Source organism: Gopherus flavomarginatus, chromosome 6 (genome assembly GCF_025201925.1).
Source record: "Gopherus flavomarginatus isolate rGopFla2 chromosome 6, rGopFla2.mat.asm, whole genome shotgun sequence".
NCBI lineage: Eukaryota > Metazoa > Chordata > Testudines > Testudinidae > Gopherus > Gopherus flavomarginatus.
The window spans coordinates 84,983,337-85,127,515 of record NC_066622.1 but is presented as its reverse complement, the minus strand read 5'-3'; the positions used below and the strand labels follow the sequence as shown (position 1 = coordinate 85,127,515).

The following is a 144,179-nucleotide window of genomic DNA, read 5'->3' as shown; positions in this document are numbered from 1 at the left end:
ACTCTAAAGGAGTATGGAATGGGAAGGTGAGCGGGATGGAAGCAGCTGCTTACAATGATAAACTGGTGGCTAGGTACGTTATCACAACCTCAACTTCACCTGCATTAAGTGCCAGACCAGTCCGTGTTAACACAGAAGAGAATCTAGGGTTCCAGAATGAGGCACAGAATATGGTTAAGGAGCAGAATAGCAATCCAAGAAATCTTCTATCAAGTCTACTCCCTGATCAACAGGAGCCAGAACGTATAGTGAGGTCTGTCAGAGTGATCGGAGACACGGATCAAAGTGTCTCATTGGCCTGGAAAGCTCCTCAGGCAAAGAACACAACCATATTCAGTGTCCTCTATGCCATTTTTGGAGAAAGGGAAATGCGCAGAATCAGTGTGGAGCCAGGTAAGACTAAGATCACCATTGACGGGCTGATGCCAATGACCAAATACATAGTGTGTGTCTGTGTGAAAGGGCTGATCCCCAGGAAGGAGCAATGCATCATATTTTCCACAGATGAAGTTGCCAGTGCCGGTGGAACCCAAAAACTCATTAATGTGGTGGTGATCAGTGTGGCCTGTGTCATTGCTGTGCCTCTGACCCTAGTGGTCTGCTGTGGGGCATTGAAAAGGCGCTGCAAAAAATGCTTAGTGCGGAAACCCAAGGAAGTTCAAGAGTCCTATGTCACATTTGAAAGTCTGTCTCCGGGGGCCAAAACTAAAGGAGTGGAAGGAGAATACTTGACTAGACACACCCCAGATGAGTCTAACAGGCTTCTGTCTGCACGATCTAGCATGGACTCAGAAGCAATACCAAAGACAGAGGGGCAACCCAATGAGTACTTTTGCTGATATTACTAGGCTGATTGTTGGCATGTTAGACACACATGCACACACAAATGCATATATGACTCTTTACCCTGTAGATCATACACCAGAATATGCTGTTGCAGGTCAATTGTCAGTAGTAATGTATCCCAACATGTTCAAGAGAGCAATGTGAGAGGACTGGTTATACTCCACTCTTTTGGAACATTTTGTACAGTTTTGTTTGCTGAGTTGCATCTAATCAGATAGGAGCAAAAGATTTCTAACATTGTTCCTAAATTCCCCTGGGATAGCATTCCTTTGTCAAAAATGAAGTTGTCTGATTGAATATGAGAATATTAAGTAATGTTGTCAAATACATTCTTGCATATTGTTGTTTGAATATCTGGCTTGTTGTACACTAAATATTTTAATATCAACTATGTTGAATTCCTTTAGGTTAATGAACAATGAAGTTGTTTCTAATGATAATAGAAATTTAACTACAAATGTTGTGAAGATTCATAGACTCATTTGGTACTCCCAAAACAATTAAAAGCTTGATGCTTAATAGATCATGAAAGCAAATACACAATTAACTATAAAATGTGACAATCATAATTTATTATTACACTAATGTATTGATTTGAGGAAAAATAGTAAAGAGTAGCAATCAAGGGAATAAATTATGTAAGTGTGATCTTGGTATTTAATACTTAATGCAACATCCCTCACAGATTTCTCCATTTACCAATAACATTTTGCAATGTCAGATTAGTATTTTAGCATGGCAGATTAATTGATGAAGTATGTGATTGACTAATGTTGTTATTTGTACTTATTAGGTTTCAAATGGTGGTTTTAGACATTTCACAAAGATGATATTCTTGCAGTAAATGGGTTTTTATATAGTGAGATTATCTACAATACAATATTTGGCAAATAATTTAATTGTACTGGGTCAGATTCTGCTCTGATTTACATTAGTGTCAAGCTGAAGTGACTTTAGTCTGGAGTAACTCCACTGAAATCAGCATAGTGACACAGGGTAAATGAATGGATAGTCTGGCCCTTAAGAATCAAGGGCACAATATTTTAAATATTCCTGACATGAGTAGCATGTACTCAGCTGAATAGATCAAAGGATTACTCACATGAGTAAGATTTACAGGACTAGACTGCAAGAGATATGCATTTACTTTCTCAGTTGCCTGCCATCATCATGTGTCATGTGAGTTAGCTCATCCAGTTAAAGTGAGCAGAAGCAGTTGTTTTCCTCAGGTTACTGGTGATAATAGGTGGCTACTATATTATATGATTGTGATCTTGCTGTATTGCCAAGGGTCATCACACACCGCACATCACTACTGAAGAAATAGAGTATCTGGGGAGTATAAACACTAATTTTTGGGCATATATCATTTTGGTCAAAATATTGTTCATATATGATTGACGAGGGAAAGAAATATTTCATCATATATTCATCATGAGTGTGTTAAGTTTTTCGAACACTTTTTACATTTTGCTTTTGAATAAATAGATGTTTAAAACAATGAGTGCATTTTTTCTGTGTGATTTTTTTTGCTTTCTGTTGTCTCACTTGAGTCATATCAATACAACTGAACTTTTTTTTTTTTTACTCTGAAACAAGTATGTCTTTGTCTCATATAAGTGAATTATAGAAGTAAGAGATAGAAAAGACATATCATCTCATTCAGTCTATCTCATGTGGCATAAATTAGAAAAACACCAATGTTGTCTAAACCATGGTTTACATTTCAGACCACTATGTAAACTGATTTTCTGCAGAACTAGTGGAATTTGAATTTAAAAGCTATGTGCCAGATTTTTATAGGCATATAAAGATTCTAGTAAACACTTTGTACAATTTTCAAATCAATGGGGATGAAGATCCTAACCCGTTTAGGCATTTTTGAAAATCCCAGTAAGTGTCTATCTGCATCTTTAGGTGCCTAAATACCTTTGAAAAGCTGTCTCTTTTGTGTTTTAGCAAAATCTATTTCATATTAAGTTATGTATATCTCCATATATGTTATTTATTTCATAGAGCTGGAAGGGACATTGAAAGGTCATTGAGTCCAGCCCCCTGCCTTCATTAACAGGACCAAGTACTGATTTTTGCCTCAGATTCCTAAGTGGCCCCCTTAAGGATTGAGCTCATTACCCTGTGTTTAGCAGACGAATGCGCAAACCAATGAGCAATCCTTCCCCAAGATCTAGATGTATAGGACATTTCATGAAAGTAACATGTAAATAACTATTTGTTTTTCTTCTTGAAGAAGAAAAATAATCATATCACCATTTGATTCTTTTCCTAGGGTCCCTTTACTAAAAATGTTTTTGCATGTGGCATTCTCACAAGTGCTTCCAAGATGAAATCTAACCATCCCTTACATTTCCAGAGTGGTGTCTGGTGTCTGAGTCACATAACTCCCATTGACTGTAATGGAAGTTGATGCATAACTAAAATCTTTCTCAGGTATTGAAAATTTACTTAAAAGAGAATAATATTTCCAGAACTGAAATTATTAATAAATATCCTAGACCCTCCCAAAAGTTCAGTTCTGTAGAGATTGTAAGTCACTTCTCCTTGTTAATTGGTGGAACTACACTTTTAAGTAGACAAGAACAATCAATAGCCACCCTAAACAACTCATCCCATGAGAGAAGAAGTCATCAAGCATGTCAGCTGCTGGTTGGACTTGGGAGAAGGCAGAGTATTTGTTATTTGTATTGTGGACGAGCCCCATGCCCTGTTTAGTAAACTGACACTTATCTATGAAGAATTATCAGTATCTAAATAGAACAATTTGATTTACACACTGTGCAATTTGATTGGCCCAAAGTAGCGCTTGATCAATTGAGTTAATTTGGCTAGAAAATGTGCCTTGGCTCTACCTGAGTAGTGCTGACACAAGCACACGTTAAAAATGTACCTCCTGCATGAAAGAAGAGTTCTTTCCAATATATTGTGATGTAAATAGTAATATTTTTCTATGGAGTCAATAGACTCAATAGCTTCACTCACAGTGGAACTATTTTGGTGCATTTCTCTGTATTACATGAATAAAAGGTAATTCCAAATGTGTTACCTAATCAGGTAGGTTTACACTTCAAGCTGGAGCTGTAAATTTCAGCTCCAGGAGACATACCTGCACTAGCTCTGACCAGGCAAGGCTAGCTGCCTTGACTGTGTACCCATCTGAGGCACTAGGAATGTACTTGGGGGGTGGCTTGCCCCTGTTACCTCTTACACTATTGTGACTTCACTCCTATTTTTAGCATACTAATTTGATCAGAACTAGCACAGGTATGTTTCCTCAAGCTGGAAATTACACTTCCAGATCTAGTGCAGACATACCCATTTGCGTACAACTTTTCATGTGAATTCACTTTTGTACCTAATTATTTTCATGCCAGTGCATACAAATGATGCAAGGGTAAACGCTGCTTGCTGTTACAGTAATATAAATCTGAAGTAATTGAATTCAGTGGACTTACTCTGTATTTTCAACAGTGGTAGGATTTGGCCCACTGTGGCTATGCTTACACTAACCTTTTTTGGGAAATTGCCACAGCTCCAATGATGGGTGCAATGATGCGTGCTATTTTTTAGACATAGCACTAGAATTTGCATGGAGTCATTGAATCTTGCTCAGGTAAAAATAACGAGGCGTCCTTGTGGCACCTTAGAGACTCACAAATGTATTTGGGCATAAGCTTTCGTGTGCTAGAGCCCACTTCATCAGATACATGAAGCGAAAAATACAGGAGCAGGTATAAATACATGAAAGGACGGGGGTTGCTTTACTGAGTGTGAGGTCAGTCTAACACAAGGGTGGGTAAGCTACGGCCTGTGGGACCATCCTGCTTGGCCCCTGAGCTCCTGGCCCAGGAGGCTCACCCCCAGCCCCTTCCCTGCTGTTCCCCTTCCCCAACAGCCTCAGCTTGCTCACTATGCCGCTGGCGCAATGCTCTGGGCAGCAGGGCTGTGAGCTCCTGGGGCAGTGCAGCAGCAAAGCCCGGCCTGACCTGGTCTCTGTGCTGTGTGGTGGCGGCGGCAGCATGGTCCGGCTCCAGCTGGGCAGCATGGCTGTAGCGCCGCCAGCCACCAGTGCTCCAGGCAGTGCGGTAAGGAGGCAGGGAGCAGGGGGGATGTATAGAGGTCAGGGGAGTTAGGGGTGGTGGTCAGGGGGTGGGGGTGTGGATGGTGGTCAGAGGGGAAACAGGGATGAATGGGGGCAGGGGTCTCAGGGCAGTCAGGGAGGAGGGGAGGTTGGAAGGGGTGGCAGGGGGCAGTCAGGGGACAGGGAGAAGGGGTGGTTGGATGGGGCAGGGGTTCCAGGGGGCGGGCAACAGGAATGAGAGGAGGGGTTGGGTGGGGTGGTGGGGGTCCAGGGGCAGTCAGGGAATGGGGTGGGGTTGAATGGGGCAGGAGTCCCGAGGGGGGGCAGATAGGAGGTGGGGCTGGGCCATGACCTCCCTCCCCTAACTGGCCCTCCTTACAATTTGCGAAACTTGATGCGGCCCTCAGGCCAAAAAGTTTGCCTGCCCCGGTTTAATGTGATAAATCAATTAACAGCAGGATACCAAGGGAGGAAAAATAACTGTTGAAGTGTTCAAAGCGTTGCCCATTACAGACAGTTGACAAGAAGGTGTGAGTAACAGTAGGGAGAAATTAGTATTGGGGAAATTAACTTTAGGTTTTGTAATGACCCAACCACTTCCATTCTGGCCCAATCTGATGGTATCCAGTTTGCAAATTAATTCCAGTTCTGCAACTTCATGTTGGAGTCTGTTTTTGAAGTTTTTTTGTTGAAAAATTGCCACTGTTAGGTCTGTTATTGAGTGACCATTGAGTTATTGAGTTATTGAGAGATTGAAGTGTTCTCCCATTGGTTTTGAACGTTATGATTCCTGATGTCAGATTTGTGACCATTTATTATTTTGCGTAGAGATGTCCAGTTTGGCCAATGTACATGGCAGAGGGGCATTGCTGGCACATGATGGCATATATCACATTGGTAGATGTGCAGGTGAACAAGCCCTGGATGGTGCGGCTGATGTGGTTAGGTCCTATGATGGTGTCCCTTGAATAGATAGCTGGACAGAATTGGCAACAGGGTTTGTAGCAGGGTTTGGTTCCTGGGTTGGTGTATTTATTGTGTGTTGTGTAGTTGCTGGTGAGTATTTTCTTCAAGTTGAGGGGCTGTCTAAAGGTGAGGACTGGTCTGTCTCCCAAGGTCTGTGGGAGTAAGGGATCATCCTTCAGGGTAGATTGTAGATCCTTGATGATGCGCTGGAGAGGTTTTAGTTGGGGGCTTTAGGTGACGGCTAATGGCGTTATGTTACTTTCTTTGTTGGGCCTGTCTTGTAGTAGGTGACTTCTCGGTACCCTTCTGGCTCTGTCAATCTGTGTCTTCACTTCATCAGGTGGGTATTGCAGTTTTAAGAATGCTTGATAGAGATTCTGTAGGTGTTTGTCTCTGTCTGAGGGATTGGAGCAAATGCAGTTGTATCTTAGAGCTTGGCTGTAGACAATGGCTCGTGTGGTGTGGTCTGGATGAAAGCTGGAGGCATGTAGGTAAGTATAGTGGTCAGTAGGTTTCTGGTATAAGGTGGTGTTTATGTGACCATCACTTATTAACACTGTAGTGTCTAGGAAGTGGACCTGTTGTGTGGACTGGTCCAGGCTGAGGTTGATGGTAGGGTGGATATCGTTGAAATCTTGGTGGAATTCCTCAAGGGCCTTCTTCCCATGGGTCCAGATGATGAAGATGTCATCAATGTAGTGAAAGTAGAGTAAGGGTGTTAGGGGACAAGAGCTGAGAAAGCGTTGTTCTAAGTCAGCCATAAAAATGTTGGCATACTGTGAGGCCATGGGGTACCCATAGCAGTCCCACTGCCTTGAAGGTATAAATTGTCCTCAAATTTGAAATAGTTGTGGGTGAGGACAAAGTCACAAAGTTCAGCCACCAGGTTTGCCATGGCGGTATTGGGGATTCTATTCCGAATGGCTTGTAGTCCATCTTTGTGTGGAATGTTGGTGTAGAGAGCTTCTACGTCCATAGTGGCTAGGATGGTGTTTTCTGGAAAATCACCAAAGTATTGTAGTTTTCTCAGAAAGTCAGTGGTGTCTCGAAGATAGCTGGGAGAGCTGGTAGCGTAGGGCCTGAGGAGAGAGTCTACATAGCTAGATAATCCTGCTGTCAGGGTGCCAATGCCTGAGATGATGGGGCATCCAGGATTCCCAGGTTTATGGATTTTTGGGTAGCAGGTAGAAGACCCCTGCTCGGGGCTGTAGAGGTATGTCAGTGTAGATTTGTTCCTGTGCTTCTTTAGGGAGTTTCTTGACCAGATTATGTAGTTTCTTTTGGTAGTCCTCAGGGGGTCAAAGGGTAATGGCTTGTAGAATGTGGTGTCAGAGAGTTGTCTAGCAGCCTCTTGTAGTAAAAATGGAAGTGAACACCCAAGCCCTGTCTACACCAGCACTCTGGCTACTGCATTGCCAATGCAATTCCATTGGTAATATATAGATTTCCCAAAAGAGAATAGTTGAAAGGGACCATGGGGGTTCTGGGCCACTGCCACTTCTGCATTGTCATTGGAAGCTCAGGCTGGGTTTCTGCTGGAGGACCCTGTGAAGCTAGACACTGCAGAAAGTACCACCCAGCAGGGCTTGAGGAAAGCCCCCTGCAGCCCACTGATTGGTTCATGCTGGTATATAAACTAGGAAGCCAGCGTAGGGAGCTGTCTGAGCAATGATGCAGACTGTCTGCCTACTTCCTCTCTTGACCTTGCCTTGCTGTGAATCCCAGACTCTGGCTTCTGACCCTGCTTCACTCCCAACTCTTCTACTTGCTTGCTGTCTGTAGTGCCTGACCCTGACTCCCTTGTATCCTGGCCTGGCTCAACCTCAACTCTGCTACTTGCCTGCCATCTGCAACTTGATGCCTGGCCCTGATTTCCTGGTATCCTGACCTGGCTTGACCTCCCACCCTGATACTTGTCTCCTGGCTGCAACTTGGTAACTGGTTAGTGCACACAGGCTGCCCACCAGCCAGCCCTGACAATGGTATAGAAAAAGCCCCTGTATATGTCTGAATCACACTTGGGTATGTGTTCGAGGTGAGAGTGAACAAAGACTGGTGGAGGGCCTTTTTTAAAATTTGTTGGGAGGAATGTCTCCAACATCTCAGTGAATTTTTCAAAAAGAATAATAAAAATAAATCCTCTGGTACTTCCCCTGATTTGGACACATTAGCATTTAATATGCTTCCTTAGTTGGTTATTTTGAGTACTATTTTCAATAGACCTAAAATGTTTCTGCAAATCCACTAATCATCATTACTGCCATCTAGAACTGAATCTACTTTGGAATTTGTCTTTGGATTCCATTTGCCTTGCTTTTGTTTCTCCTTTGTAACCTCTTTTAGAGGAGAACCTTTACAAAATCAACCTTAACCTTACAACGTTGATTAAACCACCTTTGAGATTCCACATCTGAAACTTCTGGAGATTTTGTACAGAGGACATATACAAACTAATGATATTGACTATTTAAAACATGTTTTGGATGATTATGACACTTTTGGGGAAGTTTTGGACTTTTTAAACATGTAATAGTTATTTAAGGGATTTCAAACACTTGGGACAAAATTTTTGCGCAGTTTTTTTTAATACTTGGCTAGCAGTTTTGGAGCATTATCAACTCTATAGTTGGTGCAGCTCACATTTCTGAGCATTTTTTTTTCCTGGGTCTATTCTCAGACTCTTTTTGGATCCTTTAAAAATACTTTCTGGCCCATTTAGCACTTTAGGGAAACTTATGCCTTTAAAAATTCAGTTTTATACACTCTTTGCAGCTTTCTAGGACAATTTATAAAAGGATGTGGGGTCTTTTTGTAAAGTGTTGGGGTGCATTTTGGACCAATATTAGAAGGTGGTGGATGCTATTATAAAACTTTGACACTTTTTCTGTAATTTTCATCCTTTTGCTGGACATTTTGGACCAGTGATTGACATATACTGGATGCTTTTAAAAAGTTTTATGACACTTTTTGGTGATGTGTTTGACAAATTTCTCTCTTTGACATTTAGGATCACTTTGGGAATTGGGTTAAAAAATGATCTGGCATATGTTGAAAAGTGTAAAATGGTTCAATGTGTTAAAAATTGCCTGAAAAACAAACAAAAGTGTCAAAATAGGACACAATGTGTAAAAGACAATCAAAAAAGGTGCCCCCAAAGTATCAAAAAATGGTTAAAATAAAGTTCAAGAACTATCCCCAAAATGCCAAAGGGGGGGGAAAGCTATTGTAAAGACTTGTTCAAAATTTTTTCAAAGTATATAAAAAAGGGCACCCTTGCAGCATGAAAAATGTGTCCAACTATTTTTAAAATGTGTGTTTCTAACATCCTCCAAAGTGCAAGTAAATGATTAAAACAATGCCCCTAAAAATGGCAAAAAAATTTTTTTAAAAGAGCATCTAAAATGTACTAAGAACGTCAAGATCTAAAAGCCTTTTTTTTAAAAGTAACTAAAATTGTCTTTTAACCTCTGGAAAAATGATCCAAAAATGTTTCTTTAAAGTGTTTAAATGGCCAAAAAAGTGTCATGTAAGTATAAATGAAGCTCAAGGGAAGAGTGCAAAGAAAGGCCCAAAATAGTCACAAGATGATGAAAAACTATTATATGAAAAGTCATTATTTGTTTTTAAATGCTTGAAAAATACACTAAAAAGTCAATACAGCATCAAAGAGGTCTGAAAAAAGTGTTTAATGGGTACAATCAAATGAAAAGGTAAAAAGCTCCCGCAAAAGAACCATTTCAAAGTGCCCCCAAACTGGTCCAAAAAGGGCTAGAAACTCTCAGATAATAATATTCAGCTGTACTCTAAAAGAGTTTAAAGTGCCTGAATAAAGTATAAAAAGCCTTCTAAAATAACACAAAAAGTGTCTCAAAATTACCTTAAAATGGTGAAAAATGATCACAAAAGTCTGCAAATTAGCTCCAAAGAGAACACACTCTCTCTCTCTCTCTCCCTCCCCCTTGGATATATTTGTGTAGATTCAAATGGAACCATGCACATGTGCACCAGAGGGCAGAATTTAACTTAAAGTGAAGTGTTAGGAAACCATGTTGTATATTCACTAATTCAGTGTGAGAGGAGGGTCTCACCTCATATTATGGTGCTTGAAGAGAGTAATGAAGCCCATCCCCTTATGAATGAATCAAGGAGGATAATGCAAATTTTGTGAATTGTTTTGTAATATTCTTTCACTGGTACAACTGGTCACATCTCACTGTCTATTTTGATTCTGTGGTTGTGTTGATGATCTAAGACGGAACATATTAGCAGTGTTGTCTGACTCAGAAAGATTGCGAGTAGAGCTGCAAGTGCCAGGTGTGTACATGTGTTGATGTTGAACAAAGATGGGATTTTCAAAAGTGCTCCGTGTAGGCTGAAATCTGCTCCAGATCAAGTCACTGGAAATAACTGCAGTGGGAATGAAATTAGTTCAACTCTGAGTGCTTTTGAAAATCTTCCCCCAAAGTTGCATATGTTTACGTTGCATGGAAAAATTGCAGCAACTGACTGCCTTGGATCTCATGTATCAGAACTATTCCCAGCAGCAATGTCAGAGAGATTCACTCCTGTGTGATACCAAATTCCTCTTGATATAGTAATGCTCTAAATGGAGCAAACTTCTAGGACTCAAGTTCACTCAGAACCAGAGGCCAGCAAACTTGACTGACGATGAAGAGAATTGAGCAGCTGATACATTGCTTCACTGAGGAAAACTTTATAAAATTCAACTTGACAGAAGAGTATGTCCTATGTTGGGGACTCTCTTTTTGCCCCACCACCCCCATGAACATGATACATTTCTGTGGCGATATGGAAGCCTACTTTTGCCATCTCTGATTCAAAGAATACTTTCAAGATAACACTGAAAAGCACACTGATAAACAGAAACCCTCCCACTAACAGCACAAGAAGAAGAACTTCACATGGACTCCTCCTGCAGCCAAATCATCAGGCTGGATGTGAGCCCTGATTTTATTAGGCATTGGCACAATGGTGAAGTTTTATGCTCTTTCCTCTCTCCTTTCACTAAAAGGAAATGCTTTTGAGCTCTGTTGGGACTTTTTGTGGTCTTTTTGAAGTTTATTTGGGGAGTTTGCAGATTTTTTTGACCACTTTTCACAATATTTCCAGAAATATTATCTGGAAAGATCCTGTATCAACTATATATATACATGTATATATATATAATTTTTTTTAGTCAACCCATGCTGCATTTTTGGCATTAGTTGGGATGTCATATTAATGAATAATAATAATTCACAAACAAGAAACTTCATGTAACATTAGTTAAGGTTGCTCTGATCAATAAATTAAACCATAAAAAATTAGGAAATACAAAATAAAGGATTATAGGGTTGCAAAATCAAGCAGTGTCAACTCAGGGAAACCCAACCTGACTGTTTTACCATGCAAGCTTTATTTGGATTTCTTGCGTGCATTATGAAACAACCTTTAATTACATGATCCTGTATTATGTTTTGCCCAAGACCTCTGTCTGGTTCATTCAGTGCACAGGACAGTCCTGCCCTGGGGATGACCAGTGGTACATGCCATCAGGAATTAACTAGTGTGGCTGGCTGCCTGCAACTATATTGAACTGACAACAGTCCTATACAAAGATTTACCATTGAGAATGTGGATATACTATTTGTTTAAATTTGACTCTCTGGCCAACAGATCACTTCAGCTACAACATTTTATTAAGCATTTTATTAAGTTTAACACTTATCCTCAAGAGTATGGATGTAGACTTTAGAACACTTAGAAAAATTGTCTGCTAAACTTTATACTACTATCAACTTTAACAATTGAGGTGGTTCTGCTCTACTATAATGCTTACAACAGCTGGGAACATTAGTTTGAAAAGGCATCTTCTGGCCTGTTTGTGCATTAGGCTTAGCGTCATGAGAACTAATGGGTGAAGAAATGAGACCAGAGAGACGGCAGTTTTCTTTCTTTGTTTTTAATGTATTTATTTAAATTGCTGTATTTACTTTTGGCTAAATAACCTAAAGCTGAGAATAGATTACTAGTTACAATCGTTATTCTGAAAGTTAACAACTGCACATTTCTGAGCATCTCACATTATGATTTGTCTGTGGCCTGACCAGAAAAAGTAGTACAGAAAAAGCAACGTGATTGCTGTTTATGGGGTTGTTAATAAATAGCTATACTTCATACATTGCTAGCACTTTCATCATGGATCTCAAATATACAGATATTAAATAAGTGAATCCTAGTTTATGACCCTTCCCTCATGTTGGTCCACTAGAAGTTGGGGTTGATGAAGGTGTTGCAAAAGGTGTCTTCTTTCCACATCTCTCCTAAGAATATAGATATATAATATTCTTATGCCTTGCAATGGTTTATTACTTTCAAGCAGTGGCACTTGAGTAGCATGTACTTCCTTCTCTCCTCCCTGGCATGACTCAGGCTTTTCAGAGCCATAACTGAGTCCTAAGCTTCACAAGGTACAGCGAGGAAAGTGAGAGGTGTATGCAGATCGCTTAAATGCAAGTATGTCTGAAGAAACTCTTCATAACTCACAGAAACACTGTAGTACAATAGTTGAGGATAGTAGGTCCTGAAGAATACCATAGCCTGTTGAATCTGTAGTAGAATTTAGGTAGACAATATAATTGTTAGGGTTGGGATTCAGCCAGGACATAAGGGTTAACATTCCTTATCTTGATGCTGTGTGATCTTTAATGATAGCAAGAGGCCAGGACACTGGTTTTAATCCTCATCTGAAAGATGACATCTCAGCTGTTGCACAGCAAAAGGGCAGATCCAGTGGGCCCTCCTTTGATTGGGTCCCTACAGCCCTCTTCTCACCAACATATTCAACACCAGCACAAAGCCCTTCTTTCTAGTGCACAGGAAGCAGAGAGGGTTCTTACATAGCTGCTTGGCCTAGCCACACCTGGGGTTAATTGGTATGAAAGGGCTTGCATTGACCATCTGCCAACATGTGAATTTCACCTGCTATGTGGGGGAGTGTATAATCCAGTTCCATGCATGATATCAATATGCTCCCACTACTCTCAAATGTTTTTATAAAGGTATTGTGCTCTTAGAATATTTATAGTAACAAACTGTAGTAAAGCAATTGATGCCCTGATGGTATCACCGTTTCCCTCTTCTTTAGCCCAATACCACTGAAAACCAGCATTCTGCTAGTCCAGGAGTCTGTACTGGGCTCCTTTGAGAGCTCCTCAATGCAGCTTCTTAATAGAATGGAAGGATTAATGCTGAACAGAGGACACTTCTTGCCATCAAGAACTGCAAGTGTTGTCACTACAGCACTCCCTGCTTAGCTACCAAATGCAGGAGCCTTTTCTTATACCCTTTACTTAAGCTAGTTTAAAGTGATGCTAGAAATATTTGCAAGGAATCATGAATTTCAAATTACCATGGACAGTCTCCATTTTCCTGTAGTATAATAAATTCTTAGTGAGATGAGGCTCACCGGCCTTTGGAACAGCTGCAGCTGAGGCTGAAATTGCTGTCAGCAGGGCAAAGAGAAGACTGTTTTGGATTCTATCCACACAGTGGGACAGCAACATCTGGGCTTATAAAAGTGATTTTAAAAGTAGACTTCAAGGGCCAGATCCTTTAGCTGGTGTAAATCAGTGTCATTCTGGTGACCTTAACGGAGTGAAACTGATTTATACTAGCTGAGGCTCAGAGTCCATATTTCTCACTACTTTTTTTATCTATCTTTAAATTATGTTTCAGATTGGCACTATCCCTAAATGCTGGAATCAATCTAGCAGGATTTCCAAAGTGCCTATCACCATAATGTCTATGTAAGTATGCTCAGCAAGCTGTGTCAAGTCCTGTGGTAGACTAAAGTTGCAAATTACTGATCAGAAAATTTCCCTCCCCTGCCCCAGTTTTCATACATGTTACTACTAAAAGAAGGCTAATGGCACACGGCCAAATCCTTCTTATCTTACTTATATGAAAAGACCCATCACTACTCCCATGAGAGAGGGTGCCAGGATCTGAGACATCATTAATCTTTAGTTGTCTGGTTGTTTTTATAAAATATCTCAGCTGTTTTTCAGAGTTGTACTTGCATATTGAAATTTTTTGTCAATATTCTCTATGCACTCGTTTGGCCTGCTAAACCCAGGGTTGTGAGTTCAATCCTTGAGAGGGGCCATTTAGGGAACTGGGGTAAAAATCTGTCTGGGGATTGGGCCTGCTTTGAACAGAGGGTTGGATTAGATGACCTCCTGAGGTCCCTTCCAATCCTAATATTCTATGATTCTATGATTTTAATGCTCAGATTAATATATCCAGAGAGCAGTGGGCTTGTTTTGCCACTCCTGGACACAAGTTTTAAATCACTATGACTCCCCTGGAATTATCTGATTGGCACCAGTGCACTCATAACTGTATCATTCTTTCTCCTTAATATCAGATAGGCGTGTAGAGGCTTTGCCTCTTTTAGGGCATGATTCTGAAGACACTTCACACTGAGCATAGCATTTACAAGGTCAATGGACTATTCCTTGGAGTTAGCACTACACCAAGTAGTAAGCATTGGCGGGATCAGGCCAAAAATGTGGACTGTTATGGAGGATTTAGAGCTGTTGTTTGTGCCTTTCTCATACATTAATTCCTTTCAATGATCACTGATTGATACTTAAAAATATATCATTTCAGTTGAGAAATGGCGAAGTTCTACACCACAGAGTATAACTGGGTGTACAGTGCAATGGAAGTTAAATCCTTAATATAGATTAGCTAGTGACAGCCCGACAGGAACCCTAATATAATTACATGTTAGGTTCATTCCATAAATCACTGAGCACACCCAATGAAAAAGATGTATGTGGTTGCTCTAACAATACACTCTATAGATCTGGTCCTTCGCCCATTGAAATTGAATGCTAAACTCCACGTGACATTAAAAAGCTGCAAGATCAGACACTATGTTTACAGTGATGACAACTGCTGTGCTATCAGAAAATACCTGAAAGTCATGTATAGATCTAATCTCCCAGTGGAAAACTACAAATACCTTTCTATCCTGGTCTTGTAAGGTTATAGGTTAAGTAGGTTCACTCTAATCTCAGTTTGTGACCCACCTTCATGCTGATTGGTAGCGTGGCTAATCTCTTTTCCATTGACAATGATGCCTGCTGCAAACTGTAATAAGAACTGTGCACACTAGATGTCCTCAGAAAAACACGAATACATCATTCTGAAACCTTCAGGTGAAGGCTGACAATTATAACAACAAATTAGGGGTGAAGGTGCACAGTGAAACCGAAATGTACTAACCACGGGGAACAGGGACAGTTGGGGAGTGGGAGGTGGTCTGAGGGAGTCGGTGTGTGTTCTGTATGAGGGATGGGGAGAAACTGGGGCAGAGCGGGAGGTTGGGGTATGAGAGTTAGGAAGTAGGTGCTCTTCAACAGGAGTAGAAGGTGGGGTGTCAGGGATAGGCGGGGGAACAGAGTGGGTGCTCTGCATGGCGAGTGAGGGGAGCTACTGAGACTTGGGAGGGAGCAGGTTGGGAAGGGGGGTCTTGGCAGACCCGCTTGCTCCATGACAGTAGCTGCTCCTGGCCTGATCCTGAGTGCCATGGTGGCTGCTTCAGCCCCTATGGCCCTGCTCTCACCTCCACTCCTAACAGTTGCAGAGCCCTGCCCAGCTTGAGCATATGAAACAGCTCACTTAAAAACAACACATGGGGTGGGAACATAGATCAACCCCCACAATATTACCATTGTGGAGGCATTAGTCCAGGGCTAGGCAAACTTTTTGGTCTGAGCGCCACATCTGGATATGGAAATTGTATGAGGGGGCCATGAATGCTCATGAAACTGGGGGTTGGGATGCGGGGGGGGGGTGAGGACTCAGGCTGCAGGGTCTGGAGTGAGGCCAGAAAAAAGGAGTTCAGGGTGCGGGAAGGGGCTCCGGACTGGTGTGTATGTGTGGTCTCCAGCTGGTGTGGGGATGAGGTGTTGGGGTTTCAGGAGGGTGCTCCAGGCTGGGGTTTGGAGGACATGAGGGGGATTAGTGCTGGGGCAGGGAATTGGGATGTGAGAGGGGGTCAGGGATGCAGTCCCTCAGGCGGGTGCCAGCCATTGGGAGCAGCGGGGGTGGCGCCTGCGGAAGGGGCAGCGCGCAGAGCCACCTGGCTGTGCCTCCATGTAGGAGATGGTGGGGGGACATGCAGCTGCTTCTGAGAGCCACGCGGAGCCATGGCATGCGTGGAGTGGGACAAGCCCCAACCCCATTCCCAAGCTGGAGCACCAGAGCGGCGCAAACCCCGGATTCCACTTCCTGGCAGGAGCTCGAGGGCCGGATTAAAAATGTCTGAAGGGCCGGCTATGGCCCCCGGGCCATAGTTTGCCCACTCCTGCCCTGCACTAGCCCATACCCCACCCTATGTCTGCCACCTCTGTCCATACCAGCATTTTAATTTCAGGAAAAAATAGTGTAATATTCAAGTTTTCCTGAAGAACTGCTACATTTAAGGACAGATTTTTTGCTCATAAGGTATAGTACTTTGTTCTGCAAATAGTCCCATTCATTTAATTAGAATGACTCTCTGCTAAATCTGAGTAAAGAGGATAAAATCTGGGCTTTAATATGGAGTTTCTACTCAGATGATCACCAGTATAATTCTAGCAACCAAGGGAGTTTAAAATTAATTAGCTAAACATTTTTGTGTGGAGAGAAGCAGAAACTGTTTGATTTTTTGGCTACTTCTGAATATTTCGGAGAAAGATGTTTTCTCTAAACAGTCTCATCCAGTTTAAATAGCACTCACTTCATTGGCCAACGGAGATCTTACCCAGGAGATATTAATATTTTCACTTGGTTCCATGGATGATTTTGGAGATTTGAGGTAGAAAATTAGCCATGTTACATGTACCCCTTGTGGTGTGGTCTCAGGCAGGGCTTACTCCTGTGTCAAGAAAGATTATGGCTAATAGGATTTGGTACTTGGAAGCTGCTGGCATGTCTGGTACACACCCTGTGTTTTCTTAAAGAAGAATATGGACCCCATTCGTCGCATCATTTTTCTTCTTCTGGCCTTTTACAGGATAAACTCAGCTCTTTCTTATTGTGTTATAGGATGCTCCTGCTCCAGTGATAGCTTTGGAAGGTAAGAAATGTTGGCATCTTAATAATAATCTTCAGAAGAGTGTTTTGGAAATTCTTAGTGTGGATTGGGCAGTCTTGTGAATATTAGCCAATAATAGATGGCCGTATGTTGTGGATAGCTCTAATATTGTTTGCATATTACTAGTTTGAATAAATAATAAGGTATCCGGGATATGTATTTTAAGATAGTTTTTATTGGGTTAAATTTTTCTTTTGCAGGGAGAGGGAGGTTAACCATATCTAATAATACTGTGCTTACGAGAGTGTCCTGTTTCCAGTTCCCACTGTGCATATTAGGTAGAACAGTTTGTTACCCATGAGTACAGTGTGTTAGCTAAAGCTTTCCTGATTTCCTCTCTAGGAGTTTGCTGTGCATGTCTACATCCTTGAGAAAGATACCTGGAGACATCCCTCAAGACATCAGAAAAATTAGAATAGAAAACTCTCATCTAACAGAACTGCCTCGTGGGTCATTCTCCAATGCCAGTGCCTTGGAATACCTTTGGTTGAATTTTAATAATATCACAGTTATGCACCTAAAGAGCTTAGAATACCTGAAGGATCTGACAGAGCTGAGATTGCAGGGAAATAAATTAAGTTCAGTTCCATGGACAACATTTCAAGACACTCCAGCTTTAAAAATATTGGATCTAAAGCACAATAGACTGGATGTTCTTCCAGAGCATGCACTCAGGTATCTGCCCAACCTGACCTACTTAGACTTATCCTCAAATCAGCTTACTGTCATATCCAGGGATGTCTTCTATAATTGGCCTGTATACCAGAAAACCCAGCAGTCTGAGAAGAAGATGGAAGCTAGTTCCAACGCTGTCCTGGCTTTACATGATAACCCATGGATCTGTGACTGTCGCCTTAGGGGACTTGTCCAGTTTATCAAATCTGTTAGCCCACCAGTTATTCTCATGAATTCTTATTTAACTTGTTCAAGCCCGAAATTTAGGGCAGGGAAGTTCTTTCATGAAGTGGAGCTCAACAGTTGCATGAAGCCAATAACCTCATCCCTTGACTCCAACCTGACTGTGCATGTGGGATTGAATGTTACTATGGTCTGCTTGGTACAGGGCAGCCCCTCTCCAGCAGTCTGGTGGACCTATGGCCTAAAACATTTAAGGGCATTTAATGGTAAGCAATGGTGTCTATTTTTTATTTACAATGTGAGGAGTGGAAGTTAGTTCCTTGCCTACTAGTGAGTCATTCATACAGCACCTAACCGTTACAATTATTTGAAATAACACAGTTAGCAGGCTCAGGTCAGAAACGGTGCAGAACAGTCATGGAGACTAAGAGCAGCAAAGCTATTTCAGGTAGGATTTCAGAGTCAATTTGGGAAGGGAGAAGCAGAGACTTTCACCAACAAGCTTCTCTCTTTTCTGTGATCATAAGTATGGTGAAAAACAGGAGACTGTGAAAAAAAAGATAGATTATCCAAGGGCAGGTGCTTACAGGCCTTTTCCTGTTCCTAACGTTTCTTACGATCTTATGGCTTTTCAGACAGACAATACAGCAGCTCTGTTATCTAACTGATAAAGTAAACCTACAAGTTTTTCTACATACCAAAATATATTCCCCTGGTTCTTGCATAAAACAATAGGTCACAGAGTCCGCTTGCTCTATTCCCTTCTGGATTTTATCTCTCTTAATGAGGTCATCTCTTCTCCAAAGACTACAATCCAAAATTTATTACCATTCCTCTTTTTTCCCCCATAGCTTAGATCCTTAAGAGACTCCCTCTCTTACTGACTGCCTTCAGTAGTACAATTTATGTATTTTCATAAGATCATTTTTTATAATGCATCCAATTTTCTACACAGAATTCTGAGTGGCACCACGACTCCTGACACTTAAACGAAATAGTGTTAATCATGAATCCCAGAATATTATTTGCTTTTATTTTAATGTTTTATCAGCATTTGTCATTTTCCCTTAACAAGCCACATATTACTTCAATTCTATATATTCTCTCATCATATATCCATAACCACTATATCTAAACAGATTAGACAGAATATTTTCAACTAGTAGCAAATGCTATTGTTAAGATTGTTTTTCAGTTTCCATCCAATCCACCTTATGTTGCTCATAATTTTCTTCAACAAATTCCTCTGAGGCTGAAATTTGCCTTGTCTGGTATAATGGATGATAGAATTTAGCCCAGCATACATGTCCATGTCCATTAAAACACTTTCTCTTTGATTTATTATCACTTATGTAAGCCATTTCAACTGCAGAGCATGTAAGAATAAGGAGGCTTTTGCTGAGAGATAAAAATAGGAGCTCTTTGTGCTTTTCCCTCTCTATTTTTTAATGATTTCACCTGTATTTAGAAAATCTGTATGTGTGTACATCAGCAATCCAGCACATTAGTGAGCAAATGTACAATAACAACCAGTAAGGCAATGGGAGAAATGCAATTAAGATACTGAATATCATCACTAGCTTCCAAGGAGCTAGGGAAACAGTGATTTCAATCAAAGATCTGAAAATGATAAAAACATATCATGACATTTTCCTCTAATGTTGATCTTAGCTGTGTATATATCTAAGCCTGGACAGCCTAGGTAGCAATACACTATGTCCACACCTTGGGTCATATATAACTTTTTGCTGGCCTAGCTGTTCATCTGTATTTAATGTAGTCGTAACACCTGTGTTCTGCATTTCTGATGAAGCAAGTAGCTTACCATGTTCCAGACCTATTTCTCCCCTCCTCCACAAAGCACACATCTGTCATGTGATATCATGCTGTTCCCATGAGATGGAACATTATTCAATGAGTTAGACTGGTTAGAAAATGGAGGGGTAGGTAAAAGAAACAGCCAAAATATTTTCATTAAATTTTATGTCTGAGATTAGTTTTTGTTTGGGATTTTGAGTCATAATTTCCTGAGCCCTATCAACCAAGAAGTCCTTATTTCCCTCAGGGTAACTTACTGTCAGGGGATGAAGTAAATTCCTAGAGTCTCTGTGCCTATAACACAGCTGGTGGTGAGTAGTACAGCCTGACATGTCTGCTCTTGATCTCCTTTTCTCTTCAGTGTCCACTACACACATCAGTGAAGATACAATGAAATCAGAGTTGGCGATTCCTTCAGCTCACCTTATGGATGAGGGCAATTACACCTGCACAGCTGCCAACTTCATTGGCAACACCTCTACTATAATCTCCCTGAAAATCCGGGCTCCCAGAATGGTAGCTTCTTCCTCATCTTTCTCTTCCTCTGTCTCAGAAGAGAATGCCTATGTTGATGTTAGGATAGCCAAACAGACGGTGTATGGAATTACGCTGGAGTGGTATGCAGTGACTGAGAATCCAGGAGAAACTTGGTACACCCTCCACTTTGGGAAGTATGATGACTCCGAGAAGGAGATGATTTACATTGGCCCAGGCACCAACACATACTCAGTCAATGACTTGCTCCCAGCTACCAAGTATGAAGTGTGTGTCACCATAAGGAACCAGACACCCCGAAAGGGCCAATGCATTGTGTTTGTCACAGGCAGTGACATCAGTGAACTAGAACAGAGGGAGAAGCTCATCCATATCATCATCATTGTGTGTGCCATGGTGCTGGCAGTTCCCGCTGGGATGTATGCGTGCACCACAGAAACTCGGCTTAACTGCATGGAGAAGTGCACTGGATTCTGCCACAAGAATCGCAAAGGGCAGAAGAACCTGAGAGCAGGCAACAAAGAAAACACCTTTGACAGCTTGCCAACTGGCAGCGAGGAAGGGCTGTGTTACCGAGACTCCAGTGAAGACAAGAGAAAGCCAAGGTCTCCAGAGGACAAGGAGAAGCCCGACAAACACAAACCTAATCACAGAAATAGCGCTGATCTCTATTAGCTGATAAAAATTCAATCCCATATTAGAGTAGATCAAGTTAAATATAGAAGGGCCAACAAAAGTATATATAAACCTAGGGCTCTGTGTTACATAAACACTGGGAATGTGCTATGCAGACATACAACCTTGTTTTTCAAAGGATTTTGGCAACATCTGAAACTTTAAGGAAAAATGGGGTTATTGGTAAGCAGGAGAGTAATGCATGGCATGCACGTTGCTGGCAGGGGAGCCGATATACATACTTCCAGCTACCTGGGAAATTCAATTAAATAGAGGACAGATACATGGCATTGTAATCTTTACAAATTACTTCATACATGGACAACCCTTGGGGAAATTACTGAGATAAATTTATTCTAGTATTTTCATATGTATGTATATCTATCTATATCTCTCTATATATCTATATTCCCAGCCTATTAACTATTTGAGCCACAAAAATGGCTCCTTCAGCACCTTAATGCTGATAGACAAAACGATACCCAATGATGAAATGAAATTCTAAGTCAGTCTCTCACTTGCATAGCTTAATTGACCACAGAGTTGCAGAAGTGGAAAAGAATTATTTTTGATCTCTCATTGTTAAATACATGCTTTTATCCTGTGCTCTTTGGAGTATCCATATGTATTACACCATTTGGGGACAGTGAACACTAGAGCTTTCAAGATAACTTTCCTTATAACCCTGTTTCTCTTGCTTGCTTATAACTTTCCAGGACTTTGGTCTTGGTGCAAATTGATATGTTTTTGTTGTTTTTTGTTGGGATAAGTTCACAGGCAAAAAAAAAGTGTTAACAGTTTTTGAGTTATCGCCATGTGAAAATAAACACTTTTTTTTTCCATTTTGAAGGAAATTTAAGAACTATTTTGCACATAGATGATTGAAAAACAGCTGCACTTTGTAACATTAAACATCACATGGAGCTAGTCTTCAAAGGGGAATAGTCTCTGATTGTCTGAAACAAAGTGTTAAGTTAAATATTTAGCTGTGCTATTATTGGGTTACGTCAACAACTGCATTACTAGTGTACTAACTAAGCCCCAGAACCTCAAAGGTATGTATCTTCAAGGATCTGGGTCTATGTGTCTTCAGTTAAGATCTAATCTAAAGCTGGTGCAAAAATGCCAGTTGTCTTATGCAGGAATCTTTTTTAGGTTTTCTGACATTTCTCACATTTTTTATGGTTTTCCAAAGAAAACGCCAAACCTTAAGTAATCTACATTTTCCACAAACATGGTCATTCCTCTCAAAAAGCCTTTTTTTCCACTGAAAAAACAGTTTTGTTGAAATTTTTTTAGCCAGCTTTATTAAGGATCAAATCCAGCAATATTATTTTGGCAAATAATTGTGTTTTCAGCCATGACCTTTATTCAAAAGTCCAGATTGCTAAAGCTCAGGTTTCTCCCATTTTCCTTTTGTACAAACCTACACGCATCCACAAATATTATATTTGAAATACACAGGGAACTCCTGGCAAAATTCTCATTGACTTCCGTGGGGACCATATTTCTCCTACAGAATCTGTTACTCATTTCTATGAAGGCCCCTTTACACTTGTCTGGTAGTGCAATCCAGCTCACAGCTTTAATTCCGAATGGATAAATAGAATTCCAACTGTGCAACTATCCATGGTACTTGTACAGGCAGGGAATTATTAACGACATCACACTCCTTATTTTAATGTACTTACAGAAAGGGCATCAGATACATCACAGATTGCAGGAGTTTGCTGGATCGTGGAACTTCTAGAAGAATAGTGGTTGTTCCTACTGAAGCAGCTCTGTATTCCCTGCAGAATCTTTGAAACAAAGTATGTTTTTAAAAGGGGAGAATCATTAAACTTATAATTTATGGTTATCCATACAGTCAGGTCCAACATATGATCAACCTTGCACAGAACATAGGAGGAAAAAACAGCTCCTGTCCCAAGGAAATGCATTTATTAATTTGTATTGTGATAGCACATGAGAATCCCAGTCATGCACCAGGACATCCACTGTGCTAGGTGAACACAGAACAGAAAGATGGCCCCTGCTCCAAAGAGCTTACAATCCAAGTAATGCCTGTCCTTACATTTGAAAATTAAAGTTTTTCCTTGTAAGGAAAATCAGTTACACACCTTTTCACAGTGTTATTACAGCTGTGTTTCTCAGGCGTTGGAAGACCCTTGATTTTTGGCCTACACTTTGATTTGTGGCTATCTGGTCTACATGCAAATGAGTTGCTGCAGAAGTCCTCAGAAAACGAAGCAGAGCTAAAAACAGTGCTTTAGATGGATCTTAATAAGATTGGCTGAGATTCACTCTGTCGTCTCCTAGGTTTTATGGTAATACTTTAGTAAAAAGAAGTAAACAATGCTTTCATAGGTTTTTTTTTTTAATATAAGGTTACATTTTCTTCTCTAATGCTTATTACTGTCATAGTTGATTGTACAAATATTTGTCTATAACTGTTTAGTTCATTGACTCTTACTTTCCAGTTTGTTCTAAGTGGTTTTGTAGGCTTGACAAGTAATTCTTAGTTGTAAAATATGGTTTTAAAATAAAATATTGATTTTCAGAATACCCAGAGTTTTGCCCATTCCCTGTGCATGTTTGGTCTTCTTAATATACTTGCCATATTTGAAAAGAAACCTGTATGGCCAGTGATTAAATAAGGTCATATTACATGATCTCACCAAAATTTCCTATTGTCAACTTACATCTATACTGCACAGCTGATGAGTGAAGGAACGTCTTAGGATGGGCTGGCCATTTAAAGGGGTTAGGCTCAGCCCCCACCTCCACTAAGGTAACATTCTCTTCTGGCGGTGAATGTTGAGGTTTCCTTTAAGAGTGAGCCTGCTTAGCTTGGTTGGAAAAGGGATTTACAGGGAGGAAGGCTCCTACAGGAGATCCACATTAACAGTGAGATCTGTAGGAAGGCTCTCTCGTAGTAGAGCCAGATGGGTTGCAGAAAGAGCTAGTAAGCTTTCTTCAGGGAAGAGGTAGTGAGGCCCGGAAGAGGCTGTGGGAAAGGCCCAAAGGCACGTTGATATAGGCAGTGGTCCAAGTAGTTAAACAAAGGGGTCTGGACATGTGGATTGCTGCTTGTGGTGGTGTCCCTGAAGTGGAACCCAGAGTAGGAAGGCCTGGGTTTCCTTGGAGCAGGTGTGAACACGTGAGGAATGAAGGCCAATGAGCGTGTCACTCGAACTGAAGACTCAGTGTGAGATAGCTGACTGACTGTTGCATTGGATTTTTCATTTACCCCCTGGAGTGAACATTATTTGGCACTGGATTCTGCCTATCTAAGAATGGGCCACTGAAGTGGCTGGAGATGGAGCAGGGAAACTGAGGCACAGAGCACGTACCAAAGTGATTTTTGTCACATAGAGTTCTTTTAAAAAATGACTGGGACTGTAAATGTCTCAATGACGCACGCAGTAAAATACGCCTTGAAAAGGGGATTTACTTAAAATTAATGCAAAATGAATGCTCCTCCCTCCAGAGGGCAGAGACCAGCTAACCTCTTACAAAAGAAACATTGGCCAATACAGTTGCATATGCTAATGACCAAGTCTGTTCTGCTTGATGTTGCAGTCCTATGCTATCTAATGATGAGCTGTTCCATCTGGGTTAGCTTGTGACTTTACCTACACCACTGTGCAGAGGAATAAGAACCCCTCTTATGCTCCTGCACAGACAACTTGTACTGTGTGTCTTGGCTCTTCCCCCAGTGTGCCAGCTGCTGCAATTTCTGCTAGTATATACACTAGCAGACCACTATCTCCAAAAGCAGGAAGAGAATTGTGCCTCACAAAGGTGCCTCTAGGGGCTGTGCCAAAAGGTGCAGTCTAGCCCTTATGTCCTGAAATTAAACCATGGGTCTAACTTTCACACTTGGAAGCCTAGTTGAGGGTACTCAATTCTAATCTAGGCTACTCAACTCACTCGCAGGTGCCTTAAGTTCAAATCCTGCAGACCTAACTCAGCTGCAAAGGCCTGATCCACTTCTCATTGAAATCAGTGGAAAGACTCCCATGGACATCTGTGGCTATTGGTTCTGACCAAAAACGTTCTCCTCCTTTTTGTGTAGGGGAGCATGGTCCTTATTCAGACAAAACTCCCAAGTCCCCATGTGTTGGGTTTAGCACTCAATGTAAACATTTTAAAAGGGAATTTTGCACTTTAAAAGTATTCTGTGACACTTTCGCAGGGTATCCAGGACTGTTAGTCACCATGTTACACCCGCTCCCTGCCTCCAGGGAGAGAGACCCTTTCTTGTTGTAACTAGCTGTCAGCTCCCTGACACTGCCAGCCCTTCAGCAACTAAAGTGCTCTCCTCAGGGCTCCGCCCTACTTTGCCTTGCTCGTTAACACTTGGTGTACCCCATCTCCTGAACTCCTCAGAAGCATCCCTCTGTAGTACCCAGCCCCTGTCACTGAACACTTAGTATAATTACCATGAAAGCGGTCCTCAGAGACAGCGTACACACAGCTTGACTGGTACAACTCAGGATCAGGTGTTTTATGGCAACACAGCACTGTAATCTACTTAAGTAAAACAAATCTAAGTTTATTCAAAAAGCTTAAGATTTAAGAAATGCTGAGAAAGGATAATGAGTGGAAACAACTGGTTACATATAGAAAACAAAACCTAAAACGCAATCCTATGTCTATGCTTCTTAAAGGCTACCTGTTCTATTTTATAAAGATTTTCTCCCAAGGATTCAATCTGTGAGGGAGTTTTCAGTCAAAACCAGGATCCAAGTTTTCATGAATATTTTCCTGCCCTACAATGGGTTTCCTCAGCAAATAGGTAACAAAATGGCTTTTTGCTTCTCCTTACATTGCTCAAACTCATTGTTTTTACCCTAGAGTCAGGATGGCACTGCACTGTTTGGTCTTGAGTATGCTGGCTCCATGTTGTCTTCACAGCTTCATGTTGACTTGAAATGCAAATGTGGTGGTCACTGTGTTTTCATGTACAATGCTTAATCTACATATGAACCTAAATATGAATATACACCCCTTTCGTTGGCAAAACCAGCTCTTTTCCTCTGCTAGGGAGTAACACTGTGATACAAACTCTTATGGATGTATTTTCAGGAGATATACATGCCTTTTTAAATGTAATCAGTACATATGATATAGTCACAATAATGTTAATGGCCAGCATACTATGACAGCACCGTGTTGGGCAGCGTGAATTGGTGAGGCCTAATAGGAGCTGCTGTTACCAAGTGAATCTTTTGCCAGTTAGTATTGAGGGGTTCTTACTTCATTCACCTTGTACAATGATGTGGTAGAGTTAGCCACTGGCTGGGCTTTGGTTCATAACCCTCTTGTCTGGCTAAGGCATCTGCTACTACATTCTCTTCCTTTAATATGCAGAATTGCCATGTCATATTCTTGGAGGGTGATGCGCGGATGTAACAGTGTGGAATTGGTACCTTTGGTTTGATGGAGAATGGTCTGTCTGGACCCTAAATTTTCTCTTAACTAGATAGGCCCTTAACTGATTGATTGCCCACACTACAGCATAACAGTCTTTTCCGTTGACTGGCTAAGTCAGTTCAGTGGGTGTCAGTTTCTTACTCAAGAGAGCAATGAGATGCTCTTTGTTACTTCCCACTGACTGCATTAGTACTGCCCCAAACCAATGTCTGAGGCATCAGTACACAGTTAAAACATTTTGTCAAAATTTGGTCTGGCTAGAACAGGTTTTTCTGACAGGCTTTTCTTTACCTTATCAAAACCTTCCTGATGTTGCCGGCACAGATAGCGCCCAAGGCCAAGCAACAGCGGGGGGGTCCGTCGCCCGGTGTGCTGCGCCAATAAACACACCAGGGTGGAGAAGCAAACAAAGTTTATCTGAGATCTCAAAGCGGTGCAAGGAGACGAACGCCTCAAATCATGCACACCTAACACGCAGTTTCTTCCTTTTATATCCCAGTTGCTTTCTGAGAACTTTTTCTTGCTGACTAGCTGATCTCTCACTCCCCCCTCCTTTCCCATCCAGCTGCAGTATCTTTTCTCATTCAATCTTTTGTCTTCCTCCTTCCTCCCCCCTCTCCACTGCTGAGACATGTATACTGTATCTTGAAATGGCCTTGAGCGTGCTTTAGCCTAGCTTCAATGTATTACAGCAGAGAACTGGCTGTTACAACCGAAAACTAACTGCTAACACTACATTTCTGCAGCTATTAACATATTAGGTTACACTAGATTACACAAAGTGTTTAACATGGAGGAACATTGGTTCATTGAGGCCTGAGCAGGAGGGCTTCATTGGCACTCGTGATCTTCCACCCTCCTGAGTTACCTAGATTTATGCCTAGTGACACCAACACTGACATACCTTTGTCCATACTATTTAATTTGTCTTCATTTTTTTGCACAAGTTTGTACTAGCAATGTCACTAAAACCAGGTACAAATTGGTGGTAATATTAACCAAACCTATGAAAGACTGGGCCAGTTAACAATAGGTTCTATCTTCCAGGGAGCAGGAAAAATTTGGCCATCCTCCATACCAATGTCCTAAGTAAGGAACTTTGGCAGCTCCTATTTTATATTTTGATACCCTTACAGTAAGCACAATTCCCAACTATTTTTTATGATCTGACCAATCATTGCTAACTATTGCAATATATACTATATAAGCCTCCACAAAGTCTTGTAATACATTTAACACTTGATTGAGAGGTGGCCCCTGCATTAATTAACCCAAAAGGTAAGAACTCAAAGTCCCTATCAGTAATGAAAGTGGATTTTCTCCATGCTTCACTGTCTGAAGATATTTGCTAATAGCCTTTAATCAAGGCCACAGTACGTGAGGTATTTTTGCAGTGCCTAAAGCATCTAACATGTCAACAATTCTGGGCCTAGGATAGGTGTCAAGTACTGTGACACCGTTAAGTTTTATATACTCAACACAAAACTTTATAGTCTTGTCTCTCTTCAGCAACATAACAAGTGGTGAGATCCGTGAACTGTCAGACCCTTTAATTATCCCAATTTCTAGTATATTACATAATTTTTTTTACAAATTTGCTGCTGTACTTGGTCAGTGGGTCGCTAAACCCTGCTGAAGGCAGGCTCTGGGCCTACAGGGTCAATCTTATGAGCGAAACCCAGCATGCTAGAGAATATCTGCTTGTGATGTTGCAGCACTGCCAAAATTTCTGCCCTTTTCATCAGTTAACTCTTTGTATGGTGGCATCTCACTGCCAAAGTCAAAGAACAGATCCTCTGTTGTTATGCTACTGTGGGACATGTAGGCTATATCAATGCAATATTAGTGTAGAAGGTTACAGGAAATAATACAGGTACAGAGGGCTACGTATAGAAGATACATAATACAGACCACTTCTAAACCATTTCTCATGTTCCACTTTGAGACAGATGAAACAATAATAAACAATGAGTAAAGTCCATTAACTCATGTCTAGGGCATTAAAAAAGAATAATTAAAAAAAATCCATCTTTTTAATAAATAAACTGGTTCTGTGAAACTGGACCTCCACACACACCTATTATCACAAGTACATAGGCAGTGGGGTTCCAAATACAATTACATAATAGTAGTAATTTCATTTCTGTACCAAATTTGCTCAGTGTCTGCATCAAGAGCTGTTTTTCTCCTAGCTGCCAGGTCTGCCTGTTAGAATTCAGCGAGCTTTACAAAGCCCTTCACCCTCCTATTTATCACCTGCAGAAAAGATTCTGCAACATGGAGCTTACCCTGCAAATTTTGCTGTTGACAGGCAGCAGAAGAGAACCACTTTCCAATGAATGGTGCTGCAGAATTAACCCTTTCCTCCCCAAACCTCATTTTTGTCATCAAACTGTCCGACTTGCAGATGCACAAAGGACAACCACGATGTTGCCTTTTTTATAGTGTCCTAAAACTTAAGCTAAAAGCAGCAAAAAATAGGAAAGATTCCACTGCCAAGAGAAACAGAAAACACGGATGCCATAATCGCTGGGTATCTTTTGTGGATTTTATTAATAAAAACATATGGAATACAGTGTAACTGGTAACAGCTGTATTCATTGGGAAAAAAGTCTCACAACATATAATAAACAATCTTTTTTTCCCTTAAATGTTTCTTTAAGACTATTATCTTATAATTCCTGTTAAGTCTCATTTAATTAAATGGTCCTTACAGGGCTTCATCATATTAGAATGAACAATAAATACTGCCAAAAATACATCGTCATGAAGACAGGGGTCCAGACAATAGTTATTAGCTTTTGGTACTTTATGAAATGTTGTATAAACAGATTCAGAAACATAACAAATGAAACGTACAGATCATTACTTCAAGATCACAGACATTTGTATACCAATACAGAGTGCTCCTCCCTGGGCGGTTATGATGTTATCTCACTATTCGTGGGGGTGGGGCCTGGACTCTAGAGTAGAACTGTGCAAACGCTGCTCACTGTTGTTTAGTAAATGGTGCCCTAAAGAAGCTGAACATTTAGGCAAAAATTGAAAAAGTGCATGGAGATGTTAGGGTTGCAATCGTCCAGAACATGGGGCCAGATCGTCAGCTAGTGTAAATTGGCCTCGCTCATCTGAACTGAGACTGATTTACAAGCTGATGAACTGGTCCTTCAAGTCTAGCCAGAACCCAAAGAACAAGAGCAAACAATATACTGTTGTGCGTTGTGCCAGATAACAAAGATGAAGAAATGAAAGAACCAGGGGAAAAGTTGCCAGCAGCAACAGCAATGACAACAGCAACCAGAGCTGAATAGAAAAAAAAATAGGTTTGCCACCTGACTTAGGGGAGGGATGCCAGCAGAGAATTTTGCCTGTAGTGTTTTGTGCTATGAGTCTCAGTCGTCACCACTGTTTCAAGCCACTATTTCTTTTAAAACATGCTCCATTTCTATAAATTTGCTCAGTGAGGAATAGCAAAAGCCCAATTAAACTCTGTTTTAAGTAAATGTTTCAAAGTTACATTTTGCCCACTCAACCATTCTTTGCATAGTTCTACTTCACTGCAAATGCTTCTTAATTGTTTTGCATAATAAAACGTCCACACTGGTATCCCTTGGTATGCCGTAATCCTCATTTCTAGACTTCAGTGAAGAAATCTTCCCACACCCTTCAATGTAAGAATTCAAACAGAAATAGCTCCAGTAATTAGTACACTGGTGGCTGTAAACTATTGCTTTGCAGGTAGAGAGGCAGAAATCCTATCTTTTATTGCTGTATAAGGTATCAGAGTGGTAACTGTGTTAGTTTGTATCAGCAAAAACAATGAGGAGTCCTTGTGACATGTTAGAGACTAACAAATTTTCCTTCTTTGATATTCACCCCTTTTGTCAATTGTTGAGAAAAGGTCACTTCCACCTTAATTGAATTGGCCTCCTTAGCACTGACCCCCCACTTGGTAAGACAACTCCCATCTTTTCACGTGCTGTAATATTTATCCTGCTCACTGTATTTTTCACTCCATGCATCTGATGAAGTGGGTTTTAGCCCACGAAAGCTTATGCCCAAATAAATGTGTTAGTCTTCAAGGTGCCACAAGACTCCGCATTGTTTTTATATAAGGTATGACTCTGCAGCCTCTATACCAGTTTTAGATCAGTGTCGCTGTAGTGATATAATGGAATAGACTCAGGCCCATAGTCCCAAAGTACTATGTATATCACTGTGCAATTTCTCACAGTATATTGTATACCTATCTCTAGCCCTTTGGAAATACCACTTGCCTCAACTCAAAACATGAAATATAAAATATTCCCTCCTTTTATGAGAAATTTATCCAGAAATTAGTAGAAGTAGTAATAGTTTGGAGCCTTCACAGTGTGGATGGAACTGCTTCTCTGCCTGCCAGGCTAAACCAGGTGTTAGCCAATGGCATCACATTGGTGGAAATGGGTGGAAATCACAGCCAAGATTTATAATATATTTGCAAGGGAACTGGTTAAACTGGCTCTAAGTGCATTTCAAAAGGGTTTTCTGTGCCACTGCTTTCTCTGGTTATCGTGCACATCTACGGCTCTGAGCTTCAGCCAAAGCATCTGACATAGTGTTTGTCTTTTCTAGACAGATTGACCCAAAGGGAATACTTTGAAAGCGAAGCTAAGTTTCATTGTACCTGCTTGAACCAAACTGTCAAACCTACAACAGAGTGACTTCAAATGGCTATTTTACAAAGGTCTGAATCTTAGTGAGACAGGCCTCATTGTTCTGCTGAAAAGAATACATGGCTTTAAACAGGGCCTAAAAGCAGGCAGCGAAGTGTGGTTATAGGAACAGCCTACTGAAGATTACACGTTCACTTATAATTCCTGGTACTGCTGCCAAGAATCAATACATGATTGTGGGCCAAGATTTTTTACAATTATTTAAGGCTCTAGTTTAGGCAACGCACTCCAATCCTTTTAGGGACTGTGGGAGCTCAGCTGCAGTCTGCAACCCATGCTGTTTTTGAGCTGATGGGGTGGGAGAGATGTGGGCCGACAGGAGGAAACATATAGAGAACCACAGTGCTCTATGACACCATCTGTTGAGTCATTTCAGGCGTGGCATAGACATTGCCCGAGGGCAGATGGCTCATCTCACCTTCCCTGATGGAGAAAATGTGATGCAATAAGCAGTCATGCAGGGATGACAGATGTAGAGAAAAGGGACTATATGATGGTTTAGGGATAAAGGAGTTAAGGAGGGATCCATGGACCCAGAAACTAGGTCAGACCAATTGGTCCAGCAGGTCTATAGGTCAGCAGCAGATGCAATATAATCCAACAAAATAGCAGGTTAGAAGAGAGATGGTTATTCAGAATACTTCACCTTCCTGATTTTCATGGCATAGCCCTGTATGCTTCAATGACACCAAGAGGAATCTGAAATATTTCTGGGGCCAATGTAATATGACACTGTGATGTTTGTATCAAAGCATTAGCACACTGTGGTACAATGTCCCACAGAATGACTGAGTCCGGGAGGGCATACTTTTAAAAGTGTCACCTTTGGCCTCATCTTTGGAGTTGGAAACAAGGTGCTATATTCAGTAGTACTGGCCAGCTGCTTTTTAACAAATCAGTGAGGCAATGGCACTGTTAACCTGCCTTAAGCATCTAAGGGTATGGCTACACTTACAGTTGTACAGCGCTGGGAGTTACAGCTGTCTTCGTACAGCTGTGTAGGGAAAGCGCTGCAGTGTGGCCACATTTGCAGCACTGTTGGGAGTGGTGCATTGTGGGCAGCTATCCCAGCATTCAAGTGGCTGCAACGTGCTTTTCAAAAGAGGGGGATCGTGGGGGAGAGAGAGAGAGAGTGGATTTTTGGATCTGTCAGCTCCCTGCCTTGCAAGTTCTAAGGCTGGAACATACACATCACCAACCTGCAATCAATTTAAAAGTTTCGAGCCCTTTCCCCACTCCTCTCTTATTCACTAAATGCAAATTATGCACTCCTAAATAGCCTTTAGACCACATAAGCAGCTGCTCAACATGGATTCCCCCTCCCCCTCTGCCGTGTGACTTCTCTCTTCAAGCAAACAGCCGTGAACCTTCCAAAGCAATTCCCCTGCCTGCCTCCACTCGCTCGCTCGAGCAAATAGGAGCTGTGTTTGTTTTTTAGATAAGCAGCTCGGGGGAGCTTGGAGTTCAGCCATTCTTCCGGTTTGTTGTGAGCAGGCATTCTGGGATACCTCCTAATACCCTGGAGACCAATAACAGTGCTTTTGGTGGCCACACTTGATGAGCAGTGCTGCATCACCAGCGCTGCAATCGTAACACCCCAAGCAGACCAGGTGTACAGCCAGCGCTGCAGCCAGGGAGTTGCAGTGCTGGATGTGCCTTGCAGGTGTGAACAGTTACTAAGTTACAGCACTGTAAACCCACCACCGGCGCTGCAACTCTCCAGTGTAGCCAAGCCCTAATTAAACTGCAGTTACAGCTGTTTTGCTGGATTGATCCAAAGCAGAAGACAGACTGTACTTCAGTGCTCATTTCAGGAATACAGAAAAACAGCTTTACCTGCTCCCTTCTGCAATGTTAATTTCACTCATTCAGAAATGAGTGAAGAGCTTTCCTTTAACAATACTAATGAAAGAGGGTAAGCCTAGGTTAGACTCTTTATTGCCATGCTACAAACAACAGAAAAAAATAGGTGCTTCAGATGCAAATGAGAGTAGCTTTTTAACTGCAGCATAATTAGGACACTAATGTTTTGGGCCAAAATGGAAATTTTATGTCACCTGACAGCCCCCTACAGCAGTCCATGACAGAAGCTGAAACATGTCACACCAACACTCTGTGCTAGGAAGAACACTTTCCCAAGATCTAGGTAAAGGACTTTTTTTATTTTTAAAGACATGCTCCTGACTGATGGACCCAGCTTCCAGGAGACTGCTTGTACTTTTCATGTCTTTTTTGCTCAGTTTTTACATTTCAGTCTTCCTGCTTTAATCACTTCTTGCTTCTCCCCCATTGTTGGGTGCCCTACCTGTAGGGAGCAGCATTGCATTAGCACTAGCCCCACCTCTTGCAGATGCTACAGTTTCCATATTTGGACCCATCACCAACTGTTTTTGGAAAGAATGAGTGGGACTTTCCTTTGGCAGGGATGTTTGGCTGGGAAATGGAGGAAAGCATTATGTGAAAGCTGCTCTGGCAAAATCCAGAGTAAGCTGCATGAAAACGAAAAACTTCTCAAAGCCTGGCTGTTCATATCTGGGATCAAGGATACTTAAGTTCTAAGCATGTCGCTCCACAAGCTGTTGCAAAACGTGGCGTACACCTAAGAGTGTAAGTATCCATTCATAATGTATTTACTCAGAGAATAACAGCTTGCCTAAATTAAAAAAAAAAAACCTCCTATGCTAATATGCTGCTGGTTCTACAAGAAAGTCAACATTTTCAAGTGTGGTGTGATTTTAAATGCCTAGTTTTAGGCACCATGGTGGCTATCTTCCAGCCATGATAAGGATTGACGTCAACTGGAGCTGAGGGTGCATAGCTACTCTGACAATCATGTCTCTTGAAAGAACCTCAAGTTGGACATCCCCAAAATCACTGGCCCCTCCTGAAAATTATGGCCTTCATCAGGACAATTAGCACCTTGGTCATACAGTGCAGGGAGGAAACTAGTTTTTAGAAATGATCTGAATAAAATTCTAGCAACTGACACCGATATTATATGTGAACTAATTCCATTGCAAAATATACTAGCATGTAATACTTGTGCAAAGTAACAGGTGATTGTGGCAGTGGGGAACTGCTTTTAGTTCCTTTTGTATTGAAAGCAATTGAAAAGCTCAATCACACCATGCACTTCTCTCCATACACTGCATGGCTATGTGATCTCCATGAGTGGCTGCTGCAGATGCACTAGATATGAGGGTTGCTGCTGGCTATGTTCCTCTTTTCAAACTTCTGTTTGAGCTCTGACACCAGTGCATTATGGGTGCTGTTGAGGCCCCTTTTCTTCCCTGGCTTGTTTATAAACTTGGGGCTTAGGGAGCCTGATACTGTGGTCACTCTCCACTCAGTGGTATTTATCTTGGGTGCTAAAACTGCGGGAGGGGGCAGGGCTGGGGCAGTAGGTGGCAGAGAGGGCACCTGGACGTTATTGTTGCTGTTCTCATTCTGCAGACTCTTTGTGTCATCCTCAATGGCAAACTTCTCGGCAGGATTGCTGGACCACTTGAATTTCAGCCACTCCATCCTGACCGTCCTGGGTTGCTGGATCTGTCTCTTTTTTATGATCCGTCTCACCGGCATGATTTTGTTGGATCTCTTATTGCGCCAGAACATGGCAGTAGAGATCATGATTGTGATCACCACCATTATGCCCATGACACCAGCTAGCACTCCTAAGGCTTTCATGGGGTTATCTTTAGTTTGCATCAAAAAGGCGGCCATTGGCCCTTTGTGAAGAGTCTGTAAAAGAGTACAAAGAGAACATGTGACTTACTCTATGGGACAGACAGAGATTCTATAATTTCATTTGTCCAAAATATGTAACTATGAGGGTTGACCAAGATAAGTTGTCTTTTTGTAAATAAATAAATAACCAATTTGATTATTTTACCTTTGAATTTGGGTCATTTAGTTTTAAAATCAAACTGGACAAAAAGAAATCCCTACAGTATTGTACTGTAATGGCCAAACACCGAAACTTACATGATGTTACTGCAATGATTTGGATCAATCCTGTGTGATACTGGAGTATTTAAGAGAATTAGCTCTGCAATATGCAGCTGAACTGTTATGCTGTATTTTAGTATCAATACCGTTGAATCCCAATAAGTGGAATACAAGCTTTTGAGAAGATCTGCACATGATACAGTTTATGGGACCGTTACTGAATATGGCATTAAAGATATTTTGAAGCAATCATGTTTTTTTGATTGCAATGTACACAATAAGTCTCTAGCAGATCTGTGTTGCATTCTGTTTTCTAGTACTCTTTTACAGACATAACAAAACTGTTTGAGGTAACAGACCTGAGCTGACCAAGATTTCTGTTTTAAAAAAACTAAATAAGAGCTAATGTGCACTATATATGACATATTAAGGACAAATGAATGAACAGTTCATTTTGCAGCTCAGCACACTGAGTGCTTTGGAGGTCCCCGTATAATTTTTCGGATTTTGCCCTGAGGATGAAGTCTGGATCTTTTCACACTTTTCCAATATGTGATGGTGGAGATCACCATTGTTACAGAAATGGTGGAAAGGACGCCACTCATGCAAATTCCAAATATTGTCCATGGATGCTTCCTGAGGCCTAAAATATAGGATTTTACCCTTGACTTGATCTGGAAATGTCAAAAATAAAGAGAACTTATCAACCTGTGCACCATTATATTCCAAAGAAACTGCCAATTTGTAAATTTGAGCATAGCACTCTGGAGACACATAATGCCTAATTTCAGATAACCATGTGTGATGTAAATCTTTATCCTACATACCAGCTAAAATAAAAATTGCCAACTGTGTGAACTAATCCTACATTTTGCCCATCCCTCACCAGCTCCAGAGCCAGGAGAACTGTGATAGATGATGAACACAAAAGATTTCTATTCACTGTTTTAGAGCAGTCGGATTATTTCCCACCTCTCCATTGTTCATGTTCTCCCCTAGCATTGGCACATGTTCATGGGAAAGCATCATGTTACTGGTGATTCATGTGATCTAAATGATCCCCAGCACCCCAACAACAGTTACACTTGCATGAGGGTAAGGGCTTACTAGGTGTCCTCACAGGTCTAACCAAGTAAGAGCACAGCTTCTTGGAATGAGAGTCCGAGTTGCTCAGAAACATACAAGTATCTACATCATATACAAACTCATGGAACAAAAGCATACCAGGCTCTCCTTAATATCATTCTACACAAGTTAGAAAGCTTCACATTAGTGAACACACAAAATGAAATTCCCTTTTAAATGACCGGGAGTGGTGGATGTGTGGGGCAAAGTATCACATAGGGGAAAACACCAAGAAAATTAGCTCACATTTTAGTCTGTAAGAGGCCATATTAATCTGATATGGCATGCTCATGGTCTTTTAATTAAAGCCTTACCCAGCTAAGGGAAGGACAGGAAGAAAAAGCCTGGTACATCACAATAGTATATCTTCACCATACACGCTGTTCAAATATGGAACTTAAAAGACTACAAATAATACTTGTTTGCAGTGTAGTTGTAACTGTGTTGGTCCCAAGACATTAGAGTGATGAAATGGGTGAGGTAATATCTTTTACTGGATCAACTTCAGTGACCTGAAGAAGAGCTCTGTGTAAGCTCAAAAGCTTGTCTCTTTCCCCACCACAAGTTGGTCCAATAAAAGATATCACCTCACTCACTTTGTCTCTCTGTTAATACTACTTACCAGTTGAGACTTGTGAAGGTGACTCAAGCCTAAACTGTCATTGGCAGACGTATAGGCTATGCCACTATTTCTAAAACACTTGGGCAGTACAAGAATCATCAGCACAACAGGAAGTAGGCAAAGGTAGATGATAACTAAGGAATAGAAATAGTTCTCAACAGCTCATTTATTCTTTTCAACATAAACCTTGTTCCAGACTTGGGCTTTCCATTCTTCAAAATTGTTATAAACCTCTTAGCAACCTTGAAACTTTTGCCATGTTTCATTAGCTCTATAATTATTCACAGCTCCTCACTGGCTAGTTTTCTCATTGTAACTGTGAAAATCACAGCAGTAGACATCAAAGAATCTTCCCCTGTTAAAATTGGTGTTTTAACTCCTTTGATGTGCTGTGAAAGAATTGTTAAGGGCTAGCTTCCTTCCTATTTAAACTTGAGAAGACTGGGCTATTTAAACATGCAGAACAATTCATGTTTGTGAAAATACTACAGAAGCTTTTGGAATTAGAATTATTTAAATTCTGTGTATGCATATATTTCATGTGTCTCAAACATACAGTGGCATACTATTGCTTAATATTCATATCTGAAGAAATTACAGTAATATTTTCCATACCCATTCCTATGTGCTGATCTACAAAGTATTAAAAAGCTGGCCAGTTTTCATTGGCCAATTCATTTCGTTTCCAGTATAATAACTTGAGGATGTTTCATGTTTAATAATCATATCTGAGCTGGATAGATCTGAGGCCAAAATGTTTAAACTCCAGGGCCTAAATACTTCCTCACCTTCCCCTTGGGGTTATGTAGCTCCATTCCACTCCCAAGGTTGGTCTGTATGTTAATCACACAATCTGGGCCAGAGTGCTTATGCAAATCAGGCACCCGCAACTGATTATATAAGTGGTTAAAACCCCAACTATTATAGTCATGCCATTTTGATTGACTGAGAATTCCATGCCAGTATATTTTTACATGTTGTTTCTTACATGTCTCCTGTAAATTCCTGACATTAGCAAAATGTTTATGTACCATATTAGAGTGGCAAAATGCATAATATTTTCAATATGAAATTAGAAAAATCCATCTTCTCATATGTGCTTTAAACCATACAAACGATGAAGAACATAACAAATACTTAGGAAAGAAAATATTTTCAATATAAGATGAATCTGATTAAACCAGTGATGTTTTAGTTTTGGCATAAAGCAAGCTATTATAAATATAAATGCTCTGAACAGGTCCCAAATTCAGTGAGATGGGAGACAGTTCTAGGGAGTTAAATTCTGAATCTTCTAACATGAACTGTTGTGTATTTGAATTTAATAATTATTTGAGATTGTCAAATAGGATCAAATGGAATTATTTAATCAAAGATTAATACTGCACTATACAGAATACAGAAAGAAGACATAACTCTGTAGATAGTGAAGAGAGGGTAGTTTGGTCCCTTTCACTGTACATAGTGGAATACTGACAGGGTTCATTCTTAGTCTAACTCCCCAAACCTCTGTTCTTTTATAGGGTGTGAGACAAAAACTCTTTTTTGGAGGGAAAATACTTTCCCATTATTAATTTTTATCATGTGTTCTGTTTTCCTAATTACTGATGGCATTTCCCTTATAATCCTCTGTTTATCTGACTGATGAGTAAAAAAGGAATCTCTAATCCAGTCATTATTACTAACTGCTGTGAAATCAACAGTTCTTCATAAGTTAAAAACATCTTTCAGTGGGTTATTGCTTCATCCATTTCAGAACTCTTCTGTAAAAAAATTATTCCATTTTCATCACCCAGTTCCTTACAGAAAACATCTGCCATAACAAATATTCCTTATCAATCACCCAGTTTTATTTATCACACACTTTTCTGTAGATACTTTTATTAGTTTGAGGGGGTCTTTTCCCTGGACACCTATATTCCACAGACTTGGAGACGCTGAGGATAGTTAAATACAGCCCAGCACTCAATCAGAAAAAAAATCCTGAGTACAGGTCACTCACAAGTTAAGAACCAACACTCTGGGCCTTAAAATTTAAACAACTCTTTGCTAGTATAAAGATTCTGGGATAATAGTTAATATGCAAATAAATTTAACACACAAGAAAAAGTGGTCTGAAAAGGTTAAGATTTACTAACAGAACTCAAGGCTATATTGCCATTCAGACAGAATCTAAGCAATTACATCTTTAAGCTGTATCCCTCTGGAACAGCTCTATTCTGCTAACATAGATAGTGCTGGCTAATCCCATTTATTCATGGCTTTCAGATAATACAGAGATTAGCCCGAGCAGCAAAATTTACATCTGGATCCAAACTTCCCCATGGTAAAACAGATGAACTATTGGAAAGGTGGGAGTGCATCAGGATCAACAGTGAGCCCTTTCTTGTTTAGCCTCATGCTGGGTACCTGCACAAGGTGCATAGCTTCGTGCATGCTGTTTACAGATGATAGATTTACAAGAATCCTCTTCTAGACTAATAGAGATATGTGTTGAACAGACAAGGCTCAAACTAAGCAGAGGAAGAACAGAGTATATGGTATGCTATTTTAATATTGTGAACACTGAAGAATTATCCATGAAACTAGCTGGGAGGACAAGATAAAAAATACAAAGTTTACGAGTATCCAGAAGTATGAGTTCCAGGATCTGGGGAAACAGAGGACCAAATTAGAACTAGGATAATAAACGCCTGGCTCAAATGGAAACAGATAAGTGGTGTAATATGGGACAGTCGGATACAGGTAAGATAAAAGAGAAAGTCTTTAAAATGGTGGTTCGTACATTTTTAATGCATGGCACTGAATGTTGGGCAACAAAGAAGAAACAAGAGCAAATGATCTATTCCACAGAAATGCAAATAGTGAGATGGATGCATGGTGTAAGCAAGAAAGATCATGTAAGGAATGTGTATGTTTGAGACATGCTCAAAGTAACATCCAGAAAAGAAAAAATGAGGAATGGGTCATCTCAGATGGCTTAGTCAAGTTGAGTCCTGACAACTATGTGGGTAAAAGAGTCCAACAGATCAAGGAAAAAGACAGAGACCGACCTGAGAAGAAGTGGTGGGATGCCATAAACAAAGATATGTTAGCATGAGGAATGACAGAAGATATGGCATTGAATGAGCACTTCAGAGGCAGTGGTCTCATAGAGTGGACCCCATTTGATGGGATTAATGCAAGAAAGAAGAATAAATAGCAATCTCTTCAGTGATCTTGCAGTAAACATCATCCTGGCCACTAAAGATGTAGAAGCCCTCTACAACAACATTCCACACAAAGATGGACTACAAGCTGTCAGGAACAGTATCCCCGATAATGTCACAGCAAACCTGATGGCTGAACTTTGTCCTCACCCACAACTATTTCAGATTTGGGGACAATTTATACCTTCAAGTCAGCAGAACTGCTCTGGATTCCTGCATGGTTCCACAGTATGCCAACATTTTTTATGGCTGACTTAGAACAATGCTTCCTCAGCTCTCGTCCCCTAACATCCCTACTCTACTTGCACTACATTGATAACATCTTCATCATCTGGACCCAGGGAAAAGAAGTCCTTGAGGAATTCCACCATGATTTAAACAATTTCCATCCCACCACCAACCTCAGCCTGGACCAGTCCACACAAAAGATTGACTTCCTGGATACTACAGTGCTAATAAACGATGGTCACATAAACATTACCGTATACCGAAAACCTACTGACTGCTATACTTGCCTACATGCCTCCAGTTTTCATCCAGACCACACAACATGATCCATTGTCTACAGCCAAGCTCTAAGATACAACTGCATTTGCTCCAATCCCTCAGACACAAACAAACACTTACAAGATTTCTATCAAGCATTCTTACAACTAGAATACCCATCTGTTGAAGTGAAGAAATAGATTGACAGAGCCAGAAGAGTATCCAGAAATCACCTACTACAGGACAGGCCCCACAAAGAAAGTAACAGAACGCCACTAGCCATCACCTTCAGCCCCCAACTAAAACCTTCCAGTGCAACATCAAGGATCTACAACCTATCCTGAAGGACAATCCCTCACACTCACAGATCTTGGAAGACAGGCCAGTCCTCACTTACAGATAGCCCTCCAACCTGAAGCAAATACTCACCAGCAACCACACACCACATAACAAAAACACTAACCCAGGAACCTATACTTGCAACAAAGCCCATTGCCAACTCTGTCCACATATCTATTCAGGGGATACCGTCATAGGACCTAATCACATCAGCCATACTATCAGAGGCTCGTTCACCTGCACATCTACCAATGTGATATATGCCATCATGTGCCAGCAATGCCCCTCTGCCATGTACATTAGCCAAACAGAACAGTCTCTACGCAAAAGAATAAATGGACACAAATCAGACGTAAAGAATTATAACATTCAAAAACCAGTCAGAGAACACTTCAACCTCCCTGGTCATTCAATTACAGACCTCAAAGTTGCAATACTCCAACAAAAAAACTTCAAAACCAGATTCCAACGAGAAACTGCAAAATTGGAATTAATTTGCAAACTGGACACCATTAAATTAGGCTTGAACAACGACTGGGAGTGGATGGGTCATTACACAAAGTAAAACCTATTTCCCCATGCTAATTCCTCCCCTCCCAACTGTTATTCACACCTTTTTGTCAACTGTTGGAAATGGGCCATCCTGATTAACACTACAGAAGTTTTTTTTCCTCCAGCTGATAATAGACCACCTTAATTGATTACTCTCAGTATAGTAAATATGGCAACACTCATTTTTTCATGTCCTCTGTGTATATACATCTTCTGACTGTGTTTTCCACTGCATGCATCCAAAGAAGTGGGTTTTAGCCCATGAAAGCTTATGCTCAGATAAATTTGTTAGTCTCTAAGGTGCCACAAAGACGCCTCATTCTTTCTTCAGTATATGTACTTTTTCTCCCTTTGTTGTTCCTATACTATGCAACCTTCAGTGTCATGCTACAGAATTGATTTTGACAAACACTTATTATTAATGGAACTCATTTCAGGTCATGTACTACTTAGCAGGGTTTATCTGACACTTAGTTCATCAAACTTTCATATACGGTTAAGTAACTCAGAGTAGAATTTTTTCATGCGCGGGGAATTAAATGCACACCGACACAGAGATGAGCCTGGGCAGCAAAATTTACATCTGTATCTGAACTTCCCAAAATTTTAGGGAAGTTCATATCTTGGGTTCTAGTTCAGACCTATCTCTATTTTAATGTTGGGAACATTGCATGTACTGTCCTGCTCATCATGATGAAAACTCGTCGGTGGATGAGGCATCACTGAGCTTCAATACAATTCCTTTGTCAGTTTCCCCAGGCAATAGGACACATTCAGGATGTGGAAACTAGTCTGGGATAAAGGTGCCTAGGGTGTGTTATAAAGCACAGAGAAATAAAAGATAATGTGCTTTATGACAAAAGAGTTGTTCAAGAGCAATCTTACTGCATGCCACTTTATAATAACCACTCATCATTAAGCTATTTCCAAAGGACAATCTAAGTGGCCTTTCCCAAAGGTAAGGTCAATCCAGGTGAGAGAAATTCTGTCTCATCACTGGGCATTCATTGATTGCTAGCCTCACCTTACATTTGTGGAAACTGATTTTAAGAACTTCTTTACGTATACTAATGCTATAAATATCTAGCTATTGTGGCAAGCTCTCTCTTTCCCTGATCATCCTGGTGTTAAAAAAAACCCCTTTCTTAATTCCTATATAAAAATGTTTCCATTTTAAATTTCTACCTTATTACACCCTGTCTTGTCTCTCATGCTTAATGTATAGGTTTATCTTCTGTACTTTTTCATATTATCCATTATATATTCGTTCTGTCATCATCATCATCATCATCTATAGTTCAGAAGACTAAATAAATGCCCAAGCTGCTGAATGCCCAAATATATCACTGACTTTAGGAGCCTAAAGATGGACTTATGCTCAGTCCTGCATATAGCTGTGTCCAAATAGCCCCATAAATTTGCAGAGTCCCAGTGAAGTTAATGGGGTTCTGTGTGTACGCAGGGATCCATCCACGTGGAACACCCTACAGAACTGGAGCCTTAGGCGCCTCGTTTTAGTCACTCACATTTGAAAATATTGGCCCTAGAGAATAAATTTTAAGCAGACATAATGGAAAAAAAATAAAGGAAAAAAGTTGCTTCTTCAGCATATATTTCTCAGTCTGTCGAGCAAGGATAGGAGATAAAGAAAAGCACTGGGTACCAATCAATACCAATTTCCATAAAACCAGACTCAGTTAAATTAAACAGCTTCTAGGTTTTTTTTATTGCTGTATTATTCAAAGAGCAAAAGGTCTTTTTGATGTGCTCTACTGACGCACTTAGCCTCAAGGCATCTATCACGAAGGGCACAGCCTTGCACTAATTGCAATGGTAAATGTTAATCAGAAAAATATGCCTGTTTAATTACTCAGTGTGATTAACACTGTGAGAAACCTCTAGTTATGCTGTCAGAAAAACTCTGCATCTAGAAGGGAGTAGTTAAAAAAAAATCACTCAGCATACAGAGATAGCGTATGCACAGAGAAGAGAGAAAAGACACATTCACCTATAGCCTGTGTGTACCTGGTGCATAATCCTAACAAAAGACTGTTTCCTCTACATGATTAAGATTGTATTGTCCAGACTAGATTTTAGATGCTATATGGACTCTTTTCTACCAGTTATAACCTCAGACAAAAGAGAGACAACCCAGATGGACTCTTCCGTGTGCTAACAGGACAGAAACTTAGCAGAGGTGGTCACAAAGAAAGAGAAAGAGAATCCATCCACAGCAGATTTTGTATTTGGAATTTTGAATCTCCTCCACAGGCTGAATCTGAGAGTATTTTTTGCAAGTAACTCTGGTCACCACTGAAAAACTACAAGTGATGTAAGAAGTGATCAAGCACTGTGCAAGGATTTTTCTGTATGGCATGCTACAAGATTCGTTTTGTAGCTCCTGCCTGAGTGGGCTAATTATGAAGGTTGTTATAAAAGGTTGTTACAAGGAGCAGGGAGAAAAATTGTTCTTAACCTCTGAGGATAGGACAAGAAGCAATGGGCTTAAATTGCAGCAAGGGCAGTTTTGGTTGGACATTAGGAAAAACTTCCTAACTGTCAGAGTGGGTAAGCACTGGAATAAATTGCCTACGGCCGTGGTTCTCAAACTAGGGCTGCTGTTTGTAAAGGGAAAGCACCTGGCGGGCTAGGCCGGTTTGTTTACCTGCCGCGTCTGCAGGTTTGGCCGATCGCAGCGGCCCTAGTTTGAGAACCACTGGCCTAGGGAGATTGTGGAATCTCTGTCATTGGGGATTTTTAAGAACAGGTTTGACAAACATCTGTCAGGGATGGTCTAGATAATACTTAGTCCTGCCATGAGTGCAGGGGACGGGACTGGACTAGATGACCTCTCACAGTCCCTTCCAGTTCTATAATTCTACGTGGAATATAGGGACCTGAAATCCATAAATGCAATATTTGAGAGATGGAACACTGAAAATCATTCTATCTGGAGTTGGACTGAATGGAGGATACACAATATCAGCAGGTTGCTAGCAAGTAGGCTGACCAGATGTCCCGATTTTATGACAGTCCAGATATTTCCGGCTTTGTCTTATAGAGGTGCTTATTACCTGCCACCCTCTCTGGTCAGCCTACTAACAGGAAGTCATTAATGTAGAAAATATAGCAGGTCCAAAGTGCATGAGCACATGCAGGGTGTAGAAATACACAGAACAACATCCCTTGGTTTCCCAGCTACTTTCCCCACTTCTGCTCGCCAACACTCCTCACTAGGGAATTCCAGGAGGGAAGAGGACACTCACATGACTTTTCTGTTGCCCCTGCATTTTGCCTGGGGAAGAAAAAGCTGGTGGCAGGTTTGCCTTTTCTCCTGGAGGAGCAGGGGGAACTGGAAGTGATAGATGCTCTCTCCATCCCTCTCTGCACCTCAGGAGGGGAGGTGAAACTTGCTGAGGGACTGATATTTTCCACAGGAGGCAGGCAGGGAACTCCCAAATGGACACATTCTCTTATTAGGAACCAAAGTTGCTTCACCCACTGGCAGGAATTCTTAGACTCAGACTCATAGACTCAGACTCCAGGATCAGAAGGGACCAATGTGATCATCTAGTCCGACCCCCTGCACAAGACAGGCCACAGAACCCTACCCATCCACTTCTATAACAAACCCCTAACCTATGTCCGAGTTACTGAAGTCTTCAAATTGTGGTTTGAAGACCTCAAGCTGCAGAGAATCCACCAGCAAGTGACCCATGCCCCACGCTGCAGAGGAAGGCGAAAAACCTCCAGGGCCTCTGCCAATCTGCCCCGGAGGAAAATTCCTTCCCAACCCCAAATATGGTGATCAGCTAAACCCTGAGCATGTGGGCAAGACTCACCAGCCAGCACTCAGAAAAGGATTCTCTGCAGTAACTCAGATCCCATCCCATCCAACATCCCAACATCTTGGAAACTTTAGATAACCAGCAACCAACAGCTTCTCCTGCCACTCTTTCCTCAGATTCTCTCACCGGAGGAGTCCTCCTTTTGCCAGCCAGTGACCAGAGAGAAGAATGGGGAGGTCTGGGGAGCTGACATCCCCAGGTTCAAGAGAGGGAGATGGACAGGGGACATGGGGGAAACTCAGTTCCTAGTCCACAGAATATAGAAAGGAGGGAACTCTCCCACTACTTTTAGCAGAGCAGGGGGAATTGCTCACCAGCGCATTCTCATTTCTTTTAATCTCATTCATCTTGTCTAGCTTGCTGTGCTGATGACAAGTCATAGGTCCCTGTGAGCTCACTGGCTCGGTACCTCCAATATGCTGACTGATGTCAAGGCCCGGATTTCGGTGATGTATCTTGCTCAGCAGCTGTAGCTTGCTGGACTAATAGCCAGGCACACATTACTATGAGGTCAGTAGCTAAGTCCATCCACATTCTATGGCTGGAAATTGTGTGAAAGGATGGGTTAATGGTTATTTTACATTGGAAGAACTGGAAATGTTCTTAGAATTAATGAGTGGCTCAAAATTCAATATTATGTAGTTCCATGTCACCTAGTATTAAGTGTGGAAGTGGAAATCTTTATTCTAATTAAGGCATAGGTTATCACCAACGATAAGCTGCCACAAATAACTGCAGTTTTCTTCAGGGGGGTTAAGCACTTTATCCTGTTTGTTGTAGAAATATTCCACAACTCAGAAATGGTCAAACATCTGACATGTTGGACTGGATTCTTCTAGGAGTAGTAGTGGTATGAATTTGGAGTATCTGTAGAGCTATTTTAGATTTACACAGGTATCGCTCAAAGCAGAATCTGGTTCATCATTTTTAAAGAGAGAGTTAAAATGAGTTTTCTCTGATGAAGCCTTTTATCTGTTATGAGATGGATAAAAATCAATGGGCTCAGAATATGTGCACAGGGAGCTTCCAGTAGTGCACAAATCCCTTTACCTTGCGTGATTGATATTACGGGAACATGAGAAGGGAAACAGAAAAAAATTAGAAAAGGAGAGAGATGCTAATATTTAAAGGATACAGAACTTTGGCTGCATTTTGGACAAAAGCAAGAGAAGGCCAGTCACTGTTAGTATGAAGAGATTTGCATTTATGCCCTGTGGATGTGGTCCAGATAGTAAAAGGCAAGAGTTCAGTCTCTTTTGCATCAAAGCTCATTTGCACCTCTCTGACACCCCCCTTAAGGGCCCAGTACAGAGTATAAGGGGTTTATCATAAATGAAAGCACACTTCAAGCCTGATTTTAACATATAAACAAGTCGGACTGAAGGGACACTGCCAACAAATGCATAATACTGTATATTTTAAAGTCTTTTTGTTTTGATTACTACCACCATTGAGTATTATTAAAATACATAAAAATGAATTTATTTTTAAACATGCATTTGTATGTTTACTTTTTGCATTTCACTTTTGCTGAACAATGAAATTAAACTGGATCATTTATTTGTCTCCAGTCAACTTCCAGTCAGTAACATTTTCTGGTTCTCATGCTCTGAAGATCATTCTGCTGCAGGCGCCTGCTTACTTTTTAGAATGCTGCTGATACTGAATTATTTTTTAAGATCAAGAAAATATTTTAGTCATAGGAAATCCACACAGATATTCCTTAGACTGATCTCTATATATCTTAATATATATTTATAAAACTTAAATTTGGTATCTAAAAGTTCTTAGAAATAGTCCTTCAGCAGAGGCTAAGTATGGAGCTCCTTGGAGGAGCTGGGAGAACGTTCTGAGTTCTCTGCCTTCTCAAGTACCTTCTATGCATTCACCTCTTTCTTTTACCCACACTGAGATTATGGAGGTTACTACACCCAGAAGGCAATGCTACTGTCACAGGGGAGAGAGATGGATTGCAGTTAGTCTTTGGTCTGACTGCCCCCACAATTCCAGTTCTGATCACCTGCTCTCCAAGCCGTAGGGCAATTTTTGGTCCAATTCCGTTTCATCTCTCTTGACCAACAGCTCAGAAATGTAGTAGTCTGACTGAAGTTTGGTCTCAGAGGCACATAGATCCTTAACTGTCTGACATCAGATGAAAGGAACTAATCTCCCAGCCAGATTCTAACCCACCCCGGCCCTTTCCCCTCTCCTCCAGTCAGGATTTTCTTAGGCCTCTGAGTCCACAGAACTTGATTGGCCCTCAGCGTTCTGGAAAGGCATTAAACGATAGTGTGACCAAAAATCTGTTGGGAAAACTGATGGCTGGCATTTTATTTTAGTTCTTTGCTATTATCAACTCTTGAAATATTAAACAGTGCTCTTTAGAAATGGTGTGAGTGGAAACTCCTCTTTGGTTCCACCCAACATTTCCCAAGGCTGGTCACTTCTGTTCAATATCTGCTTACCTCTTCTGTGATATCAATCTTCAGTACCGCCGTCGTGCTAAATGAAGGGGAGCCGCGGTCTTTGGCTTGGACTACCACAGACCATATGCAGTCTTTGTTCTTGGTGATGTTGTGAATGATATCCAGGGACCTGATATAGGACTTCAGCTTTATTTCCCCAGTGCTTTGATCTATATCAAACACATTGGCTGGATCTGCTTGCATAATGGAATAGTCTACTATGTTGTTGGGTTCTTCTGCATCTTGATCTATAGCCTGTTTAGGAGAAATGTTGAAAAGAGAGATGTATTACTGATGAATTTGGGTGACGGGAGAATGTAAAAGTTCCTGGGCATGTGTTTGCCCACATTAGGGCTAGTCAAAGCATCTGCTGTGAGAATACTGAGATATTACTGTGTGATCTTAGCTGACAAAATTAGCAATCCTTTCCATCTGAACAATTTTTATTTTAGATTAAAGTAAACAAGAAAGAAAGGCCAAATATTATGTATCCATGGATGTGATGGTTATAAATGATTCACTTTATAACAGCAGGCATCTTGTACTAATTTAATGGGTATTTCCCTGCAGCCAGACTAGACGGAATACTTTACTCTTACAGTTGAAGTTGATAGAAAACAATTTGACAGTGAACTGCTGAGTCAGATATTGGTACCCAGAACAGTTGCAAGCTCTGTACACCACCAAACTACATTTGTTTTTGTTATTATACTTCAATATTTACTTTTGCTAACCATATGTATATTCTTGTCATCAGACTTGCTAATGTATGTTTGCTAAAATATATTTTAGGTAGATTCTCATTTAACTGTACATATCTGCATTTTTTTTTCATATTTCACACCACAGCATTACATACACTACTTGGACACTGAAGCCCTCTCATTACAGAACCAAAGTAACTACACGGACAGATGCAAGTATTCCCACACAATGGATTTGATTTCTGTTTTGAAGAGTAGCCCGGTTTCAATCCCCATGCACATTTATTCACTCCATGGCATCTGTGCCAATGGTGATGGACTTATTTTAAAATCTAGCACTATACAGCAAACTATGTGCAAACTGATAATTTAAATGATGTAACTTGGGTTTACTATTTTTTACAGAATTACACTTCTTTTGATGAATTTACCCTTTTGAACAGTATGTAAAATATTATCAGTCCATGTTTTAGATCTCTGTTCCTCACTGCCACACCCAACAGGCAAACTAAAATATACTAGAGGGAAACAAATGTGTTTGTTCACCCTCATCCCACATATGCACACTTTGGGGTAGGATGTTCAAAGCAGACATTGTTTCATTCCTCACCTCTATTTTCACTGGTGATCCAATGATCATAGTCTTTTCCTGGATGTTCTTATTGAACTCTGGAGAATGGTCATTGACATCTAGCACAGTGATAAATACCTCAGCCAAGCTATACTTCCCGTCTGTGTCTTCTGCCTTCACATAGAAGTTGTACTTTGCAGTGACTTCAGCATCTAATGTGGCCCATGGCTGGGTATAAATAATTCCTGTTGATGGATGGATTAGAAATCTGGAGGAGATGCATAAAAACCAAGCATTTTGAGTGTCACGTTGAGGATGCTCACATCCTAGTCTAGATTATTGAACTGCTGAGGTCAGATATTGATACCCAGAACAGATGCAAGCTCAAGTTAATTTATATCTTGTCTTGTTCACTCTGCATAGGCTCAGTGGTGTCACACGGCTTACACCAAAGGCTAAACAGTCAATGGACAAACACATAGGCCCCCTAAAGAAGCAGTTGAGGGTTTCCTCTGACATTGGGAAAGCTTGTATGGCACAAAGCTGGCATAGCTTGTTCTATGCCAACCATTTTCCTGCCTTGCAATGGGTGGTGGTGCATCTAGGATGGGCAGGGGCTTTGTTGGGGGTGAGGGTTCGCACCACACACAGAAAAGGTGCAGTACATGGGGTTGGACTAGATGATCTCCCGAGGTCCCTTCCAACTCTAATAATCTGTGATTCTGTGCCACATAACACTTCACTAGATCTTTGGCCACTGCTCTAAATTATGCTGGATGCCTCAGCCCAGGACTGAGGTAGTGGAAAGGTGGACTAGAGACAGCTTTCCTCCACATTCTTCTCAGTTGCACTGAGTGTAAACTCTACCTAGCTGAGAACGGAGCCTATTGTACAGTACAGTTCAGTTATGGTCTAATGCAGATGAGTATTTAAAGATGTGGGTAGTGGTATAATGCTGGAATTTATGCAGCTGGGAGCCTTACACAAGGCCTCTTCTGTTCCAAAAACAGACCTAAAACCTGACAGATCCCAAATCACTGACCCTACCTATTTTTGCTTGTTCTTTTTGTTTTGAAAAAACAGAATTATTATGTGATGTTCTTTTATTCTTTGTGTGTTAGCCCTTTCAGTTGCATTTCGTAGAAGCTTTTGTACTCATGCAATGCTCAGTGTGATGGCTTTTTCCCAAATGTGATCTCTTTGTGTAGAAACATTAGAGAACTGCATATTTATTCAGGTTATAAGTACAATGTATTAGATCGTGTCCTGAATAAAATAAGATTGATTGATCCCAGCTGAATACCAGAGGAAAGTGTGTTGCATACAATATTTGACTCCTAGTTAGCGTCTCAGAATGGGTAAGCTAAATGGTTCCGCTAAGCCCCCTAAAATGTGCAGAGCGATTGTGTCCTCCAAAAACTAATCACTGTTTCTGGTACTGGGAGGTTGCAGATATTCAGAATTATCCAGGGTGAGTTCAATTTTATGCATTTTTAATTAATTACTGAGCCACTGGCAAGAGTGACAGGCAAAAGATTGAATTTCACTTAAAGATGCCAGCATCCTGTCTTTTCAAAGGACCCTGTCAGTTTAGGCCCCAAATGCAGGTTTTGTAAAAATGAAAGGTTTTACATATCCTGTAATTAATGCAAAATAGAATCAAATATTTTTGTGCATTCCAATTTTGAGCTCAATATATATTTATTATAAAATTGGCATTGTTATTATCTATGCTTATGAGTTGTTTGTATTACAATAGTACCCACAAACTCTAATGAAGAGTGAGACCCTATTATGCTGAGTGCGGTGCAAATCCATGGAATGAGACAGTCCCTGTGCTGAAGTGCTTACAATCTAAAAAGACAAAACTACAAAAGGTAGTTTTATTATCTCCATTTTACAGATGAGGAACTGAGGCACAGAGAGATTGAGGCTTTGTCTACACATAAAAATTGTATCACTTTAGCTATACCAATATAGTTACAGTGGTTCAGCATCCTGGTGGGGGCTCAGCTATACTGGTATAAGGCAGAGTTATACTGTCTGATGGTGTAGACAAACCCCACACTGGACAACCAGGGGTTAAGGAACTGGTCTGGGCTCAGCCACCCCCACGTGGTAAAATCTGCAAGAAATGCACAGGCTGGAGGAGGAGCTTTGAAAGGGGGGCAGAACTGCTCATTTGTTGTCAGACCAGGCCAAAAGAAACAGATCTTCAACCCTCAGCTCCCAAGGAAAGGCTGACTGAAGAAAGCAGGGCTGGCTCCAGCTTTTTTGCCACCCCAAGTGGCGAAGCAAAAAAAAAGAAAAAAAAGAAAAAAGATAAAGCCGATCGGTGGCACTTTGGCGGCAGCTCAATAGTCCTGCTTCATTCCGCAGTGGCAATTTGCTGGTGGGTCCTTCGCTCCCTCTCTTCCTCTTTGGCGGCACTTCGGCGGCAGCTCAAAGAGGAAGAGAGGGACTGAGAGACCCGCCGCCTAAGACCCGGACGTGCCGCCTCTTTCCATTGGCCGCCCCAAGCACCTGCTTCCTTTGCTGGTGCCTGGAGCCGGCCCTGGAAGGCAGGAGCTTCCCAGACAACCACTACCTGATGGTCCCTGCCTGAGGGAAGGGAGGGACAGATCTGGATACATGCTGAGATGGAGTCACTCCCCTCTATCCTTTACTAACTCCATTTATTTGCATTAATTCCCCCTTCTTTTTGTTCACCAACTACCCTGGAAGGGGAGAGACTTTGAAGTGACCTCACCAGAGGGCCAAGTCACAGGAAGAGGCAGGCCACCACAGAGGCAAAGCAGCTAGTGGCAGGAGACCCCAGTGGACAGAGTGCTGCTATACCACACCCCACCATGAGGAGGTGCCAGTGGTGAGTCGACCTTTTCACATACGAATATTGCCATTCCTATTTGGGAGGGGGAATATTCCAGTATAATGCACCTTTATACCAGTACAACTACATCCATGTTAGGAGATGTACCAATTTAACTGTTCTGGCAGAAACATCACAGCCCTAACTGAAACAGTTAAATTGGTACAAGAATTGCATGCAGCACAAGCCTAAGTGATGCACCTGAGCTCACACTGGAAGTTTGTGGCAGAGCTGGAAATTCAACCCAGATTTCCTGAGTCTCAATCCACTGCCTTAACCAAAAAAGTTCCATGTTTAGGAAAACAAAAAACCTCACAGCAACTTCATTTCCCTGATTAAATTCTATTTTAGCTTTAGGAGTGTGAGAATCAGAATAAATTTGCACACACTTTTTTTCCCCCACATCATCTTTTTTTCCCCAAGCCTTCAGAAGTGTTTTGGCACCAGCTGTTACATTTTAAACTTAATAGGTCTGAGTGCATCGGATGGCCTTTGCTTGCTTGCTTCTACCCAATTAACAGCTTGCTTGAGGATTTAGTGAGAAGCTCAAAATAAGCCATGATTTAGAAGCTCCTGTATGTGCGCCCTTGTTTGGATGTTTCCCAATAACCACCCGAAATTCTGGATTTGACTGCCATAATTAGCATCCTACTCAAAGTGGGGAGCAGAGCTTTAAAACCAGATGGGGAATGTATAGAAGAAATAAAATTTTGCAGAAGAGGGGGATGAAAGTCTGGACAATATACGCATTTGCAAGCTCTTCTTTCCAACCTCTTAAGTCATAGGGGTGAGGGGTTCAGCAGAACTGTGAGAGATGACCAGCCATATTTGAGATGGCTAGGAGCCCCAGCCAATTATTACATTGGCAATAACTGGGGCGGGGTTGGAGAGCTGATCAAATGGGTGTTCATTTTCATCTCTCCTACAACAGGAAGCAGGAGCTAGGTATCTATTAGAGACCCGGTGAACATCCTGTTCCCTTCCTCCGTGCCCTGCTGCTACTAGTGTTACATGCAAGCAACAGTTCTAATATCCAGTGGTGCCAGCCACCAATGCTAGAAGTGCTAACAGTGTCAGACCTCAAAGAATGTTGTGGGAATTTGTAGAGATGGTTCCCATGAATTTTTGGTCTTTTCTGTACATTGGGTTGAGTGTTGAAATGACACCGTTTTTGCAGCTAAACAGGAGTGTGGGGGGGTGTGTGTGGTCCACAGAACTTTCACAATAACCAGCACAAACAATTCTTCTTCCTGCAAAAAGTATTTTTTGAAATGATAGTTTGAACAGATGCTATGCGTTGTCACTTAGCTGCCCTATGTTTCTTTAGGAGCATGTGGGTAAAACACCATAGACTCATACAACAAGTTTTCGCCTGTTTTTTGCAGGAGAAAATATTTTAACAGAAACAACTCAGGAAAAAGACACAGGGTAAGTGCCTCCCCCCAGATAATCTCAACATGCATTAGTCTGAGATGTCAGCCGCTGTCTTAACCCTCTTATTTTGTCAGTAGTGATTTCTCTTTTTAATGTATTTCAAAGGTTAACTTTTTTACTTACAGATCAGCTCCTGTTCCATATATGGAGTATTTGACTTCTCCCCAGAGTCCTGAATCTGGGTCTGTAGCCTTAAGAAAAGAATTCAAAGGAGTCCTGATTTATTAAACTGTAGTAAAGTATATTTTCCTGTTATGCCTAATAACAGCACTCTGAAAGCCAAACAGATTTTTCCCCCTTTAAAATATTTTGTCAGTATATTTATGGAATCTTCATTAACAATTTGCATGTTGGAAGTTGCCAAAATCTTACAAAATCAAATGGCAATGAGTGATACATCAAAGCTTTTTGATACAACCACATCCTAAGCACTCTACATGAACATAAGCAGTAAAATCTATAATGCTTATTGAGTGACTCCATTCTTAGGCATTTGACATTATCTTGTAACATCCTTTCTTTCATAGGAGTAAGGAGTGCGTTAGTGCATTGACCAAACAAACAACTCATTCTCAAACTTTACTAGAGATCAGCTAAATACGAGTGCATTGTCCCTGGCCAAAACTGTCTTTTAAACAACACAAAGATTTTTTAAGAAGACTCTCCACTGTGGTATATTTAGTTGATATTTGTACATAACATTATTTCATTCTGGCTGGTGTTTTGATCATTCTTGTGCTTGTGGGCCGAGGTTGCGTTGCAGATATCTCTTCAGATGTTGCAACTTTGTTCTGCATTCTTATCAGTTTCTCCATGGGCTCAGGGTTGGGAGAAGCAGTGGACTTGCTAGAGGGAGCTATTTCTGTTTTCTTTGGTACCTATGGGAAATTTTTTGTTACATCAGTATGTCTGTCCATCTACCTCTACATGCAGAGACATGTGATGTAGGCAGGGGCGCTGTTGAGTGTATAACTGGTTCCCTCCCTTGCTTAATTTTTTTTTTTTAACATTTTCTGCAGACCACTTCAGTGTTGGACGCTGTTCTCCTTCTGACTACTATAGTAAGGAACATGATAACCTCTATGCTGTGCTGCCTTGGTGCCAGTGTGTCCTATGGTGAGCCTCTTCTTTCTTGTTTTGATGTTCTTCCCTATATAGAGTTTAGTGTTTTCACCTCCAGGATATGCAGTTAGCATATATATCAGTAGCATGTGTGTCGTTTCACTGCCTCTGCAGCACACAGACTAGTTTGGGCTCCCTTAGCATCCTGCCTCGGGCATCTACGCCTCTGGTGCCCAGCCCTATGGGATCTTGTATCACTCCCAAATTTACACATGCTTGTCGACTGCCTCAGCTTTGTGTGACTTACTGATCTACGGGTTCTAGCTCTGACTTTAGTGGTTGTGTTAAACAGATGTATAACATTCCTTTTAGGCTGGAAATGTTTCTTCAGTGCTCACAAGGTCTCTGACCTTTTGCTTTTCTTCCTCTGGCAGTGTGAGATATTGGTAAATGTATAAACAAATTCTTCCCATTTCTGAACACACGAAAGCAGTTCTTACATTGGGGTCATTCTTTTCCAAATCTGGTGCTTTTTTATAGTCTGGCTCATGAACAGCATAATTATGCATGTAGCAATTATGTCACCTTGACAATCTATGGAAGATGGGACTAGAAATTCACTAGCAGCCATTTTCCTTTCTTTTTGTTCAATCTCAATCAAATCCAAGTCTTTCTTACAACAATGCCAGCCTCGCTCAGCTACCACTGAATCTTTCAGCTGGAGTGTAGGACATTTTTGTGGCTTAAAAAACCACATAAAGTAAAATAAAAATGGCACTTCAGACACATTGTCTGAAAAGGCTTTGCTGAAACAACAGCTACCTTCCTGAGCATTGTGTGCTAACATAACAATATCAGACACTGAGTGGCTGTACGCATTAGAGCTTAATATACCTGCTACTCTAGGTATGGTGATAGCTGTGAGTCCACATGGCCTTGATTCCAAATGCACTTAATTATGAGACTGCAAGAGCAGGTTTTGTTTTACTCATTGATTTAAAGATGTTTCAGCAGGTGAGCAGCCAACAAACACAGGAATGACTCCAACCCATGTTGAGGTCAATGACAAAACTCCCATTGAATTCAGCATGGGAGTAGAATAGAGCTTATAAAGCATAAGAAGTTATTAGTAGGACAGAGCCACTGACATGCTTTGGCAGTTTCCATAGACAGATAGTTAGATCAGATACATCTCTGGAAGACTGAATAAAGCTTACCGTTACAGCCACTACGTTGGACCCCCCTGGGGAATTCTCTGGAATCCTGGCAATGTAATAGTCAGATGAGAACTTTGGGACGTTGTCATTGGTGTCCAAGAGATGTATCACTATATCCGCCGTTGAGCTAAATTTCTCAGGAGTGTTCACCTCTATGGCAAGAAGCTAAGAAGATAAAATAGTGAATTCTACTATTATTATTGCAAGTGTTTGGAAGGCATCTATCACTATGCCTAGGTGCATTTTATCCCAGTTAGAATGGAAACCAACACCACAAGAAGGAAAGCATGCTTTGTGTAACTGGGCAAATCATGCAAAAATCAAACTCATTTCTTAAACAGATAAACATTTTAAAATAAACTTCAGTTATGTACGTGCCCACTTTGTGTTTGCTTTCCTTGAAAGTTTGAGCAATCCAACTGAATTTTTGTGGGAAGGGAATTCCAAGAATGTGCAGAAACCAAATTTTAAATCTGTATGTGTCATTATTTACAGTAGAAATGCTTTCCTGACTGTCTGACTAATCAGTTTCCAGCATAGCTCAGAGAGTGCATATTGAAAATCAAATATCTGCAGAGAACTGTTCCAGATTTTAAAAAAATGTCTCAAATACACTGAATTAGCTTGAATAATGAATAAAATGACAGAAGCACAATCTGCTGGTGAACATTTTGCAGACACAGAGGATAAAGTCACCTTCTGTGAATAGCTGCAGAACACTGGAGTGATGCATATAATGTGCATCACTCCAGTGTTCTGCAGCTATTCACAGAAGGTGACTTAACTTCCTTGGATGGACTCAGGATGGGAGACAGCAGCTACTAGATAAAATATCAAGGCCTGCAGAACCCGGTGTCATTGAAAAGCCTAGAACAAGAAATGCATTTGCATCTCACCATAAATACAGCCAGGCTGGGAGTCATGTATTTAAAGCAGGATCAAATTCCAGAGGTTCCACTAATAAGAACTCTTAGCCCAAATTCCCTTGAGCTTCAACCTGTTTGAATCATACCTTCTGCGTGTAGATGTCCTGGTGAAGCTTAGGGGAAAAGACAGCCTTTGTGACTACCGGGCCTGAGCAATTAGGACTTTATTAGATAGTGACCAGCACCTTGAATTTCATGTTGAAATGAACTACTGCACCAGGACAGCTAGACAGAGCACTAGTCAGCGTGATGTGTTATCATTCTGCCCCTCTGAAAAGGCAAGCAGCTGCATGCTGCACCTGATTGAGCTGCTAAGTGGCTTTCTAGATTAGCCCACTGTAAGGCCTGTTCCACACTACGCAGTTAAATCGATTTTAACAGTGTTAAATCGATTTAACGCTGTACCCGTCCACACTACAATGCACTTTAAATCGATTTAACGGGCTCTTAAAATTGATTTCTGTACTCCTCCCCAACGAGAGGAGTAACGCTAAAATCGATATTAGCATATTGATTTAGGGTTAGTGTGGCCGCAAATTGAAGTTATTGGCCTCCGGGCGGTATCCCACAGTGCACCAGTGGCCGCTCTGGACAGGTACCTGAACTCTAATGCACTGGCCAGGTATACAGGAAAAGCCCTGCGAACTTTTGAATTGCATTTCCTGTTTGGCCAGCGTGGAGCTCTCATCAGCACAGGTGACCATGCAGAGCTCATCAGCACAGGTAACAATGCAGTCTCCTGAGAATAGAAAAAGAGCACCAGCATGGACCGCACGAGAGGTACTGGATCTTATTGCTATATGGGGAGAGGATTCAGTGCTATCAGAACTCCGTTCCAAAAGACGAAATGAAAAAACTTTTGAAAAAATTTCCAATACCATGAGGGAGAGAGGCCACACCAGGGACTCAGTGCAGTGCAGAGTGAAAGTGAAGGAGCTCAGACAAGCCTACCAGAAAACCAAAGCAGCAAACGGTAGATCCGGATCAGGGCCAAAAACATGCCGCTTCTACGCTGAGCTGCATACAATTTTAGGGGGCTGCGCCACCACTACCCCCCCCTTGTCCGTGGATTCCGAGGTGGGGGTTATAATCTCAACCATGGACGAGGATTCAGCGGAGGGGGAAGATGACGAGGAGGAAGAGGAGGAAGAGCTTGCAGAGACCACACAGCACTCCATTCTCCCCAGCAGCCAGGAGCTTTTTGTGACCCAGACGGAATTACCGTCCCTGCCCTCCCAAGCCACTAGCCCAGACAGTGAAGCCATGGAAGCGACCTCTGGTGACTGTACCTTTGTAAATATAAAACATAGTTTAAAAGCAAGCGTTTTTTAATGATTGATTTGCCATGAGTGTTTGGCATGCATTAGCAGGCATTAAAGTTACTGGAACAGTTTGTTAACATGTCTGGGGATGGAGCGGAAATCCTCCAGGGACATCTCCATGAAGCGCTCCTGGAGGTACTCCAAAAGCCTTTGCAGAAGGTTTCTGGGCAAGGCAGCCTTGTTCCGTCCACCATGGTAGGACACTTTACCACACCATGCATGTAGCAAGTAATCTGGTATCATTGCATGACAAAGCCTAGCTGCGTATGGTCCCGGTGATTGCAGGCATTCAAGAAACATCCGTTCTTTATCTCGCTCTGTTATCCTCAGCAGTGTGATATCGTTCATGGTAACCTGGTTGAAATTAAGGAATTTTATTAAGGGGACAGAGCTGGCCATTCCTACTGGGCTGCTTGCCTGTTGCTTAAAAGAAATCCTTCCTTGCAGGTAGCCAAGCGGGGGAAGGGGATGGGGGCTAATGGCGCTGAGCTTTTTTAGCGTTTGGCCAGCAGGAATCTTCCCAGCTACCAGCCACGCGGTGGGGGGGGGGGGTGGGAGGAAAAAGGGGGGGGTGATTAGCAGTGATCTGCCATTATACCAGCCATGTGGTGGGGGGAGGGGTAAAGCAATTCCAGTGTTAGGGTTAGGGTTTGGCATCGGCTGCTCCTTGTAAAAGCAGCAGCACAGGGAGAAGCTGTATGTCTTACCATGAGCCCATGCAAGCTGAATTGTGATACCCTGACCTGCGTCTGTGTTGATCTGTTACACCACAGCCGCAGGCACTCAATACTAAAAGAATCCAAATGTGACCTTGTAGTGAAATCACATGTGCTATGTAAGGTGAATAGTGTTGTTCACTGTGAAAGAGTATAAGCATTGTTCTGTGAAATGTATCTTTTATAATCCTTCTATCACTATTTTCCCCCACTCATGCAGCTGCAAATTTTTCAAGCCTCCCTACTCCATCCCGAAGGCTAGCTCAGATAAGGCGGAGGAAGAAGAGGACATGAGATGAAATGTTCACAGAAATCATGGCAGTAACCCGCAATGAAAGAGCTCATCTGGGGGAGTGGAAGGACGTGGTAGCAAAGTACAGGAAAGATGCCAGTGAACGTGAGGACAGGAGGGACCAACGTGAGGATAGGAGGAACGAACGTGAGGATAGGAGAGACGCTCGAGATGAGAGGTGGCGGCAGGAAGATCAGCGGTGGCGGGATGCAACACTGGAGCTGCTGCGTGATCAAACTGACATCCTCCGATGTCTGGTGGATCTTCAGGAAGAGCAGCGGGGTCACAGAGTGCCGCTCCAGCCCATGTTTAACCACCCTCAGTACTCACCATGTTCCATATCTTCCACACCCAGAAGTGTAAGAACGCATGGGGGAAGGCTTTCTGCACCCGCCCACTCCACCCCCGTGGACAGTCCAACCAAAAGGCTGTCATTACATTGAAATGTCCTTAATGGCCTTTTTCTTCCCTCCTATCCTCCTCCCAAACCACACCCTGGATACCTTGTTAATTCTCTGCCTCTTTTTATAATTACATGCTTCTTAAACGATAGTAACTATTTCCATAAGCAAGCTGTAATCGAAGGGGGAGTGTGGGTTGCTTACAGGGAATGACTTTTAATAAAGAATACATGCTTTTTAAACGATAGTAACTTCATTTCCAGAAGCAAGCTGTAATCAAAGGGGGAGGGTGGGTTGCTTACAGGAGGAGTCAATAAAGGAGGGGAGGTTCATGAAGGGGAAACAAACACACCAGTCACACTGTACCCTGGCCCATGATGAAACTTGTTTTCAAGGCTTCTCTGATGCGCACCGCTTCCTGGTGAGCTCTTCTAATCGCCCTCGTGTCTGGCTGCGCGTAATGAGCGGCCAGGTGATTTGCCTCAGCCTCCCATCCCGCTATAAAGGTTTCCCCCTTACTTTCACAGAGATTGTGGAGCACACAGCAAGCAGCAATAACAAAGGGGACATTGGTTTGGCTGAGGTCTGAGCGAGTGAGTAATGTTCTCCAGCAGCTTTAAACGGCCAAATGCACATTCTACCACCATTCTGCACTTGCTCAGCCTGTAGTTGAACAGCTCCTGACCACTGTCCAGGCTGCCTGTGTATGGCTTCATAAGCCATGGCATCAAGGGGTAGGCTGGGTCCCCCAGGATAACTACAGGCATTTCAACATCCCCAACTGTTATTTTCTGGTCCAGGAAGTAAGTACCTTGCTGCAGCCGTTTAAACAGAGCAGTGCTTCTGAAGACACGAGCATCATGAACCCTTCCTGGCCATCCCACGTGGATGTTGGTGAAACGTCCCTTGTGATCCACCAGTGCTTGCAGCACCATTGAAAAGTAACCCTTGCGGTTTATGTACTGGGTGGCCTGGTGCTCTGGTGCCAAGATAGGGATATGGGTTCCATCTATCGCCCCCCCCCACAGTTAGGGAATCCCATTGCAGCAAAGCCATCCACTATGACCTGCACGTTTCCCAGAGTCACAACCTTTCGTAGCAGCAGCTTAATGATTGCTTTGGCTACTTGCAACACAGCAGCCCCCACAGTAGATTTTCCCACTCCAAATTGATTCCCAACTGACCAGTAGCTGTCTGGCGTTGCAAGCTTCCAGAGGGCTATTGCCACTCGCTTCTCCACTGTGAGGGCTGCTCTCATCCTGGTATTATGGCGTTTCAGGGCAGGGGAAAGCAAGTCACAAAGTTCAAAGAAAGTGCTCTTACGCATGCGAAAGTTCCGCAGCCACTGTGAATCGTCCCACACCTGCAAAACTATGTGGTCCCACCAGTCTGTGCTTGTTTCCTGGGCTCAAAATCGGCGTTCAATGGGTAGAACCTCCCCCATTATCATCAGGAGCTCCAAAGCGCGGGGGCCTGCGGTTAGGGAGAAATCAGTGTCCATGTCTTCATCAATCTCATCGTGGCGCTGCCATAGCTGCCTCCTTCTCTCCTGCGTTTGCAGTTCATGGTTCACCATAGACAGCACAAGAATGCGTGAGGTGTTTACAATGTCCACGATTGCGCTACTGAGCTGAGCAGGGTCCATGCTTGCTGTGCTATGGCGTTTGCTCAGTTCACCCAGTAAAAAAAGGCGCAAAATGGCTGTCTGCTGCTTTCAGGAAGGGGGGGTGAGGCTGTACCCAGAACCACCCGCGACAATGATTTTTGCCCCATCAGGTACTGGGGTAGTAACCCATAATTCCAAGGGTCAGGGAAGACTGCGGGAACTATGGGATAGCTACGGGATAGCTACCCACAGTGCAACGCTCCGGAAATCGATGGTAGCCTAGGACCATGGACGCACACCGCCGAATTAATGTGCCTAGTGTGGACGCATAAAATCGACTTTATAATATCTGTTTTATAAAACCGGTTTAAGTTAATTCGAAATTATGCTGTAGTGTAGACATACCCTCAGTTTAAATTGTAACAGTCCAGTTTGGAAGTGTCAAATGCCTGAGTTACAATGGGCTCCAGGCCTAGAGGAGTGGGCTCATTTGTACAGTCATTTGAAAAAAAAAAAAAAAAAAGATGTTTCTGGCCACTGTGCTGCTAACTGAGTATCCAGGAGAACTGGAGAATCTAGCAAATGCCCCAAAGGGTGAATCACTGTGAGAACTGGAGGGAAGAAGCTCTCCACTGAGCCATTGTCTTTATCAATTCCTCAGAATGTGTTCTGGTCAAACAGTTGTAGATCACTCCCAGGGTGTCGTGGTATTCATGAGCTGTGTAATTTCTTTAGTGGTCTTTTAGTAACTTACCATGACTAAATTTGCACTACTTATAACTGATTTGGGCAATGCTTTATAATTGGCCATGAAGCTTCCATCTGAATACAATAATAATATGCTGTATTTCTAGAGTACCTTGAATCTAAGGAGCACCAGATGCTTTACAAACATGACAAATGGTGGAACTGAGACAGCAGTGAAGTGACTTGCTGAGGTCACATGGCAAATCCTGGGCAAAGAACCCAGGAAATCTGACTCCCACACTACTCCCTCTAATCATTAAAGAAACTGCCTCTTTGTATACAAAAGATGCAGAGCCCATTAGTACCGAACTACAACTTGGATAAAATATTTTACGAGTAACAAGGCACTGAAGGCAACGAGCTACAATAGAAAACTAATTACCCATCAACTGGAGTCTTCCACCAGTTCCAGCAATAACATACTGTAAAGCAAGACCATGTGCCTAAGACTGAGTAGGTGAAATCCTGGATTCACTAAAATCTGTGGGGCCAGGACTGCATCTAATGAGCTTATTGGCATAAGTGAAATAGTCACCCTGATGTGCATAGTCTACAGTGCTTCAGAAACATCACAAAATGAAATTTCTATACAAATGTAACAGCTAGAACTCCTTGCATTCACTGGGCCAAAGACAGCCCATGGTCTTCAGTTACACTCATTAAACACCACAGCAGTCAATGACCTGAGGGAAGAATTTGGCTTGGTGAGCTTCATTTACAGGGCTATAACAGCATTAGCATTCAGTTAGATAGCCTCAGTTGAAACCAGAAGTCAAAAACCCTCATGTATACGAACCTTTTAAATGGAGCAGGCAAGGAACATACTATACCTTAAAGGTTAACAACTGGAACTTCTCATAATCTATTGCAGCAGAATTCTCCACTATTATGGTAACCTGAGCCTCATTCAGGACGGTTTGGGGAACAACTCGGAAAATGCCACCGGGTCCAACTAGCCGGAGGTTGAATTTAGCATTGGCCCCCTGGGAACAAAGCATAGGTATGAAAGTAAAAGCAGTACAAAGTGATGTTGCTTTGCTTTCAGCAGCAAGGCTGCATTTACTGTTGCATGGCATAGGCTCCATTTTTATTCAGTACATGTATAATTAGAATGTGTGTCTGACTGCTTAGAACCTTCTGTTCTCCATCTCCTAGGTAAGAGAGTGCTAAGAAGCTTACTAAAGTAATCGCTGCAGCTCTGGTCACAGGGCACATGTGGCTTTTTAAAAAACATAGATTAATTATTCCTTCATTTACAAAGGAAAAACACTGCACTAGGGCTGGCTAGGTGGGTAATTCATGTGAGAAAGAGGCTTTGACTAAGCTTCAAGGCTTGTGTCCCCTAAATTGGTTGTGTTCCAAGGAACCAGGAGCACATAGATTGGTGAGTCTAGTAAGGTTTATCCCTTCCATCTTCCTGACCAGGATTTTATAACAACCAAAGCAGCAAGGGTCTCCAGAGAATCCATCCTGTGCTATGCAGTGTGATTGATGCATTGCTGGACAGGACTTAGTGAGCTCAGTCAGTGCTGTAGGTATGTGTATATAGAGCAATGAAGCTTTTTATGTGCTGCACTGCTTTGTCTCATTGTTTTTGGTTTAGGAAGCTCCCTCTAACCTGCAGAGAACAGGTGACTGGAGGTAAAGGATGACCCAGTGGTGGAACAGTGGAAAACAAGTGAAATCACTGAACAATAACCATACATAAAAGGCATCAACCTAGGGCATTCTGCCACGCACTGTGATAAAGGTACAGATATTGTACACCAGAACAATTCTGTCAAGTTTTATCTGAACATGGCAGGGGAATGGCAAAAGAAGGAAGATTCATACAGAGAGCCGTTTTAGCCATTAATCTGGCAGACATTTATGCATTCCTATAAAGGATGGGGCAAGATGAGCTGAATGTGATTGATTAACTAATAGCAGGTACCAATCTCTCAACAGCTGTGATTCCCAACTGTCGCCACCAGCCACAATCAATGATTGGCTGATGCTGATGTCCCTCCAGGATGCAGTACTTCTAGTAGTGGTGATGTAGAAACAGGACAGCCCCCACTTGCTGATGTCCACATGGGTGGACTAAGGCTGGGCAGTCACTGCTTCAGTACTTGCCCATTTCAAAGGGAAAAAAGCCAGTGTCAATCCCCAAAGCAAATCTGAATATTTTCAGGTTCAAGCTCAGCGGCTTGTGTTGCACTGGAATCCAAACTCCCACAATTAAAGGAAAGCCCATTGGCTCCTTATTGCCTGCAGTGGAGAGTGGAGTGACACATACAAATACCAGCTGGATGTGACTGATGTGCATGGAATGCTATCTTCCCAGCCAGGCAAAGATCCCCTATGCATAGGACTCCAGATGGGCTTCCACTCCATACTCCTCAGGCTTTGCAGAAATTAGAGGCTGTACCTCCAGCTCCATCCCACGCCACCACTAAGCAAAGTGAGCCAAGGACTTGGTATGTAAAGTAAGAAACATTGTTTATTTTACATTTTGCCTTGAATGAGTGTGTGTGCAGAAGGGGAATAATTTGGCTTTAGGCCTTTAAAAGAAAAAAAACATTGTGTGACACTGTGCAGCAGTAAACATGTTCAGAAATCTATTTGATACAGGTACAAATGCTTTCTGTATATTTTATAGTCTGGTTGTAACCTATGTGACTTTTTTTTTTTTAAACTCCAAGTAGAGAAAAAGCCAGCATAGCAGTTTTTCAGTTTTCTTCCTTCTGTTGCTGCAGCAGCAGCAACGACAACGACAGGACTGACTCGGCACTCATACATAAATAGTCGTTTATCTGCTTGCTGCAGAACAGCAGGGGGAAGCCATTGGGTTTGACTGCAATACAATAGTAACAGCACAATACTGAGTACAGTGACATAAGAGCATTGCTGTTAACGGAATACAGTTTTGGGATGTTGTCACTCCCTAAACCTCAGGCTAACTCAAATGGAGGCCAGTGGTACAGTAGCTATCTTAGGGTTTCCTATAGCAACTATTGCCATAGTATCTAAGTGCTTCTTAGGTCAGTTAGAACTACAGGGTAAGGTCCCAAATGGGCTTCATAGAGTCTTTGTTCTTCTTCCTTGTCTGGCTATAGGATGCTCTTCTTGGGGTATAAGCTTTATCAAACCATGCACTTCAACTCATGTTAAAAGATAAAGACCAGAAGAATGATACGTTGTAGGTTTTACTAACAGAAGCAATGAAAGGGACAAGGACTGTATTGTCTCCATAAGGCTGTGGGAGACAGCAATAATAAAGCTACTATTTGTAAAGCATTTTGAAGTTGTAAAATGCTAAGTAGTCCTCCTATTACCTCTAGGAATTATGCAAGAATGTATTATTCTCATTTTACAAATGGAGAAACTAAGTGAGAGAGGTGACAAGTCTGATGCTGATCCCGTGTCATTGTAAATCATGCACAACTCCACTGAACTCAATGGAGTTATACTAGTGGTAAAACTAGTTGGAGATTGTAAATAGGGCCTAAAATGTCTAAGGGTTTGCGTACACTTGCTGGGGGGATCGACGAGTGGTGATTGATATATTGGTGGTCAATTTAGCAGGTCTAGTGAAGACCCACTATATCGACCGCAGATCGCTCTCCCATTGACTCCTGTAATTCACCAGAATGAGAAGAGTAAGGGGAGTCAATCGGAGTGTGTCTCCCATCGACATAGCATAGTGTGGACCCCGCAGTAAGTAGGTCTAAGCTACGTCAGCTTGAGTTATACTACTAACGTAATTCAAATTGCGTAGCTTAGATCAACTTTCCCACATAGTTTAGAGAAGGCCTTAGGTCCAGCAGGAGTCAGTGTCTGAGCTGAGGTTAGAACTCTTGGGGTTCAGGCCAATAGACCGTACCTCTCTTTTAGGCATTCACAGCACTGTTAATGGGCAATTGTATTATAATACTAATAACCTATCCTTCCTCTTCCCCAAAATTTAGGTGCCCAGATATTACAGTGAAGGGTGCTGCAGAAAACCCTTAGACAGCCAGACTAGATAGATACTCTCCACAAAAACTCACCTGATCTGAATCGTTGACAGTAATTTTCAGGCCCCTCAGGATTTCACCCTCAGGTGGGTGCTCATACATTGTCAATTCAAACCGATTCTGGGGCTCATTTTCTCCATAGAAAGTTGGTGGGTGGTTGTTGAGGTCAACGACCCTTATAGTCACAGTGGCAAAAGCATATGCTGTCACATCACCATCTAGACTTATTTCTGATGCCTGTGATAGGTAAAAGAAACAAACTGTAGTGCTTTCTTTGTGGAGAACTATCAGTTCATTTAAAATGTTTCTTCTCTCATGCCTTCAGAGGGCCTTAATCTGTGTGAACAAATCACATTCATATTAAGGGTAATTTTGTATATGAGTTGAGTATACCTGATGCCTTTACATTTGTCTATATCTTTAAATTCATGTTAGAAACCTTGGTCTGAAGCTTAGGGGTGGAATCTTGGTTCTACTGAAGTCAAACCGCACTGACTTTCAGTGAGGTCAGGATTTCATTCTAGAGAGCTACAAATTTGCAGAAAGTCGTATTTGTGCTCAGCCATCCAAAAGCTTAACTAAACCAATGGTCCTGCATTGGCCATGAGGCCAAGTCTTCAGAAAAGAGCTCCACAATCCACCTCTGTCCTAGAATGAAAACTGCTCTCTAGGGATGAATTATCCAATTGACATAAAATAAGAGATGATCTGAACTTTTGCCCAGAATGAAGGTGCAAGGTAAATAGGAACCCAAAACTCTTTGAAGTTCCAAAAAGCTTGGACTTTTCCTCCAGGTTATTTTTCAGGTACCCATGCTCTTCTTGGTTCTGGCAGAGAGTATGAGTGCTGAAGAACTGTGCTTTTGGAGTATTTGGGGGGCATATGGGAAGAAGAAAGTACAAGAAATTTCCTTCTGGAGAGACTGTTTTCAGATTTATAGGCCTGCTTTGCTGACCTCATGGACAGGCAACCAAACTGAACTGAACTGAACCACCAGACTTGTTGAGGTTCACCCAATCAATACCCTCTCATTGACTGTGCCTCTGATATTTCTTCCACTATAGAGGAAACTCTGGCTGCTGCTTTGTGTAAGAAATTGGTTATCAGTAACTGAGGAATCAAACCCTAACTGGTTAAATTAATCCCTGGTGTACACCCATTTCAGTCAAAGGGTGTTCAAACCAACACCAATTATGGCCCAATATTTCAACCTTTGTTCCACTTGCATCAATTGACTTGATGGTACAGCATGATGCAACATGATTTTAACATAAATTTCTCTAGAGGATTTTATGTCTTAAATCTCCAAGCATGTAGAGCCAGATTCTCATCTTGAAGTCGATAGCATCCCACCAATTTACACAAGCTAAGAATCTGGCCCTTTACTATTGTTTTTAGTATAAAATAATTCAGCATTTATTTATCTATGTTTGGGCTAAGTCACAAGGCCCTTCTAAAGACTTAATCTAGTTCTTATTCAGGAAAATTGCCATTGCTTTCTATGCATGTTTGTGTGACGAAAAATTGTTAAGAGCCTAATGATGTGACCCTGTGCCATTAAAACGTTGATCGTTAGAATCTTGTGTAAATTTAGGCAGCATGTCACATTCATATCCCATCTCTTTAAAATTCTGTTCTCTTTCCAATTATAACCTTGGACGTGCGTGTCAAACTTTTGTGTTAGAGACCCAGTCAAGTGAATATGGATTTAATAGCTATGATCCACTATTCAGCATCATTTATCTTAACCCTCTCAATGATTATAGATTTAATAGTAATCCATTCCAGCAGATATGGATTTAATAATTCATTAATTTCCATACTCAGTAATAAAAATTGAAAATAGAGAATGAGCAGACAACCCACCTAAGGGAAAGAAGACTGTAGAGCTGGGAATTAATTTGTGACTATTAGGTTTTATTTCCAAGAGGTAATTGGGGCACTTTGAATATCTGGGCAAACAATGGGAAATTATGCTGATTTATATAAGGTGATGATCTGACCTTTGAACATACAAATACAACATGTAGCACTTAGGACTTGGTTTATGTTACCTGTTTTTAACACACATTGACACTGATGGCTAGTAGATCATGGGCACAGAGAAACTATGGAGCATACCTGAATTTTTAGTTCATACACTTCTTTCTTTAGTTTACTTGGGTTTTTTATAACAGAAATAGCTCCAGTCGTATTATTTATTTCAAAAGATCCTTCACTTCCTGTCATAAGAGAAAGGGACATTTGATTATGGTGATCACAGTTTCCAACTTCCTGAAAAAGAAGAGTTCTAAAAAAACATGAGCAGTAAAATGTACAGTGTTTTGTATAAAAAAGAAGTTGTAGTTCCTGTCTAGCCACTAGGTGACAATGGACTATGAGGTAGGGATCCTAACGGAGTCTCTGCAAGGAGTAGTAACTTATCGGCCTGAACTCACTTTGGATAGTAAGGAGGTAAAAATTTCATTGCTACCACCTTTCAGGCATATAGCTGGTGGTCATCACCAGGGTAGATGTAGATGCTTGGAGTAGTGCAGTTTTTCTGTATCACGTAATGTTTAAATATTATTGAGCAAAAAAAATAAAATCATACGAACAGCCATAACTCATAGAAACAATTTAATTTTTAACCCAAATTGGCAGAAAGCTTCTAAATACAATTGATAATGCAACTATGTACTCAAAAATAGTACTGTTTTAGAAAGTTTGGGAAATATTTTGCCCCAGGTGATATTTTATGCATTTTCCCATACTTTTTTATGCCTTTGATTAAAACACGACAGTCTGAGCTAGTCACATAACAGTCTGAGCTCATTTGTATCATGTAATACCTTAAAATATTTGTCATTATTTGTGCAATGGATTGAGTTGTGAAGTTTTATAGATAAGACTTTCTACCCCCTAATAATAAAACATATATTTCTGACATCTGCTTGCCCAGAAGCATAAGTCTAAAGTACCCACGATACAAATGTAATTACCTTTTTACAATCACTGAACACAATGATGATATATGTAACCTATTTATATAACAGCAATGACTCTTGGTAAGAGGGCTGTAGAATATCTTGCATGACTATATCATGTGAATTACAAAGTATAATAATGTACTCTTATGTAATCCCTACATAACACTATGAACTCCTGAATGTCTAATGAAACACTCCTTGGGCTTTATCAAACTCTGGAGCACTCCATCTAGCTTGAAAGCTTTTCTCTTTCAGCAATAGAAGCTGGTCCAATAACAGACATTACCTAACTCACCTTGTCTCTCTAACACCCTGGGAACAACATGGCTACAACAACACTGCAAAAAAACATAAATGTGCAGTCAGATAATACTTGCTCAAAGCCTTATCTTTTGTGCAGAGATGCTGATGCTTCCCACAGTGCTTGTTGAGTGATTGCTTGATGCTTATGCCATATAACGCTAAAGAGTCTGGCAGTCTGGTATACTGCTCCCCTATTATCAATTAGGTTATAATATATATCTGGCATCTCTTCCCGCAGAAGTCTGTCTTCTGCTACATTTACACAACCCTATTTAGCATAATTCACATGACCATACTGGAAGTCAAGTGGAATAATCTTTACCAATATCTCAAGCTACATGGACTGGTTTTTTTCTCTCTTTGCTGCTACATAATCCATCAGTAGTTGGGAGAAATCCATTAAATAGTTTTCCCAGAAGAGAAATGTATCTGAACATTTTTTTCCTTGGGTAATATAAGTATCCATGAGCTGGAAGGGTGATTGGATGCTGTTCATGATGTCTGCCTGCCAGAGCATTCTGTGTTTCCACTGTTTTCTCTGTGTGCCTTCTCTACATCTCCAAATGCTTCAATCCATTTGGAGCTTTCTCCAAGAAGCATCTCTTCTCATCCTGTGGATAACATCATTGTTCATGGAATCACTAGCTGCCATCCATTTCAAACCATTCATTGCCTTATTCATAAGTTTGTGAATTCTAATGCCACAGTTATATACTTTCACTCTTAGAGCATGGCAGATGACTGAAACACCACAGATTTGCTTCCACAAGGATGTCTCTTGCCTGCATCAGACTGCCTGTATCACCCTTGAAATTCATTGCACGATGCATGCTTCCTGTCTGAAGGTGGTCATGATCAAATTCATGTTAATTCCACCATTTAATCAACTGAGTGTTGCAGTAGATTGCTTCATGATACACACCATAGGTCCAGTTTTGGATCTGAGAGGGAAATATACCCTGAAGCTGTTTGATCCTAGTGTACGCTATATTAACATCAGTTGCTGGTGCAGGAATCATTGGACAGTAGCCAATATTCATAAAATATAAAATAGCAGACAGGACAAACTTCTCAAATCAGTCTATTCTACAAATACTGACACATATTTTGATGTGTTACATGGTACAAATAAGCTCATGCTGTCTTGTGTCTACAGACTTTTGCTTTAACCAAAGGCAAAAGTGTAGAGGAAAATGCATAAAATATATCACCTAGGGCTAAATATTTCCCAAAGTTTCCAAAACTGTGCCATCTGTTTTCAAAGGGATGTGGGGTCCTAACAGTTAGTTAGCAAAAGAAAGATCAGAGAGATATGCACAATATACAGAAGGGATTCTACATCAGGGAGGAGATCAGAGCAAGGTCGACAGCATTTCTCCTTCTATGTAATGCTATCCCCCAGATGCACAATAAACTCAACAAGGCAGTACTTCTGTGTTAGAAAGAGGGGATAAAATTGGAATGGGATTCACTGGACAAATTTTTCAACAGTGATTTGTGCTTTGGATACCATTGATTTTGGGTTCCGTGATTGCAATGCCTTAAAATGGCGTGATTTTCACAAAGTGCTGAAATTCAGTTTCCATTAAGGTGTCTGAAGTTGGATATTCAAAATTACCAGTCACTTTTGTACGTATTGATTTCATATGCAGACAGAAATAAAAATGAGCCTTCTCAGTTTAATTAGCAAATACTTAAGAATGCCTTTGCAAAAACAAGAACCTCTCTCGCTAATATCAGCTAAAGTGAGAAGTCTGACAATCTAACCAGAAAACAGTCATTCCTTCTGCAGCACATATCTCTAGGGGCCTTAGATATCTGGGCATTTAAAAACTCAACCTCTTAAAAGATGATACTGTGTAAAAAAGCCTTCTGTGGATATAGGGTCAAATTCTGACCTGAACACCCACTGAGGCTCACAGGCAGAATCTGGCTGAGGGAGCTGGTAGGGCTATGTACTGATTTCAGCAAACCCACTCTTTCATATGTCTGGGCAGAGCATCAGTTGCACTGTTTGTACTATGCTCCCTTTCTGACATGGCTAATTCACGGAGCGAAGCAGAAGGCAGCTTCTGGAAATATAATAATCACTTAGGTGCTTGCTGCCTCATCTTTGCCCCATCTCCTCTGATAAAGGTAGCCTGCTTCATGAAGAAAGCAGGTAGGAAACGAAGGCACAGGAAAAGAGCTTGGCTGAAAATACTTCATTAGTCTGAAAGGGAGACTTACGCCGGATATTTCTCTCCCTGCTCTGTAGCATGTATGGAAATCTGGCCATGAATTGGGTTTTGTGGCAGAGCCCATGCACTCATGGACAGGTACACTGTTGCTGCAAGGAAATCAAACTGAAAAGAAAAACTCAAACCTGGAAGAGTCGCCCCTTCAGAAATAAAGGCTGATTACATGAAAGTCATTCTTCTCTATAATTTGACTTTAATGCTCATTTTAAAATGTCCAATAATGCCTTGTTTTGTGAATATCTGCAATACCTGCAACTTCATTAAAGTTCATTAGACACCACACTGAGTGATACAGACGTATGTGGCAGTAAATCATTAAGATTCATAAGCCTGAAAAGTAAAGCCTGACTGAGAAGAAGCTGAGGTCAATAGTTGTTTCAAGCAACAATACATCATGATATTGCCCAATTACCATAGGGAAACTGGTAACTCAGAGTGTGACATTATGTACATTCTGTAAAACAGCATATTTTGAAGCTTAGGGTTTCCTTTTTAAAACAAAAAAGTGATTTTCAACAAAAAGTGTAATAATAATTACTATTCACAAATAATTAACAATAGCATTTATGGTTTCCTTCCATTTTGACAGCATAAACTCAAGGTGTAGAATAGGGGCCTCTCTTGATTGAGGCCAGTGTTTGCATGGGGGTGCGAGGAAGTAAGGCAATGTTCTTCCTACCATACCTATTCCCCCACCTCCAGGGCTTTGAGTAGCTGGAATAGTCTCCATCTCTTCCCACTCCAGAACCATGATTGGTTCCCTCCTCTCCTTTCTGCTCCCACACTTCCTGCTAGTGAAACCTCACTACAATGTACATGGAAAAGTGAATAAAATCTGCTGGCCCTGAAGTTGCATGGATCTCCCAGTGTGTTCTTCTGCTGGCTACCAGTTTAGATGGGTAAGTCCCTTAGTGCAGGGATCATTTATGTCTAGTAAAGTGCCAGGCACAATGTTGGTTCTTAAACAATAAATAAGCAAATTAATTATTCCAAGATGAGCAATGTAGCTCCATGAAGCAAATACTAAACCTCAGTGAATAATCTCTGGGCTGCTCCCAGCTAGACAAGAGCCAGGAATAGATTTAGGTGTCTGACCCTATTTCATGAGAGGTATCTTCAGCTTTACTAGACTCTAGCATGCTACGTTCTGATTTAATGTCATGTCTAGCTTTGACATCCCTTAGGATTTCATGCCAACTCTGTCTACTCACCATTCACGAGACAGTAATGAATATTATTAGGCTTTCCTCGGTCACCGTCAAGAGCAATGACTGTTAGTACCTCAGAGTCCTAAGGAGAAATGAGGAATTACAGCTTAGGCAGTGAGAGCAAAGAGCAATGAAATTGCTAGCGAATATTAATAAAATCCACTCCAGCCAGTTCCTCCTCTATAACCAGGTGATAGGTGCTCTTGCTGTGGCTGCATGAGGACGACAGCAGGGGCCCATGCTCCTGCCAGAAAATAAGTCACAGCTTGACTTTGTATCAGGCCATTTGACTGGTTGATCTATAGGCCCTGAGCGTGCTCAGGATTAGCATTTGGGGCAGGCATCTTCCCCCTATTAAGGGATCTGGGGCTTTTTTGCCTTTACTCTTCTAGCAGTAAAACTCCCACTTGCCCATCCATGTGCTGCAACAGAGGGATTGGTTGTTCCAGGCTATTGTGAGGCCTGTACTGCTTGTAGACGCTTTCCTGTTCTGCACTGGGAGTTGATACGGAAGGTCAGGTAAAATGTGAAATGCTGCGTGCTGACAGGTCAGCTCGTGTGAGAGTCAAGTGGCGATTAAAATGGGGGATGTCTATGCCATTGAATTTGGTGAACGGGAGCTAGGAATGTCGCAGGACTGCAAGCGTTTGACCTGGGACTATTCATTATCAAGATGGAATGTTTTCTGGCTTATGGGCTAGGCTAGCTGGTCAGGCAATATAGCTGACCAAGACCAAGTTAGTTCAGGGATTGACTGAAGGAGACCCAGGGGATGTCCTAATTATTAGCTGAAACAAGGGATAGCCTGTGGTCAGGAAATCAGCTGCAACTAGTCCTTGCTGCAAAGCCTATTTTAGGTTTTCCTCATGATGATGATTATGATTATATTCAGTGCCATCTGTGCCATTCTTTGAGAATGAGAGCATCCCCACTGCAGCATCCTGAGCCAAGATCATGCCAATCATTTTAGTGTCAGCAAAATGTAAGGATCCACGGGAAAGGCAGAAGCAACTTTTCTGGCTTGTGGGTCGCACAGTTGTGGCAAAGTGTAACTCTGGCTCACAACTGTTAATCCTTTCTGTTGCCAAAATACTGTGCTGCCTTGTCCTTTTCCCACCTGCTCTTCTGCTTTTTCCGACAGCCTTTTTGAGCAACTATGGAATCAGAGAATGCTGCTCTGCTCCCCTGTGGAATGGTTACTAAACCCATGTAAGCATTTCATGGCAATGCTGAGTACATTAGCCCAAACTGAGGCAGTGAATTCTATTCTGCAATGGTTTTAAGTACTGTTGCTCTTTACTTTCTAGGGAACAGACCACCATGGTAAGTGGGCAGAGCCTGGTAAAAAAGAACCAGAGATGGGCACAAGCCATACATCTGGATGAAAGCTTCTAAGTCACACTTTGGGAGTGTTCACCCTCTAGGTTTTAGTTAGGCTCATGACATTGCAAAGACTGGAGCCACTTACAAAATTCAGGTGCAGATTGGAATTCCCTGGCCATCCAAAAGGTTGAGAGAACTCAGTTTTAAGACTTTTGGTTCATGTCCACCTCTGATTTTAAGCAGAGGAAGTCAGCTCTATTTCTTCTCTCCTCTCCTCTCCTCACAGAGACATTATATTCATTTAATGAGGGTACTTCATTTCCTAAAACTCCTCACTTAGGACTTGTCTTGCAAGGTCCTCTCTCAGTTCCTAATGATAACAAAAGTGTTGAATGCCCAACACCTTGCAGGCTCAAGTCCTCTGATTTGATCCTGGAAATGTCACTCAACTGTTGTAGACCTCAAATATATATGTACTGGTAACTACTCCACAGGTTTCCAGTGCTTTGAATTGCAACATCCGATTGCCATGTAATTCACCAAGCAGTAGATGGCCCTTTCTGTTCTCTCCAATAAAATCAAGATAGACAGCAGAAACAACCTATGGATCCCAAGGCAATGTGATTGGTAAGTGCTATGAAACAACAAGGAACATTTGCGGTTGTCTTTAAAATTTTAACAGTCTTTCATTTTGCCTAATTAACATTGCTGTGGGGCAGATGGTTACCAACATCAATAAGTTTTGCACAATTGCCTCACACAGGTAGGTCTATTGATTGAACTGGGACTGCTCCCTGAGTAAAAATACTCAACACAATGAGCCAGGGTGGCACATTCTGGGCCCCTTTGTAAATTTCAATCTACATCAACATAGAGATAATGTTAAATAGTTGCAAATAGTGATTGGAAATATTTTCATGACAACAACTGTATACTTCGAACAATGGCAAGGTTCTGTCAGAGCAATAGCAATAACACAGTTTACCGCATGTGCTGGCAAAACCCTTCCTCAAAGAATTACTTGATTTCTTTGCCATATTGATGAACAAGATATTCACAGAGAAAAAAGATGAATAAACAGCCACAGAAAATGTCAGTGTTCTATTTCTAACTTTTTTATGCTGGAAGATAGATTTAAAAAATGGCTATTGGAAGAACTCCAGTGCAGTCCCATGGATAGAGGTAGAGCACTTTGTCCTGGGTTAAAAATGTTAATGCCAAGAACAGCACCACCCAGAAAAAAAAAAGGAGCAACTTCATGGAACTAAAGCTGAATGTGTAAATAAGAGTGAAAACAGCAGGTGCATTTCTCTGTGAGAAATTTGCTGTAATGGCTGAAGCCATGCTGGGAAGGACACTAGTATTTCCATCATTATATCATCATAATAGTGTAAATTGCAGGGCTCAGACTGGATGTAATTAATACTTACTAACCCATGGTTTCCACAGTAAATACCATGTACTCTGTGCACTTGATAGATATGGGCCTTTCAAGATCATTTGGTAACTACACAGAGTAAATTAGTATATATCACATTTTTTATAACCTCTTTCAATCCAAAGGATTGCAAAGTGCCTTAAAAACTACCTACAATATATACAGTAATCCCTTCTACCTCACCACCCTGCTGAAATGCAGCACTTTAGGTAAAGAACTACAGCAACTACTTAACAGCAGACAGCAATGCTAAGTTATAATTTAGGACAGAAAGTAAAGAAAACTGCATCTACTGAAACTGCAAGGGAAATGTAGGTAGACAGAATATAGCCACACTGTCACTAGAAGTCAGAGTCTACAACTCGGTAACTTTATGACTATTAATACCATTTGCAGTCATATGTGCTAAGAGAGGGTAAATCAAAATCTCATGCTTAAGAATTAAAGCAGGTCTGCACTAGGCTTAGGGATGAATTTCCACCTCCTTCATATATAACAATTGGCTAGAGATATGGTTTGTTTCACTTTTCTTTGAAGCATCCAGTATAAGGCACAGCTGGAAGCAGGATAGTGGACTTGATGGACTATGGCTATAACACACACCCTGTGGACTAGATGCTATGGTTAATACCCTTTCTGAATTTTTACTCAGGATTCTTCCATACTGTGGAGCACTCAGAAGCTCCACAGTCTGCCTGGGCTCTGTGGCCATGGAATCGAAATGGAACCTGATGGAGATATCTCGTCAGCGGCAGCCACATACTTGCTGTGTAGCCACTGACCTCCTCTCTCCATGCGCAAGTTATTTGCCCGATTGACAGTTTGGTTTCAGAGCTGTCAGCTGACTCTGCAGGCTGCAAAGGCCGCTTGGCCCATTCCACCTCCGAAGCCATCATTCAGCAGAGAAGAGCACACATTATTAGCATGTGAGGGTCACCTCCTCCCTAGTGACTCCAAGGGAGATGATGTCTGGGATCTGGTAGCTTATAGCGCAGTCATAGAGTTTTCCTTGGCTCATACCCTAGCTGATGGCTCCAAAACAGACCTCTCAGATGGTAAGTACAGGTTCATTTAGGTCAAAGATCTCCACTTGCAGCAATAGTCAGAGGCCTCTGCAGGGCTGGTTGAGTTAATGGGGATCGCGCATTTGAGCTCTCAACCACTTTCAGAAGTGCTGCAAGTCCCTACCATGGAGTCGCTGTTCATCATGACCCTACTTGTACAAGTAAAAAATCCCTTTGGTTCAAAGAGAGCTAGAGTAGGCTCTCTGTGATTTTGTGATGGGCACAAATAAGTACTAGCATGAGATTTACCTGACTCATTTCACTTAAAATTCAAGTCAGAGTGTGAACGTAGGTCTCCAAAATTCTAAGGCTGGTGCTGCAAACGACTGTGACATCTGGCCCCACTGGTTTGTCATGTTGAAACATTTCCCCATTGCTTCTGGGTCTCCTGAAGGGGTGAAAATGATACTCACAGCCAGGGTGTCCTCATACACATAGCCATAGTAGGGAGTCCCAATGAACATGGGAGGGGTGTCCTGAACATCTTCCACATTGATAGTGACTGTGGTTGTGGCTGAAAACACCTTGTTGTCTCCCCTGAGCTTCCCACCACCGTCCTACAACAGAACACATTGTCAAGTCATTATGCTGAAATTCACCCACTGGAACTCCTGATTGGAGATTTGTCAGCTCACAGAACCACACACCCCTGATTAGTGCACTCCCAAAACTAACGTATCTTCTGCAATACATACAGGGCCAGAATCATCATAACAAGAATTGTGGAGATATTTATTCTAATCTTAGCAAGAAAATGGTCAATAACAGATGGAAACAGACAAACAGATAGCTTTAGAGCTAATCAACGAATGCCAAGAGTTATAGAAAACTCTGCTCTGTCCTATTCCCTCTATTTGTGGTTTGTTTGGTTCCCTCTTTTATTAAGCAGACAGTACTGAGTCTCCCTGGAGTAATTTTTTACATTAAAACTTGGCTGTGCTGGTACATGGAATCACATGTGTTATTTTGTGTTTGAGCTCCTATTTATCAATGCCACCTAAGAAAGAAAATCATTCTTTGCAGGAAACAGGTGAGTGAGAAGAAGAGGCCAAATCTGGAGGAACATCTATAATTTTTCATGCTAAATGTAGGGCATAACAAAAGACACTGCTCTAGGAAGTGCATTGCTGGGGAAGATTACATTCTGTGTGTGATCAAAGTCTCCCAGGGACTCTTGTGATACAGTCAAAGGTGTGGAAGAGCATAAAGCTGGGAATTGTTAAGTGGCCACGGTTTGATCAACTCTGTTTGTGCTACTGACACGATGGAGCCAATTAGCGAGACGACTCAGTATATGAGAAGATTTTAACCCCTTAATAATTATGCTGGCTATTAAAGCAGTGAATTGTTTTGCATCCTCACTGTAACAAGAATAAAGCACTTTTATGTAGGGATATGTCCACTCTCCCCCAATCCCAGCCTTTCTGCACTATAACAAAGACAGGTGAATTTGGACCACATTTTGCCACAAACTCCTCCCTGGCTCAAATCTGGCCCCCAAAAATTAAATGATGCCCAGGTCAACCTCTACTCACAAAACACAAGAGCACTTAGTAGGTCCTCAAAAATGTTTTTTGTGGCCTAGCAGAAGTCGTATCACCTCATAGCACCTGCCCAAACATGTCTGTCAGAACTACAGGTCCCATATATTTCTGCAAGTCTCTGTACCTCAGACTCAATAGTTTTACAGTCTGTTATGAGTCTACAGCAGTGCCACAAGCACATACTCCATAGGATTTATAGTCGTGGGGAGAGGAGTGGAATGTGCAGCTGCCTCTACAGGATATGAATAACTATGGTCCATTAGTCAGCCCATAAAAGAGGGAAGAAAATATATGGCTTTTGGAGAAGAGATGTGTCACCTCTGTTCTGCAGCATGACTATTCTCCACCTGCTGTACTGACAAAGAGCAGTGATGCACACAAACACTGCCAGTACTGCAGTTAATTACTCTACTTTATGTGCTGGTAACTCCGACTCCTAGATATTGCTTCATGCCTTCATAATGGTGGGTTCCCTACTACAGTGCACACACTGCGGATTACCACACTAGCCAGAATGAGGGTAACTCAGAACGCATACTCCTCTGGGTCTAATTCTTCCCCATTCTTCTTTGGGCCATCCTCAGCTGTGGCTTTCCACAGTTAAAGTCCTTCCCCTCCCTGCCTATCCTTTCAGTAAAGAGCTTGATACCTTTGCTACCACGGTGACAAAATGAGTTCTTGATTTTTCATAGTCTAGAGTGATCCCTGTTTTGATGCGAAGAACACCACTGTGTCGGTCTATGGTAAACTTATTAGTACGGATGTTCTAGAATAAAAGAAGAGGAGAAGTGGTGAAAGATTACTGGTATGGAAACAAGATTGGTATTTGGACTTTTATTTAGCTTGCTAAAGATATAGACTAGAATAATAAACAGAGGTGGGTAAACAGTCTGTAATGAATGATTCACGTGATTCATTCACGTGAATCAGGAACAATTTATGAACAGATCACAATTTTCTTATTATTCAAAATAATGCAGCAACCTTAACTTAGACATTTCCCAGCCTTTAATATTTAACTATATAGCCACAATATTCTGTTAACAGTTTATTGAATGGAATTAGTTGGGTTTTTTGTTTTAGAAAATAAAAAGATGAAAAAAAAACCCCAACCCACAAAAAAGCTGTCCCCCTCCTTCAGGGCTTCAAAATTCTACTGGCTTCCAAGAAACTGGTAATTGTTCATGTACAATCCATTATCAGGAACACTGGCCAGGATTTTCAAAGGTGATTGCTGAATTTTGGATGCCTCATCTGAAGTGTTTTAAAGAAGCCTGATTTTGATAAGGTGCTGAGCATTTACCCTCTGAAAATCAGGGCTTTATAAGGTGTCTCATGGTGGGTACCAAACATTGAAGGACCCAAAATTCACTGGTTGTGTTGAAAATCTTGACATATTTGAATAGACACCACTACTAGAATGTTCTATCCTGTATATTGTAAAAGGTCAACACGTGAGAGAGAGCGTGCCGCTGTTATGTGATACTTGGGAGCTCTCAGGGAGTGAGCCAATAGCTCTTGTGGAGCCTTTTGCTTCAACCAATGCACACTTTAAGTGGACTTTTTGCTAGACTGATATGTTAGTCATATATACATGTATGGCATGGCCTTTCTTCGCTGCACATTTTGTGAGGTTAGTGAAAAACCCTATGCAAAATGAATTACATATGAGATTTTCAAAGGATCATAACTTGGTCATATCAAAAGCAAATTTCAACAGGACACTCAAAGGCTACTCTTAACAGTAAGGCTATGTTTGTGCCAAATTTCAATTTTCTGCATTCATCTAACCTGGCTGCATCTAGCATTGTTCACAAAAAGTTTGCAATCAATCATTTTTTTATAATGGGAAAAGACATTTTTTCAGTGTCCTCATATTCAAAAATGACTAAACCAATTTTTCCTCAAACCAACAAAAATTACCTTCAGGAAGAGCACAAATCTAGAAAATTTCTGCCACAAAGGTGAAAGTTTTAGGAGTTAATGAGCAACTCCTAACAAGGGGATAGGACAGATAGAAATGTGCTGTCAAACAAAAGCACAGCCTGTGAAAATTGTCATGGTATTATAAAAATGCTCTGCAAATAATGTGCCTCTTCAGTGACTGACTACGGGTGACATTAAACAATGCAACATATTGTCTGCTAGCTCTGCCTCTTGCTAAGAAGAAAATGAGGGTCACTAGCATTTCAAAAGTGGAACAGAGTGGCAAAACGCAGAACAAAAATGACTGTGAAAAAAAGTAAGAGACTCAATTTCTGTGAGAGAAATGAGTTTTCACATAGTGACCTGATCTGAGGGACTTGTCAGAATTGCAGAGTGGATTTGTAAGTGGCATTGAATTTAAAGGAGAGTTAGATTTCCTTTGCAGTAAGATCATTGTGTTTGCTTTTTGTGTCTTTTTTGTCTGATTACAGTACTTGGTTTAGGATGTTTTTTCTTTCAGTTATCTCATGTTAAGACGATTAGCTTTAATTCTACATAAATATTTGCATTTTCTCAAGTAGACAAGGATTCCTGCACTCACTTTTGTCTAAGTAAATACTGTAATGAATGAGTTAGTCTATGTGTACCACTTCCTCTTACTAGGGAGAATCAAAATTATTCAGCGGCAGGCTAAGTTTTTAGCAACAGTAGCTCAGGTTGTAGCCACCTTTTCTTTACAGGATTGTCTTGACGAGGGAACGTGGTCAATCCTTTCAAACATGCCTTTCAAATATCTGTTATCAGTTCACCCAAGGCAGTGCCCTTGTTTGTACTTCTCTTCACTGAGACAGCGCAAAAGTGATAGTTGCTACTTGCCTAGGCTCCCGATAAACAAGAATAAGTGGGGAGGAGAAAAGGAAGCAGGAAACAAGAGAATGCCAATGACGTGGCAGGAGACAGATATTCTATTAGAACCTTAAAACAGTGGGTAAATTAATCAGTGTTGCAAGTCTGAGCAGGAGGAGAGCAGCAAAAATGAAAGGATGTGTGAATATATATGAGGGAGGTAATAGAAAAATATTTAGCTGTATGTATTAGTTTTTTGGCAGATGGACCCTACTGCACCATCAGATCACAATGCAGAACCAGTCACAGGAGAGTTCTCTTTCCACTGACCTTCTCAGCTGTCTGACTTTTATCCAGAGTTATCGGGAGTGCAATAGAGGTTTTCTGACCCACCTGATAATTCAGCCATGTTGTTCACTCCTCCCACACTAAGGCCTTACTTAGTATAAAAGTTGCACAGCTTTAGTTATCTTGGCACAGTTAAAGCGGTACATCACCCGTACTGTGTATGCAGTTATATTGGTGTAAATGTACTTATACTGGTAGCTTATTATTATTAATATTATTATTATTTAGCTTATTCTCATAGAGGAAGGAAATAATCTATACTGGTCTAAGCTACCTCTTTCTGATCTAACTGCATCTGCACCAGAGGTTGTACCAGTAGAACTACTACAGTAAAAACAAACAAACAAAAAAAAACAATCCCGAGAAGCAGAAGGAGTGCTGTAGCTGAAGCACTGCAGAGAACCACGTGTGGCTAGAAGCAGCTGAGGAAGACTGAGGGGGGATCAGAGAAGGCATGAATAGGGCTGAAGATGATTGAATCCTGAACTGAAGCTGCATGCAAACAGTTCCCAGTCCACAGTCAACCACCCCAGCCTTTTCCTAGGAGGTGCATATTAATTTAGAAACTATTTATCTCATGCATTGTCTGGGATCACTCCTACTGTTATGGTGGCACTTCTAACAAGCTCCATGGCCTTGTTTTTATCCTCCTGAGGCCTGAGCACCTCAGTAAATGAGATTACTTTTAAACATACATGTAATGCCAGTACCTGCAAGAAGTAGGTGATACTTCCTCCGGAACCCGTGTCTTTGTCCGCTGCCTCGATCTTAAAAATACTGCTCCCAGAGGGAGTGTTCTGTGAATCAAAACAGTTACTAAAATCAAGGGGACTGGCAGAGTAATGAGAGAAAAGATGAGAGAGGCAAGAAATGAGGAATGAACGAGAGAGAGCTGGAAAGGAATGAGAAACCAAAAAAAGAAAAGCAGGTAGGAATGGGGGATTCAGCAGGTAGAAGGAAAAGTGATTGAAAGGCAGGAGAGAATGAAACAGAATGTGATGGAGAGTGAATGGGCACATGTATGAGTGGGGATGAAAGTGAGGAAGAAAATGTATTAAAAATAAGGGAAAGATTGGGGCAGAAACAGGAAGAGAGAAATGTCTGTGTAGGGGTCAAGGAGACAGAAATCTTCCTCTTCTATGATGTTGCTCCTCCTCCCACTGAAGTCAGTGGTAAAATCCCTATTGACTTCAATGGGAGCAGGAGCAGGCTTCTTATGGAAAAGAGTGTGCAAATAAGCATCACAGCTTTCCCATGGGAGACCACGCGCATTCAGACAGTGGAGAACACCACAGCATGACTTCCTCACTAACCGTACACTTTAGTGACACTCAAAACCTAATCAGCTACACACTGAGTTAATCACATTAGTGATGGTATGTTACAGAAAACACAATAGCTTCTCTTCCCTGCTCCCCATTCAAACATACTTATAGCATGGAAAAAACTCTCAACCAACCTCTGGGACTTGGACTATGTAAGGTGTGTTGATAAACTCTGGACTCTCATCATTAGCATCTGTAACAAGGATTCGGACTTTTTCAGCAACCTGGAGTGGAATATGATGAACACTTATTGAAATAAACTAAACAACACTATACGCTTGTTCATTTGCATACTATGATCCCGACTGGCTAAGGAGTTCAATAGCAGTGAAAAACTGCTTTGTTGTGGAATGTCAAGCTACCATCATTCAGTAGGAAAATGGAGAGAACATCATGGGCTTCTTAAAGAATTTCCTACCCCTAAACCCCCCGCTGCAAAAAAAGGAAAGGCAATGTAAAGCTTTCCATGAGAGTATTATTTACTGATGTATATAATTACTTTCAAAAGTCTCAGAGCACTCTATGAACAACATATTATGGGGCTGATTTTCAAAGTTACTTTCACACTTACTAGACTCTTCAAGAGCTTCAAAACATACCTGATGCATGCACACAAATGAGATATCTGTGCATAGGCAAGGCTACCTAGGTGCCTAGCTGGTGATGATTTGCACAGATACCTCATTTGATACCACTGGTGTTAGTGTGCATTAATTGTGTGTGTGTGCAAATGCGTGCAGCTAACTTTGAAAATCTGGTCCCATTTATACCTAGAGAGCTCACTCTGACATCCAACATAAAGCACCTCTTCTGGGATGGAATGCAGTAGCTAACATCAATTCCTAGCAAAACTGCATCATTTTTATTTAAGGAGATTTCTATGGCACTGCTCATTATATCTGAGCCTCCTAAACACTTATTCTCACTACACTCCTCTGAGTAAGGAAGCATTGCAGAGTATCATTATTCCAGTTTTCCAGAGGAGAAAATGAAAACACAGAGATTAAGGCCCAGATCCTCAAAGGTATGTTGGTGCCTAACTTCCACTGAAATCAATGGGAGTTAGGCACTGAAATACCTTTGAGGATCTGGGCCTATGTGACTTGCCCAAGTTCCCATGGATAGTTTTGTGGCACATCCAGAAATAATACCCAAGTTTTCTGACTACTAGTCCTGTGCCTTAATCATAAAACCATCCTTCCTATCTTTAAAACAAATAAAAACAACAGGGAAATGTATGAGACTCAAGTGGAATTAGGTCAGGATATTGGTGCAGTCACTTCAATTACTCTTATGAAAATGATATCAGGCCCTTAATAATCAGACCTTCAACAACAACAACAAACCAACAACAAAACAAAAACAAACAAACAAAAACAGCACCCCAAGCAACACAAAGCTTCTTAGTGCAATGCCATACCATGCAAGTTCAGTAGTGACTCAAAGGGAGGAACGTCAGCTACTGACTCTCCAACACTAACACCTGCAACACTGAATTTTTCATTAGAGGTCTCCAAAAATTGACCAGGCCCAACTCTTCTTTGGGCTTGAGACCTACTGTGGTCTCAGCCTAAGGTGACACCTTATATGAAAAGATACCATGGTTTTACAGCCTACTTTGAGTCAGACTTTTGCTTTGGACCACAGAATCCAAAATCAGTTTGAAATGACTGCAAGGAGTTGGATTTAGGTCTGAGTTACTGTGATTTCATCGAAGAGCATAAGTGGCATAAGACCCTCATTGGACCATGTTTTCTTATAAAACAAGATACTGTCTGAAAGGTAGCTAATGCAGAAAGGATGAGCTTGACAAGCTTTGGCACATGTGAATACTCACTGTACTCAGGCCATCTGAAATACTGACTATAACTTCGATCTCATCTTCTTTCTGCAAACAAAGACAATTCATTTAAACAGAGGTCCAGTATTTAGAAAAATTATTCAAGGAGGGTTTGCATATTTAAATGGATCACAAGAATACCCAGAGTTATAACAGTTAACACTAACAAAGAGGGCATTGGAAAGGAAATAAGGCCTCATGTTTTGGGGCATAAGATGATCTCTAACTATTAGGGATTAGGATGAGTCTTTCATGGGGGGCGGGAATTAGCCTACATTGACATTTTGTGAGGTTTCTTGTATTTCCCTCTGAGGCATCCAGTATTGGCCACTGTTGAAGACAGAATGTTGGACTAGATGGACCACGCAATTTGATCCAGCAGTTCCTATGTGTGAGCTGCTGGAAGTCAACCTTTGCATTTTTCAAGAAAATAGTAACTCAAAAGGTATTGTGTGAAACTTCTGCTCGTTTAGTGCACTGTAGTTTAAGGGATTTAATAAATATTGGGCAGTCTCACTTGAAAAGGATTTGCCTCCAAAATAGGTCAAATCAGGAGTTTAGAGCATCTCATCTTGGAACAAGGTTGCCTAATATGCCATGTTTGGTGGGACTTTCCTGAGCTGATGGGAAGGGCTTTCATTTAACTGGATACATGTTTCTTAACCCATTTTAGTGACTTATTTCTATTTATTTGTAATGCATCCCAAATGAAATATTTAAGGAAATTCAACAGTGGTAGCATGGTACTTAATTGAGGGTCTAACCCCTAAGAAAATATGCTTGTGTGTATGTGGGAAAGAGTATATATGCTGAGCAATATTCATTTTTGGTATCATAATCAATCTATCCTTGAAAAATAATTACAGAGAACCCAACTCATCCCACATCTAGGAGAATCCTAAAGAAATTCAGATTCCACCTCCTAGGATTAGAGAACTTTAGCTGCATCAGGAAAAAGACAGAAAACCAGCATAGGAATAAACAGTGAATTTTCTACTTGGCAAGAGTTTAACAGTTGGGTACTCCAGGATTCTGTAGTAGAAGCAGTGTTATAAATGAACTGGAAAAGGAGGTGACAAGTGCAATAATATACTGTATTATATTAATATGGATAGAATTAGACTGCAGAATAAGTTTACATGATTTGGAGGCCAAATAGACTCAGATTTTATGGCCAGAAGGGACTGTCATGATCATCTAGTCTGACCTCCCCACACGTTGCAGGCCTGTAACAGATCCATTACCTCTGACTGAATAACTCAAGTCCTCAAATGATGACTGAAAGACTTCAAGTTACCATTTATACCAGGGTCTGAACTGACACTCTCCCTTAAAACTACTAATCAAATTAAGAACTTGAATCCATTATAGAAACATGCAGGTGGGTACCATTTCATTGTACTTTACCTCTCTATCAAGCTCCTCAATCAAGGTGACATTTCCAAAGTTTGTATCAATGGCAAAGTAACTTCTTGACCCAGTTTCATAGGTCATTCCGTAGGTCACAGGATCTCCTTCTGGGTCAGTTCCATTCAGAGTGTACACATGTGTACCTGAAAAGAGATTTAGTCATTCCCAAGACTTCCCAATTTCAACCAGGATATGTTTTCAGTGAAGTATTCCTTATGCATTTAGCTCCTTTTTTATGGTTAGTGAAGTTTTGTAAACCAGTTCCGATTTCTAGGAATGTATTCATAGAGTCACAGAGTTTAAGGTCAGAAGCAAATACCAGATCATAAGTATACAGTTCAATATTTACGATTCATTATTTTTTGCTTATTGGTTAAACCCAGATAATCAGTGTGGGCAACTGGTCCTCCCCTTCCAGAGCCTTCAGCTGCAGAATACCACAAAGTTCAATCCTCTCTCCTCATACAATTCATTTGGATGAAGAGTAGCTGACTAACCCTGAACCCAAGCAAGGCTGAGGTGATGCTGGTAGGAAGAAGTAAGAGCTCTGAATGATTTGTATCCTCTGTAACATTCCCCACTATTGAGGGTAACTGTTCACGGATTGTTAAGCTCGTCCACACCATTGGGGTTCTCAATGCTATAGGGTGCCCAGCCAGCCATGGGAGCATTAAAATGTCCACTTCCATCTGCAGCTGACAGGAAGACTGCTGCCCATCCTCACAGGACAGCTACGCCTCATTGGAACAATGGAACTGTAAGTCAATATGTGAAGCCCCGTGAATGCTGAAGACAACTTCCACAAGAGCTGGACCTGGACTATGAAACTCTCCCCTGACAGAGATGTCAGAATGACCACAGGCTTACCCAGTCTCAGAACTAAGTAAATGTCAACCTCCTTTCTTCCACTTAGCTTTCCCTTCATTTAAATTCTTTACACAACACACCCAATCAGCCAGTCACTTGCACGCAAATGAATAAATCCTATAAATTAATCAGTCTAATTCACCTACAAGATGGTCAAAAGAGATATTATTTCTATTTTTAAACACTTGAGAAGACAGTGCCAGCTTGTGTGGTGAATTGATTCTTTTTATCAAAAGTGACATTTCCTGAGGAAACTGCATTTTCAAAACATTGTGGGGCATTTACTGGACAACATCCTTGAAAGTCCATTATCCTACTTTGCATTTATACAGCACCCTTCATCCCAGGATCTTAAAATACTTTTCTAGCATCAATTAACTGGGCCTGACAGGTGGCGTTATCCCCATTTTACAGGTGGGTAAACTGAGCACAAAAAAGTAATGTGAATTACCCAAGATCATACGACAGGTTAGTGCCAGAATCAGAAGTAGAACTCAGGAGTCCTGAGGTCCGGTCCAATGCTCTAACACTAGGAAGATCATTCTTTCTAGTAAGAACTACAAACAACTCTAAAAATTATACTCAGAACTTTTCTGCCTTGAAATTCTGAGGGTTCAGTACACAAAGCCACGCTTATGGAAACTTATATTTTACATTGTGGCAAAAGTATTGTAGCTGAGTAATTCTTCCAGCTGGGTGAACAGTGAAATTTGCTTATACCACAGACTGCCCACAACAAGTCATAGCTCCTTCTCCTAAAGGAAGGATCGTGGCTGAGGAAGTTGTGTGGCAAGGTGATTAGAAGGAAGATCTTTTTTCCTGGCTCTGTCAGTGGCAGCATGAATGATCCAAGCACAGCCCACAGAGGTGAACTATGCTCTCCTAAAAATAAACGTGGCAAAAGTGGGCTCCAGATTTAAGGATTCACACAAGGTTAGTGTGTATTGTCTGATGAAACCACCAAGTTTTGCCTCGTTCCTGGTTTAAACCATTCAGAAACACTGAGTTTTGCAAGATTTTTACCCTACGTTATAAAGCATCTTAAAATCATGCAGCAGTTCAATATCCTTTTGATGTCTGCACTATAGCACATGTGGTTATTTTAGCAGCAGAGATAGACAATGCTGCTGCAGATTACTAGCTCCCTAACTACAGCTGATGTGCTGCGGATTGTGGTGCTGTCAATAGCAACTATGCAGCATGAATGTTTTATTGTATTTTCTCAGATTTTGTAATAAAAAGCTTTTCAAAGATCACTTGCTCACTCTTCAGATATAGAAATTAAACCTATCAAGGCACAGTACAATGGAGCAGAGGGCTAAAGGGCTCTGGAACATCAAGCAACATGGCATCTGAAGCTGACACTCAGCATATTTGGTTATCCGCAAGGATAGAGGGATTATTTTGAGAGGCTATTGGAATATTCAGTCAGACTGCAGTGCATCAGGTCTCATTTGTATGGCAATCCCTGCTTTGGAAGTGCTAAAAATGTGTTGTTTTCTTAAAATAAAAGTTTAAATATTGCGAAGAGTAACAGAGGAAGAAGAGGTATGCTGGTAGTATATATTGCCAAGATCCAGCTTAACCCAGCCCCAGTGAGTACGAAGAGTTTGGAAAATAAGCGCACAAAATTGCAAACCAAATCATGTTTTCCCTAGGCTTTTCCATTTAAAAACTCCCAGGAAAATTATAAATATAACTTTGTAATTCACCAAATAACTAGGAAAAGGCAGAGGAATCAACATTATTTTTGCTTTACTGCAAAATAAAAGATGAAAAAGAAAAAAACTTGGCTTGAGATTTTTCTCAAAAAATTGGGCGTCACAGTGAGGTGTCTACATCTTGACTTCCTATATAAGGGAGCTGATTTTCAAAAGAGATGAATATCCAGCAGCTCCCATTGACTTCAAATTTTTTTGTTTCTGAAAATCTTTGTGTTGATGTTACACACATTTCAGGCCAGATTCTGCTCTCATTGACACAGGCCTATATCTGGATTGATTCCAATGACTTCAATGTCAATGTGTTCTTTTTCTCACTCTTTTTTTTTGTCATTATAACTTTCCACTTTTTAATTGCCTCACTGTTATATTTCTCACTCTCTATTTCTTCAACCTTATATATCTCTATCCTGTCTATTTCCTCTTCAAATCCGTAACTATTTTTCTGCCTTCTAGCTGCTTTCTTCTACCTCTCTGAGACATCCTGCTGGGGGTTTCTAGCATATTTGTCTGTGGCAGCTGTTCCAGTTGTATTATCTGTTTAAAAAGCTATACTGGGTGTTTCAGATGCCATGAACATTAGTGATAAAAATAGCACTTGATATTTGCAATATGTGATACCTTTCGTCTATGGAAAGCAAATCACTAATTAAGCCCAACAATACCGCTGCGCAGCAAATAATATGCCCATTGTACAGATGGGGAAACTAAGTCAAGAGGGCCCAAGATCTCACAGCAAGTCAGTGGCAACCTAGAAATCCTGGTTCTCAGTCTTATACACTAACTACTCTTTCAGGCAGGGATCTCCTTTTTGTTGTGTTTGTATAGCACCTAACATAATGGGGCCCTGTTCCATCATCAGGACTCCTAGGAACTGCCCCAGTACACATAAATGTCAATAATAATATCACTCCCAAGAAACACATAATCATCCAGTAGACAATGCAGCATAAGGGCTACAGAAAAAGAATTTTATGTAAGTGTGTGGGAATGTATTTCAACATGAACTTACGCAAATCCACCCCTTCCCACTGAAGTCTCTGCAGGATGGAAACTAAGTGATCAAAAACTCAGTAAGGTTTTCATCCTTTGCAGTTTTCATCCTTTATGGGGGAAAAGAGGATATGCACGGAGGGAACACCACTGTAAGTCAAATATTAGCCATACAATCTGGCATCTTCTTTGCAAGCCTATGCTCTAGTCATATCAAAAATCTCTTATGGTAATTGAAACATTTTACCTGCCGCAGTTTTTAGGGACTTTCTTATAAGGGCAGCAGGAAATTTCTACTGCTGAAGGTAATATGAAACACTGACATTCATGTCAAGTCTGAGATTTCTGAGGTCTCCCAATAGGAAATAATGGGGTTCATTGATCTTTATGCCCTACTGTTTCCTGAGCTGCTTTTTCAGGTATAACTGATACACCTGGTTATGTGCCATTGAAATTGAATTGTTTGATTGCAATTTCTCTTCCAGTTGAGTCTCATCTCCTAATGTTGGATGAGTTATATCTGAATGCACAAGCTCTCCATATCATTAACACCCTGGGAACACTTCCCAGCACAGTGTTAACGCCAATTAAAAAACTATACTAGGCACGCTGACTCCACTTGCTGAAAAAGAAGTAAATTAAAAATCCAACCAAAATCCTATCAGTGGATACAAGCAAACAGCCCCCTCTTGTCATAAACAGAAGCAAATAGAGTATTATTCATATAGAGACAGGGGAAAATACAACAGTAACTGATAAAGCCATAATCTGGCTCTTTAGCTGCAACCTCCGGGACGGCAGGGATCTTTGCTTAGTGTAGCACTCAGCACACAGGCAGAGCTCAATAAACAGCACATTAGCACTGGAGCAGCTGCCCCATATGGATCCTTCATTTGGGGGAGCCTTAGAATAATAAAACCATAGAAAGTAGGGCTGAAAAGGACATCAAGAGTTCTTCTAGTTCAGCCTCCGCTGTGCTGACCGAGGCAGGACCAAGTATACCTAGACCATCCCTGACAGGTGTTTGTCCAGCCTATTCTTAAAATCCTCCAGTGATGGGGATTCCACAACCTCCTTCGGTAACTTGTTCAGGTGCTTATAGTATCAGTACAGTTAGAAAGTTTTTCCTAATAACGAACCTAAATCTCCCTTACTGCAAACTAAGCAAATTACTTCTTGTCCTATCCTCAGTGGACATGGAGAACAATTGATCACTATCCTCTTCATAACAATCTTTTACATATTTGAAGATTGTTATCAGGTTCCCCCTCAGCCTTATCTTCTCTAAACTACACATGCCCAATTTTTTCAACCCTTCCTCATAGGTCAGGTTTTCTAAACCTTTTACATTTTTTGTAGCTCTCCTCTGATCTTTCCAAATTGTTCACATCTTTCCTAAGGTGTGGTACCTCAAACTGGACACAGTACTCAGCTGAGGTCTCACCAGTGCCAAGAGATAAGAGCAGATACCTCCTGTGTCTGACATATGATACTCTTAATACACACCAGAATGATGTTCGCCTTTTTCACAACTGCATCACACTGTTGACTCACATTCAGTCTGAGATCCACTATCATCCCAGATGCCTGTCCGCAGTACTCCTGCCTTGACAGTTATTCCCCATTTTGTAGTCAGCAACTGATGTTTCCTTCCTAAGTAAAGTACTTTGACCATGTCTTTACTGAATTTCATCTTATTGATTTCAGACCAATTCTCCAATTTTTCAAGGTCATTTGAATTCTAATCCTGTCCTCCAAAGTGCTTGCAACCCATTCCAGCTTGGTTTCATCTGTAAAATATTGGTGTCATCCATGGAAATATTGAATAGCACCGGACCTAGAACAGTCCCCTGCGAGACCCCACTAGATATTTCCTTCCTGTTTGACAGTGAACCATTTTTCAAACTATAACACATCTAGACTATCTGTTAAATTAGTAACAGAGGAATGCATTGAATTGGCCTGCAGGTAAATTTGATTTTATTTTCTCATTTTTCTTCATGGCACATCCAAGTTCTTAGCAAGACTGGAAAGGAACATACCAAAGTACTGCCAGAATAGATGTTTTCATGCTACTTCCAGCCCAATCAGACAAGGAAATCTCAGACCAGAGAGGCTTGGAGAAGCACTTAAATTGCAGGGTCACTGTCTCCTGGCTTCTGGACAGCAATCCCATGTCTCCCCTTATGAGAGCTACCCAACATCTTCTTAAGTTTCTGAGCCTAGCTAGTTGCCTATCAGAGAGGCAGTTCTAGCTGGGACTCTGAGACCACCTGAGATCTAAGCCAAAAATACACCTCCCTCTCCTGCTCCTAACCACCTACCAACCTGCAGCCCCTGCCTGGGGTTTAAGTGATTTGATTATTTTTGAGTGAACCCTTAGCATCAGGGTGAATTTCATCCTGTTTGAAATGACACAAGAGTCACATTTTGCTTCATTGTATACTAATGGATTTTCAGTCCTCTTATAGGCTTGGTCTGTGTTGGGATTTTGCCTCGATTCCAGTAGTCACTGGCCAGCCACTGATGTAGCTTCCCCAGAACAAACCCCAAGTGTAGACAAGGAAATCTGGGCTCTACCTGAGTGCCAGGGGTAGTATCCACTGGTGCAAATCACAGCTTTCCTGACTGCACTGGGAGTTTGCTTGGCGTGGGTACACTGGTGCTGGCCTTCGATTGCTGAATTCAGAAAGCAAATTCCCATTGGCTCTGCAGCTTCAGTCTGCTTATAGACAGGTTTCAGAATAGCAGCCATGTTAGTCTGTATCCACAAAAAGAACAGGATTACTTGTGGCACCTTAGAGACTAACAAATTTATTTTAGCATAAGCTTTCGTGGGTACAGCTCATTTCTTCGGATGTTCCACTCTATGCATCTGAAGAAGTGAGCTGTAGCCCACGAAAGCTTATGCTGAAATAAATTTGTTAGTCTCTAAGGTGCCACAAGTACTCCTGTTCAGTCTGCTTATAGTGAACCTCAGGTTCACCATGGGCAGTCTCCATCTGAGCTAATTCCACTGGAAAATGCATCAGGTAACACTATAAGCTATGTGCTAGATGGTACATTCCAAGGATTATCATTCCTTCCCCTCTTCTGTGGTTGATGTTGCCACTCTCCCATTGGTGGGAAGAGCTGAAGAAGAAACTCTGATCCCCCATGTCACAGAGCCCAGGAAGGAGCAAAGAAGACTCAGACTACGTCTACATTATGGCGACTGTAGCACCATAGCTACGGCACCATAGCTATGCAGCCAGAACCTCTTAGTGTAGATACGGCCTACAGCGATAGAGAGGGTTTTTCCATCACTGAAGGACCATCAACCTCTCAAGCAGTGGTAGCTAGGTCAATGGAAGCATTCTTCCGTTGACCTACCTGCATCTACACTGATGTTTAAGTTGGCATAGCTACATCACTCAGGGATCACACACCCGAGCAATGTAACTATGTTAACCTAAAATTCATGATCCAACCTAAAACTTGAGTGTAGACCAGACCTCAGGCTGGCCTTGCTGTAGTCTGCCCCCACTGGGAGTGGCCCTTTGTCCTACAGCTGCAGAAGCTGAAGAGAATCCATGCCATCACTCCCAAAAGGAAGAGAAGGATCATTTTTGCTATATTGATCCTTTCCTGTTAGAATGAAATTCCACTGGCTATATCTTCACCACCACTGAAATGCAGATGTGTCTGGAGTGTAAGCAACCAGTACATAGCGCTCCAAACAAGAGTGGGCTGGGGATACTTTTCCCAACCACACTATGACAAACACCTCCTGTTACAAAACATGCCTAAGAAACTTTAGGGTGAAATTTTCCAAAGCATGGTGTTGCTCCATTGATGACAGTGGGAGCAGAATTAGGCCAATGCTGAGCACTTTTTAACATCTCACTCACTTTAATTCCAACCAGAACAGATAGTGCCTACTTTTTATGGGGCTCATTCAAAAGCTAGTAACTACAGCCAGACAAGAGTAAACACAAAACAGAGTTCCAGTGCTGCATTTGGATGCATTGCTACGTAATTTTTTTTTAAACCATAAAACCTTTAAAGTAGAGCTTGTTGGGAAATAAAATCTCCAAATTTTTCAATTAAAAAAATATTTTTTTTACCCTGGTTACTCAAAAAAAAATTATCACAAAAATATTGTGACAGTAAATATTCAACCATTTCTACTTTAAACATAAAAAGGATAATGATTATTTGAAGAAAAACCTCATGTGTGTTCTCTCTTATTTTCATTTTAATGTACAGTTAAGCTCTCATTAATAATTATCAACAACTTTGTTCTCTTCCCATAAACATCTGCCTGGGCAGACAAGAATCTCTCTTAATATCACAAATCATTTATGATCTCACAACACGCATGCTCAGATGCTCTGGGTGAATCAGGTGACCAATAGTGTGTGAGAGAAGAATAATGATTTTAAAATGCAGTTTGCAGTCAAACAAGTCATTTTAAATGAAGCGAGGTCAACAAAGAGAGAAAGAATAACATTTAAGTCCATCAAAGGCAAAGCTACTAGAACATTTTGGGCATATGTTAATGGACACTGTAACAAAATAAATTGTATGCTTTCCCATACCTCTGTAATGAGTCAGGCAACAAAGGACAGCAATTTTGGAATTTAAACACATTTACTGTGATACTGACCAAGAGGTGTGTCTTCTGAGAGGCTCAGAAGTGCCATGTTCCCATTAGTGCTGCTGGCTCCATTATCAAAGAAGTAGGGGGCATAGTTTGCCTGAGCTGCAATTAAAAACAAAGCAGAATCCAAAGAAAAGCATTTCATAAACTGCAGTAACTTAGATTTCCTACCCTGCCTCTCTCTGTGTACAAAGAATGATGAGCCCTTTGGGAAATAATATGAGTTTGTATGTAACATATCCAATTACACTCATGAACTTTTTACCTTTTAAATTATATATATGTTAAATTGCTCCCCTAGGGTGTTGTACCAATAATTCACATAAATACCGCACAGCAGCATTTAAAGAATATGAGTGCAGAAAAAAAGAACTAAACAGGATATGTTTAAAGAGCCTCAAACATTCAGAAACGGCGTGTTGCAAAGTACCCTTCATGCCCATTCACCATTTCTGTATGCAGTTCCCATACACTCTGTGTGTGTATGTCTGACACCTGGCCAATGGCTAAGTAATAACCTATCAATATTCTAAACCTATTTGGAAATTACACCTACTGAATGAGCAATAAGCCATAATTAAATAGTTACTTACTTGCTGCCAGACAATATAGTTAAAGAAAAAAAAGAGAAAGCAAATTAGTTGTCATTCTAATCACTAATAATTAAAAATCAAAATAGCCCATTTGAAATGAAATTGCAAATATGCAAACAGGAGGAGGGGGTAAAGTGCACAGTGACCAGTCTCTCAGGAAACAATTTCAGGACCACATTATCCCATCAGTAAGGATTACTATAGGATATGCCATGTCCTTCTATTTGTTTATTAACAAAGAGAAAGCCGTACTCACCCAGGCAAACATGCACCAAATTGAGAAATAAGGATGGGGCAAAATGCCTTACATGCTTCATCCCACTGAAGAAAAGGCTAATTTCTTCTCTGTTTCAAAGGTGTTTTGGTTTGTTTTTTTGGTCTAAAGGGACTTGCAAAGTCTCCTTCAGACCTGTGCGGTGGTGAAATGTGCAAGAGGCAGTAACAGATGTTAAGATGTTAAGCGGATGACACGTCTTAATTTCTGAGGAATTTAAAGAAGCTCCTTCCTACCACCTAATTAGACCAATTACTTTGCAAGGAGCTGTGGGACTCATTTCTGATACAAGTTTGGGAGGAATCAACATCAGTCTCACAAGGTTGGTTGTTTGCACTGTGTTTAGGTTACCTAATGAACCATTCTTCACTGCTTGAATATAGAAGCCAGAAGGCAGGTAAAGTTGAATTTTTAAAAATGTCTTATTCTCTAATTTACTCCTCTGCTTTTCAGAACTAAGAGGGATTTTTATTTAAGTTAGATTTTGGTTAATTGAGAAACAAAGGGGGAGGAACTCAAAACAAATGCATGGTACTTTAATATCAATACTTTAAAGGAGGACAGTCATCAATTACAACAGAAAATATCCTAGACAGAAGCCAGAAATGGTTTTTTTTTTAATTCATGAGATGGCCTAAAGATTTGTTTTTTAAATGTTTGGATTTCAGTTAAGTTTTTGATGCATCTTTTATAGCTGGTATATAAGTTATAATTAACACCCTGAAACTTTTACAAAAAAGCATTCCAAAGAAAATATTAATGAAATAGGTTTTTTTCTCTTTGTTTTCTGTTTCATACAGTTAAAAGTGTATGTCATGCTACACAAATATATACATATTCAGTAAATTTGGGGGGAAAGAAACCCACACTGGAAAATGCATATAAACAAAACATAAGAGAAACTTGGCAAATGGTAATAATTCCTAAAGGGAGATGTTTAAGCAGCTTTCTAGCTGTCAGCTTGATGCAGAATGCTCTAATGTATTTTAATGATGTTTTTGAATTTACAGAACAGCACACAAAAAACAACCCCCTCAGAAGTTAGCAAGAAATTAACACAAGTCCTTTTTCTTTTTGCCCAGGATTTTTTTTTTTTAAGTAAACCACTTTGCTACTCTGGTGTGATTAAAGTTACTTTTTCTTCTGGCAGACATGAACTATATACATTGGGACTGAAAGTGAATTGGAAGTGATGGCGTTAGTGAGATCAGTCCAGTTTCCAGCGGACAGGTAGCCACGTCACCACACTCACCCATGACAACTGCACTATCTAGGCACTCTTGCTAGCAGCTCTCAGTAAAGGCAGAGAATACCAACTGATCATGGAGAATGAAAATAATCTCTCTCTTCCTAAAGGTAGTTCTCTCTAAAGCATACCCCATGGTCTGGATCCAAAGCACAGCATTTACGCACGTGCTTACCTTCACTAGGATTATTCACACACTTCCGTGCTTTGCTGGATGGAAGCCATTGCCGATGGAGTAGGACTGATCCTTGGTGGGAATAATTTGCACTGTGTTGTCCATGTCCTAAAGGGCCCAACCATGCAGCAGCTGCAGACTGGGTCCCCGTGGACGTACTCCATTTGTCAGTACTTTCGTGATCATTCATTCATTCCATGTGGATAGAGGGTAGTAAGTGTTTCCCATCCTACTCAAGGAAATAGCAGGGGATTTGGTCAACACACACACAGATTTTGGGGGACCAGTCAGAAGCTACCTCTACAGAGGCCTGAGCTGCTTCACAACCTCCTGACCCTCTCCCTTAAGCTTCTAGGCATCTGGAAGCATGGATCCAGCTGGCAGCTGCTGCCCCTGATACCACGCTCAGGGGGAGTTTCAGAACAGTGAGGAAGTGCATGCTGAGAGAGTCAGCATGATCTTATTAACTGATTTTCCATGGGGATAATTCCATGGACAAAACAGCTCCCTCTCTGCTCATGGAGCCTGGTCACTGCAAAGCAGCCACTGGTGTATTCTGCAGTGTGGGAAGAAGGGTAGGATGGTGCTGAAGAGGCAGCCTGCCTCACTTCCTGCTTGAATCCACCTAGTTTTCATCCTCTCTGACCACAGATGTGGAGAGGACAATCTGGCCCAATATACTTTATTTTATGCATTTTCCACAATACAAAGGGCATCGCTAATTAAAGCCTGTTATCTATACAGATGGTCACATGCAGATCATCAGCCAGGGAAACAGAAGCCAGAGCAAAGACACAGAATCCAGAAGAGAGACATCTTTGCACCAGATACACACTGTCCTCAAGCATTAAACCCCAACACAAGGTTTTCTGGCCTGCAGGGGGAATCCTACTGGAACACATTGTGTTCCTGTACGGACACTCTTCCTGCAGGACAGGTGAATGTAAGGCCTCAGCATGGTAAAAAGAACATTAAAATTAGTGGAGTATTATTAGCAAAGGCTCTCTGTAAATCTAGGGTGCTATCAAGGTTCCTTCCCCACTCTGAACTTTAGGGTACAGATGTGAGGACCTGCATGGACACTTCTAAGCTTAATTACTAGCTTAGATCTGGTACACTGCCACCACCTAGAATTCCAGTGTCTGGAGCACTTTCTGTCCCCCCAAAACTTTCCCCTCCCTGGGTTGCCTTGAGGGACTTCACCAATTCCCTGGTGAACACAGATCCAAATCCCTGGGATCTTAAAACAAGGAGAAATTAACCATCCCACCTCCTTTCCCCCCACCAATCCCTGGTGAGTCCAGATCCAATCCCCTTGGATCTTAAAACAAGGAAAAATCAATCAGGTTCTTAAAAAGAAAGCTTTTAATTAAAGAAAGAAAAGTAAAAATCATCTCTGTAAAATCAGGATGGAAAATACTTTACAGGGTAATCAGATTCATATAGCCCAGAGGAACCCCTTCTAGCCTTAGGTTCAAAGGGATAGCAAACAGAGGTAAAATCCTCTCAGCAAAAAAGGAACATTTACAAGTTGAGAAAACAAAAATAAGACTAACACATCTTGGCTGGCTATTACTTACAAGTTCGAAACATGAGAGATTGGTTCAGAAAGATTTGGAGAGCCTGGTCCCTCTTAGTCACAAGAGCGAACAACCCCCAAAACAAAGAGCACACACAAAAGACTTCCCTCCACCAAGATTTGAAAGTATCTTGTCCCCCCATTGGTCCTCTGGTCAGGTATCAGCCAGGTTTACTGCGCTTCTTAACGTTTCACAGGTAAAAGAGACATTAACCCTTATCTGTCTGCTTATGACAGGTGCTGTTAAATAATTACTATCAGTGAGACAAGTTAGCTTATTAACAATAACAACAATACTAACGCAACATATACAAAATGGCCTACAAGCAGGAACCATGTGACTCCCGAGAGAGGAGAAGAAAACCAGCCTGCCAGTTGCAATGTTGGTTGGCAGAGAAAACTGAGGCATATGTAGCTCAAAAGGAAGGGCAATGGTGGCAGCTCAGGTAGCTAGCACCAAAACACAAAGTGAAAACATAGTCCTCAACAGAGTCAATGGGACTCTGTCTGTGTGCGTGTGTGTGTGTGTGTGTGTGTGTGTGTGTGTGTGTGTGTGTGTGTGTGTGTGTGTGTTGCTTTTTAGCACTACCCTTGAGGACAGATGGCTTTCACCACACATACTGTCTGTCCCTTAACTGACCTCTTCTCGCTCCTACAAGGTCATGTTCTAAGCTCTTCATTCACTGAGCCCAAATGCGGCCGCCAGGCCTTTAAAGTATGAGACAAGGATCTCAAGGGAAGGACACAATGGCAGGATAAAGAAAACATGCAGTGAGTTCTTTCTATAGGGTACTCTACCAGCAAGAGTGGCAGGAGGTTTTTCCTGCTGCTAGTGCCTGATTCTGCCCCACTGATATCAGTGGGAGCATGACCATTGATTTTGAGGGAACAGGATCAAATTCTTAGTTTCTAGGGCTGGGATTTTCAAAGAAGCATGGCACCAAACTCCCCCTGAATTTCAATAGATTTGTACCCCTAATTTCTTAGACTCATTTGGAAACCGTAGCCCAGGGGTAGGCAACCTATGGCACATGTGCCAAAGGCGGCACGCGAGCGGATTTTCAGTGGCACTCACACTGCCCAGGTCCTGGCCACTGGTGGGGGTGGGGCCTCTGCATTTTAATTTAATTTTTAATGATGTCTCAAACATTTTAAAAACTTTATTTACTTTACATACAATAGTTTAGTTATATATTATAGACTTATAGAAAGAGACCTAAAAATGTTAAAACGTATTACTGGCACATGAAACATTAAATTAGAGTGAGTAAATGAAGACTAGGCACACCACTTCTGAAAAGTTGTCAACCCCTGCCCTAGCCAATACCCTTTTTGTGTGTACACCCCGATACCTACACCTGGCAGAACTGGTTGGAAAATGTGGAATGTTTTGAAATGGATGGAAACCAGAAAAAAAAAGTCAAATATATTTGCAAACTTTCTCCTTTCCCACCAATTATTCAACCATTTTTAATACCTACTATATTTCAGTTAAGATTTCTGTGTGAGCACGTCCCATTCCAGGACCTCATGGCTAGCACCCTGGAAGACAAATGAATAAAGCAGAAGAAACAAGATGTAACATCAGTCAGCTGCAGTCAACACTCTTGCAGTTGAATGAAAACCTCCCCCCATGAAGCCCCTCCCCCCATGAAGCCCCAGCCCATCTGAGCATAGTAAGTACAAATAAAAACTCTTCTTATCAGGAGAGGTACAATAATACTCTCAAGAGTCTCTCTGCAACAGCAGTTCTGATAATGGAGTATAGGGAGACTCTTTTGGATGGTTGTTTGTTCACAGAAGGGAGATGTACTAGAGTTCATGGGGCAACGAATAAGTGCCCAGATTAGTCACCATCACCACAAGAGGCACTAATTGTCACCTGCTTTGGCAGTCTCAGCACAGAGGCCAAAGGCTGAATGGGCATGGAGATAAAGTATATTTTCAGCATCATAGGTAGTCACTCCATGTCAGAGCACGTCATATTAGCCAGATGTTATGGAGAAGTCTGCCCATGCTGTACCTGTTCAGTGGGTAAATACAGGATTTTGCTTTCCTTGGTTGCCAATCTGGTCCCTTTCACCCACGCTAAATTATAAGTATACACTTTAAAGAGAGAGACAAACAAAAAAAGGAAGTAGAGGGTATCAGCTTTCTGCTCTGCTTCATGTGAACTAGGTGTGGCCTTCAGTCTTCTGCAAGTTATTAATGCAGCCTTCACTTGGACAAGGTTTAGACACACACCTGCTCTAACCTCTGTACCTTTTTATGAGTGAAAAGATGTATATTCATATTAAATCATTCAAAATAAATAGCTTGAAACACCACCTTCTACATAAGCCTTCTCTTTCTGCACTGGATACACATGACAGATCATCTCCTGGTGAAAACTTCCAGAAGAAAATTGCATCTTTTCTTCACTATGTGTGTGTGTGTGCGCATTAAAGTTAATTCAGCAGGTAAGTGCGCTCTGCATTGTATTAAAAAATCTCAAGAATGAGTTGAAGCTACACCCTGCATTTCCTGTCTCGGCCATGAAGAAGAAGCTGTAATGGCCAAGCAGAGATTCCTGGAGCCATTCTGCCTCACATAGGCAGAATGGCGCAGAGCAGCACAATCAGCAGTGCCAGTAGTTGGGAGAAAGGGGATGGAACCTGATCTTTTCCCACTGAAGCCACCAGGTTTATCAGGCATGCATGCCCCTTCCTAGAGAATGAGAAAATAGCCATTTGGGAGTATTGGGGGGAGAATGGGGGAGGATGTGTCTCCCACATCCATGCAGGACAAGGCAGAATTATGCCCTATATGATTCAGCTTGGTGTAGCTGCTAATGTACATCAGATGGTTTTCAGAGGAATTGTGTACTGTATCTCACTAGCAACTCTCACAGAACTGCATGAGTGTGAATTGTTCAAGCTATTTCCACATGTCTGCAGCAGGAAGTGCTAAGGTACAGTAGGTGTGACAAATTTCACTTCAGTACTTGCATGCAAGCTCTCATCTCACTACTTTGCTAGACAGTCTTGCTCTTGATTTCAGTTGAGCTGATTTAGCATACCTAGGGTTGATATGGAGTAAAAGCACAATCCACAAAAACAGCATAAAAAGTACTAGTCCAAAAAACCAACCAGCACCCAGCATATCAATGGAGAGCTTAATATCTGAAGTAGAGCAATGTCACTCTGTCGCAAGATTCAAGGCTCAGGAGTAAAATTAGGGTGGTGCAAAACTAAAATAATTTTTCAAGAATGTTTTGGGTGAACATTTTTACAATTTAATTGTGGGTGATTTTGCACCTGCTAAGTTTTGCATTTCTGCAACATTTTGCAAAAGCCCCTTCCTCTCTTGAAATATGCAAAAATAGATTTTTGGATCAAAAGGAATTTCCAAATGTTGAGGTTTTTGCTCTAAAATGGGACCATTTGTAGGTGAACTTTTAAAAAAAATCCTATTTGCAAGGCAAAAATCCTATCCAAAACTTGCATGTTTTTCACAAAAACTTACATTTTTGCAACATCACAAGAAAACAGAAACCTTTTAGAGTTAAACATTTTATAATCTGATGATTATTTTCACTGAGCCCTAAGATATATACAGAGGGGCCAATTCACCCTTGTGCTGCTGCTTGACAGGAAGCAGCTTGTGCCTTCCCTATTCAGGAGCTTTGGAGGCAAGTATGGCTGCAGACACAGGATGGAGACACTAGAAGGGATGTATTAAGTCATGCCACTGCTAAGATACAAAATTGCTTGGCAAGGGTTTGTTCCCAGCCACAGCCTCTCTTTCCCTTAGGGCTCTTGAATGCACCAGAGAGACAGAAAAAGAAAAGTTACTTGACTGACAGTGAATTATGACCAAAATTTTCAGAAGTGACTAGAGACTTTGGGTGCCTCCATTTTTGGGTGTCCAACTTAAGACACCTTAAAGGGACCTGATTAAAAAAAACAAAACAAAACCCCCCCACCCCCAAAACAAACCTGAGTCCAAAATTCAGGTCTCAACCTTCTCAAGTAGGGCAGCCAAAACTGAGGCACCCAAATTGTTAGTTACTGTGGAAATTCTTAGCTTTTTTGCTTTAGACGAAACAGGAAAAAAACATGTTTTTGTCATGTACTGAAACTGCTTCAGGAAGGATACAGTTGATTATCTTCAGCTCTGGAATTAACTAATGAAAGAGTTAGTTTCCCTCAGCACATGTGAGTTTTGAAGAGTGGGGGTTTGCTACTTCTCAGTATGCAGAAGGCACTGCTTTTCTTTTTAATCATTTCCTAATTACTCTCTGATTTGGACCATCTGTGATTTTTTTTTACTGGCTCAACATATTGCATTTTGATCCATATTTTCACTAATAAACTGTGTATAGTTTGTAAATAAAGGCAGCAGTACTTTGAAAATTAGCAACTTGAGCTTATGTTTTGGGCTATTCAAAACCTTCCTGCCTCTTAGGGCTGGTTATTTTTCCATCAAAACTTTTTTTTTTTTTTAAACAGAAAAATGGGTTTTAAACTAAACAAAGATTTTGGTGAAAAGAATCCACTGCCTGTGGATAATTTCACTACTTTATTGAAAAAACAAATGCCTAAATTGAGAAGAGTTTTATTTTCATCTGAAAACTAAAATATTTCAATTGAAAAGGATGCCACTGTATCTCCTGGAGATTGTACTTGGGGGGAGTTAAACTTCCATTCTTTTCTATGGGCCAGACCCTCTTGCCAAACTACATCTCTCTTGATGCACCCTGGCCAGGGACTATTAAGATACTCTCCCTTCCCCTCACAAAGAAAGTGGAGCATTGTGGGAGATGTAGTCTGGCTAAAATCTCTGGCCCATAAAGGAGACTGGGAGCATTAGATCTGAACTACAACTCCCATGAAGCATGGAGGTACCATTTGGAATTGAATTTTTTTTAACAAATATATTTTTAACAGAAACGTCTGTATTTTCAGTGAAAAATAAACAAACAACTATTTTCTCTAAATTTTCTATGCGGGAAAAACTCCTTAGTTTCTCCCCAACTCCACGGACTCTTTAACAGACCAGGCTCCCTGCTTTGGCCCCATGCATCAGGAAGAGTGAGGAGTGCTGTTTGGACTGGCTTGGGAAGAGGAGTGGACTGGTACCTTGTTCAGCTGTCCCACAGTCCCAGCAGGGATGGAAGGGGGTGAGGAATTGGGGCAAATGGGAACAAGGAAGAAAAGCAGAGAAACAAACTTCAAACCTCCTTCCAGCAGTGTGCGAACCTCCGTCTGGCTCTGCACGCATCCCTACAGCCTCACTGCACTGAATCTATGTTCTCTGGCAGAGCAAAGCTAATCTCTAGAGTCCCCTTTGGCTCATGCCCTTTCCCATTTCATCAGCTGGAAAACCGTACCTCTTCCCTGCAAGAGGATATCATGGCACTAAATCATAGAATCATAGACTTTAAGGTCAGAAGGAACCATTATGATCATCTAGTCTGACCTCCTGCACAATGCAGGCCACAGAATCTCACCCACCCACTCCTGTATCAAACCTGTGTCTGAGCCATTGAAGTCCTTAAATCATGGTTTAAAGATTTCAAGGTGCAGAGAACCTTCCAGCAAGTGACCTGTGCCCCACACTGCAGAGGAAGGCGAACTCCCCCCAGGGCTTCTGCCAATCTGCTCTGGAGGAAAATTCCTTCCTGATCCCAAATATGGCAATCAGCTAAACCCTGAGCACGTTGGCAAGACTCACCAGCCAGACACCCTGGAAAGAATTCTGTGTAGTAACTCAGATCCCACCCCATCTAACATCTCATCACAGACCATTGGGCATATTTACCGCTAGTAGTCAAAGATGAATTGATTGCCAAAATTAGGCTATCCCATTATACCATCCCCTCCATAAACTTATCAAGCTTAGTCTTGAAGCCAGATATGTCTTCTGCCCCCACTACTCCCCTTGGAAGGCTGTTCCAGAACTTCACTTCTCTGATGGTTAGAAACCTTCATCTAATTTCAAGTCTAAACTTCCTGATAGCCAGTTTATATCCATTTGTTCTTGTGTCCACATTCGTACTGAGCTTAAATAATTCCTCTCCCTCCCTGGTATTTATTCCCCTGATATATTTATAGAGAGCAATCATATCTCCCCTCAGCCTTCTTTTGATTAGGCTAAACAAACCAAGCTCTTTGAATATCTTTTCATTAGACAGGTTTTCCATTCCTCGGATCATCCTATTAGCCCTTCTCTGAACCTGTTCCACTTTGAATTCATCCTTCTTGAACATGGGAGACCGGAACTGCACACAATATTCCAGATGAGGTCTCACCAGTGCCTTGTATAACGGTATTAAACCTCCTTATCTCTACTGGAAATACCTCGCCTGATGCATCCCAAGACCGCATTGGCTTCTTTCACAGCCATAGCACATTGGCGGCTCATAGTCATCCTGTGATCAACCAATACTTCGAGGTCCTTCTCCTCCTCTGTTACTTCCAACTGATGCCTCCCCAGCTTATAACAATAGTTCTTGTTATTAATTCCTAAATGCATGACCTTGCACTTTTCACTATTAAATTTCATCCTATTACTATGACTCCAGTTTACAAGATCATCCAGATCTTCCTGCATGATATCCTGGTCCTTCTCTTTATTGGCAATACCTCCCAGCTTTGTGTCATCCACAAACTTTATTAGCACATTCCCACTTTTTGTGCCAAGGTCAGTAATAAAAAGGTTAAATAAGATTGGTCCCAAAACCGATCCCTGAGTAACTCCACTAGTAACCTCCCTCAAGCCTGACAATTCACCTTTCAGTACAACCCGTTGTAGTCTCCTCTTTAACCAGTTCCTTATTCATCTTTCAGTTTTCATATTGATACCCATCTTTTCCAATTTAGCTAATAATTCCTCTGTGGAACCGTATCAAAAGCCTTAACGAAATCAAGGTAAATTAGATCCACTGCATTTCCTTTGTCTAAAAAATTTGTTACCTTCTCAAAGAAGGAGATCAGGTTAGTTTGGCATGATCTACCTTTTGTAAGACCATGTTGTGTTTTGTCCCAATTACCATTGACCTCAATGTCCTTGACTACTTTTTCCCTTCAAAATTTTTTCCAAGACCTTGCATACTACAAATGTCAAACTGACAGGCCTGTAGTTGCCCGGATCACCTTTTTCCCCTTTCTTAAAGATAGGAACTATGTCAGCAATTCTCCAGTCATATGGTGGAACCCCTGAGTTTACAGATTCATTAAAAATTCTTGCTAATGGGCTTGCAGTTTCATGTGCCAGTTCCTTTAATATTCTTGGATGACGATTATCTGGGACCCCTGATTTTGTCCCATTAAGCTGTTGGAGTTTGGCTTCTACCTCAGATGTGGTAATATTTACCTCCATATCCTCATTCCCATTTGGGAGATGGGTTGGAAACAGGAGGGAGCACGGGCTATAATGGCAGAGAGAAAGGAGGGTCAGGGCAAAGCTGGGAGGCAAGATCAAACCAGTATCTTAGATGCCTATATACAAATGCAAGAAGTATGGGTAATAAGCAGGAAGAACTCGAAGTGCTAATAAATAAGTACAACTATGACATTATTGGCATTACTGAAACTTGGTGGGATAATACACACGACTGGAATGTTGGTGTGGATGGGTATAGTTTGCTCAGGAAGGATAGACAGGGGAAAAAGGGAGGAGGTGTTGCCTTGTATATTAAAAATGTACACACTTGGACTGAGGTGGAGATGGACATAGGAGACGGAAGTGTGGAGAGTCTCTGGGTTAGGCTAAAAGGGGTAAAAAACAGGGTGATGTCGTGCTGGGAGTCTACTACAGGCCACCTAATCAGGTGGAAGAGGTGGATGAGGCTTTTTTCAAACAACTAACAATATCATCCAAAGCCCAAGATTTGGTGGTGATGGGGGACTTCAACTATCCAGATATATGTTGGGAAAATAACACTGCGGGGCACAGACTATCTAATAAGTTCCTGGACTGCATTGCAGACAACTTTTTATTTCAGAAAGTTGAAAAAGCTACTGGGGGGAAGCTGTTCTAGACTTGATTTTAACAAATAGGGAGGAACTTGTTGAGAATTTGAAAGTAGAAGGAAGCTTGGGTGAAAGTGATCCTTAAAATTGCAAATTCTATGATTTCATGAAGGGTAGAAGGGAGTACAGCAGAATAGAGACAATGGATTTCAGGAAGGCGGATTTTGGTAAGCTCAGAGAGCTGATAGGTAAGGTCCCATGGGAATTAAGACTGAGGGGAAAAACAACTGAGGAAGGTTGGCAGTTTTTCAAAGGGACACTATTAAGGGCCCAAAAGCAAGTTATTCCGATGGTTAGGAAAGATAGAAAATGTGGCAAAAGACCACCTTGGCTTAACCACGAGATCTTGCGTGACCTACAAAATAAAAAGGCGTCATATAAAAAATGGAAACTAGGTCAGATTACAAAGGATGAATATAGGCAAATAACACAGGAATGCAGAGGCAAGATTAGAAAAGCAAAGGCACAAAATGAACTCAAACTAGCTATGGGAATAAAGGGAAACAAGAAGACTTTTTATCAATACATTAGAAGCAAGAGGAAGACCAAGGACAGGGTAGGCCCACTGCTCAATGAGGAGGGGGAAACGGTAACGGGAGACTTGGAAATGGCAGAGAGGCTTAATGACTTCTTTGTTTCAGTCTTCACTGAGAAGTCTGAAGGAAGGTCTAGTATAGTGAATGCTTACAGGAAGAGGGTAAGTTTAGAAGAGAAAATAAAAAAAGAGCAAGTAAAAAATCACTTAGAAAAGTTAGATGCCTGCAAGTCACCAGGGCCTGATGAAATGCATCCTAGAATACTCAAGGAGTTAATAGAAGAGGTATCTGAGCCTCTAGCTATTATCTTTGGGAAATCATGGGAGACGGGGGAGATTCCAGAAGACTGGAAGGGGGCAAATATAGTGCTCATCTATAAAAAGGGAAATAAAAACAACCCAGGAAACTACAGACCAGTTAGTTTAACTTCTGTGCCAGGGAAGATAATGGAGCAGGTAATCAAAGAAATTATCTGCAAACACTTGGAAGGTGGTAAGGCGATAGGGAATAGCCAGCATGGATTTGTAAAGAACAAATCATGTCAAACTAATCTGATAGCGTTCTTTGATAGGATAACGAGCCTTGCGGATAAGGGAGAAGTGGTGGATGTGATATACCTAGACTTTAGTAAGGCATTTGATACAATCTTGCATGATATTCTTATAGATAAACTACGAAAGTACAATTTAGATGGGGCTACTATAAGGTGGGTGCATAACTGGCTGGATAACCATACTCAGAGAGTAGTTGTTAATGGCTCCCAATTCTGCTGGAAAGGTATAACAAGTGGGGTTCCGCAGGGGTCTGTTTTGGGACCGGTTCTGTTCAATATCTTCATCAACGATTTAGATGTTGGCATAGAAAGTACGCTTATTAAATTTGCGGACGATACCAAACTGGGAGGGATTGCAACTGCTTTGAAGGACAGGGTCAAAATTCAAAATGATCTGGACAAATTGGAGAAATGGTCTGAGGTAAACAGGATGAAGTTCAATAAAGATAAATGCAAAGTGCTCCACTTAGGAAGGAACAATCAGTTTCACACATACAGAATGGGAAGAGACTGTCTAGGAAGGAGTATGGCAGAAAGAGATCTAGGTGTCATAGTGGACCACAAGCTTAATATGAGTCAACAGTGTGATACTGTTGCAAAAAAAGCAAATGTGATTCTGGGATGCATTAACAGGTGTGTTGTAAACAAGACACGAGAAGTCATTCTTCCGCTTTACTCTGCGCTGGTTAGGCCTCAACTGGAGTATTGTGTCCAGTTCTGGGCACCGCATTTCAAGAAAGATGTGGAGAAATTGGAGAGGGTCCAGAGAAGAGCAACAAGAATGATTAAAGGTCTTGAGAACATGACCTATGAAGGAAGGCTGAAGGAGCTGGGTTTGTTTAGTTTGGAAAAGAGAAGACTGAGAGGGGACATGATAGCAGTTTTCAGGTATCTAAAAGGGTGTCATCAGGAGGAGGGAGAAAACTTATTCTCCTTAGCCTCCAATGATAGAACAAGAAGCAATGGGCTTAAACTGCAGCAAGGGAGATTCAGGTTGGACATTAGGAAAAAGTTCCTGACTGTCAGGGTAGTTAAACACTGGTATAGATTGCCTAGGGAAGTTGTGGAATCTCCATCTCTGGAGATATTTAAGAGTAGGTTAGATAAATGTCTATCAGGGATGGTCTAGACTGTATTTGGTCCTGCCATGAGGGCAGGGGACTGGACTCGATGACCTCTCGAGGTCCCTTCCAGTCCTAGAGTCTATGAGTCATCCTACCATTATTCCTAAGCTCCTCATTCGCTGCATTAAGGACTGAGGCAAAGTATTTGTTTAGATATTGGTCCATGCCTAGATTATCCTTAACCTCCACCTCATCCCCAGTGTTTAGTGGTCCCACTTCTTCCTTCTTTGTTTTCTTCTTATTTATATGGCTATAGAACCTTTTACTATTGGTTTTAATTCCCTTTTCAAGGGAAAACTCTACATGGCTTTTGGCCTTTCTAATTTTATCCCTACATGTTCTGACCTCAAAAAGGTAGCTTTCCTTGCTGATCGCTCCCATCTTCCATTCCTTTTCTGCTTTTTCTTAATCACCTCTCTGAGATGCTTGCTCATCCAGCTTGGGTCTACAATTTCTGCCTATGAATTTTTTCCCCTTTCTTGGGATGCAGGCTTCTAATAGTTTCTGCTACTTTGACCTGGCTTCCTCTACCTTTAGATCCCCAAGTTCTTCAGTCCAATCAACTTCCCTAACTAATTTCCTTAATTCTTTAAAGTTAGCCCATTTGAAAACAAAAACCCTAGTCACGGATCTATTTTTGTTTATCCTTCCATTTAGTTTAAACTGAACTAGCTCATGATCGCTCAAACCGAGGTTGTCACCTACCACCATTTCTTCTATGAGGTCCTCACTACTCACCAAAACCAAATCTAAAAATGGCATCCCCTCTTGTTGGTTCTTCAACTACTTGATGAAGGAATCCATCAGCAACCACATCCAGGAAAATCTGAGCCCTATTATTGTTACTAGCACTTGTCCTCCAGTCTATATCTAGGAAGTTAAAGTCTCCCATGATCACACAATTCCAATTAGTATTTACTTCATTAAAAACATTAAAAAGGTCTCTATCCATATCCAAATCAGATCCCGGTGGTCTATAGCACACTCCAAGCACTATCTCAGGGGAGGCTCTAGTGGCTTTCTTCCCCAATGTGATTTTTGCCCAGACAGACTGTCTTATCCATTCCATCCCTTCTTATTTCTTTACAGTCTACCTCATCATTGATATACAAAATGCTACTCCACCACCTTTGCCTTTATTTCTGTCTTTCCTAAACAGCACATACCCTTCAGTACCTGCACTCCAGTCATGACTATTATTCACCATGTTTCTGTTATCCCTATAATATCAGGTTTCACTTCCTGCATCAGTAACTCTAGTTCCTCCATCTTGTTACCTAGGCTCCTCACATTGGTGTACAAACATCTTAATTTTTGCTGTTTGGCTTCACTCACATTCTTTACCTGATTAGGCCCAGAGGTTCTACCGCCAGTATCACCTATTAGAATTGTATCTACAGTACCCTTCCTCTATATGTCCATTCTCCTATCCATGACAGTACCCTTGGTTCATACACACCAAGGGAATGGAGGTGAATGGGATAATAGGACAGTCCTTTCTACATACTCTAGATACCCGTTAATCTCAGTTCATTCCCTAGAGGCTGTGTTATTTTGCTGCCACCACAAGGGGGTGTGGCTGCTTCCCCTAACTGCAGACATTAAGTAGAAAAAAATATTGCTGAGCCTGCTATTTTATAGTGAGACAGATTCCAACAGCATCCCTCAAAGGCATCTACCACAATTGCAAGAAAAAGAAAAGTACATAACTGACCTGGAGTACTGTGCCCCACACAATAACTATCCTGCTTGGGAGGAAAAGGCTGCCCATAGCCCAGTGGAGATCACATATAGGTCCTTCCCTGCCCCCCTTTTTGTTTTAGAATAGTCCCTCCACAAGAGATGAGATCCCTAGAAATTTGCAACGTGTGTGGATTTGATTTTAAACACCTTTTCCAGGTTATCGTGTATCTTGTATATGTCTCATGGATACAGCATAAAATAGACATGCCAGACATCCTCCCTTATTTAACAGTGACTAGCTAGGGTAACAGTGAAGCAGTGCTTAGTTTGTGCCAGAGTTTGCCAGGGCTGAGCCCCAGCCCCTCTAAGCTAGGCAGTTCATAGCCCCAGCAGCTCTCGGCTTGCTGCGTAAGTTATGAAAGTGTAAAAAATTGCTTGATCCCGGGCACCTCTTTCATTACAAATGAAGCACTGCAGTGAATAGAAAAACAAAATCCACAGTCTCTCTCCTCCCACCCCACAGAGTTAATTGAACTGCCCCTGTAGCTATTACCAAGTCTGGTGAGAAGAGATTTTAAACAGGAAAGAATTTGAGTTCCACCTGGCTGTAAAAGTGTTTATTTGCACTCAGTTAGACCAAGATGAAAGAGCAAAGAAAGGAGCCATATAACATGAGATATATTACTTCAGTTAACCTTAAATAAAACTGTAACCAGCATAACACTTACAATTAAAGAAATCTTCTCACAACTTTACAGCCAAAGTTTGCAGGAGTAAATATTCACTTTATAACTTATATATTCTCAGTATGAGGCCGAGGTACAACATGAGCACCTACAATCAGATTTCAGATTGCAAAATAGCTGTGGGTTCCTCTTCTAATGCCTCAACCCTCACCTCGTATTTCAGCTGGATCATAATCTGGAAATGCATCATACTTTCCTTCTTTGGGAATATTCTCGATGCAAGTTGTTATACTGGATTGTTGATATAGCGCTACCTTAGCACATACTATGTGCCAATACCACTGTACTACATCAGGAACCAACGAATCCTCCTAGGTAACACAGTAAATAAAGCAGAGTGATTGTCAATGAATAGAACTTACACTTGGCTCTTTAGACCTCTCTGCTTGTAGTATCCAAAATGTATTCCCATCACATCAGGGAACACTGGTATTTCACAAACCGTGGTGCAAACAGCTCTTGTGGAGGAAGCCAGAACAGAGATGTCTCTGTTTCCAATGTAACTAATGAACTTCAAATGGAGGACAAAACAGAGGGAGACAAGAAAAAGACAAATGCTTAAGAAAAAAGATGTTGCATTTCTAGAGTTATTTTCATGCAACAATCAGATACACGTTCCAACATACTTGTGAGGCAGCTATAGATCATGACAGGCACAAAACAGTTAAATTTCCACCCCTTGATAATTCTGCCAAAGTAGCAGCAATAAAAATCTCAGACCACCTGTCCACAACCTGTTATTTAGAATCATAGATTATTAGGGTTGGAAGGGACCTCAGGAGACCATCTAGTCCAACCCCCTGCTCAAAGCAGGACCAAAACATAGGCTTTGGTTCCACTGGGGCTCGAACCCAGGACCTTCTGCGTGTAAAGCAGACGTGATAACCACTACACTATGGAACTGCCACTTCTTTCTGTATAATCATTCATTCTGGGTAGGGGAGGAAGGGGCGGAAGTATCTCTGCTGGCATTTCAGCTCCCACGTGCTTCATCCTGATTACATTTTGCTAGCTGTTTATAATGTTCTAGTGATAGTCTATATTCTTGCAGAAAAAGGTAGTATTTGCCACTTGAGCTCAATAATGAACACCTTGCTGCAGGAGAGAGAATTTTTAGGGGCTCTTGCAAAATTCACTTACATTTTCAACAGTATTATTATTTTTCAAGATAAACATCAGTGACAGAGATGGCTCCATTTATTTCGATATGACAGGGACTGGGAAACAGTGGATGGCTTCTGGAATACCCCAGGGTATTTGTTTAGGGCATGTTCACTTGGCAGCATGGCCAATGATGGCTGTGGTGCAATGGAATGTGCTATGGCTTTGTTTAAATGACTCCATTTAGGAGCAAGTCCAAGGCCATGCGTGCAAGAATTGCTCTCTTTTATTGTTCTGCCTGCAAAACTATTGTTTATTATTCTGAGGGAATGAGATGTTGCTATCCAATCAATCAACTAATAAATAAACATCTAATTTGTTTAACAGAAGTTACTACTGCTAATGTGGATTATAACATCGACAGGCCTGTCAAAGGGACATAATGAAATGCCTCCAGCTTCCATCCAGGACACACTAGACGATCCACTGTCTACAGCCAAGCTCTAAGATACAACCATATTTGCTCCAATCCCTCAGACAGAGATAAACACCTACAAGATCTCTATCAAGCATTCTTAAAACTACAATACCCACCTTCTGAAGTGAAAAAACAGATTGACAGAGCCAGAAGAGTACCCAGAAGCCACCTACTACTGGACAGGCCCAACAAAGAAAATAACAGAAGGCCACAAGCCATCACCTACAGCCCCCAACTAAAACCTCTCCAGCGCATCACCAAAGATCTACAACCTATCCTGAAAGATGATCCCTCACTCTCACAGATCTTGGGAGACAGGCCAGTCCTCGCTTACAGACAGCCTCCCAACCTGAAGCAAATACTCACCAGCAACCACACACCATACAACATAAACACTAACCCAGGAACCTATCTTTGCAACAAAGCCCGATGCCAGCTCTGTCCACATATCTATTCAAGTGACACCATCACAGGACCTAATCACATCAGCCACACCATCAGGGGCTCGTTCACATGTACATCCACCAATGTGATATATACCATCATGTGCCAGCAATGCCCCTCTGCCATGTACATTGGCCAAACCAGACAGTCTCTACTCAAAAGAATAAATTGACAAAAATCTGACATCAGGAATCATAATATTCAAAAACCAGTGAGAGAACACTTCAACCTCTCTAACCACTCAGTGATAGACTTGAAGGTGGCAATTTTGCAACAAAAAAAACCTTCAAAAACAGACTCCAAAGAGAGACTGCTGAACTCGAATTAATATGCAAATTAGATACAATTAACTTAGGTTTAAACAGAGACTGGGAATAGTTGGGTCATTACACTAATTGAATCTATTTCCCTATGTTAAGTTCTCCTCATGCCTTCTATAGGTCATCTCAATTATCACTTCAAAGTTTTTTTTTCTCGTGCTGACGATAGCTCATCTCAGTCGATTGGACTCTTCTAGTTGGTATGCATACTTCCACCTTTTCACGTTCTCTGTATGTATAAATATCTCCTCTCTGTGTGTTCCATTCTATGCATTCAAAGAAGTGAGCTGTAGCCCACGAAAGCTTATGCTGAAATAAATTTGTTAGTCTTTAAGGTGCCAAAAGTACTCCTGTTCTTTTTGCGGATACAGACTAACACGGCTGCTACTCTGAAATAAGTCTAAAGAGAGAGTATCAGGTTATAGTCACAACAATCCAGTTGATCTCCCTTTTCAAGATTCAGGGCAGGATTTTAAAAAACGCTCAGCATTGGCCAAACTTTACTCTCACAGAAGTCAAAGAGAGTTGATTTAAAAAAATGGGTCAATGGGGCTACATGCCTTAAAGTTAAGCACATGCTTATGCACTTTTGCTGGTGGGGCTTTCAGGTGAGGCTGTCATTCTGCTTTTTGTTTTCTGTCTTCCAGTCACTTAGCCAAAGATGTTTACTATTGGAATATGAAGGGTCAATACAACTTTATCTGAGGCACAGTTAAACCTGGGTTTAGTGCTTACTTGCTTAACTTTGCTATGTTTAACAATGGAGATAAGAGATCAATAATATACTCCATTTCAGCCATTCTAAACCCATAGCTAGTGTCCTCTGGAGCAATAGAAACATAACCATTACAAAAAATTAGTACCTTTAAAAAAACAAAACAAAACACAATTTTTAAAGAGGGACTTTTACACTAGTAAAAATCATCCAGATACTGTTGCGGTAAACTTCATCCCATTTATGGGCTTTTGAATGGTCTCTTCCTTTTTCTTACTACTTTTCTTAATTAACAAAGATATTTGTATTATTAAAACAGGCTTCTGCCTTCACATTTTCATCTCCTATGAGATCTTATAGTGATTCTGACTTTACAACACTGCAGCATTTCCATGGTGAAAACTGACAAACCAAATGACTGAGAGTCACTGCACTTATTCAGAGAGGGATCTGCAACAGTGGTCAAGGGAATGGCTTAAGAGTCTAAACAGAAAGGCCAAGATTTTCTAAAGCAATTATGGGTGCTTAACAGTATGCACATGAATAACCATCGACTTCACTGGGACTACCCACTTATGCAAAGTTAAGGACATGCATAAAATGTGGCTGGATCAGAGTTTCATTTGACAGGTTTAAAGGTTTCTAAAAATCTCAATTTTCCAATTCAGTGATTGTTTTCTCATTAATCTGGAATAAAAAAAAACAAACTGATTAGGTATAAAATGAATTAATTCCGGGATGTCTATATTAGCTGCAGGTGCAATGGGGTCTGAACTAACTCCCTCTCTCTCACATTCCTGCACCTCCTTTGAAAAGGTTTAACTATAGTTGTGATGAACACAAGAACAAGAGAGGGATGCCTGAACTAACTATGGCCTGTGCTCTTGTAGGGGTTAATGAGAGACAAGTTTTCTGTGTGCACATATTTATTATTGCATTCAATCTTTTCACAAGTGTTTTGAATCTAGCTAATATTCAGAAGCAAAACTGTAATAGAAAGGCCTTAAAGGGGATTCCAGCAAAGGTTACCCAGGAAGCCTTTACAGGTTTCAGCAGAGCCGTAACAAGGAATTTTTGTGCCCGAGGCAAGGCCAGGCTCTAGGCTCTTCGGCGGCGGGTCCGTGAGTTCCTGTGGGCGGGAAGGATTTGCTGCTGATTTGCTGCCACCACTTCATTCATTGTTTGGTGGCAATTCAGTGGCGGGTTCCTGTGTCTCTCTCGGAGAGAAGAACCAGCCGCTGAATTGCCGCCGAAGAATGAATGAAGCAGCAGCGGCAATTCAGCAGCAGGTCCTTCCCTCTGACAGGGACTCAGGAACCCGCTGCCGAATTGTAGAGCTGCCACCGAAGCACCGCCGATTGCAGTAGAGCTGCACCCCTCAGCTTTGTGCACCCAAGGCAAGTGCCTCACTCGCCTCGCCCTTGTTATGGCCCTGTGTTTCAGTACCTCCTGTCCTTTATATAAGAAGTTTATTTTCATAGCCATCCATGCTTAGATGTTTTTGTGATATCAGAGCATGAGTGTAAAACCACCTTAAAAACCTTCACCAGCAGGAAATGTGATCAGAGAGGAGGAGGAGCTGCTGGTTTCTCAGGGCAGCAAAGGTTGGGTGGGAATGGAATCAAGAACAATAGAACACTCTGGGTTCTCTCCGATATAGGTTCCTTCTGCTCTGCCCCCGCTCCCTACTTGTGTGAATAAACATTAAACTGAGATGTGTAGTAGTGCACAATCAGTGACCCCTATAGATCTTCTGAGGAGTAATAAAACCACAAAAAGAGCAATCACATGACTAAAGGGCAAGTGGGAGGGTGACAAAACCCAATCTATATATACTTGCATAAAGTAGCCAGAGAGTGGCTGAGAATCTGGGACAGGGAGTAAGTGCGGAATCACATGCATTTCTTTTTTCCCTTTAAGAGGAGATTGGTTCTTCCTGATCTGTACACAGTCATACCACAGACTGGACCTCCTCACTGTTGAGTAGCTCAGACAGCCAAACACCACTTCTCTGTGTCACCAGCTTACTCTGCTATGCTCCATATCCCGATCTGTGCCCTTATTGGCTGTGCTGTGTCATAGGCCAGCAGCTCAGATAACCTTCTCCAGGTAATGGTGTCAGATAAAGTGTTAAAAATAAATAATGAAAGGATTCTGTAAAGGAAGCTAACATGGAGTGTAAGTTAATTTTTTTATTGGCATTTCTGGCTTGCTCATCAGACGGTATCTGGGCAGCTCTGTGATTTACTATTAAGGCTTAGCAAACATGTTACCGAAGCAAGACCGTCCCTCAATCCAGTTGAAGTTTCTTGATATTCTCTCCTCTCCCTCCCCTTCCTTTAGAGCACCATTCACTCTTGGCATCCCTTTGCCTCCTGCTCTTCACTCCCTTTGCCCCTCTGCTGAACACCTGCTATCCCCGGTACCTTATATTTGTGCCCCTGCTGAAACAGGCCCTAAAGCTACCACAATAATGTACAGTTGACTGAAATAACACCTGGGTCTGTACCCCTGGAGCTATAAAGCTCAGATAACCCCAGCCACACCCTTGTTAGGTACATGAAGCAATAAAGGCCAGACCATAAAGTGTCAGGAAGTGAGAGCATATAGTTGCTCTGTGCTAGTATATCCCAACTTTCTCTTAGGGCATATTGTCCTTTGTTGAGCCTAACTGGTTCATCTGAGGGTATGGCTACACTTGAAACTTCAAAGTGCTGCCGCGGTGAGTGTGAGTGTGAAGTGTGTGTGTGGTCGCAGCGCCAGCGCTGGGAGAGAGCTCTCTCTCAGCGCTGCACATACTCCACATGCTGATGGGGTTTAGCTTGCAGCGCTGGGAGCCGCGCTCCCAGCGCTGCTGCACTGTTTACACTGGCGCTTTACAGCGCTCAGGGGGGTGTTTTTTTCACACCCCTGAGCGAGAAAGTTGCAGCGCTGTAAAGTGCCAGTGTAGCCAAGGTCCTAGACATGGAGATGGTTAAATGGCCAGCACTTACCTGACCTAATGCTTTATTATGAAAATAGCTACATTCTACATATAAAAAACCAAAGCTCTTAAATCTGACTTTCGCATTTACACAGCGTACATGATTTCTGGCTGGGACTTAGAGAAATGGCTCTCTTTCAGTAAAAACTCACCAGAAATCAGCAATATTCCTTTCCAGCTCCTTAACAATGATTACATTTCTTCCTTATTAAGATGAAAGGAAGCCTCCTCTTCCTGCTGCTACACAGGAAGGTTGCATGAGCAGGGTCTACAAGGAAAGACAAACAAACAAACCAAACAACCACCACCACTGCTGGAACTTTCCAGTAGGCTCATCAAAGAGGCATAATTACCTATTGAGCTGCTGTAATAAATCTACTGAGAAACATGTGAACACAGTATGCAATGAAATTGGGGGAAAGGTCAAAGTTATACTTGTGGATTATTGATGAGGAGCATGGGTGGGGGAAATGGAAGATAATTATGGGGGAGATCTTCACTTTACAGATTAGGTCTTATGCAAATATTACCCAGGAAGTCATCTTAATACTATTAGGCATGGAGGTGTAGGCTGGAAAGATGGTCAGTTAATAATCCCTTGGGGGGGCTGGCAGTGTGTTGGGCTCTGAATACACTATAAGAGGAACATCGCCTCATTCAAGGTAGCCCTTTGTGTTTGCCCAAGAACAGCTTTGATAAACCCTGGAGGGATTTGTGTTTAATCCTTTGCTGGGTCAGTACAATAAAAAGCCTTTGGAGGAGGAACAAAAAGCAAAAGTGAGGAGAACCTCCTGCCCGCCTAATTCAGAAAAGTACAATCAAAAATAAGTTCTGACAGATTTTAATTGAGGGCCTTGGTTCCTAATGACCTTTAGATAGTCCCCCTTTCAAAAGTGTTAGGGTAGCAAAATTTGCTGGATTGACATTGCTGAATACTGAAGCCCCTTTACTCATAGCAGATAGCCATCTTATAAGTAGGGAAGGGGAAGATGGTTAACATTTAGATAAAGTGAACATTTGTATTCAGGGAGCCTAGGGCTCAGGAAATATTTGTTCCCTTCAGTGTACTCAAATACTACATTTACCACAGTTGCACATGCAAATGGTAGTTTAGCAGGTTATAATTGTCTAGTTCCATTCACAACAACCCATTTTGCACTTGTAATTATGGAAACATGTAGTGCATCTATTTTTTCCATACAAACTAATTCCTCCTTCCTTTTCTGCAACTTTGGTCTTAAAGTTACTTATGATGGAGGAAAGACATTCAACTCCCCCAGGGACATCTGCTTTGTATTTCTATAAACAAGTGCTAACCAGCTCTCAGGAATGTGACTAGCAGATTGTTTGATTCATTTTCAGAAATTGGAACCAGTATGTTGCAATTCCAGAATATTTGTGTGTGTGTGTGTGTGTGTGTGTGTGATGATGGGAAAGGTTGTCTCTCTCACTAAAGAATTGGTCCAATAAGATATATTATCTCACCCACATTGTCTCTGTAATATCCTGGGCCAACACAGCTACAACAACACTGCATACAGCAAGATGAGTATGTTCTCAGTTTGGCTGCTCTCAGTGACATTCAGTGACCCAATTTGTTGGTTTACACTTTTGTAGGCTGGACAGATGGTGTTGTTATGACTATAAGATGATTATCCCACAGCAAATCCCTGTCCTTAGCCATTCCCGCACAGACGGTGAGTCAAGTAGAAAATGTGACATTAATCTCCCTTCACCTGAAGGCGTTTATAAGGAAATGCATGTGAGGCAAAAATAAATTTTGAGGGTTGAGCTATGACTCAGGAGCTCAAACTTCAACCCTATTCCCAAACCCATCTTTCTGCTTTTCCAGGAAAGAGAGTGCTTTCACTCCTGCACCTACATGCTTGAGGGGATAGAACTCATACTTAGGCGATTTCTTCAGTGCCAATAGCTGCCAGATCAGAATCTTTAGCACCTGGAAAGACAGGACCCCTTAGTGGCGTTTATGCAGTACTGTGTAGATCATCAGCCAGGCAGGACACAATCAATAAACTTGATAGCTCAGTACTAAATCTTACAGTATTAATTACAGGCTCTGAATTGGAGCACAAGTGACTTTGGGATGAAAAAGAAAATGTACCACAGGAGAGCAGTGAGAAGAAGTCATAGCATGGTCGGTGAGTTGCATGGGGAATGCTCACTTTCCCCCCACAGGCACTGGAAAGAGATGAACTAATATTTCAGAGTTCTACAAATGAAGTATCAGTGACTCAGCCAACTGTGCATATCTGGTGGGTCCAGCTGTCTGATTTGGGAGATAAGAGCTTATCAGTTAAGGTTTTTCCAATGCAATGAGGAAAAACATCCTTTCCTGGTGGGTAAACTTCCCGGATGTTTGTTGCTCAGTAAATAAGGACAATCCAGGGAATTACAGACCAGTCAGCTTAATTTCAGCACCCGCAAAGATAATGAAGCAAATAATTAAGCAATCAGTTTGCAAACATCTAGAAGATCATAAAGTGATAAGCAACAATTAGCATGGATTTGTCAAGAACAAATTGTGTTAAACTAAGCTTTGTTTGACAGAGTAATAGGCCTTGTGGATGAGGGGAAGCATTAGATGTGGTATGTCTTGACTTGAGTAAGGTTTTGGTTCTGTCTCACATGATCTTCTCATAAACAAACTAGCAAAATATAACTTAGATGGAGCTACTATAAGGTGAGTGAATAACTGGTTGGAAAACCATTCTGAGAGAGTAGTTATCAGCGGTTCACAGTCAAGCTAGAAGGGCAAATCAAGTGCGGTCCCACAGGGATCAGTCCTGGGTCCAGTTCTGTTCAATATATTTGTCAATAATTTAGATAATAGCATAGAGTGTACACTTATCAAGTTTGCAGATGATACCAAGCTGCAAGGGATTGCAAGTGCTTTGGAGGATAGGATTAAAATTGAAAATGACCTGGACAAACTGGAGAAATGGTCTGAAATAGATAGCATAAAATTCAATAGAGGATAAATACAAAGTACTCCACTTTGGAAGGAACAATCACTTGCACACATACAAACTGGGAGCTAATTGCCTAGGAAGGAGTACCGCAGAAAGGGATCTGGGGGTCATAGTGGGTCACAAGCTAAATGAGTCAACAGTGTAACATTGTTGCAAAAAAAAAAAAAAAAAAAAAAAAAACAAAAAAAAGCAAACATAATTCTGGGATGCATTAGCAGGAGTGTTATAAGCAAGACACAAGAAATAATTCTTCCTCTCTATCCCACTCTGATTAGACCTCAACTGGAGTATAGTGTCCAGTTTGGAGCACCAAATTTCAGGAAAGATGGACAAATTGGAGAAAGTCCAGAGAAGAGCAACAAAAATGATTAAAGGTCTAGAAAACATGACCTATGAGGGAAGATTGAAAAAATTGCGTTTGTTTATTCTGGAGGAGAAGACAAGACTGAGGGGGGACATGATAACAGTTTTCAAGTATATAAAAGTTTTGTTACAAGGAGGAGGTAGACCAAATGTTCTCCTTAACCTCTGAGGATAGGACAAGGAGCAATGGGCTTAAATTGAAGCAAGGCAGGTTTAGGCTGGACATTAGAAAAAACTTCCTAACTGTCAGAGTGGTTAAGCACTGGAATAAATTGCCTAGGGAGGTTGTGGAATCTCCATAATTGGAGATTCTTAAGAGCAGGTTAGACAAACACCTGTCAGGGATGGTTTAGATAATATTTAGTCCTGCCATGAGTGCAGGGGAACTAGACTAGAAGACCTCTAGAGGTCCCTACCAGTCCTACAATTCTATGAGTTTTCTTAATAGTGCACTCTTTAAAAATTCCCAGACTGCTGTGCTCAGCTGGTGTTGGACTGCTGTGCTCAGCTGTGAGATGATTATTATGATGTATGCCATAGCAATAATGCATGAAGTGGAATCATAAGGAGAGCACTTAGGGCTGGATCCGATGTCCATTGACATCAATGGGAGTGTCTCTATTGATTTCACTGGGCTCTGGGTCAAGTTCTTAGTGAGAAGTAAGATGCCAGCACTCTTTGTTCTGTATCTGTACATTGGTGAACTGGATCGAGACTGCAGTGGGCTTACTGCCTGGAGCCTGTCTGTTCCTTGGTGGGCTCTTCACATTTCCTGGCACCAGCCCCATGTGGCTTGGCTGACAATGTCTTATAAAATCATAATTATTTTAAACTCAAACCTTGAAAGCAGCCAGGGTGTCTTCTGGCTGGAGTAGTTTCTCATTGTTTGCCCACAGCCTGGGATGAAGACTTCCAGAGGGTTGCCAGTTTACCAGCAGAGCAGTGTCTCCCTCCAAGAGCCCTCCCTCACTGAGAGCAGGGAGTCTTAAGTACTGCTTTCCCCCATAGGATTTTGTTTTGATTGGCTGGGGGAGTTAATTGGTTGATTGGGAGGGAGGGGAACCTTACTTTACCCTTCATTATAAGGCTCCTGGCCCTGGATCCTAAAGAGACAGCTGTGTCTTCTGGTTGAGACTCAGTCTTACCTTGGTACCACTTCCTCTCTCCTTTGTCTGCTCCTGCTGTCACCAGGGCTTTTGTACAGTTGGTGTTATTTGGAATGGGGTAGCCTGGCCCCCATCTCATCCCTTGAGTCTTCTATACTTAAAAGGCCTGTTGACCGAAAAGGGGGACAAACAACACACAATGACCAGTGGCTACATAATAATCTTCTTTTCATTCCTTCATGTATAAGGAAAACATGATTGTATGCCATTTTATTTCTTCTAATAACTGCTTTTGAAAGAAGTCAGAACCCTTCTTCCTCCTTTTCAGTAAAGACTTCTGCCTGTCATGATGTTTACTCTAATATTACCGCTCTTACTACCCTCCTTCAAATTTCTGGTTATTGGACTATCCTATGGGTCACTCCAGGAATCACAGAAGCTCAGAGTCCAACACTTATTCATTCAAAAATATCTTTATTGTAACTTGTAGGGTACATGGTTATTCTATTTAAACATATTTAACCTAATACATTTGCAAGATAAGCGAGGGTAGGTTTTGTTAGGGTGACCAGATGTCCTGACAGTCCCGATATTTGGGGCTTTTTCTTTTACAGAATCCTATTACCCGCTACCCCCGTCCCAATTTTTCATACTTGCTATCTGGTCAACCTACGTTTTGTACAATATATTTATTGGCCTATTTTAAATGCAGCAAGCAAAATATTTTTAGATTTAAGTAATGCCAAACATACATAATCCAAGAGAAAAGAACGGGAAGGGAAGAACAAGTACTTGTAACTTATGCCACATGCAGATTCTAGTTGCATGCTATTATGTAGCAAAAATACTTTAGTTTGCCCTTTCAGGATTAGAGCCTGATGCTGAAGATGTTCCTGCTCTCAAGTAACTTTATTCATGCAAGTAGTCCTACTGTGTTCAGTTTGACTATAGATGTAAATAAAGTAACTCACGTGTGTAAGAGTTTGCAGAGTCAGGCCCTTTAATGGGAAAAATTCCACAGAAAATATTTTTCTACTACTGCTAATGTATTTTTGAACTTAAGTTTTTGTTATCCAGTTTCAAACTCTCTTTCTTCCCCTTCTCCCATCAGCTGGGATTGGGTTATTGTGGAAGCATCCACCATCATCATCTGTCCCAGTTGGCACTAAGTTTCAAACATATTGTTTTAAAGGGCTAATTTTTTCAGAGAAACATGTCACTTGCTTTGAGATGAAAACAAATGGAGTTAAACTAATGTTAGAGACCAGAATCCCAGTACTGGTTATTACTACTAAAATAATTTCTTCATCTATAAATGTATATGGTGATTTTTAGACAGTAAGTCAACCTCCTTGCCCCAAACAGCTCACAATCCAAGATACATGTGTTACATTTACTTGTATTAGAAAGATTCATTCAGCAAACTACAAAACAATGAACAAACTGAAATTAACGTGTGCCAATGAACTAGAGCATTCAAATAGCTGATTCACATTTCTGACTTCTGAGACTAATGATATTTGGCACTTGTCTATCTTCGTTGAAAGCCAATTCTTTAGTTCCTGCGCATGGAGATAGGGAGCCTATATTACAATGAGAATATTAAACACCAAGCAAAAATGTAAATGTAAGAAATGATGGAACCCATCTAATGTCTGAACTGGGAATCACGGTACTTATAGAATTAACTGCGAAGAAGCCCTACCAATCAGGTCTGAGTGCACTTTCTGTTGTCCTCAATTTTCCACTGCCTTGGTATCATTCTATTCCACCCTTTCAAAATGTGCTTTTGTTTATGTGCCATGAAACACTAAATTCAGGAGTACTTAGAGGAACAATTGCCCTAGAATTTCAGAAAGAACAGGGTTAAATAATTAATATTACGGCATTTTCTGAATATTGCTCATCAACCAAGTAATGCCTTCTCCTAGAGATAAGGCGTCTGCATTTTAGAGCTTGATCCAAAGCCCAATGAAGTCAGTGGAAAGCTTTCCACTGGCTTTATATCAGGTCCTTAATGAATACTTCAAATTGACCTGTTTGCCCCTCTGTCGTGGTTATGAGCTTTTGCTCAAAAGGTAGAGCTCTCTCTCACGTGGAAGAAATTCAGCTTTCTGGAGAGGGCCAGCACAAATTCTAAGTACTCATGCAAGACTTAAGCATTGCCTCAATGGGCTTCATCCCCGTCTTCTGCATAGAGGCAAATATCAGCATCCAGACATCTGTCTAAAATTGTGATCCATTTGCTGATCTAAGATAAATCGTTTCCAGAAATGTGGGTTTAGGGAAAAAAACTGAATGATGAAAGAAAATACAAACTGCCCCTCCCCAACCAGCACAGATTTACGTGCCAAAATTATGTCACACAGAGTGATGGTGTGGAAGGCTTTCTAGCTGGATCTGTTCACTCTACCACTTGTTGGGAGAGATCCACTAATGGAATGGAGGGCTGATGTGTAACTGCGGAAAGCTTGAAGACCAATGACAGCTCACTTCACAGAAAGGCTTTAGCACCATAGCTGGAGAATTTTAACCTTATGCAAAGGAGAGGAGAGAACGCTATGAATAGATGAACATTAGTGACTGAAAAGCATATACACTCCTGATTTGTCTACTGAAAGGATGATTCCCCCATAGAGGACCCCAAACCAAATAAAAGCGTTATGATATGTGGTGACAAGTAGACTATGATGGACCACAGGCCTTTTACGCGATGCTGAGGCTGTTCACTTTAACTCTGAGGAAGCGGTCCTATTTTCCAAGGAGGCAGAAGGATTCCTTTTGGGCGATTACATGGTCTGCAGTGGCGTCTCTTTAGGTGGCCAACTGTGTCTGTAAAATACAGATGGAAAGGAGAGAGAGGAGGAGGAAATGTTTAACTACAAGGATGCAGAAATATGTACATTTTTAATAATAGAACAAATTGAAGCCTTTACCTTGTCCCAAAAAATTCAGTCTTTGGATACCAACCTGCTACATTAGAGTAATCGATACTAGAGTCTGATCCACAGTCTACTGAAGTCACCTGAAAGTCTCTCATTGACTTGAACAGGCTTTGGATCAGGCCCTGACAGCCTAGTATTAAGAACATCAGTGATCTGAAAATATCCCGTTACTCTATATACACTAGAAGCCAAAAGAAGAATGATTGGATATTTTAGGGGATTGATAATAGAATGCAAAGTCTTTCACCATTTGGCTGATGGAAGTGACTAATTCCCAATGGACAGATGCCCCATCATAGAAACTGCCACTGTATTTATCATTGCTGTTGGCCGTCTCCGCAGAAAGGCAAAGGACTGGATGGGCATAGGGACAAAACGACCCCGACTCTAACCCATTACTCACAGCAAATGAACTGGTGCATGTTGGCTTACCCCACCACACACTCCAGCCCACTTAGAATGAACTATCTGGTTGACAATATCGAATGTTTTATATTTTTCATCATTTTTATTGCCTCAGTTTTTGTATTAGAACTGTATTTAGGAAATCAGGATCTTTGTTTGTTAAAATTTAATCTGAAACTGGTTGCTTATTTTCCCCCTAAAGTCATACTCTCCATTTGAATCCCCAGATCTGGTTGTCCGATGTCTCAGGCTATGTCTGCACTAAGGCCTTTGCAGACATGGTCTTATGGTAACTATATGGACACAATGTACACTCCAATAGAAGGAGATTTTCTGATAGGATAGAAACACTATCTCTCTGAATGATGTTAGCTATGCTGCCAGGAGCACGATTATGTCGGCATAGCTGTGTCTACACTGGAGTTTTTGTTGGCATAGCTATGTCAGTCCGGGGTGTGGTTTATTTCATAACTCTGACGGACATATCTATGTTGGTAGTTTTAAGCATAGACCAAACCTCAGATGAGTATAACTTGATCTAGGGAAAATGCAACAGGAATCAAGGAATGTTTAAGGAGCAAGTATCTTGTTTTTGTTCAAAATGTCTTAAAAAGTTAAAAAAATCATTCTTACTTAAAGAGAAAGCAGCAGGCAAGCCTATGACACAAGATCTACCATTACCCCAGTAATTCAATATGAATACAGAAGAGATGGGCCTGGGCTGGGAAGTTCAGCTCCAGAATCATATTTGAATGCTGGTTTGACCAATTTTGACAAAGACCTGTCTCTAAATCAGGATCAGAGTGGGTTCAGATGTGGTGTTTTTATATAGGTGAACCTATAATTAAGAGGCACACTTTGAGCAGTGGAGAAATGGGAGCTACTGATAATTATTTATTATTTGTAATTAGCAGCCTCAGAAGGCCCATTGTGCTGGGAACTGAGCAAACTCATACTCTGAAGAGATTACAATCTGAGTATGTGGCAAAAGACAACAGAAAGATACAGATAGACAGACTATGGGGAGCACGAGGGAAAAGTGAGAGATAAACAATGCGAGAAGCAGAGGTCACAGCACACCAGCTGTCAGTCTAACCATCAATGAGTTTTTGTAGGCATCATGGCAGAGGAGAAGTTTAAGGACAATGTGGTGGCTTTGTAGATTGTTATGAGGAGCTCCTTTCATGGACCTCTTTTTCCCAGCAGAGCCCTCTCCAATGATCCATGAAACCTATGGGTATTTGCACATGGAAAACAACAGACCTAAGAATTTGTAAAGGGGCACAATGAAAAAGCCCTCACCTGAGGGACATTCTACTCCATTAGCACCTCCAAAAACCAATCAGAAAGAGCAACTGACTGTTTTACAAATAGAGTTTGAAATTTTGTCAGATCTTCACACCCTAGAAGGCATCTTAAGAAGTGGGTTTTTTATCCACGAAAGCTTATGCCCAAATAAAGCTGTTAGTCTTTAAGGTGCCACCAGACTTCTTTTTGTTTTTGTGGATACAGACTAACACAGCTACACCCTGATACTTGACACTCTAGAAGATTTCTCAGTCAGATTAACAAAGACTGGAGATTTCAGTTCAGTACTCTGAAGAGAGAGTAGATTCAACTGGGACAAAGCATCCATTCTCTTCTATCCCAATCAGTAGCAAAGAATGAACTCTTCCTCTCTTTGATCTACACTGAAAAGGAGAGTAACACTGCCAAGTGTGTTCAGGCTTGCCTGGGAATGCACTGGCAATGCTGCAAGGCATAACTGAGTCAGTATCCGGAAAAATCCTCAGGCTCCATTCTGCATGATAATTAAACCATATTTCTGAGAGAATCACATCTTCACGCTACTCAGATAAGATGGAATTGGTGCCAACCCCAGTTTGCCAAGTCAATATACTTAAAAAAGAAAAAAGATTAATTTAACCAAAGTTAAACCTTAACAAAACCTTTAACGAAAGGTTAATTTAAGAAATGTAAACAAAAAGGTAATTTCAAAATTAATTTGAAAACATTTTAAAATTAAAAGCTTTATTCTGCAATATTTACTCTTGCCCTTTATACATGTAGTGATTTCTAAAGAATACAGAGACTGATCTACAAAGACCTATGCATGTGCTTCATTTATGTTAATGAGACCACTGACATGCAGAACGGTAAGCACTGAGTATTCTCAAGAGCAGGGTCTTATTTTGGGTCAACCACCAGATTCACTAACTAGTGAAATGGAGACAGATGTTTTGAAAAGCAGCTTTGAAAATTTATTTCTTCTTTAGGAAATATTTCTTTAGCTGCCAAAAATATCATTAACTAGAACTGGGAAAATACATCAATACATGCTTTGCGTGTTTGCATTTTGTGAACATCCCAACAAGTGAGCTGACTGGCAAAAATGGGCAGTAATACAGGAAATTTTAACCAAATAAAAGAGAATGCACAAAGTGAATGCTTAATTGTAGATGTGAATACTTACACTGCGATCCTGACTGTGGCTGTGTCTACACCTGTAGGTGTGTGTGTGGGGTGGGTGATTCCTAGCTCAAGTAGCCATGGTTGGGAGAACTCTCATCAAGTTACTGCACTAAGCATAGCAGTGTGACTGCAACAGCATGGCAGTGGTGAGTGGTAGCATGGGCTACCCACCCCATATATACCCCTCACCTGCTAGCATGGCTTCTCTATTATTTTTAGCATGCCAGCTCTATGAGAGCTAGTGCACTTGTTCGCACTCAAGCTGGGGCTCACACTCCCAGTTCCAAATGTAGATGCGGCTTCTGACACTAAACACTGATACCCTCAAAAATACCATAGAGCTATGGTCAAGCTTTTAAAAAATGACTAATGATTTTGGGTGCTCAACTAGAGAGTGAAGGTGAGTGGCCAGCATTTTTCATTTTTGAAAATCTTGGTTTGTGTGTCTTACTGACCAAGACAGCTTAAATTGTGAATACTTCCATGTCTTGCCCATGCTATACAATGTTCCTTTCTCATTTCCCTACGGAACATGTGCTCTCAGTGTGTCACAGCAGGAAATGCATCTTATTAGAAACATTTCAGTTCTATCTGAATACAAGTGCACTCCTGCCCACATAATTCTTTAACTTCCCTGCTAAGGCTGAGTTGGATATTTGTAAGCTGAAGGGTGCAGGAATAGCTACAAGCCTAACAGAAACAAAATAAAATTCTTTGATTCACAGAGATGTGCTTTATTTAATCTCTAATAAAATATGCACTGAGAATTCAGTGGACATTTAAGTGGGACCTGAGCAGACAAAGGACAAGAGAAGGACCATGCAAACCACAGAATGACCTATTTGCCATTGTGGGTTCTCTTCTTCTTATTTATAAGAAACACTGATATCAGAAAAACGTAATACCTGCCTTCAAAACAATAGCAACGCTTTTTGCATAGCATGTACCGATAGACGGTCATTACAAATTAAAACAGGAGTGAATTAGCCTTCTCTGATTGTTTTATTCTCTGGCCTAAAGTGGTTTCAGTTCTACTCACTCTTATGTCGTGGAAAAAGGTATGTTTACCTCTCACGTATATATATTTTTATTTCCCTTACACACCCACTCTTTTAAAACTTGTGCCAAAGCCCAAGACTCCAACTTATTATGACAGGACTTAGCTGGGAGATGGGTAGAAAAGGCAAAAGCTTGATAAAGGACTATGCATGGAAGAAAGCAAGGTGAACTACACATGGTGATATTGTGATGGATCCAAATTCCTGTAGAACACTGAAGGTTTGAGGATAGCTGATTATACTGAGAAGAGCACACACATCTCATACCAGTAATACTAGAGTTTTTTGTTGTTCCTCTTTCTGTTGAGCTAATATTAACACTAAAACTTATCTAGCAATTAACATGTTCAAGTGGAGGCAATGTTATCCACTAGATATGGCACAGGACTGAAAATCAGAACACATCACTTTTATTCATAGCTCAGCCTCTGATTTATTGCATGATACTGGCAAGTCACTTAACCTCTCTGTGTCCCATTTTCCCTGTTTGTACAGCAAGGATAATATTGCTTACTTACTGTTGCTAAAGTGCTGTCAGATTTACAGATAAAAAATACTATGGTGCTAGGTATTATGATTAATTTAGAAATACCAAGTAATTAATCTACCTAAAAACTCAGATATATTATTACCTGTGTGCATTTTTTGAATCCGTCTGCAGCAGTGTTTTCGACTGTCCCGACCTAGGGGTGAAAAATAACATGTTACCAAAAGGATATGGAGTATGTAAATGTGTATATCTGAATATAATCTATAGATACTGATTTTATTTCATTTATAGAAAATCTTTGAGCAAAGATAGCTGGAGCTTTACTGCGAAGCAGAACACGTAGTAAAAGGGTCATCAGAAGCGATGCTTCAGTGTAGAACTTGATCACCAGCAGGAAACAGGAATGGAGTTTGCTGCTCATCCATCATTGCTAGTTGATACAATTGGCTAAGTACATCACAAAGATTTTCTCTCTCTCTTGGAAAATCAGATGTTGGCAGTCAATACAGTCAATGCATGACAAACTGCTTTAGGCAAAGAAATGATAGATTTTCAGTGCACATTGGGGAGTAGGGAGAATTGCTTTGAAGAGATCTAGCCATTTAAACCTTGTTTTTCCCTTGATCACTAGATCTGAACAGTGCATACCAAGCTCTTGTACAATAAGATTTGTTTTTAATACAGTAAGCTTCATTCAAATATATTAGAGAGAGACAGTCACAAGGTGCAAAGTAGATGAACTTGTAGGAAAGGAAGTGAGTCTGAGGACTGGAGAGTGAGAGGAGAGAGTCTGAGAAAGGTGAAGGATCAGCAGGAGATGCCACATGTACACCCAATGTTTTCAGAAATTCTCCCATCATTGCTCTAGAACTGGTGCTAGTTCTAACAGTTGCTCTTGCAATAAAGTGGTCTTGGGCCAGAGGAGTTCTGTGACCACACTGGTTATTGGGAAGGGCATGTCCCTGCTTGCTCCCTTTTGTGCACACCACAGTGTGAACTAATCAGAAAATATGATTATAATAGTGTTCACATGAAAGTACTGGCAAACACGTGTTCTCTGGGAAACACAGCAATAGGTTACTTAACTGATGAAAGATTTAAACTAGCATACTACACACTGTGCAACAGAGAGCAAGACAGGTGGCTCTGCAGTGCAGAGATGACGGTATAAAACAAATGGAAAGCTCTGGTACAAGACCAAGTTCTTCAGGTCTAACTCCTTTGCAAAGTTAATTGCTAAACTCAGAGTACCAGGTGTTGGTAGTTTTAGAGACTGTGAAATCAGCCTAAAAATAGCAAATATGTAAGACTAGAAAAAAATAAGAGCATCACGGATATGGCTAGTAGGAGGTTACTGTACCTTCTGTAGAGAAAACACTGAGGCACAGGATCAAGACAGATAGTAAGCCAAAGAGCGTGAAGAGCTTCATTCTTCCAGCTAGTCAGGAAGTTTCTTTGAAGTGAGACTGAAGCAATGTTTTAGTCTGCTTTCAGATATAAACTGGTGCTTTTATAAAGGTATAGTAAAGGAAGAATGCTGTGCTCATAATGGGTGGGGATTTGGCTTTTGTATTTCCCTTCAGGCAACAGAAAGAACCAGCCCTTCCCAAGGTAAGAAATGACTGGTTGCCAAGAAGTCCCATTTGTATTAGAGATTGGCCCAATGTACAACACTGGGATTCTGGATTTTGAGCACAGAGCATTCAGGGGTGTCCGCATTCAGGGGTTCACCTTTGGACCCCTCTTTTGTTGGGACTGTACCAGCTTTGTTGAACAACATTGTGTAAGCTCTGATGGATGCTTCGAGAATTGTCTGGGTGAGCTATGGATGAGAAGTATTGAGAGGTGATTAGTACCAGAAGAACTTTAAAAAAAAATCACCCTGGTGTCTACATAAAAATTATTGTCTATAGTGCTGTCAACTCAACAAAATACTAAGACTTCTGATCAAGCAGTGTATCTTTGAGTTTATTATTAACTTCTTGATAGTTGTCATATCCGCATCATTATGTATCTGCAAATACAGCTGAGATAAAGATGTCCATCAAACTCAATATAGTATCAAGGTCCAGAAGGCATGTACTGAGAATGTCTTTTCCAGTTTTAAGAAGGGATGAGCTGTGGAGCTGTATTCAGCTTGAGATCAGGTGGGGATTCAGGTCCGATGGCGGCAAAATCTCAAACATCATCCTTGAAAATTTTGTCCTTCAAATGGTATACATTTCATGAGACCAGCTCTTCTTATGAGGTGTCAGCTGCTTTAAAATCTGAAGCAGAACATAGACTCCTTCAGCACTTGGATCTGCTTGCAAATGAAACTAGAGTGGACATTTCCAATCCAGGGACTCTGACATCTCTTCCCATACACATGTTGAAATTCAAGGGGTTCAGAATCCAGATTCTGGATTTGGCCTATCGCCAATGTTCAAGTGTTAAAGTTTCAAATCTGACTACTTACTTATATGCATTTTAGAGCTTGCTAGTCAAATCAATGTGGAAGAACATTGATTAGTGTATCTTGATATATCTAGAAAATCTGATTGACATTGCTTGATACTGAGATTTGCCAGAGTTGCCATCACCACGAACAAAAATAAAAAAAAACAAAACAGCACTTATTCCACATAGCAATGTTATTTTCAAAGTGCTTTACAAATATTCATGCCTCATCAATGGTGCAAATTATTCAGCCAAAACTCTACTGGTTCAGCCTTCAGTTTGCATCACTGCTAAAGCCTTTCATGATTCAAGGCTTTCTACAGTTCAGTTAATGTTGTTGAGGAAGAAAAACTGGACAGCAGAGGCTTGTTGCTGCTTAACAGTACTATATTCTCAGCTTGTCCACCGCTAGCACAAGGGTATACATATAAACTTTGATCCTGCACCACTCTTATTGGGAGTCTTGCTATTGGTTTTAACAATCATAGGTTTATCCTTATACTACATAGATCATTGGATCATGGTGGAACAAGCAAAGTCATGGCTTTGTGCAGCTCATCTTTTACTTCATAGTTCTCAATTCTCAGTTCTGTCTCTCTTCTCTAGGAACTCACTTCCTTTCAAAGGACAGACCCAAACTAAAACCCAACCCACTAACCCCATTAGTCAAATCGATTTTTTTGTTTCCTTTAAAGTGCATCATAAATGACAAAAGCAAAACTATTACATTTAAACCATCAGGCGGTACTGTAGGAGGTACTTTTGATTGGAAATGTCTTCAAAGCTGGTTTCAGCTACACCAACAGAAAAATGGAATAACTCCATTGACTTCAGGGAGTTGTTCTAGATTAAAGCTAATCTGAGAGTAGAAATTAGCTCATATTTTAGAGCACTGCATTAAATCAAATAGTTTAAGAGTTGAATCTCTTCAATTTAACTTTCCTCAAATAACCATTTCAATCACATCAGCATCTTTATGCTTTATCTGCCCGGTATAATGTAGTTCTGTTGACTTCAATTAATAAAAATACATTTTGAAAAATCCCAGCAATAACTTTAAACTTGCTCTGGCTAGCAGAGATTGAAAATATTTTTATTTGATGTCTCTTGGAAGGCAGGCAGATACCATAGTGAGCTTATAACAACTGATGGGGAGACTATTTTCTAATTGTCTTTCACTCTTAGAATCCACAAAAAGAAACACCTATATGGTTTAATGCTGAAGGTCTTAGCACCAGTTTGGGTTGGCTGCATTACTTATGATTGTAGTTGGGTGATTTTTTTCAGCAAATAGTAAATTCACAAAAAAATGCATGGGGTGGTGGAAAGCAGTGAATCTATTAGTGAGTGTGAGTTGAATTCAAATAAATAGTTTCAGTGGAAAAAAATGAAAAAAAAATCAGAAATGTTCACAGGGTTTGTTTCAAAAATATCAAAATGAACCATTTCAAGATTTCATTTTGAATCACCATTGTCGAGATGAAATGCTGATTCAATACAACATTTTCAAAATGAAACTTTGATTTGAATTGACATTCAAAACATTTTGTTTGACCTGAACAAAATTATTTTGGCTTTTCATCTCAGCAAGAAAAAACCAAGAAATTCAGTTTCAGTTTCAAACTGATTTGTGTGCGTGCATGTGTTTGTTTCTTCAGCAGCACTTATGGTCAGCAAAGTATTTCAAGAAAGTGTCCATTCAACCTTTATGCAGTACAGTCATTCAAAACCCAGTTCAGGAAAGCACTTGCTTAATAACAGCATGGTTAACTGGTTTCCTGAATCGGAATTATTCTGAACCAAAGTAAAAAAGCTGAAGTTTTAGATTTTCTAGAAAGCAACACTGGGTAAGTGACATTCCCATAATATTGATGGCAATCATTTCTTATTGCTAAATCCTCTCAGAATTAAAGGGTCAAGAAGGAAAATAAAACAAAGAAGAAAATTAAGGACCTTCAGATTCAATATTTTAATTCCTTCTGGTGTTCAAACCGAGCTTTGTAATATTGATAATGAGGCAAAATATGTGTTATTTCACCTTCAACAAAGACATTATGATCATGGTGAGAAAACAGGGACATTTGATATCCCAACTGCGTTAAAATCAAACTCAGCATGCATCTCCTGCAATTAGCTCCCTGCGGGTCAAATTAAAACAAAACCAGAGGAAAGCAATAAGCGATTCTGCTGTAGTTGCAATGGAGCAGGTTTGTCATAATCTGCAGCTTCTGGAGAGAACATATAAAGATCTCTCAGTTAACTGGATATGCCAAAACTTTGTAGTGACAAATGAGGGCAAATAGATTTGTCATTTTTCTCCAGGAAAATATATACCAAAGATATAAAAATCATTAAGATCTGGAAAATCACTGGGCATCTGATCCTATTTCTTCTGAGGTCAGCCCAAATTTTGATACTTACTTAAATGGGGATAGAATTAAGTACTAGGAAGAGAGGCACATTTCTCTGTTGCATTCTGTTCAAATCAAGTTGAGATGATTTTCTGAAGCAGATATTTAATGAACTAGGAAATATAGGGCATTTTTCATCTAGTTCAAACTCTTATCTCACCTTTTTCCTCTTGTGAAAATTACAGGCCTAACTCATGAATAAATGTGGATTTTGCAAAACACTAGGAGACTTGGGATATCGAAGCAGTAAAAAACAACATGGAAGAGGGAGTAATATTAGCAGTAATGGGTACTTTCAGGATGCCTATGATAGACAAGGAAATAGAAAATATACTCCAGGCCAGGAGGTCTCAGAAGAGGAGCAACATTTTAAATCAAAGGGAAGCAGAAGTATCCCGAAGAGTACAAGGAAAAGACTGGCAAGAGAATTAGCTAGAAACAATTGAATTTAGAGAGAATTTAGCTATTACGTTGATAGGTACTAAAGAAAAATTCAAGACAGACAAAGCGTCAAAGTCACAAGGTATCAAAAAATAGACAGAAAAACTTGTATGAAAGAACTGGCTTGGGGAGAGCCTAGAGACAGCCAAGGAGAGCACAACACTTCCTGATGGCCTCGCAGCTTACTACAGAGTGTTCTTATTTGGGTCTGTTCCTTTTCAGTGTGGAAGAGAGGCTCTCCGCCTCTGCTTGTGGAGTGAGAAATGCATCTCTATGGCACTGTTCAACCTGCTCCCCCAGCTCAGGAAGTCATAGAGGTTAGAGAATGAACATCACACCTCACAACTTGCTAAACTCTCCATTAACTTTTCTGTGCCCCCACTTCCCATATGTGTTGTGAAATACCACTTCATGGGAAGAAGCTAAAGAGTTAAATATCATTATTCTGTTACTTTATGTACATTTACATTATTGTTTTTAATCAAAAATAAAAGGGCACCACAATATTAACTTGAAATATGTCTTCTTAGCAAGAGGAATAAAAACTGTTTGTGGCTTATGTACACAGAAATAAAACCCTGCAGCTGGCTAGCAATCTGCATTTCCAGGGAATCAGTGGTCAGAGGGTGGTCTGCAGCCCACATTTGGTCTTGGTACACATAATGGGTACCTTAGTACAAGAGGTTTTATTTACACATGATGAGCATGTGGTTTTCCAGTGTAAGAATAATATAAGCATAGAGCACTTGACTTCAATGAGTTTTAGATCAGACCCACAGAGCTCTGAACACATAATAAGGGCACAGTAAGCAAAGATTTTGCATAAAGAAATAAATGAAATGTAATAAGTGGATAAGAAATGCTTTGGAAATTACAGAGCACTCAGTTGGAACTGAGTGAATTACTGATTTTTTTTGCTTCAATTTTTTTGCTGAACCGAAAACATATTAAAAAATGGAAATTCAACCTGAAATGGACATTTTTTGGCTTTTCCGCACTAAAACAAAAACAAATTAATTTTAGGTTGAACAAAACCTGAAACAATTTTTTTTCATTTTTTTATTTGAGTTTTTTACTTTTTAAAAAGCACATAACAGATAAATTTTCAAAATGAAACTGTTTTGAAATGAAAAGTCAACTGTGTCATTTAAAAAATGTTGAAATGAAACACTGACGTTTTTCACTCATCTTTTTTAACTGAAACTATTTTCTGAATTTGACTGTGGTTGGCATGACATAAAACTACTTATTTTAGTTTCAGATAACATAACTTGCAAGATATGTTTCTCTAGTTCAGGGGTCCTCCAACTGGGGGTTTGAGGTAATTACATGGGGGGTTGCGAGCTGTTAGCCGCCACCTCAAACCCCGCTCTGCCTCCAGCATTTATAATGGTGCTAAATATATAAAAAAGTATTTTAAATTTGTTAGGAGGGTTGCACTCAGAGGTTTGCTATGTGAAAGAGGTCACCGATTCAAAAGTTTGAGAACCACTTCTCTAGTTAGTAATAGAACAGGTAGACAATAGAAAATTCACCTTATTTCTGTTGGTAGGAATTAGAAATTTGAGAATGAAAACAAGGCTTACGGTGCAGACAGCTATGCAAATTAAGTCATAGCTGAACTTAATTGGATTGGTTGAATCTACTCTCAAACCAACTTAATGTGGTGTCATTGCATTGACCTAAATAGGGCTACTCTTGATTTACACCAGTGTAAGCTTTAAGGCTTGGCTTCACTTGCAAGTTAGAGCCCATTAAATCAGTCCCAGGCACCCTAACATCTGAAGTGTCTACACTGGCAAGGCACTTAGAGTGCCTGGACTCTGCAACTGGAGCACTCCTGTAAACCACCTCAACGAGAAGCACAGAGCTTACTGCACCCTGGCTGAAATGCCCGAGTGTCACTATAGATGATGTGTTGCATTACTGTGCTGTGATCGGCCTCTGGAAACATCCTTTGAAGTCAAGTGGCCACTCTGGTCATTGTTTTGAACTCAGCTGCAGGCATGCGGAGAGCCCCTTTCAAAGCTCTGTTCTGACATCCAGCATGCTTATCTGCTCTGGGACACAAAGCAAACCATTACTGTAGAATGCTGCTGCAGTGGAGGCAGGCGTGTGTGCATGAGAGAGGTGGGGGATGGGAGTGCGGGCTGATGTTGGGGTTTCCCCCTGCCACTGTCTGAACTTATAAGACAGCATGCTGACACACTCTCTGCCGCCAAAACACACTGTCTCTCCCCCTACATACACACAACACACTCCCTGTCACACTCTACCACCCCCGCATTTGAAAAACATGCTGCAGCCACTTGCACACTGGGAAAGCTACCGCAATGCACTGCTCTCTGTGGCATTGCAAGAGCTGCTAATGTGGCCACGTTGCTGCGCTTGCAGCTGACAGTGTAAACACAAGGCAGCGCTTTCCCTGCTGTTGTCTCAGAGAGTTTAACTCCCAGCACTCTACATCTGCAAGTGTAGACATAGCCATAGTCCTCTTAGCTTTTGCCTTACACAGTGACCATATATTTCCAGTCTGAATTACTTAACATGAGAAAAAACAGTAAAACAAGAAAGAACAAAAATAATGTCACAATGAGAGCACAGCACTTCCCTTTTTGTGACGTGCTGCATCAACTCTGCCATCCTTGTCCAGATGCCTTTAAATGTAAAGGTACAAGAGAAAAACTCATAAAAGGCATGTACACCACAAAGCCCTATAAATGTAATCTTCAAAGGATCTTTTGGAGCTTTAACCCAATTTACTAGCCATTTCCTGTATACTGAGCAAAGAAAGAAAGACTGGCATTCAATAAATAAGAGGTTAAAAAATAAAAGAAATCAGGCCATGTTAGTACTTGATGATTACCAGTAAATTAGTTCCAACAGCAAACTTGGACAGTCCCAGACCTGTATGTTTAATTGAATTATTAAACTATAAGAAGCAGTGCTAGGACTGTGACTCCTTTTAACACACTGCAGGCAGCTCCCAATTTATATTCCTAAAAGGAAGAAACACCTTTTCGTAAGATGTTTATAAGAGACAATCTATCATGGGGTGGTAAAATGATGGGTGAGGTTTAGAGACATATTTAAACAAGTGAGTTTGCTTAAACATAAAAGAACTAGATTATAACCATAATCGGTGCTGAGCAGGGCAGGAAACAAGTGCTGGCTGAGGAAGGAGTAGAGTCAAGGTTCCTCCCACCCATTCCCCCTCTCTGCATGCCCACAGGTAATTGAGGGAATGTCAGCTGCCTCATGCTGCCTGCTTTCCAGCCTGAGTGGGGATTTTTAATTGTTCTCTCCCTTCTGACCATTTTTCCTCTGCCTTCAAACCTAGTCCTGTATTCCTCATCTTGAGGTAGGGAGAAACCAAAAGTAAACACAATGGTTGTTACTAGGCGAGGGGGATCAAGTTATTGTTTTTCTCCCCTTTGACTCCACAGTGCTAGAGCATGGTGTTAATATCAGACTCTGTACTTCCTCTTCAATTCATTCAGAATCAACAATCTGGGTTCTGCCCTCTCCACTCCAATAAAACTGCTCTTACAAAGGACACCAATGACCTCTTCCACAGCAAATCAAAAGCTCACTTCTCTAACCTTTATTTCTCATGATCTGTCTGTAGCTTTGACACAGCTGATTATTCTCCCTTTCCTCATCTTTCCCTTGGTTTCCGCGTATAATTCTGCTCTCTTGCTTATGCTTTGCTTATCTGGCTGCTCCTTCAGCATCTCCTAAGCCTTAATTGTGCCCTACTTGTTAGTGTTCACCAGAATTCTATTTATGGTTCTCTCCTCCTCTCTTTGTACCCTTTCACTCTTTGCACCCTCACGTACTTCCACGGTTTCCTCTGACACCCCGATCAAGATTATTCCTGTATCTGTTTCTCTACCACCAGCCTTTGTCCTACTCCCCCTCTTCTCTTCCATATCCTGCCTAAAAATGGTCAAAAAAACTCTGTTGAAACTGTTTATTGACTGAAAATTGGGTTTTCAACTCAATGAAATTTTTCATGAAAAAATGTCTGCTTTCTGAAGAAATCCTGACTTTTCATTGAAAAAAACCAAACAGCCAAAACTTAAAAAAGTTTACACTTTTCATATTTTGGCTGAAAAATGTAATTTCTGAAATGCTTCTGCATTGTTTTATGGGCAAGGCTGCAAGTCTTTCATAGAGATCAGAAGTCACAGATTGTGACTTTCTGGGACCTTTGGGACTTCTGCAGTGGCTGATTCAGCTGACCTCAGAGCCTCCTGAGCAACTGGGGCTGTTGCCCCCCACACCCACCGAGCAGCAGCAGCGGCGTCCCAAGCTGCCCCCTGCCCCCACCGAGCAGCAGCAGTGTTCTGGGCTGCCCCCCCACCACTGAGCAGCAGCAGTGGCCCCCCGCCACCACCGAGCAGCAGCTGCAGCAATCCGCCCACTCATCCCACCCTGAGCAGCAGAGGTGGTGCCCTGACCGAGATTTAGTCAGGGGTATTTATAGTACAAGTCATAGACAGGTCAGGGACTGTGACTTTTTGTTTATTGCCCAACACCTGTTCATGACTTTTACTAAAAATACCAGTGACTAAATTGTAGCCTTACTTATGGCAGTTCTAGTTTGGGTACCCTATTCCCTCATTCTTCTCCATGTCTTGGATTCCCCAGCTAGACTACATCTCCCATGATACACCATGACCAGAAACTTATAACATATGCAGTGGTTCAGGAAGAGAGGAGACCATGGAGAATGCTGCCATCAAGTTAAGTTTTGGAGAGATTCTTTCCTCCAACAATTGTTTCCTGAAATGAAAATTTCAGCATTTTTCTCATCTGCTGGGCACACATCCTCTATTTTCCTCTCGCCATGACCAGTTTCTCAATGTGCTGTGTTGCTTTTTGCCCTTTGATACCACCCACTCTGCCCTTGCCTCATTACTCTACTGGTAAACCCTTGCCCAAGTCTTGGCTACTTGTTGCCTGGAGTAGTATAAATCTGACCTCATTTCTCCCACTCCAGTCTATTCTAAGGGGCACTGTTTAAAATATCTTTCCAATTTCTGTCCAGGTCACCCACTCTGAAAGACCCATCTAGCCATCCTAACTATTTGTGCATTAAACTTAAGTCCCTCATCCTCATGTACAAGGCTTTACATAATTTTGCTTCCCTGTATGTTTTTCTCTGACTTCCTCTTGTTCTCCTCAATCTCCTTGCTTTACTGCTCCTTTCATCTCTTTCATCACTCTCCACTTTCTGCCTCCTTTCTAACAGGGCATTCTCCCTATCATCATCTGCCAATGGCTCTCTCCCTAGTCCAATTCACTCCCTTCTTGAAACTCCCTTGTTCCAAGAATTCATCTACTCACCACCTCTAATTTCCCAACTTCTCTCTTTCTCACACTATTGGACTGTGCCTTGCCTTTGTTTGCCTTATTTTATATCTTCCAGACAGCAAACACACCCAACTGTTTGTAAAACTTCATGTAAGGTTATAGTGCTATAGATATGATTTTTAATTACACGTAATCCCAAATTTCTTATAAACTCCCCACCCTTCCCGCTAAGGAAATTTCACATTATAGTGTACATGTCAAGGACCATTAGAGTCTTGGCATATATTTATGCTGTAATTAAATCAGTTTCTTATTCTAAACCTTTTCATCAGAGGATGGTGCAATATCCTCAAGTTATTTCCAGTGTTAGTCAATGTAATGCTCACACAAAGCGCCAAATATGGGAATGATATCTTTATCTATGAAACCAGCACAGCTCCTCCACAGCGCAGGAAGGGTGACCTCTTACACTGAAAGACTAATGTAATTTTTCTATGCAGTGAATCCTTAGCTTTATTTCTGCAGAAATTGTCAAGATGGGTGTTTATTAGCAGCAACTGTGTTTTGTTGCTGTGGAAACCTGTCATCTGAACCACAAGTTCATTTCCTATGAGACACAAGAGAGCTATCACATGATCACAACTTTCATTTGTTACTATCCTGGAGTTGGATTTGCACTGATGACCTGACAATGAAAGGCTCTATATCCCATGACCAAACCCTCCAACATTCCCAACAGCTAGTCAGTGATATCTTTTGTTACACAAAAGATTAATCAGTTTTTCATAACACTGAGGTGCCTTCTACAAACATCAATTGTCACCCTTGTCTTCATGTAGTATTACACAATACATCTGCCCTTGGGCACATCTTCACTAGCAACGTTAAAGAGCTCAACTCCCTCCCACCTCTATGAGGGGAATAGCTACCAGTGCACTGTCTATACTGGCACTTTACAGTGCTGAAACTTGCTGTGCTCAGGGGTGTGTTTTTTCACACCCTGAGCGAGAAAGTTGCAGCACTGCAAAGTGCCAGTGTAGACAAGCCCAAGTTCTTGTGATGGGAAAATAGTTAACTACTTACCTCAAAGAGCAGTGAATGATATGTTACCTAATTACATTTACATATCTTTTGGATCTGAAAAAAGTGATACAGAGATGTGAACATGTTCTTTGAGAAAAAGAAAAACATATTGGCTAATCATCTCACCTCTCAGTTTAGGTACTCTGATCGAGAGCATTAAAATGGAAGGGGCGATAGTTAGGGTTGCTGGAGCTCCTACCTTGTCTGTTGTTTTTAGTCTTAGTTATAACACTGATCACCGTACTTTTGTTAAACACAAGCTTGTTGCAACAAACAGCTGTATCAATGTATTGAACAATTCTTTTGCCCCAGTGAGGTATTTTCCCTTTGTTATAATGCACAGAAGAGCTAAACTCAAACTGAAAAGCTGTTTTTCTTTAAATGAGTAATTTAACAACGTGAGATCATTCCTTTGCAATGATCAAGACACCACTTAAAATGAATGAATATGAATTGTAAATACTTGAGCGTGTTTCAAAAGAGTGCCATGACAGTGTTTGCTTCTTGAAAGTTATGAGTTTTGCTAGCCATGATTGTATTAGCTATTGACGGTTTGACATCTACAGCTGAAAAAACTTGAGCTTGTGGACATCATATGTAACCAACAGAGATAAATGCTACATAATGGATCTGGAAACAGAAGAACATACCTCTCACGTTGTCTTGCCAACGTGTTTCAATACTGGTTGTGAGACCAGGAGAAATCCCTGTTCATGATCCACAGGCCATTCATTTGTTTTCCCCTCTGGTGAGACTACTAACAAGAGCGCCAATTCACTCTGATTAAGATGATAGATTTTGTGCTGTGGATGCCTGTTCACTGAGAACTAGACTGAGATCACCACTCTTGTTCCACAAGGGCAACTGAAACAGACATCAAATGAGATCAACTTTTGGCCACTAGATCTAGAGGTGAAGTGGTGACCCAGAAGTAAAGGGTCTGTATTTCATTATCAATCCCAGTGAGTGGTCCAGCCCTGCTTTTCTAAAATAAAAAAAAAAACTTTATCTTTACAGAACAAATGTTTCAAATAATAAAGTACAAATAAAGGTGCTTGTTAAAGCAGTATTGCTCAACTATGCTTTTTGAAGAACTTGTAAGAGCACATGAGAATTTCATGAAACAGATGTACTGATAAGTAAAATTTCAGCTACAGGGGAATAAAAAGGGCAATGGCCCTGAAATAAAGAAAAAAAATTCCCTTATATATTATTCTGATCGGAAGGATAGATTTAGGCAAGGCTATGTTCCCCAAGTGCCTCAGTGGAATTTCCCAAAATATAAATATAATTTCCCCCCAAATTTCCACCTAAATTAAAAATCTTGCAAACAAACCAACTGACCTGCAAAAGTTGTGTCAGTGATGGGGCACTGGATGGAGTGAGCCAATGCTCTGAGGTGGTAATCAGAATTCTCTCTCAGGTGCTTAACTGGTGGGTTTAAATGAGCTCCACATGTGGGGTCTGGAAGGAAGGTCAGATTGGCAGGGCCAGCTTGTTTTTTTTTTTTTTAGCATAGCTCTGCAGTCTGGGGCACTAGTCACTTGCAAGAATCTCTAAATAAATCAATTCCCTGCCCTTGCAGGGGCCTCAGGCATTGGTGCAGCTCGGTCCTTCCTATCCTTTGTTTGTGACACATAAAAGTGTACTCTTCTGTGAGCTGTATTGCTTTGGTCTAATTCTGGTTGTTAAGTTTAGTGTGGGTGATGTTTGTGACCTCTGACATACAAGAGGTCAGATTAGATGATCTGATGGGTCCTTTGTGGCTTTAAACTCTAGACTACTTATGACTATCTTTAACACTTCTCTCTTTTCCCACTCAGGACAAGGACTGTCTGTTGTGTTAGTGCCATGTCTAGCACAATGGGGTCCTGCTCCACAACTGGGGCTCCCAGGTGCTACCTCAATACAAAAAATAAAAAACAGTAATAATATATGGAGGACTAGAATACTCCTCAGATTATCTTTCTTTATAGGGAAAGAAAACGAGCTAAAATTCATACAAAAATAGGAGCTGTGACAGCATTAGCCTCTCACCTCTGAGGATCTAGCTTCAAATTCTGGATATCTGATCATATGCGAAAAAGAGTGCATTACAGCAGGTTACCCAAACTGTCAAGCAATATGGGATCACTTGCCCTTTCATAGGTCTACACAGGATCAGCAGGTGTGTGACACTAACAGGATTGAGGTATACTGCCAGGAGTGGGTGATGAGAAGCTTCCCACTCTAACCCTGCCTCAAACCATTGCTATCAGTCCATCACTTTTCAAATTGATCTGAGTTTTTAATAAATGATTTACATGAAGATTAGTCAGTCTTCCTCAAAGCCCTGAAGGGTGACAGCTGCACGGTGCTCTCTCTTCAGAGAGCTAGCTCTGGGAATGCAGCAGCTTATGAATTTAGGCAAAGGAAAAACCCAAACCCTGCTAAATTGGCAGAACCCCGAGCATGTGTCATTCTCTAATTACAAGATGTAATACTTCCTGGAACAGGTAATTTCATTTCAGATAAACAGCAAGCAGTGGCCAGTTGAATTATTCTACAAGAAAGATGTGTTATAAAACCATTTAGTTTATGTCAGGAGTAAGGCACTGCAGATGTGCCTGCTCAGTACTCCTGACACCCTACCAAGCCAGCTAGGCTGCCTGATGGAGCACTCTGCCTAACTGGCTGAGGAAGCCAGAAAGCCAATTCTTAAGCTCAGCAGCAGCTCCTCGTTGGTTGTTCAAATGCCCATGGACTCTGCCTCCCTGAGCCTATCTATCTCACCAAACTCTGCTCCTGTTTTGCTCTATCACAGATCCAGCCAAGAGCCTGCTCTGCTCCTGCCCTCCTGGTAATCTCTCTCTGACCTCAGGCCTGATTCCTGACTCTGACACTGTCTTGGCCCTTGGCTGTGGCATTTGGTTTCCAACTCTGGTTCTGATCTTTGGCTCTGCCTCAAACCTTACTGCTGGCATTTGGACTCTGACCACTAGGCTTGACAGCATAATTCTTAGACATCTCCTTAAATTCAACCCAAGAAGCTTTTGCATTCTCTTACCAACTTATTGAGGAAAAAGGCAAGGAACAATACTAGATTTCTCAGACAGTGATGGAGAGTAAAGAATGACTGGTGTCTTTGTAACTATGGTTAATAAGAGAGGACAGGAAAAATGTTCACATTTAGGCTGCATGCATTTTCTTCACTGTGCATAAGAACGAACCATAGTAGGAATATGGCTATAAAGTACCTGCATAACCAGATCGTTACCAAGATACTTCTGATCATCCCGGCTACTATAGAAGGGTCAGTTCTTGTATTTATTTTTTACGAGAGGCCCAAGCCGATTGGATCTCAAGAATTTATTAAAATTTACTAACCAGAATAATAGGTTTTGCTTTAAGCATGGGGTGCCAATGAATGAAACCAGCAAGCTTTGCTTATGCTTCTTTTAAACCCTTGTTAGCATTATTATAAGGCGTAATGTATGAAATTAGCTCTCTTATTTAGCTCATCTTTTAAATACTATATCTTCCATGAATATTTTTGGATTGGGATTGAATGATATAGGCACAAGACTTTTGTTCACCGATGTTCTTTAGAAGCCAGGTATTATAATAGCCCTGATCTCAAGTTGAAATCTCTAGCTACTATTGTAATACAAATCTGTCTAGTTATAAATAAAGGCAAAATTGAAATTGCTTGTTTAAGAAAATGAGTGAAACAACACTATCATTCCCCCCTTCAGAGATTGAAGGAGTGGTTAAAAATTAGTGAAATTTTTTGACAAAACCCTACAAGAGTGCAAAGCAACTGGAAAACTGGGAAATTGGGAGGGATAGTTTTGATATATAAACAAAACTAAGAGGGAGCTGCCTGGAGAGAGCGCAAACAGAACACAAAGAAGAGAGGAACTACAAGGTAATACATAGGCAATCAACTCTATAACATGTTTGAGCTCCAGAGAAGGCAATTCTACAAAGATATAAAAACTATGCTTTGAAGAAACTCAGAGTAACGCAGAAGGAAACTTTGCACAATTGCGTACTCCAGGGGAGCAGTCCAAGTAATTCTTAACTTGCAAGAATAGCACTTTCTCATAACCATTTATGGAATTTTCTTACACTGTAGCCCTGATTCCAAAACTCTGTTACAATGTTCAACACTTTCATTACATCTTTTCCTCAAAATGAAACTATATCATCTGCAATTTCCTCAAAAATACAGCCTTCTTCATTGAAAACAATGAGCCAAATTAATCCCGGATGTAACTTTACCAGTTTCACAGAATTACACTCGGACTGCATCAATAATACATTTGTTGTGCAATTTCTTCAGCCTCTCCCCAAATCACTAGTTAAAATTGTAAATAAAAAAACCTTAAAAAGATCATAGTCCAGCTGTTTCATCTCCCTGGCACAAATAGCGGCCTCAGCCCTCCCAACCTGTTTGGGAGAGTGCTCCCAGGTGAAGTACAGGTACATCTCAGTGTCACCAACTTCCAGAATTTTATCACAAGTCTTGCAGTATTTGGTGTATTTCTTAAAGTCGCAGCTCCTGAGGTCATGTGGATACATAACAAT

General features: G+C 41.1%; 4 protein-coding genes and 1 non-coding gene across 6 annotated transcripts in view; 3 read left to right on the top strand and 2 right to left on the bottom strand.

The window, feature by feature from the left end:
* Window positions 1–839, top strand: part of LRIT1 (leucine rich repeat, Ig-like and transmembrane domains 1) — a 15,305-nt gene extending 14,466 nt beyond the window's left edge. Inside the window, exon 4 of the mRNA XM_050959096.1 lies at window positions 1–839. This exon is cut by the window's left edge and continues 174 nt beyond it. Coding sequence (XP_050815053.1) covers window positions 1–839 — 839 coding nt within the window.
* A 16,090-nt stretch (window positions 840–16,929) lies between these two features.
* LRIT2 (leucine rich repeat, Ig-like and transmembrane domains 2) lies at window positions 16,930–21,215 on the top strand. Its single transcript, XM_050959101.1, has 3 exons — window positions 16,930–17,039; window positions 17,400–18,181; window positions 20,095–21,215. Exons 1-3 carry the CDS (start codon window positions 16,930–16,932, stop codon window positions 20,901–20,903), a joined length of 1,701 nt encoding a protein of 566 aa, XP_050815058.1. The 3' UTR covers window positions 20,904–21,215.
* Window positions 21,216–33,189: 11,974 nt separating this feature from the next.
* On the bottom strand, window positions 33,190–94,550 carry CDHR1 (cadherin related family member 1). 2 transcript variants are annotated; one of them, XM_050959089.1, is made up of 17 exons: window positions 94,373–94,550; window positions 93,530–93,625; window positions 85,298–85,443; window positions 83,888–83,938; window positions 82,185–82,274; window positions 81,436–81,522; window positions 78,255–78,371; window positions 76,475–76,618; window positions 72,240–72,318; window positions 67,638–67,738; window positions 65,550–65,753; window positions 62,349–62,501; window positions 55,509–55,673; window positions 53,353–53,420; window positions 48,966–49,194; window positions 47,652–47,906; window positions 33,190–34,798 (listed from the first exon to the last, which is right to left on the bottom strand). In XM_050959089.1, the coding sequence occupies exons 1-17, from the start codon at window positions 94,431–94,433 to the stop codon at window positions 34,247–34,249; spliced, it is 2,598 nt and encodes an 865-aa protein (XP_050815046.1). In that variant the 5' UTR covers window positions 94,434–94,550; the 3' UTR covers window positions 33,190–34,246. The 2 variants fall into 2 exon arrangements, with proteins under 2 accessions (XP_050815046.1, XP_050815047.1); XM_050959090.1 differs by lacking the exon at window positions 83,888–83,938.
* On the top strand, window positions 57,040–59,346 carry LOC127053817 (uncharacterized). The gene is made up of 2 exons (XM_050959131.1): window positions 57,040–57,713; window positions 58,693–59,346. Exons 1-2 carry the CDS (start codon window positions 57,044–57,046, stop codon window positions 58,764–58,766), a joined length of 744 nt encoding a protein of 247 aa, XP_050815088.1. The 5' UTR covers window positions 57,040–57,043; the 3' UTR covers window positions 58,767–59,346.
* Window positions 94,551–110,877: 16,327 nt separating the features above from the next.
* On the bottom strand, window positions 110,878–110,950 carry TRNAV-UAC (transfer RNA valine (anticodon UAC)). Its single transcript has one exon. It is a non-coding gene; the product is annotated as a tRNA-Val (tRNA).
* Between the last annotated feature and the right edge of the window lie 33,229 nt (window positions 110,951–144,179).

Bases quoted from the DNA above. Each gene is read 5' to 3' on its own strand.
- LRIT2 (XM_050959101.1), top strand. From the start codon at position 16,930: ATGGACCCCATTCGTCGCATCATTTTTCTTCTTCTGGCCTTTTACAGG. The intron at 17,040-17,399 runs GTAAGAAATGTT...TTTCCTCTCTAG, and splicing joins TCCAGTGATAGCTTTGGAAG to GAGTTTGCTGTGCATGTCTA. The intron at 18,182-20,094 runs GTAAGCAATGGT...TTTTCTCTTCAG, and splicing joins ACATTTAAGGGCATTTAATG to TGTCCACTACACACATCAGT.
- LOC127053817 (XM_050959131.1), top strand. From the start codon at position 57,044: ATGCACTGGCCAGGTATACAGGAAAAGCCCTGCGAACTTTTGAATTGC. The intron at 57,714-58,692 runs GTGACTGTACCT...CCACTCATGCAG, and splicing joins AGCCATGGAAGCGACCTCTG to CTGCAAATTTTTCAAGCCTC.
- CDHR1 (XM_050959089.1), bottom strand. From the start codon at position 94,433: ATGAAGCATGTAAGGCATTTTGCCCCATCCTTATTTCTCAATTTGGTG. The intron at 81,523-82,184 runs GTTGGTTGAGAG...TTTGATTCACAG, and splicing joins ACATAGTCCAAGTCCCAGAG to AACACTCCCTCTGGGAGCAG. The intron at 78,372-81,435 runs GTACTGGCATTA...CTTTTATTCTAG, and splicing joins GTATCACCTACTTCTTGCAG to AACATCCGTACTAATAAGTT.